Source organism: Cryptomeria japonica, chromosome 3 (genome assembly GCF_030272615.1).
Source record: "Cryptomeria japonica chromosome 3, Sugi_1.0, whole genome shotgun sequence".
Classification (NCBI taxonomy): Eukaryota; Viridiplantae; Streptophyta; class Pinopsida; order Cupressales; family Cupressaceae; genus Cryptomeria; species Cryptomeria japonica.
This window is the reverse complement of record NC_081407.1, coordinates 966,802,579-966,946,757: the sequence shown is the minus strand read 5'-3', so window position 1 is coordinate 966,946,757 and position 144,179 is coordinate 966,802,579. Positions and strand designations below refer to the sequence as shown.

The 144,179-nt window shown below is 37.1% G+C and overlaps 2 protein-coding genes across 3 annotated transcripts; both read left to right on the top strand.

The window, feature by feature from the left end:
• Positions 1-22,991: 22,991 nt before the first annotated feature.
• LOC131035597 (chaperone protein ClpB1) lies at positions 22,992-29,223 on the top strand. Of its 2 annotated transcripts, none has more exons than XM_057967332.2 (10): positions 22,992-24,241; positions 24,906-24,973; positions 25,179-25,324; positions 25,439-25,580; positions 25,849-26,030; positions 26,186-26,467; positions 26,686-27,026; positions 27,143-27,422; positions 27,555-27,752; positions 28,586-29,223. In XM_057967332.2, the coding sequence occupies exons 1-10, from the start codon at positions 23,550-23,552 to the stop codon at positions 28,850-28,852; spliced, it is 2,598 nt and encodes an 865-aa protein (XP_057823315.2). In that variant the 5' UTR covers positions 22,992-23,549; the 3' UTR covers positions 28,853-29,223. The 2 variants fall into 2 exon arrangements, with proteins under 2 accessions (XP_057823315.2, XP_057823314.2); XM_057967331.2 differs by having other exon boundaries at positions 22,994-24,241; positions 24,906-25,075.
• Positions 29,224-38,498: 9,275 nt separating this feature from the next.
• LOC131035540 (ruvB-like protein 1) lies at positions 38,499-130,504 on the top strand. Its single transcript, XM_057967255.2, has 12 exons — positions 38,499-38,908; positions 39,454-39,642; positions 55,711-55,842; positions 56,001-56,150; positions 56,305-56,460; positions 127,551-127,685; positions 127,805-127,870; positions 127,973-128,079; positions 128,198-128,297; positions 128,401-128,492; positions 129,733-129,802; positions 129,929-130,504. The coding sequence occupies exons 1-12, from the start codon at positions 38,828-38,830 to the stop codon at positions 130,019-130,021; spliced, it is 1,371 nt and encodes a 456-aa protein (XP_057823238.1). The 5' UTR covers positions 38,499-38,827; the 3' UTR covers positions 130,022-130,504.
• Positions 130,505-144,179: the final 13,675 nt, after the last annotated feature.

The following is a 144,179-nucleotide window of genomic DNA, read 5'->3' as shown; positions in this document are numbered from 1 at the left end:
ATGCAACCCACATCATTCTAGAATAATCATCAATAAGCAACATAAAGTATCTATCACCTTGAAAACTTTTAGTCCTTGTCGGTCCACACAGATTAGTATGAATAAGATCAAGAATTTCATTAGATCTATCATGTACGCTTCTGAAAGAAGTTCTAACTTGCTTACCCATTTGACATTCTCTACATACCACATTATGAGCTTTAATAATCTTGGGAAAATCTCTGACAGCTTGTGTTGAACTGATCTTCACTATGCAATCAAAATTTACATGACACATCCTCTTATGCCATAACCAGCTTTCATCAATCTAAGCAATCAAGCAGGCCTTCTCACCAGAGTTCAAATGAAAGATATTTCCTTTGGTATGAGTTCTGGATGCAATCTCCAATCCAGATCTATTGATAATCTTGCATTTTCCATCTTTAAATTGCAAATGAAATACTCTATCCACCATCTGACCTACACTCAAAATATTATGCTTCAATCCTTCAACATAATAAACATTATTAGTATTAGTCTTACCATCTAAGGATATTGTTCCTTTGCCTTTGATCCTGCATGCCTTGTTGTCTCCAAATCAGACTAGTCCACCATCAAATTCTTGCAGAGTTAGGAATTTCCTATTGTCACCGGTCATATGATGTGAGCAACCACTGTCTATAACTCATTCATCCTTCTCTTCAATTTTAGCAGGCAAATCCTTCTCCTCAGTATGAGTTGTATCAATGATAGGTTCCAGAGAATCATCCTTGGTAGCAATAAAGACCCAATCTTTACCCGAGCTTCCATTACCAGATCCACTTACAGGTTCGTCATCATCATCATCAGTAATACCAAAATCATCATCACCAACATAGTAACATGATTCATCCTTATTCCTTCTAAATCTAGGTCTGCTTTGATATTCCGGATTAGGCTTATAATTCCTCATAAATCTTTCATGATTCCAAGCAGCTCTTTCAGGACATCTAGAAGCAAAATGACCAATCTTATTGCATGAAAAAAATTTAAAAGGTACTTTTCCTTCATGCTTACTTCCAATCGGTCCTTTAGGGATTCTTCTAGCAATTAGGGCTTCCAACTCTTCAAGTTCTCTATCTTCTCTCTCAATGTCTTCCAAATCTTTGGCATATAACTCTTTCCAATCCATCTTCTGCTTACCAGAGGCAAATGCTTTAAATGCGATTTATGTCTTAGAGCACTCTGATCTCCAAGTTCCTCAAGCTCAAAAGCAGTCAATTTCCCAAGTAATGTATCTCTAGTAATAGGGGTCCTTGATATTATCCAGAGTTCATTAACTGCAGTAGCCTTCATCTTGTAAGCCAGAGGCAGAACTCTTAGAATCTTTGACACAACCTCATCCTCATTAAATGATCCACCGCAACATTTGATTCCCATGACAATCTCATTCACTCTATCCATGAAATAACTTATCTTGTCATCTTCTTCCATCTTCAAAGTTTCATATCTCACCCAGAAACCTTCAATTTTTGCAATCTTTACTACTTGGTCGCCTTCATAAAGAGTTTCAAGCTTAAGCCAGATCCGCTTTGCATTCTCCAACTCTATGAAATTCAATAGCTTCTCATCAGATAGGGCACTTAATAATGCTTCTTTTGTGATAACATCATTTTTAGCTCTCTTATGTTCATCAACAAGTGTCGATGTTCTAGAATTAGGATCATGAGGTATATACCCTTTCTCCACTATCTCCCAAACTTCATCTCGAAGACATCTTAGATGAATTTTCATTCGCTCCTTCCATATTTTGTAATTCGTACCATCAAATTTTGGACTCTCCTTCTAGTAGGGATTAAATGTAGAACTTGATGCTAATGCCATCGGATCACCTCAAGCGATTAAGCTTCTACGGAGAGGACCAGGCTCTGATACCAATTGTTAGACAGTTATGATATCAAGAGAAAACTGAGAGGGGGGTTGAATCAGTTTTCTCACAAGTATAACGGTTAATGCAAATTATAAACTTTATATTATAGCACAAAGAAACTAGCACAATGAAAGATAAAGCATGAAAGCACAGTACACACAAAACCAATATTTTGACGTAGAAAAGCCAGTAAAGGGAAAAACCACGATGGGAAACCCTACCCACAATCAAATAATACTTCTATAGCAGTATGTGAAATAATTACAATGGGGATTGCACTTGCAATCAGGCCAACCGCCTAGAGTGCACTACTCATCACAAAAGGGAAGTCTCACTGACTTACAAATACATTGGACTACAATCCGGAAAGAATGAACTTTGGAAGCAGCATCTCCTAATGCTTGATATAGTTTCGGTTAAGCGTAGATGTCTACCCTCTAACACCAAATCCTTCACAACCTTCTGCTGAATGATATATCATTGTTCGCACATAAACCTTTCTCTGATAATGCAAACATAACCATCGACATTGATATCACATGAATAAGTCACCTATAAATACATATCATCAACCTTAATGATAAGGTTGGCTAAACCCTATATAACCCATAATTACAAAAAAATTACATCACATGATATCACCAGACCAATATTATGAATTACATTACATAGCATGGACCTAATTCAAATTCCCAAACAACTACATCTGTTGGAAATCACGCTAAGACCAATCTCCAACACGTTTTGCCAATCGATAGAAACCCTTAGGGCAATATCACAGAATAAACAACCAGATCCAAATAGGACCACCAAATCAGTATGCCAGCCAATGCGAAGCCACCAAACAATTAGAACATGATCAAGAACACCTTCAACACATTAGAAACCATTTCCATAAGCTAAACCAAAACCACTTAACCAAATCATCAAGTATCGCCAACCGGTTAAGCTAACCGGTACCAAGAAATATCAACCAGGAACATAAGCGATAGCTTCTAGAGCACCAAATCATGAATTAATAGAATATGATAAGCATATAACCATCCAAAACTGAATCCAAGGATCTGATCATATCGGATCAGGATCACAGCCAAAACCAAGACAAACACCAAGTCTAACGGGGATAGGTCCAACCAAGATAGCAGAACCATATCCAGCTGGGATACAATGTTGACATGAGTGACAACACTTGACCAAATCCAACATATTGCCAACAATTTGAACTAGACATACACCAAACTGGAAGCTTTGCGAACAACTTGATAGGGCACTTGAATCAATTAATCAACTGGATGATTTTACTAGAAACCATGTTTATAGGGAGTTCAATTTGGAGGTAGATTTGTTGGCCAACTTGGTTTTCGATGACCAACATATCTATGTTTGATGAGAATTAGAAAAAACATAAAATGCAGGCTAAAGGTATTAGGTGACACCCGTGAAGAAGACTTTAGTGATTTTGAAGTCTTTTTGGTGGATTTTGGAACGATGACAAAGAAGCATCTAATGCCTTCCTGTTCAGAGACAATGAATGTGGCTACCCCTTGGCTCATGGTGTGTAGCTCCCCTATATGGGTATTGTGTTTTCATTGATCGTAGTCTCCTTCGAGAAAAGAAAAAGAAGAAATTGGTGGCTAGAAAAGATGTTGGTCCTTCAACCCTGGTATGAGAGGGTTTTCAGGTCTGTAGCTTTTGGGGTCTTTGTTTTCAGTTTGATGCCTCTGGTTTTTTTTCAAAATAATTATGATATGGTATATTTAGAGTTGGTTTGATAATTTTGTATAGACATATCAAGAATTTGCTAAAACTATGTAAACACAATATATTGAAATATTATGCTCTCAATGACACTTAATAGTGCATCTATAGGTGTTTAGGTTTCTTTTGGTATAGAAGGCTATACTGATCTACATAAGGCAGGATTTGTAACTTTGCTTATACTTATTAATGATATTTCTGCTTCAGCGTGTTATTGAGCAAAAAATATTATTATTATTGATAAGTCACACCTGAAGCGGTATTTTTAAGCTTTTCCCTGGAGTTAAGAACCAGTCAAGTAGACTCGAACCCAAGAGCACAAAAAATCAATTTATTAGAGTGAAGTGAATGCAATAATATTGCCTACAATAAATTCTAATGATAATAATTTAAATTTTTTTTACTTTTGTAAAGAGTTTAATAAAAATTTAGAAATAAGAATATATTAAAACATAATAATATAATCATATTTTAATAATAATTTTATATTAATTATAATACCATACTATAACAAGAGACGCAATGCATCAAGTTCTTGCCAATAGTGTGGTTAGTTTAGAGTAGATAGTAAAAAAGGAGGAAGAAGAAATATGGAGACATAGAGATAGAGAGACAAATAAATATAGATATAGAGGTCTATGAAGGGATATCTAGGGAGAAAGAAGGGACACACATGTTTAGAGACAAAAGGGAGAGAGGAAGATAGAGGGAGATAGTTAAATAGAAAGTAAGAGATAGAGAGACACAAAGAGAAAGGGAGATGGAGAGAGATAAAGAGATATAGATGGTGAGATAGAGTAAGAGAAGATATGTACAGGGGGATAGAGAAATAGGGGGAGGTAGAGAGAGAGGTGGAGGGAGAAAGAGATATATGAGAAGATTCTTTTTGTTATTGTTACTATCCTCTCACTAAATATAGTATACTACACTCGTTGTACTTTGTGGAAAATTTTCTTGTGGTAATTATTAATTGTTGGTTGTTATTTGCAAAGAAATTTATTTATTTATTATGGTGAGTTTTAAATAATTGTCTTGTCAAACAGGTATTAGCTTAATCATTTGCAATAATAAATAACACTCATTCTCCTCTGAAGGGCAAGTGAAATGATAAATTAATTGGAGTCCAAGGCTACTCCATATAATGCATAATAATAAATATAATTTAATTATATATTTTTAATAAATTATATACATATTTAAATAATAAATATAAATAAATAGTAAACATATAATATATTTAATGTTTTAATTAATATTATATATAATAATAATAAATAAAAATAAATCATTTGGATTTGGTAAAAGAAGGAGAGCGAACTGTTCGTCTTTGTTTCTTGTGAATTTCGTGTGGACTGGGCGATTTTCTTGTTCTTGTCAGAAGAGATGATAGATAATTGCAACTGCTCTGAGATACGGTCATTGTTCGGCAATTTTCAATAGCTGCTGATTTGAACCCTCGACCAGCGTCGAAAGAGGAACGAAAGACAAACTGGTAATAATAAGTATGCTACTTTACAAGGGGTTTCGAACCCACGATCTTGGAATTTCAATGGCGGCCCCAAAAAATTTGTAACCAGGGCATTTGAATCACTGCATTGAAGCGCTAACGATACATTCATAATTTTTTAGTCTGCTACCCTAGTAAAAACAGAGATAAAGACTGCAATTTCTTGCTCGGTATGGGTGAAACTAGGGTTATTGGCGAGTGGGCTGATGTGGGCAGGGATGATCTGCCGCATGTCCCACAGCTGGTCTTCACGAAGGGCAAATGGGTAGATATGGCGGTGCAAAATTGGTTGAGGGCAGACTTAAGAAATTTCAGACCGGTCTCCAAGTATTTTTGGGTTTTTTCAGAGGTCCAAGCAGTGGAAATTGGCGGAGTATGGACAGATCTAGTGAAGGGCATCAATGATTTTTGGATCGTAGGCATTTTGGTCAGGGCCCCGCGGCAAAAGTTTATCCCAAATCATTTAAAGGGGCTTTCGGGTAAACGATCTACAGAGTTGGGAGGAAAACCATCCTATGCGAAAGTTGTGAAGTTTTCATCTGTAAATGAGGCAATTAGGGTTTCTCGACTGAACGCGGGTGAAAAGATGATGGACAAACAGTCTAAAAGTAACCCGCTTGAGTTATTTTCATCACATCAAAGGGGGGATAAGGTAAGGGAATCTTCGACATCAGGAAAAGGCAATAAGGTAAGTGAAAATCAAACCGGCTCTGATTTAGGAGGTGGGTCTTCATAGGTATGGGCTCCTGTTCCATGCATTGATTTACTTAATTCTATTATGGATTTGAAAGCTCGTTGTTTGCATACACATGCTATTTCTGAGGAAATATGGGGGGTGCAACTAGTTTATCTAAATTTCATCATAAATTGCAGAAAAAGTGGTCTGATATGCGTTATTTTCAATTACTCTCTACAAATGCATTTATTATTGTTTTCAACTATTCTTCTGTTAGGGATGAAGTTTTAAAATCTTCACATTACTGGTTTGGTAAAAATTTAGTGTTTGTTTCGGCTTGGAAACCATTTTTTGTCCCTACTTGGTCAAGCTTTAAATTAGTTCCTTTCTGGTTTGGCTTGCCCAAATTACCGTTTGAATTTATGGACCCAAAGGTTTTGGAACAAATTGGTAATACTTGTGGTTATTTCTTATCATCAAGATTTGATTTTGTAGAGGGGGGGTTTTGGTAAAAATCTGTGTCCTGACTAACCCTAATAATGTTTGCCCTCAGACCAGTATCATTAAATCTCATGAGGGTATCTAGAAACAACCAATTAATAAGTTGGAGAAAGACTTTGGTAAATCTTCCTTGCAATTGGATGCTCCTTTTCTTATGGATTTTTCAAAATCCTTTGTTCTGGATAAGGCAGAACATTGCTTGGGTAGTAACGATAATCCATTTTTGGATAAACTATTAGTTAATGGTTCCACTAGGAAACATCCCATTACTTTTTGAGCTTAACCAGGCTATGAGGGATGTTGGGAAGTGAGAGGTTTATGTTGTGTCTCATGATCCAGAGTTTGTAGGGTTATTTTCAAGTAAGGATAAGCCAGTAGCTCACCAGAATATTGTGGTTTCAAGGGACAATAATGTGGATGATCTGCTTCCAAATCTCACTACCTTGAATTCCTTGGATAAGTCACTAAATGATGGTGGTGGGAATCTTGTCTGTCCTGTGAAGTCAAAAGAATACTTAGAAAGTTGTCAGGGGATTGGTCAGATTTTTGCGAAGAATGATGGGGTTGTCTCAGAGTCTAATGTTGGGGTTTCTGCTCCAGGGTTTCCTAATGATGCTATCCTTGCTCAACAAGTCAAAGAATTGGTGTCTAATTCTTCGCAGCATGTTGATGTGGATGTGGATAATAATGCTGCCATAGGAAATAATATTCAGTTGGGAGACATTCCTGTTATTGTACCAGATGAAAATCTGGTTCACCAAGTAAATGATCTTTTTAAAGATCACGAGCATCAAATGGATGAGGACATTACAAATAGGGTTATCTGTTCCATTGAGAATGACTTGGGGGGAATTAGATTGACCCTTCCTATTTCTACATCTGCTAACCCTTTTGAGGTTTTGGCCTCATTAGAAGTGGGCATCATAGATAATTTAGTCATGACTTCTCCTAAGTCAAGTAAGAGTTTACCAATTGTTCAAACTACTCTAATTAGGGCTTCATCTGTGGTTTCTCCTAGTAGGGGTAGGCCTCCAAAGAATCGAAAGACTCAATTGGAAATTGATGCTGGGATTCAGCAGACTTTGTCTCTTTCTCTTGGTGTTGGGAAAGGGAAGCATTCGGTTTATCTTGGTGACACTATGAAAGGAAGTGGTACTCCTAAGGGTAAGAGGAGTAAGAGGTTTATTATCAGTCCTCCTGTGACTAGGTTGGGGGTTGTGAAGCGTAATCTTCAAAGTAGTTTTGGAGAAAGGAAGTCTTCTCCGTCTAAAGGAAAGAGGGGAGCCTCGGTCTCCCCTTGAGAGCAATGAGAATTATATCTTGGAATGTTAGGGGCTTAAATTCCCCTAACAAGAGGCGCTTAATTAAGTCCCATATGGACTTAGTTAAGTGTGATATTTTCATGTTGCAAGAGACAAAATTGTCAAAGGAGTCTACTGATTTGGTTTTTTCTTCTTGGAGAAAGTGGGAATTCCTCTCCTCTCCAGCTTGTGGTGCATCAAGGGGTTTGGCATTGCTTTGGAATAACTATAACATTGAGGTTGAGCTAGTTGCTTCTACTGTAAACTGGATGTTGGCCTTAGTTAAAAGCAAGCTTTCGAAGGTTAAGTTTTGGCTTTTTAACATTTATGCTCCTTCTGGTATTCAAAGGAAGACTAAATTATGGGGAGATCTTAAGAGAATTTCCTCCCCTTTAAGGCATGGTCCCTTTATAATCTTTGGGGGGGGATTTTAATGCTATCACTGACTTGGGAGAAAAGAAAGGAGGTATTCTTCCTAATAAAAAAATTATGGAAGACTTTGGGATGTTCATTAAGGACATGGGTCTTTTTGATTGTCAATTTTAGAATGGGATTTTCACATGGACAAATATGTGGAGAGATTTTTCTCAGATTGCGGAAAGGTTAGACCGGTTTTTGTTATCAGATGTTTGGATTGATTCAGAGTTCGAATTTTTTTCCTCTATTCTTCCAGTTTCGGGGTTAGATCATTTTCCAATTTCCCTATCAATTCTGGAAGATAAAGCTCCTTTTAAGTCACCCTTTAAATTTGAACCTATGTGGTTTAGAGATTCTTCCTTTTTGCCTTTGCTCAAAAAATGGTGGAGTTCTACTCCTTATTGCTCTGGATCCCGAATGTTTTAGATTGCTAAGAAGTTAAGATTTTTGAGATTTAATATTAGAGAATGGAATATCTGGCATTTTAAGAACATCTTTCAAGAAAAATAGAGGATTCAAGATATGATTGAATGTCTTAATTCACATGTGATTCAACATGGTATGGTGCCTCTTATTTTTGATGAACTAAAAATGCTAAAAGTAGAGCTTGAAGAAGCTTTGTCCAGAGAAGAAATCTACTGGAGACAAAAATCAAGGGAGATCTGGCTTTCAGATGGTGACAGAAATACAAAAAAATTTCACTCTTCAACAAAAATTAAGAGAAGTGAAAATAGGATATCTTGTATTGAGTGTCCAAATGGCAGACTTTTAACAGAACAGGAGGATATTGCTTCAGAGGCAGTTAGGTTTTTTAAGTCACTATTGTCTTCGGAGCATGGAGATCTTGATGAATACTAAGAGGGGGAGGTGAATTAGTATGCCAAAAATCGTTGCACTTAAACACTTTGCAAGACTAGCAGTAAACCGGTAAAACAGTTTAACAGACAAACCAGTTAACAAACATGCAAACCAAATAGCTAATAATGCATTTACCCACAAAAGCACAAACACCATAACACAAGATATTTTGACGTGGAAACCCAAATGGGAAAAACCACGGTGAGATGGAACTCACAAGTCACTATCTGCAGAATAGGAACCAGACTAGTTAAGGTCAGACTGGTTAAGGTCTTACAGTGTTCTTTACCAGAACAGATCCTGTTAGGAATCTCAATCTCTGTTAGGAGACAAGTCCTATTAAAGACTACCTTTCTAGAGGATTTTAGATCCACATATGTGAACCACCTTGTTAGACAATTTACAAGAGGCTTTTGGGCCTACCCAGTTAAGGGCTACAGACTTGTCAAAGATGTGAGTAATCAACAAGTGTTTGATCTAGCTAATAGAACTGACTGCTCGGTTAGATCCTTGATAGCTCATTCTTAATGCACTATTACATTACTTCAGTCTTCTACACATTCATAATCTCTCCAACTCCTCAACCACCTTAAACCCTAGCCGCAATATCAACTATCACAACAACAATAACAACTACAACAACCTAAAACCCTAGACATGATGTCCTTATAAAGGAAACTGATTTCATGTCGGTCCAATAGGTTTACATCACAATTTCCTAGGTTCAATGAACCTGGACATACTAGGTAATATGTCACAAAAAGCATCACTATAGTATCGGCGCCGTCAAACAATCGGTGGGTGGTAACTCATCACAAAGTATTACCGGTTCATACAAAGTGTCGGTTGTCGGTTCGACAAAAATGAAGACTGGTAGAAATGTGTTATGACACTTTAAACCCTTGTACCGCTTGAGGTCAACATGCCGCTTCAGACCGGGAAACACATTCTGCAAAACATCAATAGTCTAAAGACTATAATACAACATACCGGTTGGAACAAATATCGGTTGTGTTTTAACTCATACATATAATCTCAATGCAAGTGTGTGTGACAATCACAACATAAACATCAAAAATGCCAACAATCTCCCCCTCTGGCATTGATGGCAACACTTAGGAAAATAAAATTTTGACATCTAAGTGTTTTACAACAAAATCATGCCATTAGCAAAATTGCTCCCCCTGAGCATATACACTATCCCTTTGACAATACAATGTATAACAATTTTGCATACAGAGCATATAATCAAAATTTGATTACCAGATACTTCTCCAAATAGAATTCTTCTCCCCCTTTGCCAACAATGACAAAGTACAGCTGAACAAACCTGTTTCCATTTGATATTAAAAATAATAAAAGTTTATGACAACAAGGAATGATACTTGTCAAAAACAGATTTAAAGTCCTGCAAGAATTGTTTCATCGACAAAGACCAGGACTCGAGTAGGGAGGTGGCTACTTCTTGCTCTGTCTGCATCTAGGAAACCTATTCTTCCAAGGCATCGATTGTGCTCATCTCCTGTGTAACTATTAAGGCATCCAGGTTCAGATAGCACTTCTGAAGAATTTGCAATCGTGGGAGTAGAACCAGTTGTAGCTCCTGCAAATCTCTAGACCGAGTGCTGATCTCTTGCTCCATTTTAGCTGACTAGATGTGAAACCGGTGAACGGTTTGCCCATAAGTTGTAAAGGAATCATAAGGCGGCTTGAATGTGCTCAAGTAGGACTGCAAGTCCTTTTCAAGTTTTTGCTTCTGAGCAAGCACATCATCATAGAACAGATGGGGTTGACAGATTTTGCTGAGTAGCAAATTCCCTTCATCTAGAGCATCCCTTATATCCTTTTGTCCTTTCTTCAGTTCAGTCCAGAGCTCATTCAACTTCTTCACCAGAGCTATATTAAGAGTTTTTTGATGCTCCTTCTTGACATTAGCCTCTGCTGCATCTTCAAGGCTCTACACCTGATCATCTACTATTGTGCATAGGAGCTTAAGTCTAGCTAGTGATGAATCGGTGTTTGGAAGATTTGTACTGGGTATCAAACCGGTAAGCGTATCCATAGCTACTTGGATTACATCCTACTCCTTCCGTCGAATGATTTCAAGGCGATCTTGAGCTACCTTGATGCTCTGCATTAGCTTTGTTTCACTTGTAGACTAGAGATCTATAGGACTGGTGAGATCAGCTGGTTTAGCTTGACTCCCGGTTACCTTCAGAGTCTCCATCAGGGTGCTCTTCGCCACTTCTCCTGCCTTGTCCTCTTCCGCTTTCTTCTTCTCCGCTTCTCTCCTCTTCTCTGCTTCTTTGTCTTCTCAACCTTTTTCTTTTCTGTTTCCTTTTTCTTCTCCTGTTCCTTATCTTCTTCTTCCTTCTTTTTCCTCTCTGCTTCCTTCTTCTTTTTCTCCTCTTCATCCTTTTTCTTCTTTTCTTCTTCTTCCTTCTTCTTCTTCTCTTCTTCATCTTTCTTCTTTTTCTCCTCTTCATCCTTTTTCTTCTTTTCTTCTTCTTCCTTCTTCTTCTTCTCCTCTTCATCTTTCTTCTTTTTCTCCTCTTCATCCTTTTTCTGCTTCTCTTCTTCTTCCTTTTTCCGCTTCTCTTCTTCATCCTTCTTTCTCTGCTCGGCCTTTTCCTTCGCCACTTCCTGTTTGTCCTCGACTTTCTTCTCATGTTCAGCCTGATGCTCCTGTCATGTTGCCTCAGATGGTATCTCCTAGGTAACATCCTCAGCATCTAAAGCATCGACATCAATGTTGTCGATTGGTTCAACAACCAGATTTCCTTCATCATCAAATGCTTCATCCGGTTTGGATATAACCAGTTCTTTCTCAGCTTGTCGGTTGGCGAGATGCGCTTTGTGAGTCTGGACAGCTATTTTCATATACTGATGAGTCTCCTTTTTGACATCATCAACTCTTCCTTCTAACAGCTAGAGTCTTCTTCTTCTAGTGAAGAAGAGCCCTTTATTTTGGTCAATAACATCAAATAATTCAGAATTTGACAGGTCGGGAAAGTATTGAGCAAAAACTTTCTCCTTAATTTCCTATTCCTTTTCTATGGCAATGCGCCATTCGTTATCTAATACCTTATACAAAGAATCCGGTGTCTGAGATTTAATCTCTGATGGTGACCGGTTGTTTGTACACAAATAAACAATGATCTTCTGTAGTACTTCTTCTTTCTCCTCATCACTAAAATCATCATAATAGTCTACTAAATCATGTAATAATTTTCTCCTAATATTCTTTATTGTTCTTTGACAATGTGTCAAAGGTTTATATGAGGAGATATCAATATTTACCGGTACAGATGTTGTCGGTTCATCCTTTGTCTTTCTCTTTGCTTGACGTGTTTTCTTTGGCTTTTCCTCAGACAAGGTTTCTTCTGAGTCTGGAGAGGTGCTCCTTGTCTTCCTCTTTCTCTGGAACACTTTAGCTGATGCAGCTTCCAGTTTCTTCTTGGCTGGTGACTGCTTGGTCACTTTTGGAGTTCCAGTAGTAACCGGTGCAGATGTTGCAGGCACTGCCTTTGCCTTCTTCTTTGCCGGTTCCTTTTCTTTCATTGCTTGTGGTTCCTCAACCGGTGCTATCCTTTCTAGGTAGGTGTCGGTTCTCTTTGCCTTAGGGTCAAGCGGAAAGGCAATAAGGGTAGATGCATACCCTTCCAGCATATCGTACATCACCTCATAGCCCATTGGCTCCACTTCTTCCTGTCTCGACTCAACAACCTCCATTATGCATTTATCTACTTGGATGATGAAGCAGATATCGTCTTCATATTTCTTGACAATGTCACCTGATATCCTCACTCTTTGGCTCATCTTCCTTCTGAACTCATCAAAATACTTGTTCAGAATATCAGGGTAACCGGTTCCAAGTGCTTCAATGCTTTCCTTGATTTGCTTGGTTACCGGTTGGTCACCAGACCACTGAACATCTCCTACTCCTGGGAAGTAGGCTTGGAAATAGAAGAACAAACCAACCAGTAGTTGTCCAAACTTAAACCTAAGGGCATTATCCTATTTGATCGCCTTTAGATTCAATAAGAGTTGTCTCTACATACTGGTGCATAGATCAAATGATGCATCCTCCTTTATCATCCGGTAAGCGGCATTTACCGTTGCAGCAGATACAAAGTTAATCCTGTTGGCTGAGAATGTCCAGTATCCAATCACCATACACACATACTTCACTAGATCATCCTTGATAGGATTTACTGTCATGCCTCGTGAGTCGCTCGTTGAACCGGTGAGCTTGGCCATTTCGGTTTTGCTTACCGTTCTTAGGGCTGGCACTTCCCCTATGTTGTAGAATCTAGTGACTACATGAATTGCCTGCGACATGATGTCATGTGTCCTCTCCAGGTACATCTTATCACCATGGACTCTGCTCATAATGATCCTTACGTGATCTTCTGTGAAATCTTCCAGGAAGTAGATAGTATTGTGGAGCTTTTTCTTCTCCAAAATATTAAAATCTGGTTTGATCTTCTTATCTTTACCGCAAAATAAACCTAACTGGGTGTGGATAGCTAGAGACCCTAGGTCTTCTATTTTGCAGTCTATGTAGTCAGAAATTCCCTCTTCTACTATCACACCAGCTGGAACTTGTGATAGGGCATTATACTTGGACTTTCGTTGAATAAAATTTGCAAACTCGACAGATGCACTAGAACTAGTATGTGATGCGGAAGCCATGACAGAAATCTTAAGAACTCGAGAAATACCTTTTGAAATACGTGAAATTAGGGCTTGCCGATTCTTCTTCACTTCACACTCTATTGGTTGCTAAATCACCGCTTTGTGTTCTCCACTTGCCCATTTCCAGTTTGAATTTGAATCTCCTTCTCGGTTTCTCGATTTCTCAAAATCTCTGCTCAAATCGCCTTTTCGTCGCTCTGCTCTTTGAAAAAATTTTCTTCGCTCGAAAATTGATAGTGAGAAATGATTTGAAAAATGCTTTTAAACATATTCCTCACCTATCGTCATTAATGCTCCTTCATTAGGGCGTAAACCCTAATTTGCCCCTTTTTACCGTTTCTGGTCTTCTACCAAACAACAGGTATAACATACCGGTTAAGGTCTTTTACCGGTGTAAACGGGGGGTTCGAAACATTTTGTCGTTTGCTCCCCCTAAGCTTTTCTGAAGCTTAATTTGTCAGTTCCGTGATTTCCACTCTAGGTGCAGAAATCGGTTCCTCTTGTAACACCATTGGTCTCTTCTTCCAGGTTTTGTTCATATCCGCTTGAACAGTATCAACATCAATGTCTCCTTCCAGAGTGACTGGTATATCATCAGATATGTCCTTTCTTGATCTACAGAATCTGGCAATGTGACCCGATTTGTTGCAGTGATAGCAGATCAATCCAGGTGCTCTCCAAGGTCCATTGTTCATGTTTCCATTCTTCCTTCTGCATGTTGCAACAGTGTGACCATGACCATGACAGATCATATAGTTTTCTCTCCATCTGGTTGCCGCTTGATAACCACCACTTCTTGGCTGATGATTAAAGACATTAAACCGGTTGTGATTCTGATTCACAAAAGGTTCAAGACCAACTCCTTGGGTTCTCTAAGGATATCTTTCAGTGTTATTCATAACAGACCTGCATTCAGATGCTCTATGCCCATACTTGTTGCATGCATAACAGTTACCATCAAATCTATAGGGTCTAGGCTTATCATTTAGAAAATAAGGAAAATTGTTGTGAGCCTTACTCCTACACACATTTGCAGTATGTCCTTCTTTAAGACAGTTGAAACAAATAGGTTTAAACTTTTGCTTACCTTTATCCTTTGATGTTGGTTGTTTCTTTGATGTTCCAGCATTTGTACCAAAGGTTTCACCTTCCTCATTACCGAAATAACCAAGTCCATTGGTATTCTTGACCGGTTTGGCAGATTCAAGCTTTTGCTCTAGCTTGACAGTACTCTTGTTGAACTTAGCAAGTATTTCCTTTGACTTAGAGAGTTCTTTGGAAATAGCAGGATTTGTTTCCAACAGGTTTTCATTCTCAAAGATGGCAGTGTTCAGTTCTCCTTGCATGTCTTCCTTTTCCACCTTGCTTGCATGGAGTTGAGCATTTAGGGCACTCATCTCTTGTTTCAGCTTGGAGATCTCATGATCTCTTTCTTTCACTAGGTCTTCAGCTTTTCTCCGGTTCTCAAGCTCTTGACACATCCTGATAGTCAGTCCTTCCAACTCCTTTCTCAGGTTGGAGTTTGATTCATTCAACTTATTTACTTCAGCAATTAGGGCTTCCATGTCTGCTTCATCTGAAGAACTATTTTCAGATAGCTCCATCAGTTTTTCTACATTTTCTCTTCGTTTTGCTTGAGATGCCTTGTATTTGACCATAAGATCATCATAGGCTTGCTCAGACTGAGTGAACTGGTGGGTAAGTTCCCTCAATGTGTATTCCCCCATATCTCTTTCCAAGTGGTTAAACTTATAGAAAGGTAGGCTCTGATACCAACTGATGAATACTAAGAGGGGGGGAAGTGAATTAGTATGCCAAAAATCTTCGCACTTAACCACTTTGCAAGACTAGCAGTAAACCAGTAAAATAGTTTAACAGACAAACCAGTTAACAGACATGCAAACCAAATAGCTAATAATGCATTTACCCACAAAAGCACAAACACCATAACACAAGATATTTTGACGTGGAAACCCAAATGGGAAAACCACGGTGAGATGGAACTCACAAGTCACTATCTGCAAAATAGGAACCAGACTGGTTAAGGTCTTACAGTGTTCTTTACCAGAACAGATCCTGTTAAGAATCTCAATCTCTGTTAGGAGACAAGTCCTATTAAAGACTACCTTGCTAGAGGATTTTAGATTCACAGATGTGAACCACCTTGTTAGAGGATTTACAAGAGGCTTTTGGGCCTACCCGGTTAAGGGCTATAGACTTGTCAAAGATGTGAGTAATCAACAAGTGTTTGATCTAGCTAATAGCACTGACTGCTCGGTTAGATCCTTGATAGCTCATTCTTAATGCACTATTGCATTACTTCAGTCTTCTACACATTCATAATCTCTCTAACTCCTCAACCACCTTAAACCCTAGCCGCAATATCAACTATCACAACAACAATAACAACTACAACAACCTAAAACCCTAGACATGATGTCCTTATAAAGGAAACTGATTTCATGTCGGTCCAATAGGATTACATCACAATTTCCTAGGTTCAATGAACCTGGACATACTAGGTAATACATCACAAAAAGCATCGCTACAGTATCGACACCGTCAAACAATCGGTGGGTGGTAACTCATCACAAAGTATTACCGGTTCATACAAAGTGCCGGTTGTCGATTCGACAAAAATGAAGACTGGTAGAAATGTGTTATGCTGCTTTAAACCCTCGTGCCACTTGAGGTCAACATGCCCCTTCAGATCGGAAAACACATTCTGCAAAACATCAATAGTCTAAAGACTATAATACAACATACCGGTTGGAACAAATACCGGTTGTGTTTTAACTCATACATATAAAGAGGATCTCAATGCAAGTGTGTGTCCATCAATGACAATCACAACATAAACATCAAAAATGCCAACAGATCTTCATAATAACATTTCTTCTAATATTCCTTCTTTGGTATCTTCGGAAGATAATAAAATGTTGATGTCTCCTTTTTCTTTGGATGAAGTTAAAAATGTTGTTTTTGCAATGAACCCTGATAAGGCTCCAGGATTGGATGGCTTTACTCCTTTATTTTTTCAGAAATGTTGGGATTTTGTGGGAAATGATGTTTTATTGGCCCTTGAGGAAGCTAGAAGGAATAGGTCTGTTTTGAAAGAGCTTAATAATACAATGATTGCAATTATTCCTAAAAAAGAGGTTGCCAAGACATTTGTTGATTTTCACCCTATTGCTTTATGTAATACTTTGTACAAGATTTTTACCAAGGCTATTTCTTTAAGGTTGGCTAAAATTTTACCTAAGATCATTTCTTTAGAACAAGGTGGTTTTGTTCTAGGAAGGGAGATGACAGAGGGAGCTATAGTGGCACATGAGGTTCTGCATTCTATTTCTACTCAGAGAATCTCGACCATGATCCTCAAATTAGATATGATGAAAGCATATGATAGAGTAGAATGGGGGGCGTTGTGTGTTGTTCTACTTAAATTGGGTTTTTCCAAGGCATGGGTCAAATGAATTCGTGCTTGTATTTCTTCTGCAAGGTTCTCGGTTCTAATTAATGGCTCCCTTTGTGGTTTTTTCTCCTCTTCTAGGGGTTTGAGGCAGGGGGATCCCCTGTCTCCTTTCTTGTTCATTCTTCTAGCTGAAACGTTCAGTTGGGCTATAAGAGCCACTAAGCTGGGAGGGCTTTGGAAGGGAATTAGGATTCAGAATATTCCACAAAGCATTTCACATTGCTTGTTTGCAGATGATACCTTGTTATTTGGTCAAGCCTCTTTGGGTGAGGCAAGAGTGATAAAGGGGATAATACAGAATTATGCACCCTTTTCTGGTCAGAGAATCAATGTTGATAAGGCAAAGATTTTTTTCCTTCATGCTTCACAATTGGTTCAGGATAGATTGAATATTTTTTGGGGATTTGAATCTGGAAATCTTCCTTGTTCTTATCTTGGTATACCTTTCTTCATTAAGAAGGATAGAGTTGAGTTTTGGGATAAGATCATTTCAGTTATCTCTAGAAGGATCCTATCCTGGAATCATAGATGGTTATCTTTGGCTGGTAAGATTGTTCTTATTAAGTCTGTCCTAAATGTTGTTCCTATTTATCTCATGTCTGTTTTGCAGTCTCCGAAAGCGGCTCTTGTTAGTTTGCAAGATACTCTTAGGTCCTTCCTTTGGAGTAATAATAAAGATGGTAAGAAGAAACTCCCTCTGGTAGCATGGGATAAAGTTTGTTTGCCTAAAAACCTTGGGGGCACAGGCATTAGGAGTCTGGAAAGTCAGAATTTAGCCTTAGGTGCTAAGTTGGTTTGGAAATTGTATGAGAGACCATTCTCCTTCTGGGCACAAATTATGTTTGCTAAATATTTAAATAACGGACCAAGAGAATATGTTTTCAAGTTTCTAATTTACCATTTGGTTCAGCTATTTGGAATTTTCTATGTAAATGTAGATCAGTGATTTTGCCTCATCTCTCATGGATTATTCATAATGGTAGAAAAATAAGGTTTTGGGAGAAAGTTTGGAATGGACATCCCCCTCTGGTGAACTTGAGGGATTGGTCTCCTTTAATTTCCACTCTTTCTTCCCTTTGGGGTGTCTTTGTGGCTGATTATTTTGAAATTGAGTATAGTGGGAATCTTAAGGTGGCAAAATGGAAATCAATTGAGTTTTTAGATATTGATCAAAATGTGAAATTGGAATATGAAAAGATGTTGGTGGAGAGAGTAATAATTCTTTCTGATGCTGACGATGAGCTTATCTGGACAAGGAATATCTCTGGTAAGTACACAGTTAAGGATGGCTATAATTCTCTCTTGGTTGCTAAAGATTTATCTACTTGGCCATACAAGTTGTTTTGGCATATGGCTTGCCTCCCAAAGGCAGGTGCTTTTGCTTGGTTAGCAGTGCAGGACAGGGTCCTTACAAGAATGAGGTTGGACAGGTTGGGTATTACTGCAGTATTTTCTTGTGTCTTTTGTAATAAAAATTTAGAATCCTTTGCACACTTGTTTCTTCATTGTGATTTTGCCTATGCTTGCTGGCAATGGTTGTTTGAAAAGCTTAATCTTTCCTTTGTTATTGGTAAGGATCTCCTTTCCCACTTTAGAGCCTGGCCTCTCCTATTTGCCTCATCTTTCTATGCATGTCTTTGGATTATTTCTCCATCTATTGTGATTTGGAATATTTGGTTAGAGCGTAATAATAGGATTTTTAAACAAACAAGTTCTTCCTTGGCTGAGGTTTTATTGAGGATTGAATCTTCCATCTTTGAAGTTGCTTTGTCTTTTATCTATAAGAATTTGGAAGCCCTTACCTCTTTTTCTCATTGGGATGGTAGGGTAACTCGAGTTTGGAGAATGTTATCAATCTTACCTTCTCATGGATCTATTTTAAATAAGACTAATGCTAAAAGTAAGAGAAATTTTGCTTGCTGGAAACCTCCTCCGCAAGGGCACTTTAAATTGAATTTTGATGGTCCTTCTCGTGGGAACCCTGGCTTGGCAGGGGCAGGTATGGTAATTTATGATCATAAGGTAAGATTTATTGAGGCTCGTTGTCATGCGATTGGTTTCAAGTCTAACAATTGTGCAGAATTCTTTGCTTTGTCCTTTGGTTTGGATATGGCTATATCTTTGGGAATTAAGGACTTGATAATTGAGGGCGATTCTATGGTTATTATTCAAAGTGTCATGAAAAAGAAGTCGAATTGTTGGCAATTACAATATATACTTGATCATATTTTGCAAAAATTAGACTTTTTTGATTCCTTCTTGATTTCCCACTGTTATAGGGAAGTGAATAAGATTGCAGATTTCTTGGCTAATTTAGCCATTGACAGTGATGTTAATATGCAGGAGGTAAGTGTGGATGAGATCCCTTCCTCGGTTTTAGAATTTTTAAAGTAAAGAAGGGCATAGTTGTTGTCTTCATCTACCTCCTTATTTGGTGTAGCTTTTCTTTGGTGTGGGTTTTGTTATGCTAGATCACAATGTTTATTTTGATAGGGTGTTTGAATATGGTTTCATTTCTGCTATGTGGTATCATTCTAACTAGTGGTTGGAGAATTGTGTTTCATAGACAGGGGTGGTTCAGACTGGTGTTTTTTGGCAACAATGGATATGCATCCTTCAGTGATCATACTTTAATCTTCCTTCTATATGCTTCTATTGGTAGCTTCCTTTATATCTAATGTGGCTTATGTAATTGGGATGGGTTTTTTGATGTACTATGCCAATGGGCATTTGGTATTGGGTAGAATAGGCTTGTGTTACTTAAGCAATACTAAAGGGTTTTCTTACTGGTTCTTTCCCTTCAGTGCTTTTTGAACCAGACACTGTAAAAAAAAACTTTAAAATTTAATATAGTTTAGTGGTTCTATCCACTTTTATAAAAAAAATAAAAATAAAATAAAAAATAAATAAATAAATCATTTGAATTGTGAATTAAAAATAAATAAATTCAATCTAATTTTATATAACTTTAAAACATGTTACCTAATAATATTTAGTAATAAATAAATAAAATCCAATACATTTGACCATAAATGTGAATTAATTCAAATTCAAATTTCAATATATTTGATAAAAAATATTAATCAGCTAAAATTTAAAATTCAATATACTTGATTTATGAATATTGATAAATTTAAATTCAAAACCCAACATAAAACATGAATTTAATGACTATATATACACCAAACAATTATAAAATAGTATCTCCAATTCCAAATCTATTTTGCTTGGGTGGAAAGAGGAACCCCCGGACTGGCTTCAACAGTTTGGATACTCATGGGAAGGACCCAATAAAATAGTCAGATACCTTGGTATCCCTTTTTCTGTCTCTCCCTCTCTCAAAGACATGTGGATTTGGGTCAAAGAAAAGATTGACAAAAAACCTAACAAATGGGACAATAGAGTTCTATACTTCGCTGGTAGGATCCAAGTTTGCTAGAAAATCCTCTCCTCCTATAGTTTATACTACTCCTCTGTTTGGATGTTCAGCAACTACCAAATTTATGAGATCCAAAAATCTATCAGGCGCTTCCTATGGTCTGATGGTAAGGGTAAAAGAAAGGCCCACGCGGTCAAATGGATTTGGTGCCACATAGATAAGAAACTTGGTGGGCTGGGACATAAGGATCTCAGAACGCAAGGAATTTCTCTGGCTGCCAAGTGGATATTTCATGCCTTGGAAGGACAAGAACCCTGGAAGATTCTTGTCAGAAATAACATACAAAATGGCGTCCCCAAGTCTGCCAAATCTTGGAAAGCCCTCCCCTTTAGTGATCTGGTAGCAGGCGGATTCTCTGTGTCTGTTCAAGGAACTTGGGTGTTTAAGTCCATCTGGAAAGCTTGGGAGCATGTACGTAAACTTATTGCCAACTCTAATATTGACTGTAATAACACCTTGCATGGGGAAAGGTCAATATGGTGGAACCTCTACCATAACTCTAAACCCCTTGCTTTAACCCAAGGATGCTCTGCTAGGTGTTGGTATAATAAGGGCATTAAATATCTCATGGACATCTTGGAACATGATAATCTCATCAGTTGGGAGGATCTTAGCAATAAGTTTGGCCTCCCTGCCTCGCATAAGAGAACCTACAATATGATTAAAAACACCCGTGCTTGTCTAGATCTTCCTAGGAACATTGATGTAGACGCTCACAGATACCTCTCGTTTCGATGGAAGGATGGCTCCCTCCTCTCCAAGGTCAAAGCCAAAGCTATTTACAAACTGCTCACTCATGATACCACGATGATAGCTCATGTTAACTCCCTCTAGTATGTTGACCTTAATACCTCTGTCTGGCAGAAAACGTTTGAGAAACTATGGAAGTCCCCCATCCCCCCTAAAATCAAATGCTTCAGGTGGCAACTAATGTTGGATAGACTGCCTATTAGGAATAACTTTGTTGCCTTCGACCTATGCTTTGTATGTAGGAAGCCTGAGACTATGCGGCACATCTTTTTTTATTGCATTTTTGCCAGAGAGGTCTGGCTGATGTTTGGAATCTCCATTACTGAACATGTTTGTACTCTTGATATTATTACTGGATTCATTCATGGCCTCAAGAAGGATGCTAACTTGTCCTGGCAAATTCTTTCTTCTTTCATACTTTGGTTTATTTGGAAACTTAGAAACGAGGAAAAATTCCAAGGTACTGATAGGACTCTTACTGGGTTTTTTAAGAAACTCACACGTTATAAAATTGTTGTGCAGGTATGCTTTTTGATGAATGTTGAGAGGGAGAAGTCGTTGCATTTCCTCAGGGATGGCCAGGCAACCATGTTCATATATGAGATGAAGGATGGCTTTGAATGGGCTAGAATTGCGGAGAACCAGACTGCATTCGATGAGGCTCTAAAGAAGTTGATCAAGGAACTCAGGGACAATAGAGGTCCCTACTTTGATAAGTCCAAGATGTTTACCCAGGTCCTAGAGCGGAAGAAGGTGGTGTGGATGGAAGGACCACAAGGATGGACAACATGGTTGGAAAACCAGGATGAGATTCTACAATAGGTGTTTAGTAGCTCTTTAGTTGATGTTTATGGATCATTGTATATACTCTTTCTCGTAACTTTTTTTTGGTAGGAGGATGTCTATGTTCAGTTGGATAATCTCTCTGGTTGATGGCTGAGGCTCTGCCTCCAATGCTCGTTTTTGTATAAACTCTCCTTATTTTGGTCTCTCGATATTTAATATAAAAAAAAAAACAATTATAAAGAATGAAAAAATACAAAAGGCCATTAAAAAACAATTTACTATGAAATATTAAAAAAAATATAAGTGTTTAAATATTAAAAATAAGTGGAAGAAAATTCATTAATATTTTTCAAACAATTAAAACTCATTAATTTGAGTAACATTTGAAGGGAAGAAAGCATAAAATGATTTTGCAATCTTTAAAAACGATTCAAAATAGAAAGTTTATTATTATTATTAATGAGCGGATAAATATATTATTTTATTGAATTTTCTATCCACTATTTTCAATAGAAACCAATAGAAATAAAGAAAAATGATATTTTTATAGATATGTAAATAAATATGGAATATAGATTTTTTGCTCAAAATTAAAAAATTTGATTCAACTAATTGAAAAATTGAAGGATGGGTCACAAAAAAGTTTGAGCAATATGGGACTACCTCATACTCCTCAAGGGAGGCACATTACAAACAAGGCATTAATACCTTACCCCCTTATGAAATTTGAACTTGTACCTTTCTTTCAAGAAACCAACTCAAGTTGTACAAATATTTTAATTACAATATAATAATTTTTCAAATAAAATAATGAACAAATATATTTTAGCCTAATAGCTCAACAGTATATAACGTAATAACTTTGGGGTGATGCAATTACAAACCAGAATAACTGCGTCCCTTTACTTATATTACTCTCTAAATATGTAACAAGTCTGTCGTAGACAGCAAGCCAAGTTAACATAGGAAGGAACGTTTGTTGCCTTTTACTTTATTCTTTTTTTTCTTCCCTCATCCTTCTATGGAATATTTACCCCCGTCTTCGTTTTCGATTTGTTTTAGCAAATTGTATGAATGGTTGAAGAAAACAGAAATTGAAGACGTTTGCGTCTTAAAGAAAATTAAAATTGGAGTTCATCTGAGAAAATTCTGTTGAAGAAAAGGGTTTACATCCTCTCATTTAGCAGAATTCTAAGCAAATTTTGGTTAGCTTTTTAAAAATAAAATGTGTATATCTTCTCGGCATTTCTGTCATTATCATGGTGGAAACTTGAAATCCCTCATATGCAAGCAAAATGCCGAGCAATTTTCGGCATGTATTTTGAAAATAAAAATTCATATCTGCAGGCATTATGTTTTAGTTCTCTAATTTGAAGTATTCTGAGATAATTATGGATTGCAAGAAACAAAGGCGTTCTAAATTATGAGTTTTAAAATTGCTCTTTTACTTTTTCTAGGAGGACAAAGAACAGAGGAGTAGGTAGCATAATCGAAAATGAATCCAGAAAAATTTGCAAATAAAACTAACGAAGCTCTAGCATCAGGTTTAGAGCTTGCTCAAGAATTTGGTCATGCACAAGTCAATCCCATTCATTTGGCCGTTGCTCTTATAGAGGATGCTTCTGGGCTACTGAAACAAGCGATTTTGTCCGCTGCTATTGGAGATCAATCAGTGGAATCCGTTAGAAGAGTCCTGCGCCAAGACCTGAAAAAACTGCCTTCCCAGAAACCTGCTCCACAAGAAAATCCTCCCAGCACTGCTCTGATCAAATGCATCAGGCACGCTCAATCGAGACAAAAGAAGAAAGGAGACAGTCATTTGGCTGTAGATCATCTTATACTAGGATTATTGGAGGATTCACAGATTGTGGACAGCTTTAAAGAAGCGGGCGTGAGTGCTTTGAGTGTTAAATCTGAAGTTGAGAAGCTGAGAGGAGAGGGAAAGAAGTTAGAGACTACCTTTGATGATACCAATTTCCAGACCCTGAAAACCTATGGGCGCGACCTTGTGGAAGTAGCTGGGAAGCTTGATCCAGTTATTGGCAGAGATGAAGAAACTAAGAGAATCATCAGAATTTTGTCTCGGAGGACGAAGAACAATCCAGTGCTAATTGGAGAGGCTGGTGTTGGAAAGACTGCTGTGGTGGAGGGACTGGCTCAAAGGATTGTTAGAGGAGATGTACCAAGGCAAGTTATTTTCTGCTAAACATGTACTGATTTTTAGCAATTTTTAGAAAAAAAGAGAAGGGTTGGTAAGAGGAGCATTTGACATTTAGGCTGGCCTTCTTTAATATTTTTATTTACAACCCTGGGAGTTCCTGTATGATAGGTTGTAGTAAGTTTACAGTAGTACTTACAGAAGGTTTTTGTAAAATTGTCTGTTTTATGTCAGTTATATTATTGTTCACTTTCAGATTTTATTTTCTAAGTAGTCTATGTTACCCTGTTCTACATGGCACACCTCTTCTAAAATAGCCATTGACAACTCAAAACATACAACAATATGCCCACCTGATATATTACTGCAAGCAGAAATTAATAACTCTGAAGCAACTTGCACAAACTATTCTAAGCATAGAAAATATGTCATTTTGAGGCCGGCAAGCTCTAGATATCTGCTCAGCAGGATTTCTTTTGCATTTTGGTTAGAGATTGGCACTATCCTCGTAAACTAGTTTTGCCTTTGTAACCTATCATATAATAAAAAATTGATGGATTTGGACTATTTAACTACGATTAGGGCAGGGGCTGGCATTAAGTTGGCTGGCATTAAGTTGCATTTTTTGCAGTTAATTTGGGACTTCGTGAATTTTTACTTTGAGATTCATAAAATTTCTTTGGAAAGTTGCAGCAATTTGCTGGAAGTTAGATTGATAGCATTGGATATGGGAGCCTTAGTGGCTGAAACAAAGTACAGAGGTGAGTTTGAAGAGAGAATTAAATCTGTTTTGAAGGAGGTGGATAAATCCCAAGGAAGAGTCATTCTGTTTATTGATGAAATACATTTGGTTCTTGGTGCTGGTGAGTGATTTTTTATTTTCGTTTTCTTTCTCTTTTTGATTAAATCTATATAGCTGTCATTATAATCGGTTGTCTTCAATTTGACAAAGGGATTTGTTTTCAGGGCGTACTGAGGGTTCAATGGATGCTGCTAATTTATTGAAACCAATGCTTGCTCGCGGCCAACTGAGGTGTGTGGGAGCAACTACACTGGAAGAGTATCGAAAATACGTAGAGAAAGATGCCGCATTCGAGCGCCGATTTCAGAAGGTTGGCCCTTGATTCAGTTTATTCATATTGATGCTTTTTTATTTTCTGGTCTGTATCACTGTAGGATCACAGGTCACATTGTAAGTAGCTTATCTTATTAACTGTCTTTGGCAGGTGTACGTGGCTGAACCTAGTGTGGCGGACACCATCAACATTTTGCGTGGTTTGAAAGAAAAATACGAAGGTCACCATGGTGTGAGGATCATGGACAGAGCATTAGTGGTTGCTGCCCAATTATCCAGTCGTTATATAACTGGTAAGTTCTTCAAATGGATGTTCATATGATTGAAGTGGTATTAGAAAAGGTAGCATTGTGTGGAAGCTCTTAATATATGAGATTTGATCATAAATGGATGGAGTTTTAAATTTTAATCAGACGATTGTGTATAATTAATGTCTTGATTTTAAATTATTAGAAGTTTGATGAAGCTTGAAACATTAATTTTTCATTGAGCAGAATGCAGGCATTTTGTGAGCTTTGTGAAAGTGATTATTTATTGTTTGCTTGTTTGGATTCTAAACAGATCGGCATCTTCCTGACAAAGCAATCGATCTGATTGATGAGGCATGTGCAAATGTGAGAGTACAATTAGATAGTCAACCTGAAGAAATAGATGCACTTGAAAGGAAAAGAATTCAACTAGAAATTGAAGTCCACGCTCTTGAAAAGGAGAAAGACAGAGCAAGCAGGGCTTGGCTAGTGGAGGTTAGTACTGAGATCTACCTTTCTTTTAGAAAACTAATTTTTCTATCTTGTTTGAGGGTTGTATATACGCCCACAAAGAAAGATTATTCTGGTATGCAAGGGATTTTCTGTAGGATTGAAAGTAACTTATTGCTCTTATTTTTCCAATCTTACAGGTTCAAAATGAGCTTAATGATTTGAGAGATAAGTTGCACCCTCTTAAAATGAAATACCACAAAGAAAAAGAGAGAGTGGATGGAATTCGTCGGTTGAAGCAGAAGCGTGAAGAATTGCTGTATACTCTCCAGGAGGCAGAGCATAGGATGGATCTGGCAAGAGTTGCCGATTTAAGATATGGGATTCTTCCAGAGATAGATGCAGCAATTGCTCGACATGAAACTAATGTTCAAGGAAATTTAATGTTAACAGAAGTTATAGGACCCGATCAAATTGCAGAGGTATGTGTAATGTGAAAGTTCTGAATTATTCTTTACAGTTTTTCTATTGGTACTTTTAATACTTGTAGCTGTAGGCTATGAGTTCAATTCAGGGTGGACTTATAATGGTCGTACTTTATAATTTGCATGTTATGAAGACAACTGAAAGTAAACTTGTAGTGACGGTACCTTTATTGTACAATTACAGGGATATTAGTATAACTTACTGATTCATGCAGGTGGTGAGTTGTTGGACTGGTATTCCTGTAACCAGGCTTGGCCAAAATGATAAGGAGCGGCTGTTAGGCCTTCCTGAAAGGTTGCATAAAAGAGTTGTCGGGCAAGAGAAAGCAGTTAAGGCAGTTGCAGATGCTGTGCTGAGATCGAGGGCAGGACTCGGGAGACCACAGCAACCTACTGGATCTTTTCTATTCTTGGGACCAACTGGAGTTGGTAAAACAGAGCTTGCGAAGGCTCTTGCACAACAACTGTTTGATGATGAAAACCTGCTAATCCGGATTGATATGTCTGAATACATGGAGCAGCATTCAGTTTCTAGGCTCATTGGGGCACCACCTGGGTATGTATAGCGTATTAGGTTTCTTTCAGATTGGACTTATTCCAAGTGTTTTTCCTTATTTATATACTGAATTAGTGTAGCCAATATTTCAGCTGAATTTTTATCGTTTATTTCAGATATGTTGGTTATAAAGAAGGTGGACAACTGACTGAAGCAGTTAGAAGACGACCATATAGTGTTGTTCTATTTGATGAAGTTGAGAAGGCACATGTATCTGTATTCAACACCTTGCTTCAGATGCTTGATGATGGTAGATTGACAGATGGGCATGGTTGTACAGTCAACTTCTCCAACACAGTCATTATCATGACATCCAACCTCGGAGCAGAGTACTTGCTTGCAGGACTCTCTGGACGCACAACCATGCAAGTTGCTCAAAAGAGAGTAATGCAACAAGTAAGTGCAATTAACTTATGGCTTCTTGTGGTTTCTTGTACTCAATCATCCTGAGCTAGTTGTCATGGAAATATCTGTGATGCTCAAAGAAAAGCTGTGGTGTTAAATTTTCTTTATTGACCTTTATTGCAGGTGAGAAAGCACTTCAGGCCAGAGCTATTAAACAGACTTGATGATATAATAATCTTTGATCCTCTTAAAAAAGAGGATCTGAGTAAAGTTGCTAGATTGCAGATGAAAGATGTAGCCGTACGACTTGCAGAAAGGGGAATTGCTCTGGCAGTCACCGATGAAGCTTTAGACCTTGTCCTTGAGAAAGCATACGATCCTGTATGTCTGTTTTCAGAGTTTTTTTTCTTGTTTCTATAAATTTCTATTACATACCTCGTTGCTTGTCCAATCTACTGTTCAATCGGTAAGAAGCATTTCAACATCAGACTGAAATTTGAGCCTTATATTAGAAGGGTCCTGGTCCAAAAGTATAATTATCTCTATACCTTTATCGACGGTAGCTTCCATTGTAATGAAAATTATGCTACTGTTTAATGGGTAAGAATTTTGAGCCCTGTATTAGAAGGTTCCTGCCCTGGTCCAAAAGTAGATGTGGACATCACACTAGAAGGATACTGATTCAAACATATTAAGTTGCTTGCACAAAGATAGGAAGATCAGTAATGGAATGCTAGGACAACCTACAATATAGCTGAAATAAAGAAATTTAAAAATATTTAAAATTACAGCCATTTTTTTCCCTTTGTGTAAGGCCAAGAAACGCTTGAAGTTAAAAAGTTTACAAAATTGCTTCTTAGTTACGAGGAAAAGAAAACTTATTACTTTTGGAAAGCAACAAGCGTTAAAGAGAATTGGTATCAAATATGGATTTTTGTCATTTTCTTGGCCGATTTAACTCTAAATGTGATTCTATTATATTTTGCTCGGGACATGCATCAGCATTTTATTGATGTTATTGGAGCAGTGATCGGTTACACTAACTAGTTGAATTGGTTAACTTTTAGAAGAAAAGAAACATCTAATCAGTTGTAAATTGCAGGTTTTATTATATATACAATTGGGGTACTAAGATATTACATTTGTACAATGATCTCTCTTGGGAATTGGGATTTAGTTTTCTGTTCACTGAATCTTTGTGTTTGTTTTTGTAGGTTTATGGCGCTAGACCCTTAAGACGCTGGCTGGAAAAGAAAGTTGTAACCCAACTGTCTCAAATGCTCATCAGTGGAGAAATTGATGAAAACTGTACTGTATTCATAGATGCAATTCCTGAACAATCAAGATTATCCTTTCATGTAGACAGGAATGGAGGACTAGTTAATCCAATGGATACTGTCAAATCTGGAGCATTTCAGGCTGTCAAGAAAATGAGAATTGAAGAAAAGGACGACGATGAGCCAATGGAAGAAATTATGTGATGTGTTTATTCCTCCCATTGAGCCGTGACATCAAATTTAGTTAGTAATTTTCTGAGGATGAGTTAAACGTAATCAATTGTATGGTTTGGTACATACTTTGGATCAATATATTAAACTAATGTTTTTGTAACAATGCACGATGGCAAGAAGAGTTAAAACTATGTTGGCCTGTAAGTTTGAGGAAAATTACCTCAGCGTCGCTGTGACTCTTCTTATCTAACGTAATTCCCTGGGATTGAAAAGGACCAACGGTCAAAATAGGCATTTTGACACATTTAAATAAAATGCTACCAAACTATTGTCGAACATCATTTTGGCTTTATGACCAAATCAGTAATGTTAATAGTCATTAGTGTTTTATTTTTTCAGAATCTAGAGGATTATTTGAAAACATTTAACTTTTATGGAAATTAGAATAACTTGAAAATGTTAAAATGGTTATAGGTCTATGGTACTAGAATATTTAACATGTTATTATTTGTGTGTCCTAAATTTGCTTTGCATTGTAACTAAAATAGTAGACAGTCGATCATCTTTTTAAGGTGGATTGCCAATAGTTAGTAAAGTGGTGGGCTTAAGATGGGGAGAAGCCAAGGGTAGTTCCAAATTTTATACTCAAAGGATTGACAATAGTAGCACGTGTTCAACAAGTTTAGATAGTACATATGTTGAGTGTGCCTCATTTGACCTATTTGTACATCAATCTTCTTTACTTTGAGAGGTCTCTTTTAGGTTCTAGCCAGAAATAACTTCTTGTAAGAGTTGATTAGCAACCCAGAAGGAGCCAAGGATTGTCTCTAACCAAAGCAACCTTCCACACAAGAGCAAAGCAATGTAAATGCTATGAAGCCAAAGAATTAATTAGATGCATACAAATGGTACAATACATGAGTGATGTTCAATTCGAAAACCCCTAGATATATAAACAAAAGTGAAAACCTTAGTCAAACTAAGTTTGTGACAAGTATCTTAATCATAACGAAACACAAAAAGTAAATGAACAAAGTAAGCTTAAGTATTTGAATATGAATGGGACCTGAAATGAAATTGGTTAGGTGACATACTTGATGTAGAGCCACAGGGAAACTAGGTAGGATTCCCACTCCCAACACACTCACTCAACTTACTCCAATTGATCAATCAACAAAAGGCTTACTTCCACACATCAACCTCACAACAGACTCACAACACCAACAAGAAAGAACAGACCCAAACCACCTTCATACCATGTCATTTCACATCCCTCTTGACATGTTTCATACATTGGAAGTGGTCTACAAACTTCCTAATATCCTTGTTTTTCACAAAGGCTTCACAATCCTTGTAGCCCTAGTTTTTGAGTCTTTGGGGAATAACTCACAAACTTCCCAAAACACTTGAATTTTTTTTTGCATATTTGAGTACCCTTTTGGACCCTCTATAACATATTTCAGATTAATGTGGGAGTCCTTTGGACCATCTATACAAAATATTGCCTGTCCTAATTGGCCAGGAGCCCCAATTAGGCCTGTTTTACAAAGCAACCCCTCTAGAATGGACTCACATTAACTTCACAACCATTTGGGAACTCATAAAATGTGTCAAAACAAAGGATTCCACAATAATTTTGGGTCTTTACTCAACCAATTTCCCACAAACCAATCTACCCCTCTTCAGTTGCTTGCCATTACACAATGCCAAGCATTTCAGTGCACCTTTCTCACTCCTCCACTCATGGCCACCTCTGTCAACCCTACCATGCTATGATACACCTGTTGGGCCAACCTTCCCTTGAGTTTGAGGAATTTTCACTCTTGGGAATGTAAGAAACCAACCATGCCTTATGAAACCCTTGGCAAGGTTTCAATAGAACCTGAAACTGAAGAAAATCAATCCCCTAGCTCCAAAATATATTTCAACCCCTGAAACAACTTGGATATGTTACATATAACACTTTTTCAACCCTCCAAACACATTAGATGCATTCACTAATCGGACACAATAATGAAACAAAGAGAATACACAAACTGAGACACAAATTCCTGCAACAAAGATGGCTTCTCGTTCATCAAATCTTCATAAAATCATACAAGTTTGGCCTCAGATGATTTTATATGCAACATCCAACGTCTTCCAATGTCCACAACTGAAATTTGAACCATAGGACCGTTAGAGACCAACTAACCACAAAAGTTGTTAAGTTGACAACAGAAGCTGTCATGACAATTTGACAACAATGCACAACTTTGCACTCTTGGCCTTATAATCGACCAAACCAACACAAAACCATTATATAGGAGTCGAATATGCCCACACAACACAAATGACATCTTTCAGGACTCATCTTGGTCCTTTTGAACAAGTGTGACCAAGGTTGACCCCCTAGATCCTATTACATGACTAGATAAGCAAGATGGCTATAAAGTCTTACAAACATGATATTGTTCCACTTGGATCTTAAGATCCTTATTACATTAAAAATAATAAATATTAAATTGCTCATGGATTGGACTAATTATGTCCACTTGGTTCCCCTACACCAATACTCCATTCTCATCATCCCCCCCGACATGCCCACTTAAATGCAACTTTAGAAAAATGATAAAACATGCAAAGATGAAAGGATGGACCTTGGATACAAGGTCATGTTGGGTACCTATGTATAAACAAATCTCTCACAAATGGAATAAAGGAGAAAAAATTGTAGAAGAAAACCTCTCCAAAAGAGAGAAAAGATGCAAACAGGTATTGTAGGTAGTAAAAGGAAGGACAAAAGATGAACCCCCAAATACTTCTATCACTAATATGCAATCAATGCCCCCCCCATAGGAGAGAAGAAGAGAGACATGTAGCCTCCCCCATCGTTTATAATCTCCAAATATGGTAGATGATCAATAAAGGATGATGGTGAAGATCCAAGAACACCAAACAACATTCCTTCCTTTGGCAAGAAACTATGCCAAATATATATGTAGGATGTCTTCCCAATCCAAATAGGAATTTGTGGGGAGAAATATCATGATATATGAAATTGTCTTTGAATTTTGCTCATGTGTTGTCATGTTCATATGAAAGGATGTCATATCAAATTAAGTACAAGCCTGATCATTGAAGAAGGTGACAAGCTAGGGCCATGCGCAAATGAATGAAGAATATGATCCAGAGGCAAATATGGTGTAACAATATCTATGATAGAGTTTTCATCAAAAAAGAGATTTTTTCAAGTGTGTCATTCAAGTCTACAAGACGGTACTCATAAAACAAACCTACAATATTTCTCTAGTACTCATACCAATGTACCAAATTGTGAAGACCATGATGTGCTTGCTACAAAGAATCATTTGAAGCAACAATTGATGAAGATGATGTGATTTCCATATATGTCATCCAACTTTATTTTCAATCTCATGATAATGTGTCCACACAAAATATCCAAATGTTAATGCTTATAGATGAATCTACTAATGTTAGAATGCAAAAGTTCTCAACCTCGGGATAGTGATTTGAAGATAAAGAAGAAGAGTTCTTTGAACTTAGATTAAAATTCATTGAAACCAAAGAATCAATGGATGTCTCTTTAGGAGGACCCTCGATGATATCACAACTATCAAGACTTGCCAAATGATTAATCTACTATATTGTATAATAATCATATGATGGGTTGTCACATTCATCAAGGGGCATAAGACCATCCAATACAGAATATGCAATGAGTGGAAAGTGATATGGGTCTCCATAAAGTGTGTGGGCACTCAATATGTCGGATGAAATGCATAGTATCAAAATCAATACTACTACTTTTGAGTAGGGGAATAAGAAACAACTAATTAAGACTCGAACAAAAGATTCAAATCTTAAGTTCCATATTTAATTACTACCTTAGTTGGAGTGTAAGAGACAAAATAAAAGACTTGAACAAAAATCTCCCACCAAAGCTCTTTGTTGTGCCCAAAAATGCATAGTTGTGCTAAAGATGTATTGATGAAAGATGTAGAATGTAGGTGCTCACAAAATCAATATTACTTTGCATTCATGGAGGCCTCTTCTATTGACAACATGACTTTGCATTTTGAGGATTGTGTTGCAAATGACAAATTTGGTTTTATAATTATTTGTTGAGATGGATGGAAGATTAGGATTTGATAGATCATTTGTTAACTCCCTAGAGTGGATGTGGAGAGGTCACAATCATTAGCTAGTTCTCCCATGTTGATTAATGTGTTGAATAAATTTATTGATTACTCAACTAACTTAATTGAAGAGTCAATATAATTGTTTAATCAGTTAACTAAATTGATTGATTAGTCAATTGAATTGATTAATTAGTTATCTAAATTGAATGGAAATATGATTTTTTATTTAGTTATTTATGAATAGTGAATTTTGTGATTTTATTTGATATTTGTGAGAAAAATCTTTTTTAAATATTTGGTGGGAAAATTATCTATTTTTAAAAATCAATCATATAATAAAGAATATTTAATTATTTTGATTTTGGTGGAATAATTAAGGTAGATTGAAATATTTTGATGAGTGGATGAGTGATAAAATTTTAGTGTTTGTATTTTGTCCCTTCTTGAGATGACATTGTGATTTATTAGAGGTGATGTTATTTCAAAGAAAAAAATATAGCACTTTTTGGGATGAAGAGGGTGGTGATGTACCCAAGTCAATTGGAAAATATATACTCTATTTTTTTTTATGATGTATAAATGAGACATTTGCACCATGTTTTATGAGTAATATGATGTGATCGATAGATGTACATACACTTAAGATGTATGGATGTTCATATTTATGCAATATCATTCATGTGATTATGCATGTAAGGATATTTGATGTGTGTTTTTATTTGATGATAAATTGTGATGTATGATGTGATGATATAACATGTTATTATGTGATGACTATGGAATTGACATGAAGATGCAAATAATTTGATTGTGATGTATATAATGGACTTATGATGGATGTATGAAATGAATATTTGATATATAGATATTTTTGGTAATGATGTAACTTCAGAATAAATGATGGTGAATAGATAAAGGAATGAGTTAATTGGATAAAATTAAAAAACTTAACTACTTTTTGGCACAAGTTGAATCATGATTTATATGATGAAATGAATAATGGATAATGATTGTGGAGTTGATGGATTTAGACTGACAAGGGATTAAGAATATTAGGAACAGGTGTTGTACACTTTACATGACATGGATTTTTTTAATTATGTATAATAAATATTTATTTTGATGCGTCCTTTAGGTAATGTGTTTGGCTAGGTTAAATATTTATTTAAGTCCCCTTGTAAAGTTACATGTAATATTTGTTAAAACAACCAAGATCACTTGCAAAACTCGAAACTCTCCACAAGCAAGGAATAAGAAAATTGAGAAATATCATAAGCCATTTTTGGAAAATGTACAAAAGGGCCTTGGTTATAAAGGCAACCAAGAAGAGGTGAGAAGGTAGGAATGAAACTTTGACTACCCCTCGAAGTATGCAACAAGTAGAGGACTCTATGGATAAGTGTTGGGACACTTGGTGAGTCTACATGAGGTGAGACAAAAGTCTAGCTAACCTCTAAGTTAGCTCAAGTGTAGTTTGAATAGAACTCAACTATGTAGGCTAAAAGCAAATTAGTTAGACAAAACCTATTTTCACACTAACACCCTCCCTTAAGAAATACTCAAGGGTTAAGATAATCATAGGAAATATGAGTCTCAACGTCATGAATTGATATGGTACTCATGTATGAATGGATATATCTCGTTAATAGAGAAAGAGAGAAAAAGCTATGGGGATAGAACTCCCATCTAAAAGAGAGAAAGAGAAGGATAAGACTTCCTACAAAAATGTCCATGCAAATACAAACATAATGATGAAGAACTCTTGAAGCATTTCAACAATTATAAACTCTGTCGAAATATGAACTAGTGTATGCTAGAATCAATGAACCTCCAAAGATGTAGATCAAGAGGTAGAACTATGATCAAAGAACACAAATAACAAAGCATGAGTGACTTGTAGTACACTACTTCGAAGTTCTTAGCGTTCAACATAGATACAAGAATCTCACAAAATGATCCATTGAATTAATCCTCTAATTGACAGATACAAAAGAGTAGGTCTGTGTGACCCCCCTAAAAATTTGTGAAGTCCATAATGCTCCACAAGGTTCCTCCACTACTCCACTAAAAACTAGAATCCATTAGCAACACAAATCTTATGATTCTCCCCCTTAACGTTGATGAGGAAGTGATGATGGTAAACCAACTGAAAATTGGGCACAATGATGTGCACATGACTGAGATCCAACATTAGATCAACTATTCCCCCTCGAGGAACACACATTTAGTTTTGTGGCAATTTATATGTGTGCATTTACAAAATTACATCTTGTGACCTAAGTTCTTACATGTTTTATGTCAAGAGGTGGACAATGAAGACATATATCAAGTTGTCTTTGAAACCTCAACAAGATGACAAAAACTAAAAAAGAAACCCCCATATTGCAAAACATGGACCCCCCTAAAGTATATCATAATATATCACTTTATTTTAGTGCATAAATATATAATAAAAAATATGTGCAAGTCCTCAAAAGAGACATATTCAAAGTCTTGATATTTTGGAATAATATCGTGAGAAAATTACACCACCATTGTTTAAAGCTCAAAAAATCATGTAGGTTCAAGAAATTGTACCCAAAAATGTGTCTGTATGAGCCCAGATGAGCCTCTCAAAGTTCTAGAAATTGGGATTTTGCAGGGTGTCCTCTTGGAAACAAAAAAATAGAAAAAATATGTGCATCATTCGACAAAATAAATTATACTAGTATATAAAGCACTAAAAAATATGCACAGTGAAAAAAAACCTCAAAAAGGCCTCCATTTCATTGAGAAACAACCTATCAAAGTTGAGGTAAAAATCAAAACTACTCAACGGAGAGGGGTGCCTAGTTGGGGAAAATTCGAATGTCATCATGATGGCATGCTGATGTTAGAAAGATTACTTAGCTTGTACAAATATTAATGGGGCATGTTGACTAGGCGTACAAATTGTTGACGTGGTATATGACTAGGTTGTACAACCTAATAACATGACAACTAATTGAGTATGTATTGTTGTTGGTGTGGCAATGGGTATGTTTGTATGGTCAAGTGTTATGGTGTTGGTATGCCTCGGTTGTACAATTGACTATGCATGGTGATATGATGTTTGTATGGTTGCTAAATAGGAGGTGACATCAACAAAAGGTGATAAGCTACAATTTTTTTTACTTTCGTCAACGGTTAAAAGTTTGGTCGACCGCATGCACGGGGATGATGTCACCTTACACAAGGCTTATTTTTTGAATGAAAAACTTTTTTGCATATTTTTTTTAAATGCTTACAATTTTTTCTAACCTACATGTGAATCGAGGAGCCAAGGCAGGTCGACACAAGCATGATATGGTGACCTTACAGATCTATATGGTCCTTCTATTAATGCACCCAGAAACCTAAAAAAATGAGCAGTCTCTAAAACATGGAGTATTATATATCAAAATTCATCTCTTGGCCCTTTGGAGTGCGACCTTGACATCAATTTTGCTCCACGATGCACAATTTGATGCCCTATACCCATGACCTTGACAAAATAAGAGTAAAAGGGAGAGTTTTTACAAGGTTTCTTTGACATCATGTTGAAACAACCAAGATCACTTGCAAAACTAAAAACTCTCCACAAATAAGCAATATGTGAGATGAGAAATATCATAAGATTTTTTTTGAAAATGTTTAAAGGAACCTTGGTTATAGAGGCAACCAACAAGAGGTGAGAAGGTATGGACAAGAGTAGGGACACTTGGTGAGTCTACATGAGGTGAGACAAAAGTCTAGCTAACCTCTAAGTGAGCTTAGGTGTAATGTAAATAGAACTTAAATATGTAGGCTAAAAGTAAACAAATTAGACAAAACCTCTTCTCGCACTAACATGTTGTGGAAGTGAAGATCACAGAGTCACATACAAATAATCACTCACAAGGTATAAACTAGAAATGAATCAAATAGAAATCAACACATCAATTAACATAAACTAGATGAAGTACATAATGCAACACTCATATTAGTATACAAATGGGTTTGAGATGAGGTGGTGGGAAATAACTATGAATAATCCTCTAAGTAGTGAACACATCTGAGCACATGTGACAAGTGTTGCTAGGACACAATGCAAGGTATGCGTGCCACACTCAGTCATGTGCGAGACCATGTGGAGGGTGATGGAAAAAATCACTAACCTCCCCATAAAATTGGAGAGAATATCTCTAATCTCTAATGAGGTGAGATGACAAGGTCTTCAACCTCATGTGTAGACATGTGGTGAGACAAAAAAATGTCTAACTAAAAAAATGAACTTAACCTTTAATGTTAAGGTTAAGTTAGAATAAGCCACTAAGTGTGACTTAAGCCTAGGTGGGCATTAGGAAAACCCAGGTTCACTTTAACACTCCCCTTAAGTTATACTTAGGGAGAAATAATTCTCAAAAGTGAATATGAGACTTGAGAAAAAAAACCTTGATAAGGTATGGACATGTACAAATATCTCATAAATCAGAGAAAAGGGAGAAAACCCAATGGGAACAAAACTCCTCTCCAAAAGAGATGATACAAATGCAATGAAATGTACAAGTGAAAGAAGAGAAGTGATTGACCTCAAGGACTACTTCTAGCACAAGTACATCCAATTGAGGCATTTAGTGTTGAAGGAACAATTCTATGAGTTTGGAGTGAGTCTAGTGATGCTTACAAGCTAGTTGTCTATGAATGAGTGTTGCAAATTAGCCACAACAATAACTAATGAGCTTTTTGAGTATTAACACATCAAGAAAGGTGTCTACTCATTGTTCATATATTTTTGAGCATTCCTATGAACCCTTTGGCAGTTTGGAGGCAATTTCGACTTAATAAAAGCCATATGGAGTATTGTTTAAGTCACTAAAGGGCCTTGTTAAACCATTATTATTGACTGTTCTAAATCTGGTCTCAAAATCAGACATGAGAAGACTGAACTTACTTAATTCATGAGGTATTTATTCATTGTAATGATTAAAACTATTAAATAATGGAGTATGGTATTGTTGTTTTCATTTTTGAAGTCTCAAATGATGCTTAACAAGATATGTATTATGTTTTGAATGCATTTAAATCATATAAAAAAATTGCTACATCTTTTTAATATTTGACAAAGTGTTGTTTATCAAATTCTTCAAAAGAAAAGTAAAAAAAAACAAGAGTGAACATTTCATGATAATTTTTACATTTAAAATATTTTTTATTATAAAATTTACATCTTTGTAATTTAAAAAAAAAATAAAATAAAAAATTTTAAACTTTTTAATCGACTAAAAATAAAACATTTAAAACCAATAAAATTTTAAATATCACTAAAAAAAATAAAAATTATAACAATTAATTTCTAACATAACCTAATTAAAAATTTCATTTAAACATACTTTTATTTTATTTTATTTAAAATACATTTACTAATAACTAACCAACCAAAATTGACAAAAAAAAAAAAAATATCTGTAGACATTTTTAAAATTTACTATATTTAAAACATCTAATTACATTTTTTAATTAATTTATCCTAAAAAAAAGCTGTAGAATGCTGATTTATTTTTCACAGAGAAGACCATAAAAATAAAACCACACCCAATTACAATTCCACCTTCGAATAAATCCACTGTAGAGTGTGTTTTTTGATAAAACTCATACATTTACTTTAGTTAAATCAATTTGTTTGAGTGTGTTATCAGTCAAAACTCTCAAAAACAGAATCAGAGGGAAAAGCCCGTGCTATTTAAAACTCCACACGGGAAAATAAAAGCGAAAGAAATCTTTAAAATTTGCAAATGCTCATAAACATTGCCATTGTTGAATTCGGCAGTTAATTTGCAGTGGCTTAAGGGTTTTAGGGTTTTGAGATTTGTTACAGTTGAAAGAAATGAAGATAGAAGAAGTACAGTCCACTTCGAAGAAGCTGCGGATTGCAACGCATACGCACATAAAAGGCCTCGGTCTCAAGGTTCGTAGCCTTCTTCTTTCTCTATATCCATTATAATCTAAAACTATTTATGACTGTATACTCTTCTGAAGTTCTGAATTATTGTTCATGGTTACCTGCACAGTGGGCATTTAAGGGCTTGCATTCTTTGTTCTTTGGGTTTTTATGAAGAAGATGGATTTCGAGCGAGTCGATTTTTTTGAATATTGTTAAAGGCCACCCGGACAGAGGGCTTTAGAGTCTATTATTCAAAATTCATGTACATTTATTTGTGTTTGTGTTTATTTATGCTGGGTACATATATTCTATGAAGCACTTCCAAAGGCTAAGGATTATATCAATATTGTGTAGGGTTGCTTAGACATCTGGGTTTTATGGTTTATATTCTTTCATCATTCCAACCTCGCGCGCAATTTTTGTTATATTGGGTGTAGCAAAGAAAATAACTAAAACGTAGAATTCTTTAAACACTATGGTTTCCTGGATGCCAGGGTTTTAGGGTTTATAATACTTCATTATTCAATATTAGTGGGCTTATTTAGTTTTGTTTCCTTTTGTGGATTCAGGAGGATGGCAGGCCTTTGCCTCTGGCTGCGGGTTTTGTAGGGCAGGAGCAAGCGAGAGAAGCAGCTGGACTGGTGGTGGACATGATTCGTCAGAAGAAGATGGCTGGTCGTGCCCTTCTTTTTGCCGGTGCCCCTGGTACTGGAAAAACTGCTCTTGCATTGGGTATCTCCCAGGAGCTTGGAAGCAAGGTATTTAGTCTGAAGCTATTTTAGTTAATAGGCTTCCTTTGCAGAGTAACCTTTGGCTTGGATTCTGTGACTGACTGTTGTTTTTGTTGTCAAAGTCAATACGAATTAGAATTCAGTCTTATCCTTTGGGCATGTGCCTTCCAGTTCTGGATTCTGTATTTTAGCTAATTTGAACACTTAGGATGTATTTTAGCTAATTTGAAAATTTCAGTGTTCCATGGGATGCATCCCCTCCGCTGCCACCCAACTGGCACCAGCAGGTGGAGATGTCCCCAGGATGCTTCCCTCTAAGAGGGAACGTTTCCAGGATGCCCTCCCTTGATAGGGTGTCCTTGGGACACCTTGGGTGCTTCCACAAGTCTTTCAAATGCTCCCAAAATTGCCAGTTAGCTGTACAGTTTTTCTATGTCATGATAATGTTTTGATTCGTGTCAAAGCTTTGAGCAAGCAGACAACATGATGGCATGTTCAAATAGTTAACTTGGACGAAAGAAGCAATACTTGCACGGTATGGGATGCAATATAGACCATTCAAACAACTGTTACTGTTTTTGTTTACTTGGATGCACACTCTCTTATTGTAACTTTAGGAAGTTGCTATTTCAATATTTGAAAAGATTCAGGAATGATGCTATTCCTGCCATCAATTGTGTAGCTCTCATCATTTAGACTGCTAGATTCTCTAGCTTCAGTGTTAGTTCTCCAAACTCTAAAGAATTAAGATTTGGTTAAAAATAATGGGGACTTGGTGTTGAGAAAAGTTGAAAACATAGTGATAAGATTATGAAACATGGAGCGTGTCACTAGGGTCAATGTGGTCTTGAAGGCCTTAATTTGGGCTTGGTATCAGGGGCTCTGCCCCTCAACCCTGCTATGTACCACTTTGAATCCTGAAAGGAGTGCTGTCCCTGAACTCTATTAGGGGCACTGCCTGTCAACCGTGGTCGGGCTCCAATTCTAGACCCTATATATATAATTGCACCACCAGCTGCTGTACGCCCATTTTGAAACTCTGTGGAACAATGGGAATTTTATACTATTCAATTAGAGCTCAAAAGCCATTTAAAATTTTCCAAAATATGAAGAAATCCAATTGTAGGAGGCCTGCAAATTTTCATTTCGCACCCGTAATTTCAAAAATGTGATGCAGGGGCATCCTGCCTACCCATTCCCGAATGGGAGCACCAAAACAGCGTATGGACATCCATCAAAACATAACAGAGAGGGGTTTTTTGTCAGATATTTAAAATGGGAAATTAAAGTCCGCACTCCTTAATTGTTTGTCAGAATGCCTCAAGAAATAGATTCGTTGAAACGGCTGTTGGAGAATAAGAAGAATAATGGTCACTGAAAATTTAAGAGGCAATAGATGTTGCAGAGCATCAGCTATTTGTGGGATGACCAAATACAGAATAAAATTGGGATGTGTGTTAAGGAATGAGAGGGAAGAAGCTGTGTAGTGGGTAAGGAGTTGAGTAGTGGTTAAGAGAGAGGACAGCGATAGTGGGAAGTTGGAGCAGGGGAAATTTAAAATGGAATTGCGTGGAAATAGAAGGGGGTTGGTGTAGTAGAAGTGTTGACTTTTAGCACTTTCAGATTAATATAAACTCAGAAAACAGATTTGAGTTTCTAACTAAATTGATTAGATGCAAGATTTAGAGTTTTCTAGGTTTAGGCATCACATAGAAATAAACAAACAAGAACAAGACACGGTTACCCTGGGAAAACCTCCTAGGAGGAAAAACCCAGCCAGAAAAGATCCTCAGATCTGATTATGGATTATATTCATATGAAGATTACAACACTTATCTTTAGTACTTGAAGATGATTGCACATAGGGCTGATAAGGTCTTCAACAAGTCTGCACTTTTGCAAGTCTCAAGCCTGCCCCATTTAACACAGTAATCAGCAATCAGATCCACACCCTAGGTCAGCACTTTATTGTATCTTAAGTCTGCCCCTTTGCCTGAAACTGGACTGCAGCCCTAGCTGTTCGAATCTGGAATAGTTCGCCCTCCTTGCACTGGTATTTGCTCTTGATATTAGCGCCTTTTATGACAGATACAAATCGCCAATATTACTTCTTCAAACTTCACATTTTAGGCAGAGGTATAATTTGCATGGAATGATAAAACTGAATGAGTGAGTAATGATGTGAAATTTATGTTTATTTATATGTGGAGCAATAATCTTAATCATGTCGGCTTGCCTTATAAATTAAAGACCTTTAATTTATTTGACCGAAATGCATAAGGATAGGGTTGGCCCTATTCGTGTTGGCGTGTTAGCTTGTATGTAGCGTGGAGTGTAGCGTGGGGTCTTTTATTAGATGCCGTGAGGTATAGGGCCCAGCCCTACACGTTGGGGAAGGGGCTGGCCCCCTTGGGCGGATTCCAATGTTGCCCAAGGCAATTGGAATCTGCCATTCCCTAATTATAATCAACAAGAAGGAGGAAGATAGAGACAGCGATAGCTGTAATTTTGCTGGCACTAAACAGAGAGTGTAAAGAAGAGAGGAACCAGCGCTCAAAGGAGGAGCTGAAACTTACAGCTTGGATGATAAGAAGATATAATGAGTGAAGAAAATAAGTAATGATACACAAAGAAACAATGAATCTGCAAACCAGAGGAGGACAAGATACATGGAAAGTGCGGTAAATGTGTGGGTAAGCAGATGAAATTTGTTGAGAGATGAGAAACTAAACAGAGATGGGAGAGGCCATTGACAGGCCAATAAATGTGACTATTTTGTTACAGATTAAATGAATAATATTATTGTTGCAGAGAGTCTCTGCCTTGTTTTGTTTTGAGATGGTATAGATGGATGTCGTTAGAGCTGATTTATATGCAGGGAAAGATTTGTATGATGAAGCAAAGGATGTGAGAAGTGAGTATGTTGTGGTAGAAGGTAATGAATGAGGTAAATTTTTATGAATTTTGTAACAAAAAATTTGGGATGGATTTGTGTGCTGAAAAGGAGGATTGTGTAGTGACAACGTGGAATATAGGTGTTGCATATCTGTATGTGGAAGTTGTGAAAGATTGTGCAGGTGAAACTTGGTGGATGTGGTCGATTTGTGGTGAATTGAAATCCATGAAGAAGAGTAGAAGAGAGATGCATTGGCGGAGGAGGATAGTACATGGTTGACGCCAATCCATGAGAGGAGCAAAGAGTGGTCAGCAGAGTTGCGGAAGAAAGGTGACAGTTGTTCCGGCGAGATGCTAGAAAAAGAGCAAAAAGAAATAGTTTCATGTGCAATTGTCACAGCGATGGAGTTCATTGAGGATTGCTCACAATCTCAAAGGGTGATTCTATCATTCAACTCCATTTTTGTGAGCCTATGCTCACAAACTTTCTACCTGGTGCGTTTGATGTAGGAGCATCCTGCCTACTTGTACCTGAATGGGATCACAAAAATGGTGTATGGACATCCATCAAAACATAACAGAGAGGGGGTTTTTGTCAAATATTTAAAATGGGAAATTAAAGCCTGCGCTCCATAATTGTTTGTCAGAATGCCTCAAGAAATAGATTTGTTGAAACGGCTGTTGGAGAATAAGAAGAACAACGGACACTGAAAATTTAAGAGACGATAAATGTTGGCAGAGCATCGGCTATTTGTGGGATGACCAAATATAGAATAAAATTGGGATATGCGTTAAGGAATGGGAGGGAACAAGCTGCATAGTGGGTAAGGAGGAGTTAAGGAGCAGTGGTTAAGAGAGAGGACAATGACAGTGGGAAGTTGGAACAGGGGAAATTTAAAATGGATTTGCATGGAAACAGAGGGGGGTTGGTGTAGTTGAAGGAGGAAGATAGAGACAGCGATAGCTGTAATTTTGGTGGCACTAAATAGAGTGTAAGGAAAAGAGGAACCAGTGCTCAAAGGAGGAGCTTGAACTTATAGCTTGGATGATAAGGAGATATAATGAGTGAAGAAAATAAGTAATGATGCACAGAGAAGCAATGAAGCTGCAAATCAGAGATCGGTGAGGGTAAGCAGATGAAATTTGTGGAGAGATGAGAAACTAAATAGAGATCGGTGAGGCCATTGACAGTCCAATAAATGCGACTATTTTGTTACAGATTAGATGAATAATATTATTGTTGCAGAGAGTCTCTGCCTGTACTTGTTGTTTTGTTTTGAGAATTTAAAATCATGATTATGTTGCAATTTGGTATTGTGTAATTTAAGAACAGAGGGAATCTCTCTCTGTGCATTTGGTGAGTGTGTTGGAGTTTGACGGCAGGTGGGAGTAGCCCACGCATCAAAATGGTTCATTTATCTCTTTTAAATGGTGTTTTTTTATGCAGATTTCCTTTATTCGTGTAAAGATAGTTATTTGAATCAGAAAATAATGTGAAATGTTGAAACACTTGAATAATCTTTTAAATTTAAAAGTTTCATGCATATTCACTACTCAGGGCATACATCTTTTGTGTTTCTTTGCATTTGCTGAAATTCTTTTTATTTATTTTTGCCTCTGAGGAGTTATCATTGTTTGGATGCTTCTGTTTCCTATGTTTGAGACTGGTGTACTCTATTCCTATTTACCAAATTTGGCCATTCTAGAAAATAAGTTTGATTTCAAAATCAAAGTTTGCATAATGATTTGGTGTTTTCTTCTTATATTCGTCAAAATTGACACAGAAGGCTTCTCTTCTTATTTGAACAATTGATGACAAGAAAACTATAACATTTAATGGGAAGGATAATAGAGTAGCTCCTGATTAGTACTTCAAATATTGAAATGTTGAATGACTCTTGGACAGGCATCTTCATGAGGCATAAACTGGTTTTTGGCTATGATAAGTAACCTTCACTATTCAAACCCTTGGAATGTACAATTTTAGTTTTAAGCCATTTGGTATGGTTGATAATTCAAATGGATTTCCTTTTACAGGGTGGAATAAAGATTTGATTATTGTTTTACAGAAGATGATAGTGTTAGACATTTTGTCATTGATGTCAAGTGTTTTTGTCAAGCTTGTGCTATTCAAGCTAGAGGACTTCTTAACATGATAGTGTTAGACATTTTGTCATTGATGTCAAGTGTTTTTGTCAATCTTGTGCTATTCAAGCTAGAGGACCACTTAAAGTAATATTGGACTGAGTTTGAAGTGCTTTTCAAGCTACTGTTTATTCATTAAATTTCTTCAATTTTGGTTGAGGTGCTTGAGCTGCTTGAATTGCTTGAGGTGCCTGGTTGTCAGCTTCACCTAGTTGCTTTCTTACTTAAGTTGGGTGTGTGTGTGGTTCAGCTAGTTGAGTGTTTGCATCAGCTGTGTAAATGCCCACTTGTCAATTTATCAGCAGCTGAGTCAGAGTTTATGCCACATCACTGGTTGAATTTTCAAGTTTGACTTTGGCTTCATCGAATAATCTTTTTGACCCCATGTTTTTTTTGTGGCTCTATGTTTTCTTTTCAGAATTACAAGGTTTGGGAATCTTTTTTAATGGAGAAAAGTTTTTTTGGTGCTGACTCAAAAGTGGCGACATAAATGGTAGATATCGTGGGGGTAGTGCTGTAAATTTTTCTTTTATTTATTCAACCAAATTTGGCTGTTTGCATGTGGCGGCTTTCAGTTTTGTCTGACGGAAATCATTGTAAAAGTTTATGGTTTGAAAATGTCTTTATCTATGGTAAGGGAGAAATTAATTCTATGCTATTCTGGGTGCTGTTGTGGAGTTCGTGGAACTACACTTGGAGCGATGAGTTTTTTATATATTTCTGGAATCGTATTCCTTGAAATCGTTGGAAGAGTGGGTCGTGCTTTTGAAATTTTACGAATTTCTGCCATAAGTTAGCGTTGAATGGTGTATCTGTGGTCCGTTTTTCTTTGGCCATGAATTAATTCTTTGGAGTTGTGAAAATAATTTGTGGAGGCGGTTGTGGACTTATTCGCATGTTGTGCTGGCTCACGACTTTTGGGTTTCTCTGTGTGGCGTCAGATTTTTTTTATGAAGGAGCTATAATTGAATACAATTTCAATGTGTGCCTTCAATGTAAGACAATTTAGTGTGGCGGCTAATACATATATTCAACATATATGTATTATGAGCATTTTTTTGATAACCCGATATTTCTTATTTATCGGCTATCTTGTGCAGTGTTATATTAAAGTCTTTCTGAGAGAGGTGTTATAAGTTTTTGAGGAGCCTTATTCCACGATAGTAATAGTTTGAACCAAAAATAAATGTACTTTTTTTTTTGATAAGTAAATAGCTGCAGAGGGGCAGCACCCATTTATATTAATATAAGAAGATTTTTACATAGAGCAAAAATAAATATACTATTTCGTGGAAATAAGTTACATTATTTTCTGATTTACATTATTTTCTTCAACAAACTGTGCACTGTATGACAGATTTTGGAGAGCTCATATATTTAATTTTCTAACCTGGATAATAGCAGATTTGCCGCTGCAGAAATTGGCCCAGCAACAATCTTAATCAAGACAATGTTATCACCAGCACATATGGGAAAATCCTCAACCTCCAAATTGACCACCCAATGTTAATAACAGCAAACTCCCTGAAGCTTGAAATTGGATGATTGTAGGAATGCTTAGGAAGTGTTTATAATTTATTCATTCAAAGATCTCTGGAATTGCTTCCCAGAAAGTGCAGGTAACTGTCAACTTTGCCACGCCTCTGTCCACAAGAGAGTTCAATTTGCTGCAAAGTCTTCCTATCGCCCGGCAGTTGTCTTTCATACCCACGTCCAACTAGCTCAAAGCTTCACACCAAGTCCAAGGATTTTAAAGCTGATCTCAAGTGTTGTTCAATCTGCCAAATTATGGTGCCAAGCCCAGTGAACAAACCTCCGATCCTTTCACACACTCCTTAATACTCCTCGACCACACACAAATTCACACTAAGCTTCATAAGTATTACTGGCCAGGAAAAAGACAACAATCCCTTCCTGTACCAAGTTTTGACTATGTTGACCCCATTTAGAGCCACGTCAGCCTTTGGTAGAGTCCAGATTTGTCTTTTGCTAAATGTTTAAGCTGTGTCCAATGTGTATGCACACGATTTCCTCTCTCAAGTTCTTCGACGGCTTATAAAGTTCTTATTGCTGAATGTGAAAGATTTATCTTTTTGCTAATTGCATAAGTCGTTCCTTATATTGCACACAACTTCTATACTTCATGACCTCTTTGCCCTTATAATACTTGCGTTGTTAAATATATTCAACGACCATAATATTTTGCAATGACAAGGTTATTGCTCAAACATGAGATTGCATCCTCATTCCTCTATCTTATCATGGTGCTCAAAATCATAAACCCAAATATTTGTCTTAATTTAAGACTTCGCAAATTTCTTGACTAACAATCATTGATTCTAGATGTGAAACTTGCGATTGCTCCACAATCACTAGCTAGGGTAGCTAGTTTCAATACCAAAATGGTCTCCTTCTAGAGGGTTTTCGTCCTCAAGAAGGCCGAGATGAACCAAGTTCAATCCCAATAACCTCAAGGGTTTTACCAGAGAGAAATCAAAATAAATCTATATAATGCCAAATGAACTCCAAAACCTCCTTTTATAATCTTTTTGGGAACTTTTCAAAAAATATAATATAAAATCATTCTATAAATTAAATAAGCCTTATATGCCTAGAAAAGTGATTTATTTCATTATTTAATCATTCCCGACACTCCAAACACTTTAACAAGCGTTCATCAATTAAAACTTTTTAACCCAGTTCCAACAAGCTATAACATTAAGGTGCTTTTAAAATATTTTAATAAAATTTAAGCAACCTTAGTAAATAATTAAATTGAAGTCATTAATACACCCAAGTTGTGTAAATGGTCAAAAAGCATCAGAATTGAATTCTGATTGCACAAGAGTGATATTGATGATGAACAATGAGAAACAAAGCCAACCGGGTGACTTACTATAACTAGATTTTCTCTCCAAGATTCTTGGAGAACACACTAACTGAGCAAAGTGGCATAAATTTCCTCATTACTAACTAAGCTCATTGGCAACATCAAATAACCCCTTAGACATGGCTGGCACTCAATGAAAAGGTCGGAGCCAATTGCAATGCGAGAGAACCCACAAATGGGATATTTCGAAGCATTTCATTCAAGAAGGTGACTAGCGATTTGGAGAGTGAAAACCAACATAAAATTTTATTAATATGATGCAAATAAGGGTGCAAACAGGTCGCGAGGGTGTTTAAGGTGATCCAAAGCACCTTTGGAGTATTTGTAGCAAGTTACAAATTTATACTCTAAATTGAAAACAAAGTTTGGCAAATCACCACTTTGTATAGAGAGCAAAAGCTCTGAAAATGCAATCACTGTGGAGAATGCAAGATCCCCAGTTTGTTGGAAGTGGTTAAATCATCATTGTGTGGGCAGAGGGTGGGAATATGGAGGGGTTTTGACACTTGAATCAATTCATTTGACATTCATGTTTCACTTTGGCACTATAGGAGGATAAGAGGAGTAGCATATAATGTGTAAAAACAAAGTTTGGTGAGTGGATTCATTATGATGGAACTTTCATTTTTCATTTTCTTTGGAGATTGCAAGTGTAGAAGACACGGTTTCTGAATTGCAGGGTTGTATAGCAGTTGTTGAGTTTCAAAGCATTGTAATAGCTCTAACTAGCTTCATTGGCATTGTAACACTTGTATGAATGACTGAGAAAGTGGAATGAGGAGTAAAATGCTTACTCTAGTTTGAGTTGTCAACCTTTAGGGTTTCTCCAGATTTATCTGTGTATTAGTTCATTTACAAAATGTTGAACATATGTTACTGCATAATACATCTTCCTAAGATATGGAAACAATGGTGTTATAAGATTGTTGAGTTGACAAGTTGATATCTGTTTTGTAGAGCTCAAGGAGTCTATCACCTGAGTGGTTATGGATCAGTGAAAATACAATTTGTTTAGTTTCTGCTTTATTTCTTTTATCCTGATATCATCATAATAAATACTATGCAAAATATGTATTATTCATGTGTTGTTTGCTAGGCTATATGATTTGTCACATCCAAAGATTCTGAGGATCATTTTTATTCTGTTTATATTCAGTTGTTAATTTAAAATTGTAGCATGTGCTTTGAAGTGTCAAACATGACTAGATTTTAGATGTGCCTGTGTTTGTTTGGTTTAGTATGGTTAAGCATTTATATGGTATATCATACTCTCTCTCTCTCTCTCTACACACACACACACAAACACAGATGCAAACACACATAGACACTCTCCTTAAATATCAATATTGCTTTGCAATTTTTCCTACTTAACTGAATGATAGCTGAAATGTTTGTACGTTTTTAAATTTCTTTTGGTATGCTTAATTAGTTTTTGTTGGAAATGTGTTTTGTCCCTATAATCTATGCCACAGGGTTTTGCCACATTTCAACCAAAAAGTTCAAAATCCAACAAATACCTTTACAATCCCCAAAATTTGTCTAAATTATCTATAATATTCATTTGTACAAACTGTTGAAATTAAATAGCTAGTTCGAATTATTTGATGGCAAATATATATATTGTAATAACTTAAGTGATTACAATACTTTTAACTTGTAATAAAAAGGGCAGGTGCTATTTGGGCAATTGATTTAACTTGTAAATTGTATATGGGTCCTGACCCATATGTAACTTGTAAATTCAAAATTATATCTTGGCGCCAGAATATGCAAGGCCGACCAAGGTTTATTGTTGACATGAATTCATATATAAGTAAGATGATTTGAGGATCACAAATGGTCAATTACAAGCGAATATATATCTCTCTACCTTATGTGATTTGCTTCCAGCTGCAATCATCATCATCAGCAAAAGGATATTCGTCAAGTGTGAGCGAACTTCAGCGAATTGGTTTCTTGTTGAAGCGAATCTGATCTAGGAGTGCAAATCTGTCCTAGGGCATCCAATCCTCATATACTCTGCTGAATTTCTGTTCTTGTGGCTGGGCGAGCTAGTATGGAATTTGAGCTGTGAATCTACCTAATATTTGGGCGAATTATTGATCATTTTGAGCTTCATTCTAGATCCGAATCTGATCACCATTGTGGAGCAGACTTGTGCCAATTATGGGCGACTATGCTGGGCGATATTGAGTTGTCTAACTCAGTAATTTAGAGCAGCGATCATCCTCTTCTGTGGTGCCGAAACCCTACTTGTGGGATTAGCGAATTAGGGCCTGCACATCAGTGATTTAGATTGGGCAAAGCTCTGCCCTAGGTTCATGACTTAATCAGATAAGTGATCTGATCTTCATTGTACTTGTAATTTGCTCATAATTAAAGGATTTTGATTTGGACTTGATGCTGGGTTTTTTTTTCCTCCAAGAGGGAGGTTTTCCTAGGGTATTCTTGGTGTCTTGTCTCTTTTGTGTGATTGCTTTGTGTTATTTCTAAGTAATTCTAAATCTGATCACTAAAATCAACATGGTATCAGAGCTTGGTTCGTAAATAGTTGTGATCAGATTTATCAATTTTCAGTCTCACCTATTGTTCAAAGTTCAGTTTTCATGGCTCTTATCTTAGGACTGAAGATAGGTTGGAAGGTTCTGTCAACTACACTTCTTGGAAGGTCAGAATAATGATGGCCTTGAATGACCTTGCTGAATATGTCAGTAAGGATGCTGTTGAACCTAGTGGCGAAGAAGAAAAGGAAGCTTGGAAGAAGAAGGACTACCAAGCGCGAAGGATAATAATAGACTCCGTCAAAGATCATATTGTGACAAGCATCTCCAAAATGAAGACTGCAAAAGAAATATTTAGCACTTTGGAAAAGATGTATGAGATCAACAACACCGGTTATATACTATCATTAAGGCAACAACTTAATCACATCAAATTAGAGAAGGAAGAACTTGTAGCTGCTTACTTCATGAGGATCTCTGAGCTAAAGGATCAGCTCTCTACTGTTGGGAAGACTGTTGAAGATAGTGACCTAACTATGATGGCTCTAAATGGTCTTCCTCCATCATGGGAACCTTTTGTTCAAGGAATCAGTGCAAGAGCTGAGCTTCCTCAATTTGATCGATTGAGGGGAGATTGCATTCAAGAAGAATCACGCTTGGCTGCTAAAGGAAAAATCAGAAGCCCTCATGACAATGTTCATCATGTCCTCTCAGCTAAGGAGGAAGGTGGCCATTGGAAGAAGAATAACTTCAAAAGAAACAGAGATTTCAGACCCTCTGCTCCTGATTCAAGGAAGAAGCCAAGGGACTTGTCTCACATCCGATGTTTCCGATGTAACAAGTATGGTCACTTTGCAAAGGACTGTCAATCTCAGTTCGAGCAAGGAAAAGCAAACCTAAATGAAGTCTCAGAACAACAGAATAATGAAGATTTCCTCTGTCTTAGCCTTGTCAAGCAATGTCCAGTCAGATAGTAATACGTGGCTGATTGACAATGGTGCATCTAGACACATCACAGGCTATCGGGAACATCTCTTAGATTTGGTGGAGAAGGAGTCCAAACTTCATGTGACTATTGGTGACAATGCTCGTTATGTAGTAAAAGGTTTTGGCTCTACTTCGTTAAAATTAGATTCTGGTATTTCCCTTCATCTCAGTAATGTTTTGTTTGTACCTGAAATAAAAAGGAACCTAATCTCTATAGCCGCTCTAGAAGATAAAAGCTATCAGGTTGTATTTTCTGAAGGAAGAGTTCTTGCATGGCCTAAGGAGTCCAACCTCAAATCAGCGCGTGCCATCGGGATTAGATATGAAAGCCTATACAAGCTTTCAACTCTCACTTTCAATTAAGGATATAGTTGATAGATTTTTTAAACTATGCTATGGGTCCATTTCGTAAGTAAGAGTAAATCAACAAGTTTTATGAATTTATCACTTAGATAGGGATTAAGAGGGAGTTACATATTCCCCATAATCCTTAGTGAATGCATTATATTTAGTAAAGTTTAAACATATTGTTGTTTTCTAACCATTGATGTTGAAATCTGATTTACATCTAGTGTTGGATTTGAGAGAGTATGGCTAAACATTTGAATTCAAAACAGTTTTGAATTTATAATTGTTATATGATTATTACAAGGATGTTCTTGATCATAATTCTATGTTTTATGATAAAACTAACATGTGTTCCTTGTTTCTTTGGAATATACTTTGGCTAAGAGGGAGTTTTCATCTCCTATGATACATTGTGTATATCTTCCACCCTCTGCGAAGTGCAAGGTGGGACCACCCTTTGTGGAGTGCAAGGTGGTAGTTTCTTTGAGGTATAATACCTCTCCCACCCTCTGCGGAGTGCAAGGTGGATCCATCCTCTGCGGGTGTGCATGATGGATATCATGGAAGGAATCCATGACCGTATTCTTTGAATCCATCCTCTGCGGATGTGTATGATGGATAACTATGGTTGTATCTTAGATCCATCCTCAGCGGATGTGCATGATGGATATCATGAAAGAAGTCCATGATGTGTTATTACAATATATGGTTACTCGCTATAATCCTCCCTAGCTAAGAGGGAGTGTTGAAATTAAATAGCTAGTTCGAATTATTTGATGGCAAATATATATATTGTAATAACTTAAGTGATTACAATACTTGTAACTTGTAATAAAAAGGGCAGGCCCTATTTGGGCAATTGATTTAACTTGTAAATTGTATATGGGTCCTGACCCATATGTAACTTGTAAATTCAAAATTATATCTTGGCGCCAGAATATGCAAGGCCGACCAAAGTTTATTGTTGACATGAATTCAGATATAAGTAAGATGATTTGAGGATCACAAATGATCAATTACAAGTGAATATATATCTCTCTACCTTATGTGATTTGCTTCCAGCTGCAATCATCATCATCAGCAAAAGGATATTCATCAAGTGAGCGAACTTCAGTGAATTGGTTTCTTGTTGAAGCGAATCTGATCTAGGAGTGCAAATCTGTCCTAGGGCATCCAAACCTCATATACTCTGCTGTATTTCTGTTCTTGTGGTTGGGCGAATTAGTATGGAATCTGAGATGTGAATCTACCTTATATCTGGGCGAATTATTGATCATTCTGAGCTCCCTTCCAGACCCGAATCTGATCACCATTGTGGAGTAGACTTGTGCCAATTATGGGCGACTATGCTTGGCGATATTGAGTTGTCTAACTCACTAATTTAGAGCAGTGATCATCCTCTTCTGTGGTGCCGAAACCCTACTCGTGGGATCAGCGAATTAGGGCCTGCACATCAGTGATTTAGATTGGGCAAAGCTCTGCCCTAGGTTGATGACTTAATCAGATAAGTGATCTGATCTTCATTGTACTTGTAATTTGCTCATAATTAAAGGATTTTGATCTGGACTTGATGTTGGTTTTTTTTTTCGTCCAAGAGGGAGGTTTTGCCAAGGGATTCTTGGTGTCTTGTCTCTTTTGTGTGATTGCTTTGTGTTATTTCTAAGTTATTCTAAATCTGATCACTAAAATCAACATGTTGAAATGGATAGCTAACTTCGGATTATATTTTAATGATGCCTAGTGGCAATTAAAATATTAATCATATTGTAATAAGTTTAAGCGATTACATGTCTAATAGGGCTGGGCCCAAAATGAAACGTGGTATAACTTGTAATTTATGTAGGCCCCAAATTGGGCGCCAAAAGGGCAAACTTAAAATATGTAAAATGATGGCAATCTTGTTAAAGCCGACTTGGGGGAAAAACATGAACATGAATCTTGTATATAAACAAGATTCATTTCATACTTCAAACATAATTTATCTTCATCAAGCAAATATACCATAAGCCTTAGCCTTATGCAAATTTAATCAGCGAACTTGGAAGAATAGAAAGCGATCTAAGTCTTCATACTGCTGCGAGTCTATCTGATCATTGAGTGAATCCATTGGGCAGCTTGCTGGGCAAATTGGTGTCCTTATACTTCAGTGATCTTCTTCTCCAAGTGATGTCGATATTCTGCCCCCTCTAAAGATATGCTACAGCTGCATATACTTGGTTTGAATCTGCCTTAGATTGGCACTACAATCAGATAAGTAATCTGATATATACTGTTCATGTAATCTGCTTATAAATAATGGATCTGATCTGAATCTTTGATGCTGGGTTTTTCCTCCAAGAGGGAGGTTTTCCCAGGGTACTTGTGTCTTGTGTCTTGTGCTTTATTGTTATTATTGCTTATTCTCAGTCTGATTATAATTTAATTAGTTAAATTAACATCTGATTGCTTAAATTTAACATGGTAGCATGTGCTTTGAAGAGTCAAACATGACTGGATTTTAGATGTGCCTGTGTTTGTTTAGTTTAGTATGGTTAAGTATTTAGATGGTATATCATACTCTCTCTCTCTCTCTACACACACACACACACACACAAACACAGATGCAAACACACATAGACACTCTCCTTAAATATCAATATTGCTTTGCAATTTTTCCTACTTAACTGAATGATAGCTGAAATGTTTGTATGTTTCTAAATTTCTTTTGGTATGCTTAATTAGTTTTTGTTGGAAATGTGTTTTGTCCCTATAATCTATGCCACAGGGTTTTGCCACATTTCAACCAAAATGTTCAAAATCCAGCAAATACCTTTACAATCCCCAAAATTTGTCTAAATTATCTATAATAATCATCTGTACAAACAAGTAAGGTTTTATAAAAAATGCTAATTTTTTTGTCAAGAAATTGAGATGTTTCTTAAGAGATCCAGAAATTCCTATTGTTTTCATAAAATGTTGCCGATTTGCTACATTGGGGCAGGGTATGTTGAGGGGCCAATGATGGCCGTGATAGCACTCAGCTGCCACGACTTCTTTATAAATGGAACTGAAACCACCACTGCCAAGTTTGATGCTGAAGTTATCAATGGCTTCCTGCAATGCCTGAAACAAAAAGCTCAAAGGAGAGCTGACAAAGTTTAAAAACAATGGAGATTGCTGCATGCCAACAGCTTTTCTTCTCCGATTATAAAGAAGATGACAATATACCAAAAGCAATGTAAACAAGAGCAAGCTGAAAGAAGCTGATGCAGAGGCAAGGTCTTGCAGAATTGTGATCAGAAGACAAACAATAATTTCTGATGAAGGACATGGAATGGGGGGATTACAAAATAAAAGTTATAAAAGTAATTGTATTCTTGTGATTACCGTTCCTATAATAGTTTCCTATTTTCATGATCCTTGTATTAATTAGTTAAGTATTCTTTTGATTAATGGTATAAAAGTTATAATTTGTAATTTCTTGTTTCATTATAATGTACATTGTAGGCTTTAATTTTGTTAACTTTTTCATAAAATTCTATTTAATTTTCAATATAATATTAAATGTTTTTAAGAACATTTAAATATTTAATATTATAAAATAATAATGCAACATATTAATAATTTTAATAAAAATAATGGAAAAATCTAGATTCATCTTTCAAACTTAATGATGGTTTTCTTTTGAATTTGATTTGAATTTTTTTCTTGCCAAACTTGAACACAAATTTGAAACTCGTTACCTAGCTTCTAATGTAAAATTCACACTAAATATTGCGTTTGACTCCAATCCCTATTAAAACTACATTGTAGCACACAAAATCATGCTAGTAGCTGCTTTTGACATCCTTACTATGAATTAGATCAGATTTGCTAATGAAATACTTGACTTGACCCAGCATGTCTTGATTTAATCTCAACTTAAAAATCTGAGGAAAGGTAGCAAGAGCTCAAGATGTATTGCTAAATTAACTGAAAATGGCAGTTTGTGGCAGTATTGTGGTGTCTGTATTGATGAAAGAATTGCATTTTTATGTCTCAAAAGGAGCCTTATATGTAAATGACATGATATGATAAACCTTTTGGGCAGCTATTCTATTTAAAAAGGATAACAGCAGTTTAGGAACTGCTAGTGATCATGCTTTTTGTCTTGTGATCCCAAACATAAACTATTGAAATTTGATCAATTAAGATCATAAAATTAATTTCTTTTAAATAGCAGTTCAAATTCAGCAGCTTCAGAGAGAATTGGTTTATGATGAATAATATCTTACTTTTGTTACTTCCATCTTAATGGCATGTTTACAATTCAATTTCAATCAATCCTCTCAAGTGTTTCTTACCATGCAGGTTCCCTTCTGTCCTATGGTGGGTTCTGAGGTTTATTCAACTGAAGTTAAGAAAACAGAGGTTCTCATGGAGAACTTCCGGAGGGCTATTGGGCTTCGTATTAAAGAAAATAAGGAGGTTTATGAAGGAGAGGTAAGTTAATACACAAAATACTGTAGGCTGGGTTGATTAGTTAGTGATGGTAGCTATATACACGTGGCCTTTTGGTTATGTATTATTTCAATTTTTCTTTTGGTGCTTCTGAACTTATTTCCAAGTTTTCTAGATCTAAAATTCAACTCCTTGTTCAGGTGACAGAGCTATCACCAGAGGAAACAGAGAGCACAACAGGTGGTTATGGAAAGAGTATTAGTCATGTCATTATTGGACTAAAAACTGTGAAAGGCACCAAACAATTAAAGCTAGATCCAACAATATATGATGCTTTGATAAAGGAAAAGGTATGGATATGTGCAATATGGACTTAATGGTTATGATTCCAAGGCCACTAATTTTGTTCTTGTCTGAGAAGTCTCATGTATTTGGTATGCAATTTGTTGGGTTGCTCTATCTGTGTGATATTTGAATAATGGAGTATCATCTGCTTAATAACAGGTAACAGTGGGTGATGTAATATACATAGAGGCAAATAGTGGTGCAGTTAAAAGGGTTGGAAGAAGTGATGCATTTGCAACAGAGTTTGATCTTGAAGCAGAAGAGTATGTTCCACTACCAAAAGGTGAAGTCCATAAAAAGAAAGAAATAGTGCAGGTATGTTTTTATCTTTGCTATCATTATTTCACATTGTTAAAGCAAGATTAACTTTTTGTTGCATCAAAGTGTATTGAAGAAAGATTTTGAAATGCTTTTCACAAATTTCATAGATTGATTTCAAATCTTAGCAAAAAGATTCAAATTTAACATAGTGTAGCTGGATGTTGACTAGCAAAAAAAAAAAGAACCGTAAGAAATGAAATAATTAATACTAATGCTGAGCCACTGAAGAAGGGCGCTAGTATGAGAGAGTATCTCCAGCAAAGTAAGCAGGAGGTTGTGTCTAAAGTGATGTCTGAAACAGAAAAATGCATATGAAATGATCTGAAACTGTACCTACCACAAAAATGTAAGAACATGTCTAAAATATTAATAAACACATAGAAATAGCTATTGAAAAACTCTCCCAGATGTACAATAAGTACTAAGCAAGGTCAGGAGGGTGTTCAGAGTTTCATCAACCACATTATAGTTCCCAGTGTAAAGTCCGAAAGTCATGACAAGACGGTTCAGGGTTGATAGAAGTTGTTGGAGTAAATTCTTTGATGTGACACTAGGATGCTATCATCCTGGATTAAAGATCTCCTAGAAGATGATATTAAACTAAAAATATGAGCCATGCTATTGAATCTAGATAGATTGTGAGTTTGATGGGCAGTTATTTCTATGTTGACTGCAACATCTAATAGTATGTGCACATTCCAATAGAGTGTAGGAGGGTTCACCCTGCAGTGTGATGGTTAAGTCACGAGCCCCCGTTTGGGGTGGTCAAATGTTCGAATTGTAGTGGAACGATAAGGATCGATATGCTGCATGAGACCCTATTGGTTCATCATGCCTGAAATTGTAATACATGTTACACATCAAAAAAAAAAAAAAAAAAAATAGAGTGTAGGAGGTATGCATTAACTTACCTCTTTTCTTTTGATATTGTTGATGTTGGCTGAGATTTTAAAATTTTGGTCACTGTGTTTGTTCAGATCAAACAAAAGAATGCATGACCAGGAGACCAATACAGTGCCTCTGACCTGAAGGTTACAACCTCTTGACAGTACAGGATAAAACAACTCTAGTTGGAGTGTCAAAGGCAGGAAGGACGTGCCCCATGATATCTTGATTAATCTATTGTATCTCCCTTGAATCATATACGATTCAAGTTTCTAGAAATGCACTTTTTAATTTCCATTTATTGTACAATGCAACAAGGCATGCCAATCTAGTTGGTTTTTAATACGTTGTATTTTTTCTACATAAAATGCTGGTATGAATTTGCCTTCATCTTGTCAAAACAAAATCTTAGATTTCTTGATTTGTGTTGTTCTAGGTAGTTTGGACAAATAATCATTCCCTCAGAACTATGTGATAAATGTTTAAGTACAAGGGATTCATAGAGGAGGAGGAAGATCTTACGGGATTTTTTAAGGATGGATCAAAGCAAATTCTTTCTTCTTTGTCAAAGATGGTAGTGATATTGATAGGGTATGCTTATAAAGGATTAATGATTTTATGGTTTACTATGAGTCATTTCTGGGTATGCGTCTAGTGTTGCCTTTCATAAGATGTGAAACAAATAATCATCTTTCTTGTGACACTGAGTAAAATTTTGGAGCAATCCAAGAGATTTATTTCGTGGCATATAAGCATAGGCAATGCATGGTGGCATGGTGGGTGCGTAGAGTTGTTGAGAAAGGGGATAGAGGGGGTGGAGGTTTTTGTTAGGTGAAGGCGAGATAAATGATTAACAATGGGAAGTGGTCTAGAGATGTAGGATTCTGAAATATGAGGAATTTAGGTCATGTTAGTAAAGACACAATGAACCTCATTGACCTCACCACTACAAGGAAAATGATTGTACTTTGCACAATTAGGGAAACGAGAAAAACCTGTTGAGAAAAAAAAAATAGTTTCTCTTATAAGCTATGAATAGACTTGACCCATATGTTGAACATTTACCAAGTACAGACTAAATAGCTGAAAAGTACATTAAATATGAATGAAGAAGCTAACCTTCCCTTCTAGATTTTCAGGTTCTGATTTAGTGTTTTGACATGAACTTCATTTTTATACATGAAACTATGGATTGTATAATTCCTATAACTTTTTCAGTGTTAAATGTATGATTGGAAGTTAAGTGTTCTGTAAATTACCAAATGTCTAAACAAAGTTAGCATGCTTTTTTACCTTCAACTCCTAGAATTTTTTGATGTCCCCTACTTGGAAGCTGTCATGTTTTCAACAATTACCATATATTACCGAATGGATTATCAAGTTATTATGCTTTTTTCAATTAATTCCATATTTTATAATTCACAGACCTCTATATTATGATCTAACCTTGTTAATACCTAACCCTAAAGGAGGAAGGGGTAATTATGTTACCAAGGGCGCAGAGAAACCAAACTACAACAGGCTTCCTCAAGGTTTACTGGTGCAGGCCCTTACCTCATCTCGGGAGTACTCCCTCAAGGTTTATGGGACACTGATCCTTACCCCATCTCGGGACCACCTAATTGGTTGGAATTAGACCACCTCTCCCTTAGCACAAATCTATGCCATACATATTGCAGTATATATTAATATTACTACTAAATTGTGCATAAGAACATTATCAGGCTTCATAGATTAAGCATACATATTAAGCACATCCCCGTGCATACCACCGGGAACAAGGATGTTACTGCCTGTAACTTAATAACAGTTCTGATCTGATCTGGTCGATGGTGATGATGTTTGATGATTTTGGTTCCTTTCCTTTATATCTCTCCATGTGAGGGAGAGGTCACACCTCTTCATCATGTATGCCCTTTGGCAAGAGACACACCCCTTCACCATTAGGACCTTTTGAAAGAGTGCAACTCTTCATTATTTTTGCCCTCGGAAAGGGACACAACCTTTCACAATCAGATCTACACTTCTTGTTTAAATCAGATCTGCACATCTGATTCCTAAATTATCTTCTCTCAAATGAGGTTCTCTTCTCCCTTTTTTATCTCATGTTTGAGAGAGTCAACTTTTCATTTTATCTCTTTTGACCATTCATTAACAATTAAAATTTAATTATATTCTTTTATATTTTAATTTGATTTTTAATATTTTAATATTTTTATTATTATTCATTATTAAATTCTATTTCAAAGTGGGAACATGACAAATTTCTCGTATGCTTTCCAGAAATATGTGAGCTCTTTTGAGCTAAAGATGATATGTCCTGTGTACTTAGTCAATGTTTGCATTGAACTTGAGAGAAATATTCAAATATGTTGATCTATCATGAAAATTGAGCTATGTCCAGCTTATTTATTTGGACTCCTTTCCTTGAATATGATTTTTCTAATGTTAAAATGCTATGTAATGTGTACTATTATCTATGATCATAATATTATTTTCACTAAGGAAAAAATGTGTGAATAATGCGTCTTGGCCTGAAAATTTTAAAGGCTTGTGCAAAATTCCAGACTTGAGTTCCTACATTAAAGATCAGTTTTTTTGATTGTTTCTCTCCGTGTACTGTCATGATTGAGCAGATGACATCAACCATGAATAATAATCTCTTTATTTGTGTTTGTGAATAAGGATATTAGGCTTCCATGGTGCATAAAATTGCCAGGGTTTTATTTTTGAGCATTTTATACTATTTCTAATACAGTTATGGCGTTCCACTTGGTGAGGATCTTAGAGATCCTCTCTTGTCATTTGTATGCTGATTAATGACAGGTTATGATACCTCTTTCAATGTGGGGGTTACCTATGATAACATTCATAACAGGTAAGAGAAATATGATGTGTCATAGCCAAGGAGTCACAAGCTAGAGTCATAGTTTTAGCTGGGTGTAAGAGAAATTAACTAAGCATCTTTTGTATGTTGAGGAGGGTGCTCCACCTGTCTATTTTTACTTTTAGCCGATGAATGAGATTTATTTAGGTGGTATTACACTTCGATCATATACGCATTCTTGATTTTGGTGTCCAAATTTGACTAGGAAAACTACAAATAATTCTTGGAAATTGAAGGGAGTTGGCTTCCAGTGTTGTCTTGTCAGGTAGGAGGAAGTAACTTTGAGTTATTTGTAGGCTGCTTGGAAGCTCAAGTGTGGAAATTGAAGGTTGACAACATGTGGGGTTTTGTTACAAGTGATGGATTAGTTTAATAAGGGAAATTTTGTCAAAATTTGATGTGGATATTGAATGTTGAAAACATGTGGGTTTTGTTGCAGGTGTCGGAATAGTTTCGGTGGCTATTAGATTAGGTTCATGGTGGATCTTTTCTCAAAATTTTCCTAGAATTAAATTGTGGTGTTGTATATCATTGTGTAGGTTTTAGTATGTTTATTAATCCATAGTTGAATGAAAATACGAAGTTCAAGTGTATGAAGGTTGCCTGAATAGTCTTATGGTGCAGATTATTGTTGAAAGTCTCTAGTTTTTTGGGGCAGATAGTTAATTTCTTTCAAGAATTAAGTGCATTCATAATAGTTATTAATTTGAAAAAGTTATGAACTATTGTTATGTCAATCCATTGGTAATCTTGAATATGTGAAGTTGAATGTGTTTAATTTGAGTTGATGCTATCTTTGTTTAGGTTGTGAATTAAATATGAGAAGCTGAAATCCAGTTGGTGTGTCTGTTTGGGTGTTGACTGCAAGAACAAGGCTGCTATTTATTTGGTCCTCTATCCTTGATTGCATCAATTGGTATCAAAGTAGGTTTAATTCCTATGAGAATAAGTTGTTATCTAACAACATTGTCAAAATAAAAGTGTCAGGTAGAGGGTGTGGTCTAAAAATTGGTTCATGGATTTGTGGACGTGAGTGTTTTGTGTGGGAGTAGGATGTTATGTGAAAACATTGTTAAAATGAAAGTCTTGGGTACAGGGTGTGGTCTGAAAATTGGTTTATGAGTTTGTGGGGATATGAGAATGTGTGCGATAGTTGATATGAATCTTGCAAGCATAGTGAAGGCTATTCCAAATCTTGCAAGTGTGTGAGCAATGGAGTATATGAATAATGGGAAGGAAGATTTTAGTTCCCATTGTGGTGAGTTATGAGTTGTCATAGCTGGTACGTTGAGCGGAGTGAAAGTTGTTTGTCGTGTAGATAGAGAGTGGAAAGCATATTCCTATGTTGATTGCATCAAATGATATTAAAGTGTGTCTAGTTCTCGTTGGAGTAGGATGTTATGTCATTGCGAAAATAAAAGTGCTGGGTAGATGATGTGTTCTGAAAATTGATTCATAGATTTGTGTGGATGATTATGTGTGTGAGCTGATATGAATCTTTCTAGTGTCAACAGAATCTATGGAAGAAGAGGAAGGAAGATTTTAGGTCTTGTAGGTGTGAGTTGTCAGAGCCGGTGTAACAAGGGGACTGAAAGTTGTTTGTCTTGTAGATAGAGAATGGAAAGAATCTTCTTGTAGAAGGTTTGATTGAAGCTGTGTTTGGCTGGTTGGAAGTTGCCCATCCTGTACACAGATAGTGGAAAACATCTTCCCATTAAAGGTGCTGATTAAAGTTTTATTGAACTTGTTGGAGGAAATGTAATGCCCAACTTTTATTGACATTAGCAGGTAAAAACAATGCTAGCAAATTTTTCATGTTAACAATTTCAACAACCATATCAAATGCATGCACATATACCATGAACGTTGTCATGCATGACAACAACGCACAAATGCCCAAGTGAAATACTTTAATCCATTGTGACATTGCTCATCATGAGGTTCAATAGGGGGTTAGGGTTTCACCTTACCAGTAGTTGAGTGCTTGCACCCACCATCTAGACACACAAACCAAGAACAAGTAAAAATGAAAGTTCATCATCTGATTTCTTAATTTGATCGTAAATCAATAAACATATAAATTAAACAACATCACATTACAGAATTAAACTTTTTATCAGTTCAATGATTTCCTCCATTACAACACATAGGCACAAACATCTGTGGGCCTTATGGAAAATTACAACCAAAGGTGTCTGGGATTGTGTTTGGTTGGCCAGTGTGTCAAAATATCTCCCCTTGAAAAGAATGAGAGCAAGTGGTACTGCAAAAACATGTGAAGTAGATCATCCTGCCCATGTTTGGATCATGAGGTCTTCTATAAGAATAGCTGGACAGATCCTGTAAAGACCAGGTAACCTATCTTTTACAGATAGAACAATTGTTAGATTGAATAGAAAATGGGTTGGAAACATGAGTGTGTTGAGAGCAAAGATGGACATTCTTTGTAGATTAAGAGAAAGTAGATAATGAGGATTGAAGATCCTAAGTTGGTACCGGAACAATGATATGAAGTGGATTTGAAGAAATCATGGAGGTGGTAGATGTTGTTTCCAAATAAGAAGCAAACAAAGTATGTCTTTTGGAGGACATGAAGGTGATGGTGGATGCGGTGTAGATGAGGGTACAAGAAGAGGATGATGAGTTGCTGAAATTTGAGCAAGAGTCATTTGGAGAAAGATTGACTCCATGTGTAGTTCCAACAATGTTAGTACCTAATTAGGGTGAACAAACTAGTGAAGTAGAACTGATGGATTAATTGTCTGTCCATCTTGTAGATATAGTAAAGCTTGGAAGAAGATTTTGCACTTGCAGAGGAGGAATTACTAAGTGGAATCTTGGATGCATTTGAAGATGACACAATGTTTCAAAGGGTGGATATAGAGTATGGACATAGGATGACCTGTTATACATTGACAACATAGATGTGGGGAGCCATTGATAAAAGGAATCAAATGCATGTTAGAGGGACTCTACAACAAGAGGGAGTAGAGTAGTTATTGGAGTAGGAGGCCTGATTTTAGTGGACAAAGAAGAATAGGGTGAACCAATGGATTAGTTGTTTGAGTCCATCTTGTAAATAGAGTTAAGCTTGAATGTAGAATTTGCACTTGAAAAAGAGGAATTGCTATGTAGAGTCTTGAATTGAGTTGAATATAAAATGATTTTTCAAGAGGTGGATATAGAGTTAGCATGGTTTGTGGACATAAAAGGACATGTTAAATAGAAGCAAGGTTGATGTTGGGAGCCATTGATAATGGCTTTTGAATGCATGTTAGAGGGATTCTATGACAGGATGGAGTAGAGGAGAAGCAATTTGAATAGGTGGTCTGATTTTGATGGACAAAGGAGGGTGAACAAGAAAGTGAAGTAGAAATGATGGATTAATTGTTGAGTTCATCTTGTAGATAGATTTAAGCTTGGAGGGAGATTTTGCAACTAAAGAAGAGGCTTTGCTATGTGGATTCTTGAATGGAGTTGAAGATAAGATGATGTTTAGAAGGTTACAAAGATAAATTACAAAGCTAGCATGGGTTGTGGACATAGGAGGACATGGTATATAGAAGCAACATAGATGTAGAAAGCCATTGATAAAGGGAATTGAATGCATGTTAAGAGGAATCCTATAACAAGAGGTATTAGAGGAGAGAAGCAAGTGGAGCGTGTTGTGACCATTTCACACATCATCTCATCAAAGATGGGGACCCCCTTTTTTCTTTCGCTTCCAGCAGCTTAAGCCGATTGATTGAGTAGCTAGTAGTCTTAGTCAGACTCCAATTTGAAGGTTTTCCTTGCCGTAGGATATCTCGAATCTTGATGATGATTCAAGGGTCTCTTAGGATTGGAAGGATACGAAGATGAGTTGATGTGGTTTAAGGTCCGAATGAGAAAAAAAGTCATTAGGATCACTCTCAGGGGAAGGTGGACGATGCAATCTCATAGCATAGGTCGAATTGGGTTTTGAGATGAAAAAATAGGCTAAGGCATGAATTTGCTAAAATTGATCTTGTTGAATATTTACTTAACAATTCCAAGTTTTTACAAATGAGAGCTTTTAAATCCTGATTTGATTGAGGTATGAATGAAACATGGAATGAATCTAGTCCAAACGAAGGTGAAAAATCCGCCCTTGAAGTTGGAGATTTCACAAAATGGAAGTGGTACGAATGAAATGAGGTACAAATTCAGTCCAAATGAAGGGTAAATTTCCACCCTTGAAGTTGGAGATTTCACAAAATGGAAGTAGTACAAACGAAATGAGGTACAAATTTAGTCCAAACGAATGGTAAATTTCTGCCCTTGAAATTTGAGAGTTCAAGACTTGGAAGAGGTACGAACGGAATGAGAAATGAAAATGGTGCAAACGAAGTGCAAAACACTGAAGTACAAATGAAGATCCAATCATTGTTTTGAAAAAGATGTTTTGATAAAGTCCAAACGAAAGATGTTTTGATAAAATCCAAAAGAAATATGTTTTGATCAAGCCCAAACAAAAGAGCTTCAAGTCCAAACAAAAGATGTTTTGATCAAGTCGAAACGAATGAGCTTCAAGTCCGAACGAATGAGCTTCAATTCCAAACGAAAGATGTTTTGATCAAGTCCAAACGAAAGATGTTTTGATCAAAGTCCAAATGAAGATGCAAAAGTCGCCAAGGATATTAAAGTTCAAATGGACTCAAGTATGTCGCCTAAGTTTATCAATGAAAGTGTAATGGAAAATGATGATCAAGATCCAAATCAAAGAGAGATAGGTGATTCATAAATGATAAATTGAAGATGATAAAAAAAATTGATCATTTCATTTAAAATGCACAAGTGAGTTGATGCAGGAGCATTGTATTAATCTATTTGTTAATTGCCTGGTTGGCTTTGTGTAGCCAAGATTCAGTTTGGGGAGTCATAGATCTTGTTGCCACGTGGGCAAGAAGTTGGAAAGAATGAGTTAGTGTCTTTAGTAGAAGGAGATAAACAAATAAGGATTAATGGGCAGCTTAAAGATTCAGTTATGAGTAGTTTGGAAAAGGTCAGATTGTGAAACAGAGAAGTGGATATATGGACCAATAGAGAGTAGTGTGGGTTCGGTTGGTTCTGGTTTTGGGGAAACAGAAAAAGAAAGCCCCGTTTGGGAATTCGAAAGGGAGGCCGACGGTGGGAAGAGCAGAAAAGACTGAATAATTGAAGGTTGTGCACTCCCAAGGAGAGGGATCGACAAGGATTAAAGAAGCCACGTAGAAGAACAAATGAAAGGGGAGTAGAATAGTTGGAGGCAGATCGGGAAATACAGAGGAGATGGCCGAAAGAAGGCATGGACACAAAAAAAGAATGGTAGAGGAATGATGACTAGGAAGATTAAGAGTTGGAATGGGCTTGAAGCTTAAGATGTGCAACAAACAGAATGTGGAAGTTTGTTGAATATTGAAGAAGGCATGACAAAAGCAATAGGAGAAAGTTTGGATGACCAAAATCAGGCCTGTATTCTTGAATGAAGTAATTTTGTACCATCTTGGTGAAAGATTGAATAAATAAATTTTTTGTTGTCCATTATGAGGCTCTGCTAATTAATTGTGTTTCTTGAGATCTCATCACCTACTGGCAAGTGGTTAAATTAGGAAGACTAATCTGTTCATAGTTCTTGTTGATAATACGGTATGTTGTAGAATTCAATTATTTACTATTCTGGTTTATGTCACTTTCGTGACAGGAAGCCTGTAGACATTGGTTATTTTCTTGAACTTCCTATCATTATGTCTTGTGTGTTGAATTAGTGTTTGTAGACCAGCTCGGTGACCCCATCATGAGTACAAGAAAGCAAAATGCAAATGAGAATAAAAAGATTGATCAAGGAAAGATAGACAGTCTAATACACAAGTATTTGGTAAAAATTAGATGATATTACTAATGATCAAACCGATCATTAAATAGAATTACAAAGAATGATGTTTCTAATAAGAAACGATCGTCGGAATTAGAAAGAATCTAATTATACAAGATTTATAATATATTGACCATTAAATAGAATAGAAACAAATATAACAAAGATATTATTCTAATACCCTCCCTTAATGGTCAATTTGTCTACGACACCAAGCAACCCCTTGAACTGAGCAAACTTATCCAGAAGTAGGGACTTGGTGAGGATATCTGTAGTTTGGTCCTCTGTAGGAACATATTACAAATCCGCGGATCCATCTTCAATGAACTTGCGGATGAAGTGACAATGAAGCTCAACATGCTTGGTCCGCTCATGGAAGACTGGATTCTTAGCGAGTTTCAGCACCCCTTGATTGTCACAGAAGAGGGGTTTAGGACCGGCTTGAGACAGTTGGATGTCTGAAAGCATCCAACGAAGCCAAACTGCCTCACAAGCTGCTTTGACTGTTCCTCGATATTGAGCTTCAGTCGAGGAAAGAGCTACAACTTGCTGCTTCTTACTGGTCCAAGTGATAGCATCTGTGCCCAAACTGAAGACATATCCGGATGTAGAATTTCTCTCATCAATAGAGCCTGTCCAATCTGAACTTGTGAAACTGATGTGTCTGGGGTCTTTGATCCGTCCATAAAGGATACCAAAGTTTGAAGTACCCTTGACATAGCGTAGGATCCGCCTCGTCGGAGCCCAATGTTCTGATGTAGGAGCTGTCATGAAGTGGGATATGTAATTCACTGCATAGCTCAGATCAGGTCTAGTGGAGGTGAGATATATTAAACTGCCCACTAGTTGCCTGAAATCGAATCCATTCTCAACTGGAGAACCGGATTTGGCTGACAACTTCAGGCCTCTCTCCATAGGTGTAGATGCAGGTTTGCAGTCCTGCATTCGGAACTTGTCTAGCAGAGCCCTGGCATATTTGGATTGAGAAATGAAGATGCCATGAGACTGCTGCCAAACCTCAACACCTAGGTAGTTATGTCAAAAGACTGGCATTCCCTGAACCAAAGATGCCAAGCTGCCATTGATGATCAAATCATCAACATAAATAACCAGAATGATGATTTCATTGCCAACAGTCTTGACGTACAAATTTGAGTCAGAAGGACTCCTCTGGAAAGCCTGATCTGTGAGGTACTTATCAATCTTCATGTACCATGCCCGAGGAGCCTGTTTCAGGCCTGTTGTGACGTTTTCACACATCGCCCCATTGCAAATGGGGACCCATGTTTTTTGCTCGTTTTGTTCGTTTTCGCTTTGCTTTTTCTAGGGTTTTGTTAGTTTGTTAGTTGTCTGGATTTAGGGTCAAGCTTTAGGGTTTTAATTACCGTCTTTTCGGACCAGAATCCAGTCGGTTTTGGGAGCTTTTTGATTTTCCTTTTCTAGGATGCAAATTTTGAATGCAATGAATTCGCCAGAATGGTCTAATTTTCAATTGGAATGTTGATGCAGAGCTTAAATTTGTCTAAGTGTTGATAATGAAACATGAATTTTGTCCAATTGAGTAATTTTGACCAAATTTTGACTTTTTTGAATTTTGATCCTAGGCATTTCAAATGATTTGTTTTCGCCTTGTGAAGTGATAAAATGTGTAAAATCATGATATTTTGGCCTGTAGGAGCAAAATCGCTCCTGTCCCTCAGTGAAGGACGGGAGCTCGTTTTCAAATATTTTACTATTCCTGCAGGGTCAAGATGAATTACGAATTGGAAGTGACGGAGAAAGGCGAGATCTTTCCATTGAATATAAATTGAAGATTTTCATGAGCACAGAAATGCCTCCAGGGGAAAAATCGCTCCTGTCCCTCAGTGGAGGACCGGAGCTACAAATCCAATTTTGCTTTGTCCTTGCAAGATTTTAACGTCTTGACGATGTGAAAAGGTCCAAAGAGGTGCATTTTATTAAATGAATATAACTTGAAGCGTCGCCCAGGGGATTACATAGGATAGCAAGTCCGGCTTGAGTGAGGTCCTGATCCTGAAATTTGGCTAAGTCTGGAATGTCCTGATCCTGAAATTTGACTAAGTCTGGAAACTGAAAAAACCTCCAAAAACTAGATTTTGCAATATAACTCCTGGAGGTCTGAAACCACTCTCAAACATCCTGAAAGTATATATGGAATATAACTTGAGAGTGCGAAAAGTCAAATTTCGCTCGTGTCCTTCTCCAAGGGACCAAGGCGAATCGCTCGTGTCCCTCACCAAGGGACCAGAGCGAAAATGCTTAGTTGAGCCATTCCTGACCTTGTTTGGACGAATCGAGACATCATAGGCATGGTGAAGGACGAAATGAGCATGATAGAGCATCCAGACTTGATCAAAAACAATGAAATGATGAAGTTTTTGCCTAGAGGGTCAAATTCGCTCCTGTCCCTCACTGAAGGACCAGAGCGAAATTCTTCATAAGGTACGATCTGGGCAAAGATCAAGCAAATTTTACGTTCAAAGGCAAGAAAAGAGGTAAAATGAACTCATTGAAGATAAATTGAAGATTATGAAACGCCAACAAGGGACCAAAATGCTTAAGTTCGCTCCTGTCCCTCAGGGAGGGACCAGAGCGATTTTTGTCTAAGATGAATTTCTTGCCAAGTTACAATGAATTCCAAGGCATGGACGAATGAAAGGGGACATTACAAAACCGTTGAAGATAAATTTGGAAGCTGGCGAAGTGTGATGGAGACTACAAGTACAAATTCGTTCCTGTCCCTCTCCAAGGGACCAGGGCGATATGATGATTATATTGCCGTCCCTCCAAGATCAGGACACTCCAAGGCGAAGAACAAGGTACCAAGGACGTTTCGAAGCATCTCCATCAAGCACAAAGTTACAAGGATCGCCACATTGAGGGATTTGCTCTAAAATATCCTAATTCGCTCCTGTCCCTCAGGAAGGGACCAGAGCGAAATTTCCATAAAGACCAAGATTTTGAAAGTTTAACAAGTATCAAGCCACCAAGAGGAATCAAGGGACGTCATTTCACGCATTGAAGGTAATGGCAAGTTGAAGAACGCAAGGACAAGCTTAAAAACTTGAAGTTCGCTCCTGTCCCTCAGGAAGGGACCAGAGCGATATTGATTATATTGGCCAAGTCTCTCAAAATTTACGTCAAGCCAAGGTTTTGCAAGATGGTAAAAGGTCTAAGGCGTCTTTTGAAGGTGATATACCAAAGTGTTGAACGTTAAAATGCTACCAATTTGCACAAAGAGCCTATATCGCTCCTGTCCTTTGGACAAGGACCAAAGCGATTTTTACTAAAACACTCATGTTCCGTCAAAACCAAGACAAGGCAAAGATAGGCATGGTCAAGGACGTCCTTTGGAAGACAATGAATGAAGAACAAAGATCAAAAGTTTGCAAATTTGAGCCAGGACACTAGGATCGCTCCTGTCCCTCAGGAAGGGATCAGGGCGATATTACATCCAAAGGCACTCATTCACACATGCAAGTCAATCTAACTCAAAGGACCCAGCTAAAATGGCGATTTGGACGTACGGATGAAGACCTTGGACGTAAAAATTGCAAGAATCATGACCAAATTGATGGATCGCTCCTGTCCCTCAGTTAGGGACCAGGGCGATAAGGTACGTATCTTCTCACTTTTTCATTTTGGCGCTTAAAACACATTTTTTAAATTTATTTAAATGCTAGAAAAAAATCGATATTTAATTAAAAGCATTTAAATAGCGCATGGTATGTATTTATTAATTATTTTTTGCCTTTGTAAAAAATCGAAATTTATTAATTAAAAATAAAGGCATTTAATAATTAATTATTAATTTAATAAAAATCAAAAGGGAGCGCTTGGGTTTATTTTGTCAAGGTCGGCCTTTATTATTTATTTAAAAATCGTTTTAATTGCTATATTTTGCAAAAAGTCGGCCTAAGGTCAATATGAAGGTGAGCGCCTATAAAGGAAGGTGTTTATTTCATTTTCACATCATCATTTATCATCTCTCATATGCAACTTGGAGAAGGCAAAAGAGGAGCGAATTTCATACAAAGGAAGGGCGAAATTATCATTCAAGAAGAGGAGCGAATTCAATCAAAGGTGGTGCGAAACTACTATCCAAAGGAGAGGCGAACTTGAAGTTTCCATTTGAGCGAAGTTGCCTAGGACGTCAAAGACATATCAAAGATGGCGAAATTGCTAATTTGAAGAGGAAATCACGTCCAAGACTTGAAGGGTGGCGAAGTTGATAAGAGGAACGTTCTTTTGAAGATCACATCAAGACTATCGAATTTCAAATTTTGCCTAGGCGAATTCCTTTATTTTGCATTTTAGAGTTAAGCTCTCAAAGAGGTATGACGATATGGATTTATTGTTTTGATTTTGAACGTTGATCGTCATTTCCTTAATTTTGGATTTTGGAATTTTGTTTTGCCTTAGCTCAATCGTTTTTAGGAAATGATTAATAAAGGACTTATCATTAAGTTTCCTAAAATTTGCTCTCTAATTTATGTTATGTATTGCAAAATCATGTTACTAATTTTGAAATGTTGTGTAGGCATCAAATGGAGATCTCTTCAAGGAAAATCAAGCCGGATCAAGGACGGTCTTCGCCAGGACGATCAAGCCAGGACAAGGGCGACCTCTTTCAATCTAGCGTTCCAAGGCGAGGTACATCATCTTCCTGCACATCAAGGACGCAAGGAGTTAGAACAAGGGCCCGTTGAAGAAGCAAAATAGTTCCAGATGAATTAATTAAAGCAAGCTTCTCAACAACATCAAGTTGAATATCTACCAAGTTCCAAGTGTCAAATGAGGTGGCATCCTAGTCATCATTTCTCCAATCAGTGAAGTCCATCTCAGCATGTCCAGATTCAATGTACTTAACTGATGGAAGGTGGCACAAACTCCGATGTACCTACCCTGGCTATCCATTGGTCGATTTTTCTAGAAGGGACATGTGTCCAAGCAATACAATTTTGTCATTGGTCAAGCATTAAATGTTATGTAATGGTTGTAACAAACCCTAATTAGGGTTTTCATTGTAAAATCTTGGCCATCGATCTTGAATTGATCTAAGCCATCAAATTGTATTGTGGGCACTATATAAGCCCAGATTTTTCATTTTGTAATGGTTAATTTGAGAGGATTAGAGAGAGTTGTAAATAGTTGGAAGAGTTAGAATATAGTTGATAGAATAGCAATTAGAGTAGAATAGGAGGACAAGGCAAGAAATTGTTGCCATTGATTGTAAACAAACTCCATTTTCATTGAAGTAATGGTGAAACATGTCGTTTTCTTGCAATTTGCATGGTTTCTTGTTGAGTCTTCAATCTTAGATGGTAGATAATTAGATGAATGGAGGAAATGTGCTTGATTGATGGTGAAATTCGTATATCCATACTACTAGCAGTTTGTTGATTGCAGACTTGCCTTGCGTAGTCAACTGGATCATTTAGCCTAAGCTCAATTTCAATTTGTTGCCTCTTCATTGATATGCATCAACTTGGATGGTATCTATGCCTGCGGTGATGATTTGAACATCATAAAGCTTCCCATAGAAGATCGCACTAGTCTTGTGTAGATGTTCCATTGATGTCAAAACAAGACCTAGTTAGAGTTTCATCAAAAATCAATCATTGCTCCTACATTCTTAGTATTAGGATTAGATCCTCTCTTCTCCCTTATCCTTTTTTCATTTTTCAAATCTAAGTTAGTAAGAGCCTGTGTCCAGCAAAGCAGATCGGAAGTTCAATCATCACATGTAAGTCCCCTTGTGATTCCAGCAAATCACATCGTACCACGAAGAGCTTATCCACACGTAGAGACCCTACATTAAAGAACCTTGGAGTCTACCTAACTGATCCTTTACGCGAATCTTCAGCAGTTAGAGACTATTTTCTCAAGAGAGGATAAGATGCCTTTAGGTATTTTATTCTGTGTATGATTGTGTATAAAATACACGTCAACAAGGCCATAGAGTGCTTTCACCAGTTTGAGCACCTGGTGTTCTTTTATGGCAACCTTGAATCCAGGAGGCTGCGTCATGTAGACCTCTTCCTGTAACTCACCATTCAGGAAGGCACTCTTGATGTCCAACCACATTGAGCTGCCATGGCTAGGACTAATCTGATTGTGCTCATCTTTGCAGTCGGAGCAAAGGTTTCCTCGTAATCAATGCCTTCACGCTGAGAGAAGCTTTTGGCAACAAGATGAGCCTTGTACTTATCTAAAGTACCATCAGCCTTGTATTTTACCTTATAGACCCATTTGCACCCAATGGGTTTCTTCGTTAGAGGAAGATCTGACAGAACCCAAGTGTTATTTTTCAGCAAGCTTTGGTGCTCAGTCGCCATAGCTTGTTCCCAGTCAGGTATCCCATTCGCCTCTGTGTATGTTTGAGGTTCATACGCACTGTGAATGTTGGCCATAAGAGCAAAATTGACATAATTAGGCCGCTTGCTCTTTTTCCAAGCAGTTCTACCCTCGATGAGTTCATCATCATGAAGATCAACAAGCGTCTTAGCCCACCATTTAGGCCGGAGAGTAGAAGTTCCAACACCAGATGCAGGAGATGCAATAGGATCAGGTTCATCTAACAGAAGATCAGATGAATCTTGTGGAAAATTAGGTGGTGCAGCTGCATGTCTAGGTGATCTTGCAGGAGAAGGAACTGGTGAAGGTGCAGGAGTTGGAACAGCTGGAACCCTCCCATCAGGTGGACCTAATGGAATACGAACACCCTAGTCTGAAGCCTTCAACGACTGATCTGCGGAATCCACAACTGGAGGAGAGAGCTGAAATGACCCTCGATCCTCATCAAAAACCACATCACGATTGTAAATGAGACAATATGTCTTGATGTCAACCAATCGATAGGCTTTATGATTATCACTGTAGTCGGTGTGCATGAGTTTCTGACTCTTGGCATCCAACTTGGTGCGTTTCGCATCAGAGATTCAAACAAAGGTAGTGGAGCGGAAATCCTTCAGGTGACTGATTTTGGGCTTTTCGCTTGACCAGGCCTCTTCCAGAGTCTTCTTCACAGCCACAGTAGGAGACCGATTCAAAAGATAGACTGCAGTATTAACTGCTTCAGCCCAAAATTTCTTCGGAACACTTGTGTGTTCTAGCATAGATCGGGCCATTTCGGTAATCGTATGGTTTCTCCGCTCAACGACATCGTTTTGCTGAGGGGTGTATGGTGTAGTGAGTTGGTGCTTGATGCCATGTTGTTCACAGAAATGGGAGAAAGCAAAAGACAAGAATTCTCCCCCATTATCAAATCGAAGAGTTACAAAATGATTATCAGACTCTTTTTCTTTTAATGCTTTGAATTTTTGAAAAACAACAAACACCTCTGATTTCTGATGAAGAAAATACACCCACATTTTTCTACTAAAATCATCAATAAAAAGTAGAAAATACCTAGACCCAGTAACAAAAGTAGCTGCCATAGGTCCACAAATATCAACATGAACTAGTTGCAGTACCTTAGAAGCTCTCCAGGAGTTGCCATCTAAAAACGGAGTCCGATGGCTGGCTGACATGCTTCGCAAACTCCAAGGTTCTGGGTTTGAATTTTTGGCAGTCCAATGACAAGATCTTCCCAAACAAGCTGAGAGTGATGCCAGAGTGTACCATCAGAGGAGCGCTTGGCTGCCATGGCAAGCTCATGAGAATCACCTGAGTCAACTAGTCTGAAAAGACCATGATCCTCAAGACCCATAGCAACAGTTGTCTAAGTCTCCCGATCATTGATACTGCACTGATGTGAACTAAAGGTCACGTCTAAACAAGGAGAATGTCTCAAAATTTGATTGACCGAGAGAAGGTTGAGTTCCATTCCTGGAACATAGTACACATTGAGGAAAATTATTTTCCTCCCTCCTGACTGAATCTGCACATTGCCCTTTCCGACAATGGTGTACTCTTCCTCTCCAAAAATAATTGAATCTAAGTAAGGCTGAAAATCAGTGAACTAATCCTGACGATGAGTGAAGTGGTGAGAGGCACCTGAATACCATCATGGGGGTTCCAACCCCACTGATTAATGATTCGGCCGGGCCTATTTGAAGAGAGGGAGCCACCGGATCGCGAGCATAAGCCTAGAGATTCGAGACCAATTCCAAATATGAGTGACCCCTATCAATACCCCGGTTACCCCGAGAAGTAGTCCAAGGGTGGGAGAGATACTGGGTCCAAACAAAGTTATTGGAGTAGGGCTGAAAATCAGTGAACTAATCCTGATGATGAGTGAAGTGGCGAGAGGCACCTGAATCAATACCAGGCAGAGGATTTGACATGGTCTGCAGGTCTTTTAGTCATGAAGGCGTAAAAGGCAGACTCGTTCTGCTCAGTGTTCTCTGCTACATTTGCTTTCAGCTGCGAACCACTTTGCTTAGCCTGTGTAGCCAAGCGTTTACGACACTCAAGCTTCATATGACCAAACTTATGGCAGTAATTGCATTGAACATATTTCTTCTTCGAGCCTTCTGATGACGGTGCAGGGGGTTTTTGCTGAGAAGATTGTGATTTGCCTTTTATCCTTATAAAAGGATTTAGCTGCGAATGCTTGTTTTGAAGAGGATGAGCTATTACTGCTGTCGAATTATTGCTTCCACCGATCCTGCTATAGAAGTTTAGTGCAGAGATCAGCGAACTTCAGATCAACACCAGTTGAGGTGATGTTGAGTGTTTCGACAAAATGCTCATAGGACTTTGGTAAGTTCTTTAGAGTTATCACGACCATGTCCTCCATTTTTCGGCCGATGGCTTCTAACTGGTCACATATTTCCTGGATCCGATTGAGATGATCCTGAAGGGATTTGCGCTCATCCATGACAATAGAGAAGATTTTTTGGAAAGAAGGCTCTGCTCTTATCAGACGTCTCATGCAGCGTCTTGAGATGCTCCCATATCTGGGCAACTGTTTTGCCGAAGGTATCTGAGGAAGTTGATCATCTGTCACTGAGAGCTTGATGAGCATGACAACTTCACGATTTTGTTCATCAAACCTTGTCTGATCAAGACAGGCTGCAGTGGGATGTGGGACTTTTCCAAGAACCAACTGATCAATAACGCGATACTCGAAAATTGTGAGCATCCGTTGTTTCGAGGTGTTATAATTTCTACCATCGAATTTTTGGCTTCCCTCGAGCAGAATATTCGTCAAAGATCCCATCACTGAAAACTGAGGTCAAAGTTGATTGACCGAATAATGGCATGAATATCGAGGTAGAAGATGCGTGTAATCGCGACGCGTGCAAGAAAACAGAGGCAAAAAACAGGCATTGATTTTGAGGCAGATTTGAAAATATTTTTGGCACAGATCCAAATGTACGGATTGCTGACGACCCAAAATTGGCGCCGAAAATAGACTGAGGGTTGTTGAAAACCCTAGATAGATGGCATGATCTGAGGAAATCACAAAAAAACAGAGAGAAAATTCGAAAATTTGCTGCTACAGACTCCACCCAGATTGCTGAGAAAGTATGTGTCGTTTAACAGAGAATGTCGACAGGGGAAACAAAACCCCAAAAAGTTGAGCTGACACCAAAAATTGGCGCCGAAAATAGACTGAGGGTTGTTGAAAACCCTAGATAGATGGCATGATCTGAGGAAATCACAAAAAAACAGAGAGAAAATTCGAAAATTTGCTGCTACAGACTCCACCCAGATCGCTGAGAAAGTATGTGTCGTTTAACAAAGAATGTCGACAAGGGAAACAAAAACCCAAAAAGTCAAGCCGACACCAAAAACGGGTTTAGGTAAAAAATGTGACCCAGTGCTAAATACAAATACGATATTAAAGAAGATTGCGTCGCCAAAAATCGTGCCATGGACACACGGAATCCTCTCGAAACGCAAATACAAGAGCAAAAAATTGCGAAATGCTGTCGTCGGGAGCCACAGATTCAATAGACGCTGCCGTCGCGCAGTATTCACAAAAAGATGGCACGAAAAAAAATCGCGATTTTCACCTTGCGAGAATAAAAATCACCAACAACAAATGACAGAAGATCGCGAAAAGAAGCCGCCAAACCTTGTAGAAAACCAACGCGGTGTGGGGAATAAATCCTCAAAACAGACCCACGATCTACAAGTTGGGAGAAATGAACGGGATTTACAGCACGAACCAAGAGCAATTTTGAATAAGCAAATAAATTTTTCAGAAAACTGTTAAAAAATTCGTCTCGAATTTTTTAATTGAAAATTTATTTCGAAATAACCAGTGTTCTGATACCATAATACACATGTATTTGGTAAAAATTAGATGATATTACTAATGATCAAACTGACCATTAAATATAATTACAAAGAACGATGTTTCTAATAAGAAACGATCGTCCGAATTAGAAAGAATTTAATTATACAAGATTTACAATATATTGACCATTAAATAGAATAGAAACAAATATAATGGATATATTATTCTAATACAGTCAACCAGATCAACGAATTTCACCAAGATTTAAAAAAACAAAACACAATGCACAAATCAAATATAACAAAAAGTGATTGACGAAAAGACCTTGTGCAATTAAAAAGACAAATTGCTGGTTTGATTAAGAGAAGAAGTCAGCTGTCATGAAGGATAAGTGCTCAGCAAAGAGGTGAAATTAAATGTTTCATTTAGAATGCAATGTCGGCCTAATAAGAAATTGCAATGAAAAGTGGCAACTTTTAGTCCTTGGTACCTATAAAGGATGACATTTGCAATTCATTTGTCACACATCAAAAACATCATTCAAGCTAAATTCGATCTACACTCCAAGACATCAGCAATTTTATCTTCAGAACAATTAAGGTGACAATTTTTAAGGATAATTTTCATCTTCAGGCCAGTGATTGGACTAAGGAGATCAACGATTTAGATAGAATCTTGCTCATTTCATTGATCAAAATAAACCTTCTGAGAGAGGCGATTTGCATTATAAATGATCTATATTCAATCCGGAAAATTTCCAGATTAAATTGAAGGCAACATAGGCAAAATTTGGTGCATCATCAGACCTGCAGCAGTATAAAGGAGTAAAATAAAACTAAGTCAGATCTTGACATTTGGCAAACCTTCATTTGTAAGACCACATTTCAATCCAAAACTACTTTTAGAAACCCCAAGGTCCCACAATTTGCTATAAAGGCTTGAAAATCTGTGTTTATTTTCTCATTTCCAGGTCTGATTTTTGTCATCTCAAAGAGCTGTAGCTTGTAATTTTCTCAAGGAAAGGTTTTTTGCTTGTCCTAGCTGAGGTATGAGAAGTCATTGATTGAGCTGAATATTGCTAGCACTTTTATCTACAAATCCACATCTACTTTGTGACAAAATTATTTTGTTTGTAGGCTAATGTCTAACACGAAGACCTGAGGAAATAGAAAGCAAGTACTAATGAAGAATGAATTCAAAGACATGCTCTTTGACACTAAGCTCACATCCAAATGGTGTCTATGCTTGATAGTAAAATGAAAATTTACTTAATTTCCTTAAAAGATTGCGTTGGTCTTTGTAGAGTTGTTCTTGTATGTCGAAGCAAAGATTAATAGAGTTTCATCATAATTGTCCTTCATCCTTACATTCTTAGGCGTAGTTTAGTATCTCTCACCCTTCAACTTTTGCATTTTCTTTATCCAAACATTTAGAATTAGTAATAAGTAAGAGAGCCACATTGCATATCATTCAGAAAGCGTCCCTTGAAATTTAGACATTCATCCGTTAAGAAGTACGAAGGCCCCTTGGATTAACAACAATCACATCTACCATTGAGCTTATCCACGAGTCAAGACCTGACAGTAGAAACCTTGTAGTTGTCTCATTTGATCGTGAAGCATAACATTTGAGAGACTTTATTCAAGAGAGGATAAGATACCTTGGTATTTTATCATGTGTTCGATTGTGCCTAAAAAACACATCAACAGAGTGGTAGGTCTAATTTTGGTGGACAAAGATGTACAAGCAATTTGGGAGTGGGAATGTATACCAATAGTTGCTATAGGAGGATAAGATGTTGTAATGCCCAAAATCCTAAGTATGAGGATGGCTAAGTCACTTTACAGCCTTGGGTGAGGTTTTAAACTTATATTGTCATACCTTTTCTTATTCCTCGAGGCCTAAATGCTTGATATGCACTCTCTCTTGATCCAATATAGCCAAACCTTGATCCTTGCGCTTTTGCATTAGTTAACTTCAAAGCCTGATCTTCACTATTGCACCACTTTGCCTAGGTAGGCTCATGAGCCTTTGCATCACCTTGCATCTTCGTATCCATGCACCCCATTCCCTAAACCCTCGACTTTGAATTGTTAGAGAACATGAGACTTCAAAGTGGCACCCCAACTCTCGATTCTCCAATCCTTTTTACCATTGCGTCTTTTTGGTACATGTTTCCTCAGATCTTTGCCCTTTGGCATGTCTCTTCGTAGACCCTTGCTGTTTGAATAAAGGATTTCACAGCTTGCCATAGACAACTAGGGATGCCATTAATGGGCCCAAATTTTAATGGAAAATGGTGGAAAAATTCAAATAACTCAACATTTGTGGGTCCATTCTAGGACTGCAACCTCTGATAAGATGAGTAGTTTCATGAATTTGCATCTTTTGGATATTATACTAACAAACCCTAAATTCCAAAGTTCAGCACTTATGTTTACTTGTTTAACTTGAGAATGAAAACACTTAGATTTGGAAACTAGACAACAAAATTCCTTTGTACATTTGAGGCGATTTCATTCAAAGATTGCATTTGTGATAATTATATTTGAGTGTATTTGCTATTGCAGTCTAGTGTTTTGCTGTATATGTGTTGAATGTAAATTTGATGAAGTAGATTGTTGGTTATTTCCAATTTATGTGTGCAAACCTATTTATTTGTTATGAAAATTTCAGATCTAATGCATTTCACATGAATTTTGTAGGTATTTTGGATCGAAATGTTTTACATCAATGATTAGCTAAGGATCATTACAATGCTTTTAGAGCTTTGATCTTGACATCCTTAAGGGTAGATCAAATTTTGTGTGTGTGTTAGTAAAAGAGAGATTAGATACCAAAGAAGAAACAAGATCCAAAAGAAGATATTGTTGGTGTTGGAAATAAGCCACACCTGAACCGACGATGGACTGGTCCAAGAGGGGCCAGTAGCTCAGTGGTAGAGCACTCCAGCAGCGTATGGAAGGTCCTTAGGTTCGAGTCCTAGCTGGTCCATGTCTCAACATGGTATCAGAGCCAGGTCCAGGCTAGGAGCCCCAAGCACACGAGAGGTGTGGCTTAAGGGGGGGTGTTGGTGTTGGAAATAAGCCACACCTGGACCGACGATGGACTGGTCCAAGAGGGGCCAGTAGCTCAGTGGTAGAGCACTCCAGCAGCGTATGGAAGGTCCTAGGTTCGAGTCCTAGCTGGTCCATGTCTCAACAGATATGCCATAAGGGGGAAGTGAAAAGTACAAGATAATGGTTGAAGAAAAAGAAGATTTCTTCCATGAAAACATGATTATATTGCACCAAAAACAAGATAAATTGATATATGCAATGATATAGATGTTGCATGCTACAAAAGATTAGAAAAGTTTAGAGCTTACTAAGTCATCTCAAGGAGAATTACATTTGTAAATAACAAATCTGAGGTTAGTCCCATGTGGAGGGCATCAAAAAACTTATGTTTTTACAGAAAGAGGTAGAAGTGCTTGAAGACTTTCTTGTAGAGGGGATTGCCAAGGTTTTTGAGTACCATGGTAACTTTGAAGCCTTAAATAATACAGTATATTTTGTTAGGTACACATCGTTGATAGAACTTCTAAGATAAGAACCTTAGATGACAATTAAAACAATGGAAAGATATTGCTGCAACAAAGAGCAGGCAAGTTGAATTACTCCCACCTTTGATGGCAACAACAAGATTTTTATTAGGGCTTGGTTGCAAGAATGGCAAGTTTATTTTATTTTCAATTCTATGGAGGAGAAAGATGCCATCCAATTTGCTACGTTGCATTTAGAAGGCATTGCAGTCACACAAGGATATAGCCTTGTGTAAACATTTGATGATTTCAATCAAACGACTTTTGATCATTTAGAGCAAAGGGACGAGGATGGATATCTTAGAGAACATGTGGGTGTCAAACAATACCACTTCGTGGAATCCTATGTTGTGAATTTCAGTGCATAACATTAATGGTTCCAGACATCTTTGAAAAGACGATCACTTTTCTGTTTGTTGAAGGTTTGTTTAAACCCCTCAAAGTTATTGTTAATGATTTTGCATTCACTTTTCTGCAAGAAGCGTTCAAAAGAGTCCTAATTTGTGAGCCATTTGTGCTTAAGGGCAAAATTCCTATTCCAATCCAAGGCATCCACCCTTATGCAACATGAAGAGACTATTTAGAAAAGGGATTGTATTCACAACTAAGGAAGATCATGCCTCAACCACCTACAATGAAGAGACAGATGACCACAACAAAAATGAACTCATATAGAGGAAGCTATTGTTTTCTGCAAGGAGCCATGGTAAATTGGCCATAGATGCCTTGGCAATGGCTGAGTACATTATATTGAATAAATATTCGATAATGATTTAGATCTTGAAGAATTTGAGTCACAACCAGCCATAGAGGAACATGAACTTGAAAACGTGGAGGGTGAAATCACAAATAGAGGCACAATTGCAGCTTTTTTAGGAGCATCTAGATATTATCCATGTAGAGTATGAGTAGTGTTGTTTGGACAGCGGATGATGGTGCTTATTGATAGTGGTAATCCCCGCACTTTCATTGATGAAGGTTTGGTGGTTAAAAGGGGACTAAAAGTTGAGGAATTTGATGGATTCATGATGCCAGGCACCAAAATAATTTGACAACTCAAGATAGTCATGAGAGATCATAAGGTATGCGATGATTTCTATGTTGTGGGTTTAGGAGAGCCTAACATTATTTTGAGCATACAATGGTTGCACTCCCTTGGTGAGTTGTACGGAATTATCAATCCATGGAGCTTAAGTTTAGATTTGGATGGAGAAATGTGGTGCTTAGAGGAATTGTTGATAGATCATCTCAAATAGTTACAACTAAAAGAATGGAGAGGTCTTTCCACAAGGGACAGGTTGCTTGGGTAGAAAGTTGTTTGGTTATGCCTACAAATTTATGCATGGGTAAGCAATGTACATATACTAATAAGCAATGTACATATACTAATGATTTGCCTTTGGAACTACCATCTGATAGAGGATTCCAGCATATCATAGAGTGGGAACAAGGCTCTAAGCCTGTCATGACTACTCCTTACTGCCACCCAAGAATGCACAGAGGAGAGAGAAAAGTCCATCAAAGAGTTCTTGGAGATGGGTCACATCAGACCTAGTTCTATACTATTTGTCTCATCTGTGGTTCTTGTGAAGAAAAAGATGGCATCTTGCAAATGTGTGTAGATTTCAAAGCTTTGAACAAGAAGACTATAAAAACAGGCATCCTATTCTTAGGATGCATGAGCTAATTAATGAATTGTATGAGTCTGCATTTTTCAAAGATTGACTTGAGATCAATCTACTGTCAGATCTATGTAAAAATTGGCAATTGCATAAAACAACATTTAGGTGTCATTGTGGAAATCTGATATCATTACTTTGAATTCTTCTTCATGCCTTTTGGTTGGAGAAATGCACTAGCTACATTGCATGAATCTTGTTTTCAACAATCATTTGAAAAAAAATGATTTTGTTCTTTTTGATGACATTCCAATCTACAACAAGACTTGAGAAGATCATTTGAAGCATATAGATATAGTTTTTAGATGATTAGAGCAATAATTTTTCTTTGCAAAAGAATCAAAAAGTGTGTTTGTAATGACGAGATTCTCTATACTTGGGCCATGTTAGCAGTGCTTAAGTTATTCAGGTGGATCAATAGAATATTCTAGCCATCTTGGATCGGTCTCCTCTTACCACATTGACATAGTTGAGGGGATTCTTTGATCTCTGCAGCTATTGTAGGAGATTTGGTAAGGGGTTCTCACATTTTACAGCACCCTTAACTAATATGGTGAAGAAAGGACTTTTTCATGGACAAAATAGCTCATGAAGCTTTTGATAAGCATAAGAAGATAATGAGTACATGCCTTCTTTTTGTCATCCCAAATTTCTCATATCCATTTATTGTAAAATGTGATGCTGCCGGAGAGGGAATTGGAGCTGCCTTAGTTCAAAAGGGACATTACATAGCGATTGAATCTAGAAAATTGAAAATTTCAGAAAAATGAGTCTCTATCTATGACAAAGATGTTGTCTATGAATTATGCTTTGGCGAAGTTTCACCAGTATTTGGTTTTTGGAAGATTTGTGGTCAAGACAAAACATAGTAGCTTTAAGTTTTTCATGGCTAATGTAACTTGAATGATAGGCAACAACAATGGGTAAGCTCCAAGCTTATGAATTTGAAGTAGAGTACATAAAAGGGAAAAGGAATGAAGTTGTTGACGCTCTTTCTAGGAGGCCTACTTTATTAATTATGCTGATTGTAAGGTCTCTATTATAGCAAAATATGTAAAAAATGCATTTGCTACTGATCTATTTGATGGGAATGTGAGAGCAGATGGATTTGTAGTAGTAGATGGTTTCGTTTTTTATTAAAATAGAATATTACTAGTTCTTTAATTTTAAATGGAGAAGATTTTGAGGGCCTTTTGTGATTCAGCGCTAGCAGGACACCAAGGGTTTTACAAGATCTATAGGCAAATTACAGCAAGGTTTTGATGGGAGGGCCTGAAGAACACAATAGAGAATGCATGACCTGTAACAAAATGAAGCAAAACATGTTTTTCCAGCAAGCTTGCTTCAACCACTACCTATCCTAATCAGAAGTGGTAAAACATATCTGTGGATTTCATCATAGGCCTCTCCAATGAATATAATAAAGATTGCATTTATGTTGTCGTGGATAAGTGAATGAAGTATGCACAATTATTTGTTATTGTCATGCCCCCACTTGAAATGAAGGGAATACAATGACCACCAAAAAGAGAGGCAATACACTTAGGAGTAAAATCACACCAAGAGAAGTGCTTAAGGCATAAAGTGTAGGCTTTTTCTGAATAAAAAATATCATAACAATTCTTTATGAAGAGGCATGCTAATAATAATTAATAACTCCATTTATCAATCAAAGGACATATAAAAGGTTCTGAATATTAAAGGATAAGCATATACAAAGAAGATCAAATGAGGAGGAGGAAAACATTGGAAGAAAATATAAAGTGACTTTGCAAGTATGCTACAGCTAAAGAGGATGAAAACACTTGAAGGAAAAACTAAGAGATTTAAGGACGGAAACCCATATCTTGTCTAGATACCAAGGACAAACATTTAAGGAAAATTAGCTGCAAATTGGAAGGAGAAACATAGTAGAAAATCAAGATAATATTATATTCAAAATGTAACAACCATAAATTCTTTAAATGTAAAATACAACTTGAAAATATTTCTACTGAAAAGAATTGCTTTAACAACCAAGTTCAACTAAAAATGAAACAATTACTAACTAACTACCAACTAACCATTTTAGCAGAAAGAGAAATTAATATTATTTATTTCTTTTGAAAAGAGAGAGAAGGGTTAAGAGATTAATTATAGAAAAACAAACTTTCTGTTGAATCCAAATGCATAACTCGGTACAACATGGGAGAGGGAGAGCATCTTCTAGGGCTTTTCCGCCCAACCACAAAGATAATTTCCCATGCCTCTTCCTACTGGAAGGTCTCGACCCTTCACGAGGATAGAATAATAAAGATAGAACAAATGCCATTAAGCGTCTGAGCTTGGTGTTTAGAATCTACTTTGACTAACTGGTCATACACTTTAGGTATTGTTGACGAGCGTTTTCTGACTACACACACAGACACAAAATAGAGATTTCCAACGGTCACTTTACCATCTCTTGATCAAAGTTCAATTGTATGCTAAGATTGTGACAAGATTAAACAATTGACTCCAAGGTTTTGATTATGCAATGGACGTGACTTAGTTGGTTTGATGTGATATGCCAGTAATCCAAGGGGACTTGCACACACTTAAAGAAGATTTTAGCAAATTTATAACTTCAAGGATATTCTTGAATGATTTGGCAATGAATGGTTCAATTTTTAGGACTTTTTGGATTGAAATATGTGGAAAATTAAAATGAGGAGGGGTTTAGGAAAACTACTCTAAATCTAAGAACTTAGTAGATGGCAATGTCTAGGATAGGATCAACTAAACTTCACTTTGCCATGTTGAGACAACTACAAGAAGTAGGTGCAATCTTCAAGTTGTATTTAAAAGATTGTAAATCATTAATGAATACTATCAGAGAACAATACTCATTCAATAAATCAGATTTAAGCACACACATCAAAAGCTCAGTCCAACCTTGCACTGTTGATAACAATCAGTTAGCAACAAAAGGTATGAGCAAACAATCTTCTCCTTAACACATTGCAATCAACCTCATTCATCTAAATAGTTTAAATAAATCTATTCTAAGTGAGGAGAGCGAAACCATGCAAGCTAAGAAATAACACAAGCGTACACCATCAGAGAACAATGTATCACACATTATCACTTCATTAGCTTATCACAACAATTTCAAACAATCTCTCCTTTGCTTTACAAATGAAGGGTCAACCTCTTATATAGGCCTCCAACCTTGATTATATGCAAACCCTAATTAGGGTTTGACTCAAAAGATTGCACACACATGATGCAACAAGGTGGGAATAAACATTAATGACCCATTATGCCCATTATCAGTTAACTACATTCCTGCCAAAAATGGCGTCTATTGTGCATTAAATGCACCACTTTCAAATTCGCTCAATGTGTAATAAATACCCCATGAAGCCATAATTCGCACATTATGCTTTGAATGCTCCATCTCCAAAATCAGCTACTAGCAATAAATGCTCCATTATGCAAAGTTCGCCCAACATGCAAAAGATGCTTCATTATTTCATTAAGTATGACAGCTGCCATGCATTGAATCAACTGCCACTTGGTCCAACGCCCACCAACAATAAATGTGCCATCATGTTGCCATGCATTCAATAGATTCTCGATATGCAAGTGGACCCTGCCGTCATAGGAACTTCTCTAATTTTCTGGTTTGTGCTTCATTAATATGAAATATTCTCTTTGCATGTCGCCAACTCATCTTTTGGAAGAATCTTTCTATTCCGGGCTCACAAAAGACATTCTGGAAGATTTTCTTGCCTTGGGAGAATTTTGACAATCTTTTCCACTTCTGAAGGATTCCTGCACATTTGGAATTCGAGGAGAGAGAAAATCTTTCTAGAGAGATGATTTTGTCCTCAAGGAAAATTTCTATGCACACTTCGTCTTGTAGGGAGGTTTTTCCATCAATTGATCACTTCTTCCATGCTTGAGGAATTTTATTAACTTGAGTCTTGGAGTTCTTGGAGAGAGAAAATCCTCTCTTAGCCAATTTTCCTCGTGCCTTGAAATTCTTCCTTGAGAAAGGAATTTTAAATTTCCTCCTTGCTTTGAATTCTTTTCTCGATTTTGTCCTTGGGCTTCGTTTCTACCTTGTGGAGGAATTCATGTCATGGAGGAAAATTCCTCCCCAACCCTTGTCTAGCACTCCATCTTCAACTTGGGCCCCAATTTCACACGTAGCACAAGAATTTCTTCTTGGAAGGAAAAATCCTTCACTACACCATTCTGGCACCCATCTCCTTGCTTGGGTGGGATTTCTATCTCCTAAAGGAATTTCACATTTGGGAGGAATTCCTCCATGACCTCATTCTAGCGCTCCTCCCTCAACATGGGTGTTGATTCCATGTGGAGCAGGACAAACGTGTTTGGGAGGAAATTCCTGCATCACCCTATTCTAGCACCCCTCCTGTTGTGACCTTTTCACACATCGCCCCATTGCTAACGGGGACCCCCTCTTTGCCAGCTTCGTGCGTTGTTAGGTTAGGGTTTTGGCTGCTTAGTGGGCAATTTTGCGTTTCACGTGCCCGAGTCTCGGAATTTTGATCATGCCTAGTGCCGTCTAGGGTTTTTGAAGTGTTAGGATCAAGTTGCAAAAGTTGATATTTTAATGATCCTAAGTTTTGCTAATTGTAGACCTATTTGAACGTTAATGTGTTTTTAAACACGCGCATCAGTGGTTCTAAAGTGCCAAGATATTCACAGACCTTTTGGAGTTGTTTTCTCGCTCCTAAGGTATTATTTAAGTTGGTTTCGCACTTTATTCCAATATTTTTCTAGCGTTCGCTCATATTTTTGGAAAATTAGTATAAGTCCAGTCAAATTTAAAGTCGCTGAGTGATTTTGAGTGGTTAAAATGATAAAATCCTAAGGGAAATCCTTATTCCAAGGGTTAAAGGGTCAACATCCATGCTAGAGGTGCTTTTCCCCTCACATTCCAGACTACCCAACCCATTCCCCCACTCAAAATCCATACTACACATGGATTTCCCCTGGAATCCATACTGGCCACTAATTTCCCCCACTGTTTATCCAAGCATGGGTCGAATTTCCTCTGGAAGTGCTAAAATTTGGCTAAGTGTCAGGATTTATCTAGACTGCCATCGAATTTCCCCTGGGAGTGCAGACTGGAGTGCAAGGATAATTCCATGCCTGGGTCGATTTTCCACCAGGATTTTTGTGACAACTAAGTGAGGATTTTTGTCCGGATTTTTATCCAAACAAAGGTCGATTTTCTCCTGAGCATTTTTGTAAGGATTTTTGTCTAGATTTTTATCCAGGCAGGGATTGATTTTCCACTGGGAATATTATGAAGAGTTTTGAGTCCAGATTTTCATCCAGACTAAGGTCGAATTTCCACCAGGGAGGTATTTTTTCAAGCTAAGTGAGTTTTGAGTGTGGATTTTTGTCTAGACACATATCGAATTTCCCCTGGGGGTGATTTTTTGCAAATTGAGTGCATTTTTGTCTGGATTTTTTGTTCAAACTCGCATTGAATTTCCCCTGGGAGGGTTTTTATGTGCATTTTGATGAAGTTATGCATGCATTTTTATCCAAGCATGGGTCAAATTTCCCTTATGGGGTAAATTTTGACACTTAAAGTGATTTTTAAAGGGATTTCTCAATCCCAACTGATAGCAATTTTCCCCTGGAGGCTTTATTTTGGATTTAAATTGCAATATTTTAATAAATAAGCCCCATTTAATTGCTTTTAAATAATTATTAATGATTATTTAAAATTTAAAAGCAAAATTTAATAACTTGCAATAATTATTAAATGTTTGAACCTTCTAGAAGCAAGTTAGGGTTTTACCAAGCAAGTATTTATACAAGTGTTTTATCCCACATTGCTTGTGTGGTGAAAGTGAAAGATGAAAGCAAGTATATGAGAGGAACTTCAGCATTATTTTATTATTATTTCTGCCAGGTGTCTCCATGAAAGCGATTTTTCTCCAAGTTGGGCGAATTTTTTAGCAAGGCGTTTTTGTGAAGTGTGGGATTGAGGATTTATTTTCCTCCATTTTTTCCAGCTTGCTGATTTATTCCTCTTGGCTACCATTAAAGACCAGTTTCAGAATTTCGATTTTGCTAAGTTTGGCGATTTTTCCCAGATTTAGCATTTTTTGGTGAAAGTTGGCAATTTCATGATTGGAGACTTGGGCAATTTTTTCCTCCACCATTTGTGCTTGCTGTTCAGACCTTCATTGCTGCAGATTGCTGCCATTAACAACATTTTTTCAGAATTATGAAAATCTCGATTTTTTGCTTGAGAAGGCAAATTTTTGTGTTTGGGGTATCCAACGCCAACTTGGGCGATTTTTTCCAGATTGCTGCCATCCTTCATTGCTGCAGATCAAGGCTGCCATTGACATCAATTTTCAGATTTTAAGTTTGGCGCCACGCTTGGGAAAATTTCGATTTTGCTTGGGAGGTGTTTTGGTGCCATATTTTGATGATTTTCATGCATGTTTGGTGGCTCCCATCATTTCCAGCCTGTTGATTCGCTTCAAATCTAAGGTTTGCTTCAGATTTTGACCTCCATTAATGGCTGCCATTAATTTTCAGAGTTAAGTTTTTATTGCCCAACCAATTCCAACTTAAGCATTTAGCATTTGGAGGTGTTTTATGGAGTTTTCTGTGCAGTTTTTAGACCATTTTATCGCTGTTGCAGGTCTGAAACTCTATTGTTAGGCGGTTGTCCTCAGAAATTTTCATTTCCAGCCACCTAACCAATTTTGGCGAATTTGCTTGGGGCTGTTTCCTTAGCAATTTTTCATCATTTTCAGGGATTTAAACCACTTTGCAAGGTGCTGGTAAGTCTGAAGTATCCGATTTTCAGACTTGTCCTCAGAAAACTAATTTTTACCAGCCATACTTACATTCTAGAAAATGATTGTTTTCATCAATAAAACTGATTTTTATTGATTTTATGCACATTTTGAAGATTACCACATGTTTTAAAAGTCTGAATTTTCAGGTTGTCTTGAGAATTTTGACCTCCATTGTTGACTGCGGAAGGTGTCTTCAGACATTCATTGTGTGAAAATACAATCTTTCACACCTTTTCCTTAGTCATCATCAATCCGGTATACTCCTTTGCATTTTTTGCTTGCATATTTTCTAAGCGTAAGGAGGTATAAATGAAATTTATGGAAGGCTTCCATGCCTTAGTGTTGTCACACTTTGAACTTAATTGCTAAAATTTACCAAGTGTATGGATTATTTTCCTAACTCCATGCTCTAATTAGCTAAATCTTTAGAAAGTCAAGAATTTTATTACGAATATTTTCCTAAGTCTAACTTCAAGCTTCGTACAGGTGCGATGTCAAAGTCAGGATACAAGGAAAGGAAAGAGCTGCTGAAGACGCTGGAGATCGGATTTTATCCAGAGTTTAAGATTTAATGAATTTTATGGAAGGCTTCCATGCCTTAGTGTTGTCACACTTTGAACTTAATTGCTAAAATTTACCAAATGTATGGATTATTTTCCTGACTCCATGCTTTGAATTAGCTAAATCTTTAGAAAGTGGGGAATTTTATTAAGAACATTATTTATTTTCCTGTCTAACTTCGAGCTTCATACAGGTGCGATGTCAAAGTCAGGATATAAGGAAAGGAAAGAACTACTGAAGACTGGATTTTATCCAGAGCTTAAGATTTCATCCAGATGGAAGGAGATCGCTGATACAAACATGCATTTCCTGGACTTCGACCAGATGCAGCGTTGGACGTTCGGAGTCAGAGATCAGGTTCCTTCCCCAGCATATGCGAATATTATGAAGAGTGGCATTTTCCATGCCGCTGGGTTTCCACAATCCATACAGTGCAGTGAGTTGATCCTGGAGCGTGCACGATGCTACGATCCGCTCACAAGAATGATTAAGAGTCGCAAGGGCGTAGTCATCGCCTACCTTGCTGAGGATGCCATTGCTGAGGTGTTCGGAATTCCACTCGGAACAAACATGAAGGATGTGACCAAGGAGGATTATGCAGACAGATACACGAAGAAGATGGGTGTATGCAAGAGTTTGATTAACAAAGAGTGGATGATCGAGCCTAAGTCTCATCATTCCAAGGCTCCCAAGACACTTATGTGCATAGATTTTAAGGAGGAATATAGTGATTTGATATTCCTACTCAACAGAGTGATGGGGATATCGCAGGGAGCGATATTTCATAGATGGATGTTCTACCTCATCCGGGATTGTCTTAGAGGAACACTAGTGAATTGGTCCAAGATCATAAGTGACAATCTGGATTTCCAGTTGAGGAATGTAGAGCGGTCCAAGTCATTCGCCATGACTTCCTACCTGGTGTACCTGCTTGCACGATTTGTTTCATACAGAGGATTAATATGCAAAGGTGAAGTCGGGAATGGGCAAGGGCAATTTAGGAGTTATGAATGCTACCCCCAGCTGAGCATGCATATAATTGAAGACTACAAGAGAGTGAATGATGCATTCACTATGTACATCACACGGATGCTGCAAGGCAGAATCCACAGAAGATTGTCCAAGGAGGCAATCGAGTTAATAGAAAAGTATGGATCATGGTATATACAGTTTCCCACTTTCACATACCTCAGGATTCATGGGTTTCAATCTGAACCCTACAAACTTCCTAGGTATCCAACCGACAGAATGATATTGTTGGAAGTAGTGAGACAACTTCTAGAGTTCGATGTTATCCAGAGAGAGAAGCACAAGACAAGAATGACATTCTCTATTTCAGTTGGGAAGACGTCAGAGGTTTGCCAATCCGCCATAGCTGCCAGCACTGCAGGTGAGGAGATTGCATTCTACAGATTCACAACATACAAGAAAAGAGAAAGATTTGATCCAGACAAGAAGGTCGGAAGGATAAGGGGAGAGAAGTTCACTCATAAGGTTGACATAGAGGATTATTGGGCTAACTTAATGGACGAACAAGCAGTGAAGAGAAGAATGTGGTCCAGAATGTTAGTAGATTTCATGAGGAAGTGTGGAATTTTCCTCATCCCTGATCAGGTATTAGATGATAGAGATCATACACACCCGCATTATGAGAATGAAATGAAGAAGGCAATCTTATTGCCAAATTGGTAAGAGTCAAAAGAAATTGACCTGAATGTATTGATGAGAGAGGTCTTGAATTTCTCCCGCACATGGGTAGATATGCAAATGAATAAGTTGGTTGACATGGGTGTTCCCTTCACTTATGAAAGGATGAAGCCGGAAGAGTCTACTTCCGAGGATGATCAGAGGACTGTCAGTAATGTCAGGATTCATGCAGATGAAGAGAGTCAAGCTCCCAAGAGAAGGAAGAACATGCCTGGAGAAGTCAAGGCCAGAGGGAAGAAGATTGAGGAGGTGAAGAAGAAACAAAAGACTATCACTCCACTTATCATTCCTTCACCCCCTCTTGGTGTCTCATCAATCGAAGTGATTGAAGTAACATAACAGAATAAGGAGACTCAGCAGTGTTCCAACACAGTGATACTATCAGAGAATATTGAGGAATTCCATGCCATAGCAACATCTGCACCTCCTGATGAGAATAATGATCAGCCGGAATCCCCTACTGTCCTTTTGGAAGTTAGCTTGGGAAATGAAGTATATGATTGGACCAGGAGTAATCCTTATGATAATGATGATGTTATTTCGGCATTGAAAGGACTTGATCGAGAAGTATGTCTTGATGATGGTATGGAAATGGTCGCTATTCGTGAATGGCTGAGGAGAAGCATGGAGAAAAGTAAACAAATGATAGAGGTACAACCTATTGATGATATTGATGACTACCTAGCTAGGAGTGCTAAGAAGGAGCCCAAGAGAGCGGAGATTTTGTCGCACATAGCTAGAGATGAGACAGGAATGCGGATTGCGCAGATTGTTGTTCCTATTGCAGGCGTGACAGCGAACATTGCTACTCCTATGGATTTCCAGATCACTTCAGTCGCCCTTGGTCGTCCATCCACAGGGCAGGAATTCTAGGAGATTGGTGACAACCTCTAGGCAATCAATGCAAGGTTAGACAGAGTGATTGCGGAGAATGAAAGGTACAGAGAAGAAAATATTAGACTCAGAGAGTATATTACAGGGACAAGGCGTGGAGATCCCACCCTTATTTCCCCTATTGCAGTTGACCATGGAATACATTCACACTGCGAGGTAGCGAGAGGTACACACTCAGAGGTGGAAAAGTGGATTGAAAGCACAAGAAAGCAGGCAGATGATTTCCTTACTCAGTTTGTCCATGCATATGATAAGACAACAACGCTCGTATTCAGAATCCAGTATTTGGAGGGAGTTTGGGAAGAATTCCGGCCTCTTCAAGACAAGACTATTCCACGCCTGCTGGCATTGAAGAAGGTTCCTAATTCCACCTTGGTCAGCGAGAACATTGTGCACAGTGGAGACATATATGATTTCCATGGCTGGTATTGTGCATTAGCCTTGAAGAAATCAGCTTATGAGAATGCCCAATTGAGTTGTATGGAGATGGAAGGATTAATTCAGGACATTCAGATGAAGATCCTTGCCTCGATTGAGGAATTATTGGGTGTTGATGTTAGTGATGCTAGTGGTTTACACTTAGCTGAATTAAGAGACAAGATAAAATTTATGTATTTTTGCCAGTTGGACTCTTTGAAGAAGAGTCAGATAGATGACTTGGTCTCTTTGTTGATTCATGTTCATAATTCGCAAAAGCTCATGCCAGAATGGGACAACACTTTGAATGCTTGTTCAGATTCATTGGATGTGATTGATTTACAGCAGGATACCTTGCCTAGCATTTCCATGGAGGAGTTAGATTCAGTATTGGCTAGATTCTTGGAGTATGCTAGGAGAGAGAGAGATGCAGGGAGGAATCTTCTAGAAGATTCCCTATATGATGACTAGGTATCTTTTCATTGGGCCATATGTTGGTGGTGCCATTTTTGATGTAACCCTAATTAGGGCAATTCTAAGGTTTTGTTGGCATGATCTCGGCCGTTGATCTTAAATCAATCTGGGCCATCCATTTTTGTAAGAGACTCTATATATGCCCCTTTGTCTCTTTTTTGTAAGAGAGAGTTTTTGTAGAATTGTTGGTATATGCTGCAGCTATTTGAATCCTAATCATTGTTCAATTGTTGGTGATTTTGCTCTTCAAATGTTGTATTTGCATTCATGGTTCTCAATTCCTCCAAGTTAGATTAGAATTTATGTTCATGTATGTTAGATTGAGTGGAAGATTTGTTGAATTCATTTGCGTGGAATCCTTATCCATACCACTAGCCTCTTTCCGTTGGTAAGTGCGCCTTGGGTGGTCAACTGGAGTTTGAGTAAGCATAACTTCAACTATTATGCGTCCGTTGACAAGCATCAACTTGGATGGTGTCTTCATTTGATGGTAATAGTCTGAAAATCATTAAGTATACCTTAGATGATTGCACTAAGCTTGTGTCAATACCTGATTGTGAGACCTGGTTTGATTCCACTAGATTCATTCATCATTTCCTACATTCCTAGTTTTAGAATAGATTTCCTGAATCCTATTCTTTTTCCCCCTTTTTTAGTAGGAAGTAAATCCAGAGCCATATTGATAAATCTTAAGTTGTCAGCACACCTATTCCGCATCATTCATGATAATCCAAACATTTGCGTAAGTCCCCAAGTGAAACACAGCAATTCACATAGACCACTGAACTTACCCACTCGTCAAGACCTGACATGTAGAAACCTTGGAATCATTTTAGTTGATCTCATTCTTAGCATCTGAGGTGATTTTGTTCAAGAGAGGGTAAATTACTTTGGTAATTTATTCTGTATTGTTATGTGCATAAAAAACACATCAACACCTCCTCAGTCTTGAGTGCAGTTTACACATGTTGCAGGAGTTCTGCCTAAGGAGGAAAATTCCTCGACAACCTAGTTTTGGCGCACATGTTGCCTTTTGGGTGGGATTTACACATGGAGGAAATTTTGTTTTGGAGGAAAGTTCCTCCGCACCCTTGATTTGGCGCTCACCATCCTTACTTGGGCACTGAAATCATGCTCTGCAGGAATTCATAGTTGGAGGAAAATTCCTCCACAACCCAAATTTGGCGCCATGTCTCTGACTTGGGCGCCATTTTCATGATGCGAAGGATTCTTTGTCTTGGAGGAAAAGACCCTCATTTGGCGCTCATTCTTCTTTTGGAACCCATTTTGGCCATGGAGAAGGAATTCATTGGAATTTGGTCATTTTTTTCCTAACTTGGGATAGATTTTTCATCTTTGTGGATTTGGACATCATTTTTAGTCTTGAAGTAGATTTCTCTGCCTTATAATGATGTTCAATGCTTTTTCCACTTCAGGAAATAACTTCATACTTAACTATTTCTCTAATCAACTGCCTGCTTTTCCAACTTTCCGGATTTAGCCAAAGATTTTCAGGAATGCTTTGCGTTCAGTGTTGTGACCATTGCCTGAGGTGGTCCTGCCAAAAATAGACTCACTAAAAATATTAAGTACTTCAAAACATCAATTTAGGGCAAACCAGGACATGGTGACACTTACTAAAAATAGTAAGTTTTTTTGGCAAAATTAGGCCGATTCGAGGCATAGTGAAACTTACTAAAAATAGTAAGTGCTTAGAATCCGCTCAAATTTCATTGGTAGCTTCTTTGAAGGGCTTTGACTTCATTGCAATGTTCAGATTTTCCAAGACCTCAAACCTAAGTCTAAAGGGCAAAACCCTAAAATAGACACAATAGGCTCCAGACTCGACCAAATTTGCTCAAATTACTTGTAGACTCGATCAAAATTTATCAAAACACTTGCAAACCGAGGAGACCAAAGGGATTGCTGCGAAAAGACCCAAATAGCCAAAACAAAAAGACCAAGAGGACCTAAAAATTAGGGGGTTCCTATTGATGTGTTTTTTACGCACAATGTGGTGATGCTCTTTGTCCTAAACTAACTTGAATTGAAAAAAGAGCAAAAGGAAAGGGTTGAGAGAATCTATTCTAAGGCCTAGAATGTAAGAACATGGATGAATGACTATATGGAATCCTATCGAGCGAGGTCTCACCATCAACTTGAACAATTTGACACAAGCTCAGTGAAATCTTCTAGGGACGTTTCAAAAGATGTTTGAATCAATACCATCAAACATTGATCACCATTCAAGTTAATGCATAAGCAATGAATGTAGGACGACTCGAGGTTAAGCTCATATCATTCCAGTTGACCACACAAGGCACGCTCACAATCAGTAAGAGGCTAATGGTATGGACTAAGCGGATTGCACATGAATACATTCAACAACTTCTTCCATTCAATCTAATCAACATGAAAATAAATTGAGAAGTAGAACCATGAGGCTTGTTGAAATAACAAATTTCACCATAACTTCAATGAAAGAGTATCTCATTTACAAGTCATACCAACAATTCTTCCTTCTCTTAATCTACTCTAATTGCAATTCTACTTACTGTTAGCTATTCTATTCACTACTAGCTATTAACCAACTATTCACCATTAACCTTTACAAATGAAGAGTCTGAGCTTTTATAGAGAGCTCATTTACAACGAATGGCTAGGATTGATTCTCGATCAATGGCCAGGATTCTACAATGAAAACCCTAATTAGGGTTTGTTAACAAACTTTTCCTTAGCCAATGAGAAAATTACATTAAGAAAGTGTGGACCAATAGATATCAAGGGTAGGTGCCTCAGAGTTTGTGCCATCACTAGTGAGCTTGATTCATTGAACTTGGATGCATTGACGTGGACTTCATTGACTGGAGGAATGGTGATTGGAACGCCATCCGGGATGCCACTTCACTCTTGCACTTTGTAGACTTGAGTTGATTCATCATGATGAAGGGATGTTGAGAGGTATCTCTTGATACTCAACATTATCTAGCTTGCTCAAAGTAGCTGTGATGGGAGTTATTGATGTAGCTGAATCTTTGCTTGCTTGCTTTTGAGTGATTGTATAACTTCTTTTTCGCACTCCTTTGATCTCTTCATGTCTTCATGGTGTGGTGAAGGTTGAAATTTCTCTTGGTCGTGAAGTTTCTCCTCTTGCATGGTGGTGTAGGTCTTACAATTTTCCTCCTTTTTGCTTTGCAATCACTATCCTCTCCCATCTGCAAAACAAAACAAACATGATATCAAATACATAATATATAACTTTGATAGTTCTTCTTAGCTTGATATATCCCTTGATTTTATGTGTTTTGTAGGTTTGATTAAGAAGATCTAGAGGAATTCGTCTTCACAAAGGAGCTTCTTGAAGTTGATTTTCGCTCTTAGAGAGGAGCTCTTTAATTCTATTCCATCCTTGGTGTTCATTAAGCTTTCCTTGCCTTAATCTTCTTCATTTTCTTGAACTTCGCTCATACCCTTCAAATTGTGAAGTTTGCTCGTCTTAATTCTTGAAGTTCATTTGTATCCCTTGGTTTGTAAAGTTGGAATTTTCCATTGAAGCCCCCTTATATGACGCTGGCTTGTCTCCAACATGAAGTTGAAATTCGCTCATGAAGCTTGATTCATGAAGTTGACATTCGCTCTTATTTCTCAATGTATGAAGTATAACTTTGCTTCACTTCTTCAATTCATGAAGTAACATTTCGCTCAAAAACCTTCTAGGATGAAGTTCGCTCCTTCACTTTAATTCATGAAGTTGTAAGATCGCTCCAAATCAGTAGTTCATGAAGTAACAACTTCGCTCCAAATCGGTAGTTCACGAAGAAACAATTTCGCTCCAAATCGGTGATCCATGAAGTGAAAAAATTCGCTCTAAATTAGTGAAACATGAAGTTGCTTCTCTTAATTATTTCTCTTATTTATATCCAACTTCATTCTTAAAAATCGCTCCACTTAGCAAGATCATGAACTTCGCTCCTTATCCCAAACACATGAAGTAGTAAACTTCGCTCCAAAACCTCAACTCATAAAGTTCGCTTCAAAACCTAAACTTATGAAGTAACAATTTCGCTCCTCCTTAGCAATTCGTGAAGTGGAGGATTTCGCTTGAAGCTTGCAGCTGCTAAAGTTATCAACTTCGCTCATCTCTTTTGATACATGAAGTATGAATTTCGCTCCTAGTTGCTTGAACCTGAAGTTCGCTCCTATCTCCTTGAAGTTGAAGTTGTAAAATCACTCTACTTTGCTCCTCTTGGTGAGATCATGAAGTTCATTTGGCATTGAGTCCTTTTTTAGGTGATTATCCTTCTCTTATTCAATTTCACTCATGCTTATGAAATTCGCTCTCCTTGGTGAAAACATGAAATTCGCTCTCTTTCCGCAATGCATGAAGTTATCTACTTCACTTACCTCCTTCAGCTCATGAAGTAGCATTTCGCTCACCTCCTTCAATTCATGAAGTTGGGAATTTCACTCACTTTCTTCAATGCACGAAGTAAAAAAAAAAAAAAACTTCGCTCATCTCCTTTAACTACCAAAGTTGATTTTATTTCACCTATTTATATCCAACTTCACTCTCAAGATCACTTCATTTTGCTAGATCATGAATTCCGCTCCAAAGTTCTCAAGCGTGAAGTTGTCAATTTTACTTCAAAATGCAAACTCGTGAAGAAGAAACTTAGCTCTAAAGTGGCGAAACATGAAGTTCGCTCATCTCCGCTTCAACATGAAGTTCGCTCATCTCATCTCCAACATGAAGTTCGCCCATCTCCCCTTCAACATGAAGTTCGCTCATCTCATCTCCAACATGAAGTTCGCTCATCTCATCTCCAACATGAAGTTCGCTCATCTCTCCTTCAACATGAAGTTCACTCATCTCATCTCCAACATGAAGTTTGCTCATCTCTCCATCAACATGAAGTTCGCTCACCTCTCCTTCAACATGAAGGAAGCTCATAAGTGCTCAAAGGTGAAGTTATTTGACAAGTTAGTCTCTCTGTCAGGATTCATATATGGAATATAACATATAAGTATAAGAATTCCTTATATCTTTTCTCTTTCTTATACTTTAAGTTATATTCCATATATATTGTCAGGATGTTTGAGAGTGGTTTCGAACCTCCAGGAGTTGTAATGCAAAATCTAGTTTTTGGAGGATCCTTCAAATTTCCAGACTTTTAAAGCGAGTTCGCTCTGACCTTGATGTAAGGGACAAGACCTAGGAGGACACTATGCATTCAACCAAGGTTTGATTTAGCAACTTGAAGTGTGACCGAATAGTACACAAAAACCCTAGGAATGATCTAAATAACCCCTAATCACTCAACTAACCTGACCTCCTTCACTCCACCTTGAGGAGATCCACCTGGCTTGATGACCTTTGAGAAACTCAATCCCTTCAATGCAAAGGCTAAGACACTAAACGACCAACAACAAAACTAAAAGAGCTAACCCTAGAAAACAAAAAGTGGGGGTCCTTGTTTGCAATGGAGCGATGTGTGAATGCCTCACAATAGTTCCCATTTGCAATGGGGTGATGTGTGAATTGGTCACAACAGGTACCCCCTAACTTGCATGACACTTTGGCTAGTGGTGTATTTGACACTTGTGAATTGATGGATGCATGCTGACTGCAGTGCCACCTTGGCCACGGTTTCATAATAAGCCCTATTTTGTGCAGTCAATGTCCGCCACCCTTACTCGACATAATGAAAGGAAGGGTTGCTTGCTTGCAACATCCCTCTGGGTCTAACTGACTAATGGCAAGTCATAGAAAATTATACATCAAGGCAGACAATGGTATAAACCAACCTTAAAGATCTAGAAATAAACTTTCAACTTAGCATGGGGTGCTGGGTTTAACCATACTATTTGACTCGGTTTAGACAGATTCACAAACGAACCTCACTTTTATAATGTAACAACAAAATTGCAAAACATAGCTGTGCAACAATATATATTAGACTTTCTTTCTTCCATTGGCTAAAAAGTAATAGACATGATTTAATGGTTGCACATGGTTCTCATAATTCCAAGAGAATAACTTCCGAAAGAAAAAAAATCAGACATTTGAAAACAAGACTATTTGCAATCTCAACATAATTAGAATTTCACATACTTTGTAATACATAGAAAATGAACAATCGAGTCATCCCTCAGCTATACCATGTGCTGGGTATGTTGCGTAGGATTCCCGGTGAATGTATCCACACAATACTATTCTCAACTTAACAAAAAATACCATGCAACGAAAGAAGCAAAACAATATGCTCATCGAACTCTTTCATACATAATCGCTTAATCAAACGGATCAATTAAACTTCAACATACTAATAAATTGACTCTTGATTCTTATAAACAACGAATAATCACGACTCAGATATACAATCTCAACAAAGATGGAAAAAGGAGTAATGACATGCCTGTGAATTGGTGGAACAGATTGATAATGACAATTATGCTCAACAAGAATTGGCTTGAAACTGGACAAGGATTCAAACAATGTTGCAGGCTTGATAGGAACAATCTCAATATCGACTTAGATTAGTCGCCTTTCACACTTAATCACAAAACAAAGACCGGCTAGCAAAAATTTAATGATTACGGAACACTTTTGAACATCATGATGATTTTTTTAAATGAAACAACACTGTGTATGACCAAAGTCTACCATAAATACTAACGCCAAGGAAGCACGAGCCCGCGTACGACCAAAGTCCACCATAAATACCACCCGCAGGGTGGCTAACGCTAAGGAATCATGAGCCAAGAAACACTGACATCGATCAGGCTAGGGAGGTAACGTCCCTAGCGTTACGACAAGAAGACTTACACCACAAAGTTGGTGCCCTTCCCGACATGCTTGTCAGTGGTCACCAAAATTGAAATCGTCACCAATGCGATACTTGCATAACATAAGCATACCAAATGAAAATGGACATGAATTTAATCCTGAAATAATAAAATAATAATAATAATAATCAAACACTGATGAGGGGAGATAATGGACACACACACACACACAGATATATATATATATTTGTATGAATACATATATATTTGTATGTATGTATATATATGTGTGTGTGTATGTATGTATGTGTGTATATATATATGTGTGTGTGTGTGTGTATTCACGAACACAACAAGGAAGTTGGTTCAACCCAGGATACTAGACCACTCAAATGGCGCTAGGGTGACAAAGTGACTCGAGGTCAACACCAACAAGAAGGGTTGGAACAAACTTTACCAAGGCCGTGATGCTCTAGGAATATGTTTGAATTCTCGGACTCGAGACTCAATGGCAATGTTCTTTTCCAAAATCTGCGACCCTTTCCTTGATGATACTTTCCCTCCCTCCCAAGGGTGTTATGATTCCTACAAACACTTGGTCACATGAAAATTCAGTTAGCCACATCTTAACCGTATTGTTGAATTTCATAAAATACCGATAACAAATAATTTCATCAATCATTTTCCATTTGATAAGAATTTCATTCATTTAAGAATAAAAGCAATGTCATTGATTAGCTAAAACAAACCATAATAAGGATTTTCCAAAGCCAAGAAAAACGGACGTAACACAAGATGATGTTAAAGTGATAAATCTGAGTATTTTAATAAAATTCATAATTTTTGATTAAGTTATATTTGTAACTATAAATACAATTATGATTTTTGAGTTAGAAATATTGTTCAAAAGCAAAAAATGGGAAATGTTCTAGAAAGGGGCATTACAATTATTTTTTCAAAATTTAAAGCACATCAAGTGACTGATTATTTTTGAGAGAAGTGTCAAGGTTACTGTTGACGTGTCTTTTGTACACGACCAAACACAGAATAAAATACCTAAAGGTACCTTATCCTCTCTTGAACAAAGCTTCCGACTGCTGAAGATCTCACCGAAGGATCAGTCGGAGTAAGTCCAAGGTTCTGTATGTAGGTTCTCTACTCGTTGATAAGCTCTTTGTGGTATGATGTGATTTTGCTGGAATCACAAGGGGACTTACACTTGATGACTAAACGTCTGATTTGCTGGAATCACGAGTCCTATTTACTAACTGGAAGACAAACAAATGGCAAAAGATGCAGGGTTCAGGAAGTCTACTCTACTACCTAGAATGCGAGAAGATGGATGAAAGACTAGGTGGAGTCCTACTGGGCTGGGTCTCACCATCAGGCTAAACAATTCAACACCAACTCAGTGCGATCTTCTAAGGGATGCTTCCAATATGTTCAAATCGTACACCATCTGACAATGATCACCATTCAAGATAATGCATGAACAATGGACGTGTAACGACTTAAGATTAAACTCATTTTATGCCAGTTGACCACGCAAGGCGCACTTACCATCAGCAAGAGGCTAGTGGTTTGGATTAGACGGATTCCACACAGGTGCATTCAACAATTTTCTTCATTCAATCTAATCATCTACCATCTAGAATTGAAGATTCAACAAGAAACCATGCATATTGCAAGAAATGACACACTTCACCATTATTTCAATGAAAATGGAGTTTATTTACAATCAATGGCAACAATTTCTTGCCTTGCCCTCCTATTCTACTCTAACTGCTATTCTATTTGCTATTAATCATTAGCTATTCTAACCTCTATGAACTAACTATTCACCTTCTAACTATTAATGACTAACTATCGACTCCCTATTCACTAACTATTAGCTTTCTATTATCCTTTACAAATGAAGAGCCGGGGCTTATATAGTGCCCCCAATACCATTCAATGGCTTGGATCAATTTGAGATCAATGGCCAAGATTTTACAATGAAACCCTAATTAGGGTTTGTTACAACAAACTTGATTCTGACCAATGAAATAATTGCATTATTTGAACACGTCTTCTTTGGAATATTCGACCAATGGATAGCCGGGGTAGGTACATCGAAGTTTGTACCATCTCCCATGTGTTAGGTACATTGAATCTGGACATGCTGAAGTGGACCAACCCGATTGGAGGAGTGATGACTAGGATGCCACCTTGTCTAACACTTGGTTGATGCTCAATTTGGTGATGCTTTCCTTCAAATGCTGGACTGGAAGATAGATGGAGAAGGTCGTCCTTAATGAAACTGGATTGGAGGAGGTCGTCCTTGTCCTGACTTGATCTTCTTTGATGAGGGTCCGCCAAGTAGTTGATCCTTCGACTCCGGGGGTCGCCATTTGATGCCTACACAAAAGATTAAAGTTAGTCTTTGAGCATCATACCTGTTGACGTGTATTTTGTACACAATCATACACAGAATAAAATACCCAAAGGCATCTTATCCTCTCTTGAATAAAGTCGCTAACTGCTGAAGATATCGCAAGAAGGATCAGTTAGGATGACTCCAATGTTCTTTTTAGTAGGGTCTCTACGTGTGGATAAGCACCAGTGGTCGTTGTGATTGCTGTGTCATCAAGGGGCCTTACGTCGCCGAAGATTTTTCTAAACTAAACAAGCTTTTCAAAAAATATCAAAAGGATAGGGTTTGCAAGAGGTCTAATCTAGTCTAACCCTAAGATTGACTAAATGCGGACAAGACTTGGCGAGATTCTACCAACTTCAATATTGCCATAAATTAACAACTCAATTGAAATTGATGCGATCTTCTAAGGTAACGAATGATTTTCCAATACATCAAAGATCAACGACACTACCACGAAGGTACATATCCAAGATACAACAATGATTGAAAGTTTAAGCGATTCAAATATCTCCAGTAGACCACACAAGGCGTTCCTACAATCAGCAAGAAGCTAGTGGTTTGGAAAGCGAATCCTACCAAAGGTCAAGTCCAACACTTTGTCCTTCGAATTAGCACACTACTTTGATTGAGAATGATTCAAGAAAATTGAACAACCATGAAGATAACCAAGAGAGTTGCAACAAAATACCATAACTTCAATACTTTATTGATCTCAAAGCCATCATGCACAACAATTGTTTGAATTCCTTTCTCAAAGCTCAATCTAGCTACAAAAGTAAATTGCTTCTAAACTTTAATCTCTCTCTAATACATCAATAATCTGATCTTCTAATTTTCTAGTTACAAAAAATGAAAGAAATGAGGGTATAAATAGCATCCTCAATTACAATGAACGGTCCAGATCGAAAGAAGATCAATGGCCAAGATTATGACACCTAAACCCTAATTAGGGTTTTATTACAAAAGTTCCCCTTTTATTGCACAACATTAAATGCATAGCCAATTATTAAATTTGGCACGAAAATCTAGGAGACATAAACCAATGACAATTAAGGTGCCATGACATCTATAACAATCTCTCATCTAGAATCTTATTCCCTTTCCAATGCTCCTTTTTAGCATATGCAATGAATCTAGACACGATTCCTTCGATCTCAGCAATTGGAATCTCGGGAAGATTCTTCATTCTCTCTTCCAAGTGGATGACCTGATCAAATGCCTGGAGAAGAGCAGCGTCCCAACCAGGTTCAAGTTCCTTAGTCTTTTCAATTAGCAACATGGTAGCAAACATCTGGTCCCGTTGCTCATCTGTGATAACATTTGCATCCTTGCAAAAGATAACCTTGATTCTATCCTCCAATTCCTGCAAATCCACATCTGTCTCAATCTCGATCCTCATGCCAAGAATGGTACGTAGTACCTCAAATACTCTGTCCTGGATCGGGTGGATAACCTCCTCAACATGGCTACATCTAGTACTGATGTCCTCGAAGAGAACTTCCTTCATCTGGAGTAAGGTTGACCACTGAAGTAAACTGTGAGGTCCTCCATCCATGATCTTTTCCTGCGCTAAGACCTTCCTCGATGTTTGTCTGATTACTTGCAAGACAGGAATGATAACCTCTTTGGTATGAGCAAAAGCAGCTACTGTTATCATCAAGTTGTGGATGATCTCAAGAACCTGGATAGCCCTATGAATAGTCTTCATCATCCTTGTTGCAAATTCTACGGCAACTGTATGGGATTTGTCCATCCAAGTGCTCATATGCTGGACCAAACTCCTGAATCTCTCTGCCTCACTAATTGATTGAAGGGGAAGTGCCTGTACGGGTGATCTTGCTGGATCCTGACGTCCCAAAGGCTGATTGAGATGGCTGAAATATGTTCTCCATGCACCAACTTCTCTCTCAAGCTTTCTATTTTTCTCCATTTCTTCCCTAAGCTTATCTTTCAATGCCTCAAACGAATCGGTGGCATCATCTAGTGTCTGCTCGGCTGTGAGTGGACCAAGCTCAAATGTCTCTACATCATATTCTTCTGCAAGGATCTCACCTTCATACTTGTCCACGGCCGGTGTAGCTATCTGCAATATTCTGGATCCAGTCTCATCTCTAATCATCTTGGACATCTTGGTAGCTTTTCTCTTCTCTGTCACTTCCTGGGAATGTCCAACAAGGCTCTCCAAATCAATTACATTGTCTTCGTCCTCGATCACAATTACCTTCGTTAATCTTTCCTTCAACCAATTTGGGATGGCGGATCTTGTCTCTTTAACCTGTATTTCCTTGAGCAATTCTTCTTCTCTGGGAGGAGATGTTACTTCATTATCTTCCCTATCTTCATGCAACTCATTATCTTGAAGAGATCCACCTGGTGACCTTCGAGGTGCCTGTCCTTCTTTATCATTTTGTACCATTGATTCCATGGATTCCTCTATCTCAGATGTCCTCTTCTCTTGTCGAGAAGATGTGCCGGATGAACGATCTCGGTTGGCCTCTTGCTTCTTCTTGGAAGATTCTCTCTTCTCAGGGCTTTCTTTCCTCTTTGAGCCTCTTGGATGGAGATTGCCTTCACTTGCACTTCGAAGGTTGCCCTCACTTGTATTTCTGGGATTAGGATTGCCCTCGCTTACACTAGCTCCACCTTCAGCTGGTTTCTCTTCCAAAGTGAAAGTCATAGCTATGCCCTGCTCTCTCAACTTCTGATGCTGCACATCAACCCATCTGCGAGTACAAGACAAGACCGAAGCCATCAAAGCATCTAGATCCACAACCTTGGGCTCATTCCAGTCTAACCTTACTGATTTGCTTTCTCGATCATAGGATGACTGAAGATGTCTGCCACTGTCCTGAGCTTGGTCGGCCACTCTGTAAATCTTGCATTTCCTGATGAAATCCAAAGGCAATCTAGAATGCATCTTTCTTTTTACTTCAAGATCGTCTAAGAGATTCATCATAAAATCTTCTATCTGAAACTCATGCTTAAACTTTCTACCGACTGTCTCCTCTATATATCCATGTGGATCAAAGCTCTCTCTCAAAGCAAAGAATGAAAAAGAATACAAAGCTAACTCCTTCTCTACGTCATCCATGGCTAAAGCATTAGGACATACCTCAACTGAATTGCCTAAGATGATAGGTACAGGAACTCCATTTCCATGTCTGTGTCTGAATGCCTTCGCATAAGCTGCCAACTGTCTTGTTACCTCAAGTAACACTATTCTGTCTGTCGGATATCTTGGCAACATGTATGGAGGTGAAGGACATCCATGAACTCTAATATAAGTAAACTTCGGAAATTGGATAAACCAAGCACCGTACCTCTTTACTAGTTCCTGTGCATCCTGAGATAATCTATTGTGAATCCCACCTTGCAACGTCCTGGTGATGTTCATCGTGAAGGTATCATTAACTAACTTGTAGTTACTTCCTGGTGGATGATGCAAGTGAACATAGGAATCACAAACTTTGACCTCGCCGGGTCCTCTTCCAATCACTCCTCTATGAGGTAGTCCTGCGTACTCGAAGCTCCTAATCAAGGCATATATGACATATGAACTCATGTGGAAGGATTTGGTAGCTTTCAGTCTCCTTAACTGTACGTCCAAGCAATGGCTAATCATCCTAGCCCAATGAATTGTTCCTTTTCCCTGAACTATCACCTGGATGAAGTAGAACATCCACTTCTCAAAATAGAAGGCTTGAGGGGCCCCTGTGACTCGGTTGAGCATTGTTATCAAATCTCTGTACTCCTCCTGGAAGTCGATCCTGTGTGGTGTATTTGGGATCTTGCTCAGGCGAGGACGACTCTTGAGTAGCCAATTCTTGTTGATGATGCTTAGGCAAGCAGCTGGATCATCTTCGTACATGGACCTGGCTCCCTCTATGCTCTTGTAGACCATATCTCTGTGCTCTGGAAGATGGAAAGCCTCACTTATAGCTTCCTCTGAAAGATAAGCTAAAGTGTTTCCCTCATTGGATACGATCGTTCTGGACTGTGGATCATAATGGCGAGCACATTCGATCATCAACTCATGGCACTGAATTGCTGGAGGGAAGCCAGCCGCCTTAATGATGCCACTCTCAATTATCCTCCTGGCGACAGGTGATGGCTTGCCAATGTAAGGGGCCTCTCGAAACTTCTTCGTGCTGAAGTTGCCCAAGTTGGTATCTCCAATGTTGCTCCACTTAGACACGATCTTGGTCTCCAGTTCTTCGGTCTTTTGATCTTCCTTCATAAGAGCTGGACGACTGGTGGATGCTCCCGCCTTCGGGGTCGCCATTGTAACACCTACACAACATTTCACAATAAGTAACTAGATTTTGCAAGGTATAACTATAGATTAGAGATGAAATTTAGGAAACCTCATGATAAGTCTTTGAGTTATCATTTCCTAAATATGATTGAGCTACTGAAATTCAAAATTTCAAAATTTCAAAATTTAAGGCCATGACGATCAAAATTAAAACAAGGAATCACATCGCCATACCTCTCTTGAGAGCTTAACTCTAAAATGCAAAATAAAGAGATTCGCCTAGGCAAAAATCGATGTTTGGAAGATTTCAACGTGATTCCCTTCAAACGAATATCCCCTTAGCAACTTCGCCACCTTTGGGGTCTTTGACGTGATCTTAGCAGGTTCGCTCTACTCCAATCAAACTCGCACTCCCCTTTGATGAAGCTCGCGCCTTCCTTTGAATGGAAATTCGCACCTTGTAATTGATGAAATTCGCTCCACTTGAACACAATTCGCACTTCTCCTTTACTCTCCAAAATCGCATATGAATGAAGGTTTAAATGATGATTTGAAAATGAAATTTTCACCTTCCTTTATAGGCGCTTACCCCCTCCATTACCTCAAGGCCGACTTTTTATTTAAAAAAAACAAATTTTAATTAAAAAAAACAAGGGCCGACTTTGTAAAAATAAAAGAATTTAAATCCAAGCGCTCCAATTTGATTTTATTTAAAATAATAATTAATTAATTAAATGCCTTCGTTTTTTAATTAATTCGATTTTTTAAATAGGCAAAATTAATTAATAAATGCTCATGCGCAAATTTTAAATGCTATTAATTAAATATTCAAATTTTATCGATTTTTTTAGCATTTAATAAAATTTAAGAATTGTGTTAGCGCCAAAATTTGGGAGTTGAAAAAATACGAACCATATCGCTCTGGTCCCTGGGAGAGGGACAGGAGCGAATTATCATCTTAGTCTTGATTCTTTTGCCTTTTATGTTCAAAATCTCCATCTTCACGTTGAAATTGACATCTTCGACAAGGATCTTGAGCTTGATTGACTTGATTTCGTAGACGAATGCCCCTTGTGACCATTATTGCCCTAGTCCTTGACTGAGGGACAGGAGCGAACTTCCATTTTTAGGTCAAATTTGTGATCTTTGACGTTCACTTCTTGTTTGTCGCCTTCCAAATGATGTTTTCAACCTTATGCATCTTTGTTTTGATGTGATCTTTGGAAGAAAATGAGTGATGTAGTTAATATCGCCCTGGTCCCTGGCTGAGGGACAGGAGCGAATTTTGTCTCCTTGCTCTAGTTGATCACCTTTTAACGTTTAACTCCCTCACATATCATCTTCTCAAGACACCTTAGACTTTGTGCAACCTTGTACGTCCTTGACTTAGCGTGATTTTTGAAAGAACTGGCTAGTATAATGAATGTTGCCCTGGTCCTTGGGAGAGGGACAGGAGCGATTCTTGGTATCCTGGGCTCATCCTTGTTCCTATCAACTTGCAATCGCCTTCACAATGTAAAACGGTGTCCTTTGATCCCTCTTGAACACTTGAAACGTGATTATCATTCAAAACTTAAACCTTTATAGAGATTTCGCTCTGGTCCCTGACTGAGGGACAGGAGCGAATTTGGGTATATAGTATAAATCTTTCATCATATTAACTTGCAATTGTCTTCAAGGTTCAAAATGATGCTCTTTACTCCCTTTCAAACATTTAAACTGTGAGTGGCAACTTAAATTTGGACACATTTGAATATTTCGCTCTGGTCCCTGATTGAGGGACAGGAGCGAACTTGAGCATATAGTGCAATTCCTTCATCTTTGGCGGTCCTTGCAACTTCATTCTTCGTCGAGACACCTCAAAACGTCATCGCCACCTTACACCTTGACTTGGAGTGACTTGAATTTGGGTGGAAGGCAAGATAACTAACATTTCGCCCTGGTCCCTGGCTGAGGGACAGGAGCGAATTTTCATTTTCAAGCTCAATCACACTTTGCCAGCTTCCAAAATTATCTTCAATGGACTCGTTGTGCCCCCTTTCATTCATCTTTGGCCTGGAGTTCGTTTTAACTTGGCAAGAAATTGATCTAAGGAAGAAATTGCTCTGGTCCCTGACTGAGGGACAGGAGCGCCTAGGCCAATATGGAGTTCATCAGGCGTCTTTCAATCTTCAATTTGGCTTCAACAGGTTCGTTATACCTCCTTTACTTGCTTCAAACTCAAAACTTACTTGATCTTCACTCGAATTTTGCCCTATGAGGAAAATCGCTCTGGTCCCTGGGAGAGGGACGGGAGCTATCATCAAATTTCGCCCTGGTCCCTGACTGAGGGACAGGAGCGGATTAGTTTCTAGGCCAAGTTTTCCTCATGTTAGTGCTTTCAAATTATATTCAACTGATAAAATGCACTTCCTTGGTTCTCCTCAAATCGCGAAATTGTTGAAATATTGCAAGGACAAGGCAATGCTGGATTTTAAGCTCCGGTCCCTCACTGAGGGACAGGAGCGATTTTTGCTCCTGGCTCATTTCCATGCTTGTGAAATTCTTCAAATTATATTCAACGGAAAGAACATGCCTCCCTTTATCACTTCCAATCCGAAATTCGTCTTGATCCTGCAGAGACAGTAAAATTTTGAGAAACAAGCTCCGGTCCTTCACTGAGGGACAGGAGCGATTTTGCTTACACAGGCCAAAATATCATGATTTCAAGGGTTTAGTCACTTCACAAGGCAACAACAAGACCTTTCCAATGCCCAGAATCAATCATCAAAATTCCAAAATTTAGTCAAAATCATTCAATCAGACAAAATCAAAAATCTCATCATTAACACTTAGACAAATTTAGACTTGCACTCAAAATTCCGACTGAACTTAGGCAAATTTATTGGACCTCTGGCGAATTCACTTCATTTCAAAACTGCATCCTACGGGAGGAAGCTCAAAAACACTCAAGACGGACTAGACTCTGGCCTGAAAACGTCAAAACGGGAACCCTAAGGCTTGACCCTAATCCAGACAACTGACACACTAAACCAAAACCCTAAAAAACGAAGAGAAAGGCGAGCAAAACGAGCAAAAAGAGGGGGTCCCCATTTTAATGGGGCAATGTGTGAAATGGTCACAACAATACCTTAAAGCATAGAATTTAGGACATTCCAAGAGAATGATTTAAGATATTAATTTGAAAATGACATGATAAATCCAGAATTCTAAATTTTCAAATTAATTATGAATGGAGATTAGATTTTTCAAGACTTTAGACTTTAAAAGATTGCTATAAAATCAAAACAAGTCTTGAATAAGAACTTCAAAAAGGATTCTTCATACCTCCTCCTTTGAAAGCCTAACTATGAACCTTGAAAAATGAAGGAAGAAGATCAGATTTTGCTGGATAAGGATTGAATTGTGGTCTTCCTTTGGATGAACTACGCCTCAATTAGCCTTCAAAAAGCTTTGGCTTCCACTAGCTTCTCAAAATCTGGAAATTCACCTTCAAACACCTTCCAAAATCTGGAAATTATCCTCCAACTTGTTCAATTTCGCACCTCCAAATATGCTCTTCAAGTTCGCGTGAGAGATAATGAAAGAATGATTTGAATATGCTACAATACACCTCCCTTATATAGGGCGCTCACCTTGATTTCCCTCAAGGCCGACTTGGCAAATAGGGAATAAAATAAAATAAAACTCCTCTCAAAAGATGGCCGACTTGTTTGTAAAGGCACAATAATGATTTTTGAGCGCTTAAGCATAATTTTTTAATTTTTTTGAATTAATTTCAAAGCTTTAAGGGTGGGTTTTTATATTTATTTTAAGGCTTGAAAATTAATCAATTCAATTACAAAGGCCTCAAATTATGCGAACTTAATTTAACCTCCCCAAATGTCTTAATTTTAGCAAGTTTGGTGAAAATTTGGGAATATGGAGGTTTGATTGAGGCTTAATGGAGCTTCCTTTCTTCTTAGGCTTTGAAATATTCAATAGTGATGAAGGTCTAGGTTCACTTCAAGACTTGTTTGAACCCATCCAGGCTTGTTCACTTGATCAAATTGAAATTTTCTCAACCTACATTTTTGCAAATTTCCACGACTTTGTCTTCACAATTTTGCAATTTGCCTTGGACTTAATCAATCAAGGTTGAATGATAGATTTTTTGATGATTTTGTCCTGGACCCTCTGGAAGGGTCAGGAGCAATTTTTTCATTTTAAGCTTACTCCTTCATCATTTTGTCTTGAATCCCTCACTCAAAGTTAGGCAATGGTTTTCCTCATTTACTCCATCCAAACTTGGTCTGTTTTTGCAAGGCAAAATAGGGGATTTGGAAATTTCGCCCTGGACCCTCTGGAAGGGTCAGGAGCGAAATTCTTTCTTGGCTTCAAAATTTTCATTTTTAACAATCCAATTTCACTTCAAGGCATTTCAAAAGTCTCCTCAAACCCATGCTTAAGTTTAGGTTTGCCCAAACTTTGGAAGAAAAGATGGGTTTTAGAATTTTCGCCCTGGACCCTCTGGAAGGGTCAGGAGCGAATTTCACCATTTGGCTCAATTCCTTCACTTTTCAATGATTTCTAAACATGCCTAAGGGTTTGAATATGCTCATTCTTCCTTTCATGATGCCTTAGACTTCTCAATTTGACCAAACAAGGCAAGAAATACCCCTCATAGAGATTTTCGCTCTGGACCCTCTGGAAGGGTCAGGAGCGAAAATTAGGTTTTAAGCAAAATCCTTCATTCTTCAAAGTTGAAACTTCTTCAGGAGGCAAAAACAAGCTATTCTTCTTCCATTCATGCCTATGCTTTGACCTTTTTCATTGCAACATGAGAGCTATTGGGAATTTCGCTCTGGACCCCTTGGAAGGGTCAGGAGCGAAATTCACCATTTTATCCAAAAATCTTCATTTCGCATGCTTCCAAATCTTTAAATGATGTCCAATCTTCACTCCAAGAGACCCTGCACATCACAATTTAGCCAAAATTAGTGAAAAATAAGCTCAAATAAGATTTTCGCTCTGGACCCTTTGGAAGGGTCAGGAGCGAAATCTTCATTCTAGGCCAAATTGCTCAGTGTTCAAGTTTCAAACCACTTCACAAGGCAAAATTAGATCATTTTCCAAGTTAGGAACAAGGTTTCAAGCTCAAACAAGGTGGCAAATGAAGTTTATGATGAATTTCGCTCTGGACCCTTTGGAAGGGTTAGGAGTGAAATTCCTCTTCCAGGCTAGAATCCATCATTTTTCAAGGTTTTCATACATTTCCAAAGTCCAAACATGTCCACTTTTCCCTTCAAAATGCCTTGCAAATCAAAATTTGGTCAAATAAGGCAAGAAATGAATCCTACGTTGATTTTCGCTCTGGACCCTTTGGAAGGGTCAGGAGCGAAAATCACAATCTTGGCCAAAATCCTGACTTCATTTTCACATTTTTCCATCCAAACAAGTGTTTTGCCCTCAAAGATGCCTGGGAACGAGTTGGTTCTAAGTTTGGGTAAAACTAGAATGTCTCATGGAGATTTTCGCTCTGGACCCTTTGGAAGGGTTAGGAGCGAAATTCGCTTTGGACCCTCTGGAAGGGTCAGGAGCGAAATTTGACATTTTTAGACTCTCCGTCAGGATAATTTTATGGAATATAACATTTAAGTATAAGTGACATTTCCTTCTTATACTTTAAGTTATATTCCATATATACTTTCAGGATGTTTGAGAGTGGTTTCAGACCTCTAGGAGTTATATTGCAAAATCTAGTTTTTGGAGGATTCTTCAGTTTTCCAGACAGTCAAATTTCAGGATCAGGACATTCCAGACTTCATCACTCACCAACTTGACCTAACTCAAGCAGAACCTGCTATCCAGGTGATCCCCTTGGCGACACTCGAAAGTTAAAGGCTAACAGACAAAACCCTAAAAGACCTAGAAAACAAACCCTAGAAAGCAAAAAGCAGGGGTCCCCATTTGCAATGGGGCGATGTGTGAAATGGTCACAAGAGTTACATGGGTTGCCTAAAAATGGTTAGTGATAGAGATAGTAGGTTCTCTTGTTCTTTTTGGATATAGAACTCACTTTCATCACAAGCTATGATCGCCAAATAGATGGACAAACAAAGATATTGAACAAGTGTGTTGAAGGCTATTTGAAGAATTGTGTTTCAGATCAATAATCAGCTTGGGTTAAGTGGCTACATTTAGGAGAGTATTGCTACAATACTAACCAACATATGTCTCTTGGTCTCCATTTGTGGCATGATATGGTTAGGATGCATAACCTTTGTTAAATTAGTGTTCATAGATAGCAGCTAAGTAGAGTACCAACATGTAGTGACTTGGTGAAGCATAGCCAAGACATAGTGAGATCATTTAATGATCATCTCTAACAAGTCCATCATCGACTAAATATTTTTTCAATATAGAATCACACAAAGAGGTCATTAGAACTTGGAGACATGGTCTTTTTGAGATTGCAGCCTTAAGGAAAAACTCCATCAAAATTAATGGGGTTGAAAAGCTTAAACGACACTTCTAGGCCTTATAGGAATTATAGTTGCTAGTAAATAATAGGATTCACAATGTTTTTCACGTGTCTTGCCTCATTATGCCACTAGATGGCCTTTGGACAACACATCACACAATGGATTTGCCACCATTGGATGATTAGGGAAAGCTTGTATTGGAACTTGATGTTGCTATTGGTACCAGGGTGAAGAAGTTGAGGAATATAAGCTTTATAGAGTATGTGATTCATTGGAAGAATTTGCCTATTTTAGATGCTACTTGGGAAGGACTAGAGATCTTAGAGCATCCAAATTTGCATTACTTGAGGGTAAACAATTTATCCAAGTATGAGGGTGTTTGAGTCACTTTTCAACCTTGGATGGGATTTGAGACTTTCTCATTTTCTCATACTTTCTTTTCGTTTCTCACAGCCCCACAACCTTGCTCCTTCTTACATCATGTTTCTCTGAAGCTGAATCCCTGTTGTGTTGTCACTTTTCCTATTTAGACTAGCAAATGTTTTTGCATGCCCTCACATCTTGGCATTCTCGCATCACATTCCCAAACCCTCAACTTCAAACTTCAAAGAACAGGAGACTTTAGACTGGCATCTTGAGTATTGATTCCTTGGTCGCTCTTACCATTGCATCCTTTTGATATGCATTTCCTTGGATTTCTGCCTTCTAGCATGCCTTTCTTAGATCCTTGCCATTTGAATAGAGGATTTCATTGAATACCATGGTTGACTAGGGATGCCATTAATGTGTCTAATTTGAATATTAAATGGTGAAATTTTTCCAAATGACTCTAAACGTGTGGGCCCATGCTAAGCCTTCAGCCTCTATACAAGGGAGTTAGTTTCATGAATTTGCATCTTTCAGACCTCATATCAACAAAGAATTTGATGAGGAAAACCCTTAGATTTGGAGGCTAGAGTATAAAACCCGTTTATCTTTTGGGGTGATTTCATTCAGATATTGCATTTGTGTAGTGGATCATATTTTGATTATTTCTTGTTGTGCTCTAACATGTTGTTGCATATGTGATGAATATAAGTCTGATGAAGTATATTGGTAGTTTTTTCAGTTTATTTGTGCTTTGTTCATTTGTTGCAGATGTTTCAGATCTAATGCATTTCACATTAACATTATTTATGGGTATTTAAGATCCGAGTGTAACATGAATAATTAGCTAAGGGTCATTATAGTTGGGCCTAGCCAAAAGTTGGAAGAGGCGAAGGAAGATATTGCTTCTGAGGCACCTACATGCAGTGAGGCATCTATATTTTTGTGTTTTGTGAGTAGATTGAAAGAGTGGTTCTAACACTCGGGCCTTATTTTTGTTCGTGAATAAGTACCATAGGCTCCCATGGTGGAGGAATTGGGTTTTCAATTTTTATCATTGTTTTCTCATGTATATCACACATGGATTGTTTTCTGATGTTTATTTAATTTGGTGGAATCTCATAGATCCCCTCTTGCCACTTAGGTGGGTTAATAATAGGCTATGACCTTCTTTTGATGTGGGGGTTGCCTATGACAACATTCATAACATGTGAGAGCATTTGTGGCATGTCATAGGTGAGGAGATACAAGCTAGAGACATCTTTGACTTGTCAAAATTAGCCTTGGTAAGTGGAGTGCGAGTGGCTATTTTGGCTAGGTGTAAGTGAAATTAAGAAGATATCTTTGGCATGTTGAGGAGGGTGCCCCACCTAGCTGCTTGTAGCAGTGGATGAGATTCCATTAGGTGGTTATGGTTTGACAATGCATGCTTATTTGATTTTGGCATCCCAATTTCGAAAAGAAAACAACAAATAATGCCTAGAAATCTGATAGAGGTGGTTGTTTGGTAAGTAGTAGGAAGGAGTTTGGGGTTCTGTTTGCAAGTTGTTTGGAAGCTCAAGTGTGTGTTGACGGGTGTTTTGACACACTCACCAACATGCTGGTAGAACATTTAAGTATATACCACCTCTCTTGAAAGACAACCAATCTCGAAAGATTGATAACCCCAAGGTCTCTGTAGTCGGGTCACGATGGAGTTGGATAACTTGGTGGTTAACGTAGGTATACTTGTATAAGGGGCCTATTGGTTTGATCTTCTGACTTAAATGCAAAACTTGAAAAACTCAACTAAAACTCAACTAAAACTAAACTATCCAGAGGGAAAAGAAAGAGCAAAAGCGAAAGGGAATGCAAGAAGATAATGAACGCTTAATATCCATTTGATCCAACAATATCAACTAAATCTAAAGAGCATTAGCACATTCATACATTAACATGCAAATTAGCAATTTAACAAATTAATGAAGCTAAACTCAAAGGTAGAGATTATAAAACACATCTGACATCAATGTTAATCACCATTTACGTGTGTAGATCAACGAGAAGCAAATATGATTTCCTCTAGATTTAGGAAGTTAAATTGAATGAACAAACATTAAACATTACATAGTATGCTGAGAAAACAATTGGAAGAAATAGAATAGTCGCATTAAAACTCATGAATTCGCCTACGAATGAGGCACATGTTTGGCAGATTTGTCACACCAAACATCTGATTTCTGGCTTCTGTCAAATTGATCTCAACTACCTTAACATGAAAATTCAAAGAAAACTAATCTGGAATGACTATTGGTTCGATTCAAGAAATCTTCCAAAATCTTAACCTGCAGCTTCTAACTGTTTAGAGTCCAACCTTCTAGGATCTAACCCCTTACAATGAGTGTCACCCTTCAATTTATAGCTTCTTGAGACCATAATTCCTTCCAAAAATGAAAATCCCCTTTTAGAAACGTTCTATCTTCAAAGTGCATGCAAACACTCGAGAAGAGAAACATCCTATTCTGAACTCAAAACTCAGCCCCAATTAAGGCAACTTTCCTTTTTCATGTCAAGCTCTCCCCTCATGAATGGCAACTTTCTTATTTTGACTCCAATTTTTTAGCTTTCTGCTCATGTTTATTGTCTACGTTCCCATTTTGGCAATAATCGCATTTACATTTAGTTCCCAAAACTTTAATTTGACCCCCTGCACATTATAATAAAATAAAAATTAACTATTTTAATTTACTTGAATGTGCAAGTAATATTTCCTTTTGAATTCACAATTTTCAAATAAAACGTCATTTTAGAAACAAAAATAACTTAATTCATTAAATTTTAAAATAAATTAAAATTTAATAATTTTAGGACTTTATTTTCACAAAGAAAATAACTTTAAACGAATTAACATTTAATAAAGAAAAGCCATTTTAAATTCTATTTGTCCCCTGTCAATGCCATTTCCTTGCAAAAAGTCACCAATGGCAATTCCTTGCAAAAAGTCACCAATGGCAATAATTAATCTACAAATAAAATTAAAAATTTAGTTATTTTACAAAGTAAATGAATTTAAATTATTAGCATTTTAACTATTGCGAAGACAATCTAAATTCTTCAACTTTTGAATGCTCATAAAATGATAACTTTCATAATTTAAAATAATTTTAACTTACGATTGTTATTAGGAATGAATGAGTAAAAAGTTCCAAAGTTTCATTTCACAATTAAAACATTTGTTTCCAAAAGATGATAAAGAAAGCTAAAATCCTAAATGTTTTAAAGATTTTAACAAAATTTCTTTTATAGCTTTAGTGTCGGGAAACTGAGAAGCTTTATAAACCCAAAACTTTATTTTCATGTTCGGAGCACTTTGTGGGACCTTCAATCCGCCAAGTTCCTCTCTTCTAACTTTTGAAATACTGCGGAGAATCAGGTTTCAAAGGAATTATGGGCTCTCATTTTTAGGTTATAGGGTGTTTGCGGGACCTGAAATCTTGAAGCCTTCCTCTATTCACTTGCACTGTAGGGGTGAGAGTTCAAGCAAGTCCAGGACTTCGACTGGGTCCCAGATGTTCTCCGAGTTTTTAAGTACTGAAGGCACCCCTTTTCATCACTTTCATCCACTTCTGTCCATTTTGCCCTAATTTCTTGCAATCTTCAGGCACGGCTTAAGATTGGAATCTTGGCATACTGCACATTTTAATTCCTTGATATCATCTGCCTATCAACCACAACCCTTCATATTTGGGCGCCAATCAGACTCCTTGCTATTGTTGATCCACTGTTTCCATTATTGCGCAATGCACAGATTTCAAAGGTTTTGATAATAATTTTCTTCTTTAGAGAACAGAGACACTATCGTGGGAAAACCATCATTTTTGCTTGTCTCTCTGTGCATAGGATGAAGAAGAAAACAAAGGAGTGCTTGCTGCAATCTTGTAATCTCAAGACGAATGTCATTTGAGTGCCAAATTTGTGCTCATTCATAGATCTGCTTGAGGATTTACTCATGCTTTGGCATGGTCTAACCTCTGAATGCACAAGTATCATTGAAGGATTGGATGAAGTCCTCGAAAGCCAAAAATTGCAGACTTGCAAATCATATGGAGACTGCATTCACTACACATTTTTAACCCATCGGTCTTGGTTCAGTTCAACACATTGCTGCGCATCCTCATTCGTAGCCCATCGGCTTATCTCATGCTTGTGTATGACATCGCCTTTTTGCTTTTACTGCACTATTTCGAAGTAAGTATTTCATTATTGCCAAATGATAATAGCAGTCCTCTGTGCTCTCTTTACTGCATGTAATCCACGTTTCACCATACCTCGTTTCACCATACCTCATCTTCTTGGTTTGATGCTTCAAGCCATATTAATACCTTTTGACTGCAACCATTTGTTCACGGGCAATGCTTATGCTAAAGTTGCACTCTCTTCATTCGCTCAATCACTTCCCAATTCATCTATCGACAGTTTATGCTTCTGTTTTTCCATCTAGTAGATGTGTTCCATAGGCAAACATTCTCTCATTGTCGTGTGTTCATGGTAACATTCCTATTCAGCTTATTTATCGCTACTTGGATGGTTATTTCACTAGGTTTTGTGTGGAACAAAGTGAGTGTGTAAAAAATCAGAATATGAAAGGCTCTCAATCACGCTCGCTTTTGTAGTCTTATCTTTGTGCCATTACTTCTGACTTTCCTGCTCTTTCACTAACATTGCTTGGTTGAGATATTGCTTAAATCAAGGTCATAAAGCTACCTTTCTAGAATCACTTGGATCTACGTGTTTTGCCAGCAATATTCGAGCTGGATATCTCCAGGAATCCCTTCAGTTTGTCAGAGACAAACATTTTGAATTTGCCATTTTAAGTTCGTGCCCTAATTTGCATCATACTTTTGCGCAGTTTCTTCTTGCATTAGGGCAAATCATTGCTCCTTATTTCATGTCTTTCACTGCTATCTGTATCTATTAAATCGGTCTTTTCTTTGGATTCATCCATAGGATACATCATGTCCTTGCATTGTTTACTCATTGCATTGATGTGCATCTAACTCATGAGCCTGCGCAAGCTTTTAAACAGGCTGTGTCATACTTAAAAAATTGCTGCATTATTCATTTTGAAATTTCTTTCCTCATAGCTTTGTCAATCCAATCAACATTCGTTGTGCCACTTGTTCCCTAAGCCTGTGAGTTCGGTGCAATATGCTAATGACTTTCTTGTGTCTCAGCATTTTAGAATCATGCTCACTGCCCCTAACAACACCCTTTCATCTCTTGCCATCATTCTTTTGTTTCCATCGAGTTTGCATTGAGTCCTCTTGCTAAATCTGAATGAAAACGTATGGATTTGGGACACTTGGAGATTAAGACATCTCCAGGAAATCAAAAGACATCTCCAGGAAATCAAAATTCTTTTTTCTGTTTCCTAGCTGCGGCCAACATACTTCACATTGGACTGCGGTAAGATAAACTTTATTTTCTTCCATTTCTGCTGTCTACCAAATAAAATTCACATTACTGGCTTGTGGATTAACTATGTGCATCATAATCACAACCACTTTCATACTTTCCAATTGGCATTTTTCATTTCTGAACAGGTTTGTATTTAATTCCTTTATGGCTCTCTTGCGCACTAAAGATACCATTCATTTTTAGAACAGCGAGGTCGAATCTCTTACCAAACCACGTGCTCCAATCTACATAATCCCCTCTTTTTCGAAGCGCTCTCATGGTGACTGCTCACATTCACTTGAAAACACCATATTATATATGTGGTCGCCCTCAAATTCAGCTTCGTGAAAAGCTTCCTCGAGACTACAAGCCCTCTGGATTTCGGGTTTTTGGAGTTTCACTGTTTTCAGGCTTTGGAACTTGTGCGCACTCCGAGTTCCGGGCTTTGGACGACTTTGAACTTCTGCAAGATTATATTCCAATGTTTCTTCGGGATCTGCAAAACCGAAGATAAACCTTTCTCGCTTTGAATATTGATTCCCTTCGGACTTTGGGTTTCCGTGCCTTGTGGGGATTTTAGAGTTTTGGGACTTAATCTCAATATGCCTCCAGCACTCAAAGGCCCTGGAGAGCTTGTTTTATTTCCTTGCAAACTTAGAACTTAAAACTTAAAAAGATTAAAGGTTTAATTTATTAACTTTTAAAGTTTAAACTGTAGATTAAATCTAAAGTCTAATTTATTTATTTTTTAACTTGTAAAAAGTTTTTTTTTTTAAAATTTATTACAAATGTATTTAAAATTAATTTTAAATGTAAAAAGTTTTTTTAAAATTTTTTTATTACAAATGTATTTAAAATTAATTTTAAATATTAAAATTAAAAAAAAAGCCTTATATTAATATTTAAATTTATTTAAAAATTTAAACTAAATTAAATTTTAATAAAATTAAAATTAAAATTTGAATAGAATTAGAATTAAAATTTGAATAGAATTAAAATTAAAATTAAAATTTGAATAAAATTTAAAATAAATAAAATACTAATATAAAAATTATTTTAAATTTTAAAATTTAATATTAATTTAAATAAATTTTAAATTTTATTTTTCCAAAGGCTTTTTAAGTGTAGTTTTTTTGTATTCTCAAAGCGTTTTTCAATTTTTTGTTCATTTTTGCAATTTTTCTTTATTTTTTCAAGGTTTTTGGTGAACTCTCCACTTTTTAGGGTTTTTGGTGTTTTCCGATTTTTTTGATTTTTTTGAAGGTCGTTTTTTGCTTTTTTAGGGGGTTTCTTGAAACCTTTTCAAACCTAGACTACCAAAGATGCTTTACAAACGACAAAAAACGATGATGATGAACCTACGAAACCCGGGGACGCGTCCCCTACCTGAAAACCCTCGTCCTAGTCTCGGGGACTTGGGGACGGCCAGGGTACGTCCCCCCCCCGTCCCCAAATTGTCAGAATTTTGAGGGGACGTCCCCGAAACGGGGGGATGGCTTCCCTAGCTGTGGGGGACGTCCGTACGTCCCAGGGACGGATTGGGGACGTCCCAACCGTCCTAGGGACGGCTAGACGTCCCCCACATCTAGGGCTAGGGAGCGCGCAAGGGGCGCTGCCCCTTGACCCCAACTTGGGGGCGCTGCCCCCAAACCCCCGTCGAAAAATATAGGGGGAAACTGCGCTGATGGAAGTAGTGGAAATTTAACCTCCGAGTCTGATTAGGCTCCATTATGTATGTGATTTTTTTAATATCTATTATGATATGCATATTGACAATGTGAATGAATTGAAATTCTGAATTATGAGTGCATATTGAGTATTGAGTCTATTGATAATGTTGTATGTTCGATGTTTGCATTCTAAAATGTTTTCATAGTATCATACACATGCTATATCCATGTTTTCATATGAATATAATGTATAGATGCATGCTTTATCCATGTTTTCATATGAACATTTAGAATTTTCCTATATATTTTGAATTTTCCCTATATGTTAAATAGCCGTCCCATTTGCCGTCCCCCACCCCCCCGTCCCCAAATTTGGCAAAAAAATTTGCCGTCTTGGAAACTCGTCCCCTTGTCCCCCCGTCCTGGAAACTTGGGGTAACGTAGTGATGAAAGAATGACCAAATGAAAAGAAAAAGGCGACACTAATAAAGTGAGTGACACATGGCAGGGTTGTGGATGCTGGACCACAAAGATCATTCAGACCTTTTTGTTCGAAATGCCCCTGCGGGAACTGTAGTCCTGACCAGACACAAAACACCGAAGTGGGAGGTTGGGCCCAACGTAGACGAGAGGGGGAAAGTGTTTCTGTCTGTGTGGGACTTGAAGTCCTGGTGGAAACACGACAACAAAGTGGGAATCCCGCAGGGAGAAAACAACGACAATCATCCCACCTGAAGTTCCGTAGGGACAAAATAAAACACAAAACAAACAAGAGAGGATCAGGGAAACACGACAAAAACATAGAAAACAAGAGGGAAACAACAAAACGAAAACAAAGAAGAGGGGGCCCCCAGCTCGGGAAGCAAAAAGTTGTGGTGCGTTATGCAGGGCATAATAGTGTGGAGACTGAAGGTTGCCAGGATGTGGGTTTACTTGCAGGTGTTGCATTAGTTTGAGTGGTCCTTGTGTATGATGTTCTGCAGGTTGAAATGCTGATTTTACAGGGAGGTTTTGTCAAAATTTCCTCAGAATCAGATTGTGGTGTTGCATGTCTTTTAGTACATGCAAATTAATCTATAGTTGAAGGAAAATCTGAAGTTTTAAGTGTAGAGAGGTTGCCTGTAGAGTCTTGTGATGTAGATTATTGTAGTAAGTATTTAGTTCGTTGGGGAGACTGTCAAATTTTTCTAAAGGGTCAAATCCATGTATATTGGTTATGTAATTTTAATTAAATCTGAACTATTCTCATGTCAATCAATGTTTACACTTGAAGCCGTGAAGTTACATGTGTTCAATTTGAGTTGATGCAATCTCTGGGTGGGTTGGTAACTACATCTGAGAAGTTGAAATCTTGTGGGTGTGTCTGTTTGGGTGTTGGGTTGCAAGGACAAAGCTGCCGTTCATTTTGCCCCCTATCCTTGCTGCATCAATATTTAAATATAGTATGACTTTTTTATATATGTTGCTTGGAAGAGATTCTATATCTTGATTCTTTCATTGATAAAATGATGAATATATTGTGTGCAGCTATGTAAAACTGAATGATTTTTGTATCATTGTTGTGAGAAAACAATGAAAAGAATGTGGCATGATATTTAATTGTTGGTATTGTTAAATTTAATGATCAGATTAAATAGATAGAAAATTTCACACAAATACAGAGAGTATACCCTGGGAAAACCTTCCTCTTGAAGGTGAAAAACTTAGCAAAGAAGTTCCTTATTATTTTATTTATGCACAAGATGTCTTTACAATGAATTTGATTCACCCCTTGAAGCTAGTATCAACTCAGTTCAACAGACAATCTGAAGGAAATAAATTCGATCTGCAATAAGAATAATCTACTTGCTGTCTATGATGTCACTGCTGTGTGTCTCGGGGATCTGCGGAAGATAGAGATATCGTAACTCAGAGAAGACCACGATTTGTATGCTGAAGATGATAGATTATTTCCTGAGCAAAGAATACGATCTGCCTTATACTATCTGCTTTAATAAATAAACCCAACGCTGAAGGTGATGTAGTGAATGAATCATATATATCAAACACGTTTTTCAATCAACATGACTTGTATGATAAGTCGCCTCTTTATTAATCAACACGTCCTTTTGTTAAGACTTTATCATATTTAATTTGTCATCAACACGACTTTATCATCATTTGTTAACAAGATCGGTTTAATATGAAGTCGGCATATTAGCGGATATAAGCAAATCGACATAACTAAATTGTCTAAGGCCGATTAAGGCCAATTAGACAATTTAGTCGGTCCTGAAGGATACCGACCAACACTATTACATTAACACTCCCTCTTAGCTAGGGAGGAATCCTTCTCAATATCTGAGTCACATAGTGACATCCACCATGGCTACTCCCAAAGGGTGAATAAGCACAAGTGCACAGTTATGAAGCCTTTCACATGACATCCACTATACCTACTCGCAGAGGGTGGAACAAGGGCTGATACCTCAAACTTCTCTTCACAGAGAAGAATGCACAACAAGGGCTAGTACCTCAAACTTCTCTCATAGAAGAATGCATAACAAGGGCTAATACCTCAAACTTCTCTCACAGAGAATAATGCTCAACAAGGGCTGATACCTCAAACTTCTCTCATAGAGAAGAATGCATGACAAGGGCTGCACCTCAAACTTCTCTCATAGAGAAGACTGCATTATAATACATATCAAGTAATCACTGATGTTGAGACTCCCTCTCAGCAAGAGCTTCATTTTCCACAATTCCAAGCTTGTCTCGAAAATGCACAAATTTCACTTTCGCAAGAGGCTTGGTGAAAATGTTGGCCGTCTGTTCCTCAGCACAAATGTATCTCAACTGAACAACATTCCTTTGTACCATATCTTTGATATAGTGGTACTAAATCTCTACATGCTTCGTTCTGTCATGAAATATTGGATTGACTGAAAGCTTTACACAACTTTGATTATCACAATTTATGATGGTAGGCTCCAATGATTGACCAAACAATCCTACAAGGAGCTTACGAAGCCACACTGCTTCGCGAGTTGCTACACATGCTGCAATGTATTGTGCCTCTGCAGTGCTCAGAGCTACTGAAGACTGCTTCCTGCTACACTAGGAAATCATAGCAGATCCCAAGCTGAAGCAACAACCAGAAGTGCTCTTCCGATCAGTAACACTCCTTGCCCAATCAGAATCAGAATATCCTTCAAGAATCAAGTCCATATTGAAGAGTATTTCAAGCCATATCCAACTGTGCCACGCAAGTATCTCAAGATATGCTTGACTGCAACTAGATGTATCTGTCTAGGTTCACTCATGAATTGACTAAGTGCACTCATTGCATAACAAATATCTGGTCTAGTGTTAACTAGATACATCCGGCACCCAATCAATTGCCTGTACATAGTAGGGTCCACAAGATCTGACTAGCTGTAGTTTCCCTTAATTTCTTCAAGTTAGTTTCCATGGGTGTGGACATGGATTTACAATCAGTCATTCCAAATCTCTTCAATATGTCGATGGTGTATTTACCTCGACTTAGGATAATCCCATTGGGCCTCTGCCACACCTCCAACCCTAGAAAGAAGTGCATAAGTCCTAAGTCCATCACAAATTCTGAAGTCAACTCCTTACATCTATTAATGAGATGATCTTCTCCGGTAATAAATAGATCATCAACATAAAGTACCAAGATCAACATATCACCATTGAATACTTTGAAGTAAAGTTTTGGATCAGCATCATTTTTGCAGAATCCCAAACCCACTAAGTATCTATCAATTCTTTCATACCAAGCCCGAGGAGCCTGTTTAAGACCATATAGGGCTTTCTTCAATTTACATACAAGACTCTTTCCCATGAATCATGAACCCCTCAGGTTGCTCGATGTAGACTTCTTCAATCACGCCATTGAGAAAAACAGTCTTTACATCCATCTGATGCAACTTCCATCCTTTAGCTGCTACAATAGCAATGATGGTTCTAATGGAAGTATAGCGAGCAACAGGGGCAAATGTTTCTTCGTAGTCTATTCCTTCTTGTTGAGAGAAACCACGAGCCACAAATCTAGCTTTGTACTTTTCAATGTTGCCATCAGCTGCAGGTTTTATCTTGAACAACCACTTGGAAGATACAATAGACTTCCCTTCTGGTCTAGGCACAATATCCCACACATTGTTCTTGAGAATGGATTGATACTCTTCGTCCATCGCATCTTTCCAAACTTGTTGATTTGAGGCTTCTTCTACACTAGACGGTTCAGATTCAATAAGATTACACATTAATGCAACATAACCAGAGAATCTTTGTGGTCTTTTGCTTTCCCTGAATGTGCCTCTAGGAGCAGCAAACTGTTATGCTTCCTACATATTGTTTCGTGCCCAAAGAGGTCTCTTTCGAGACACAACAATATCCCTAGGCCCATCAGTGGGATCCAAGGGTTCAATTGGATCATTGCTTATATTAGGTTCTTTAGACTCCCTCTGAACCTCAGGAGTGTGGTCAACATCCATGTCTTGAGGAGTCTCATCATCTATCTCCATGCATGAGCCTTTTGATTTTTTGAATGCAACATCTTCCTCAAATGTGACATCCCTGCTAACCTCTATTTACTTTTGACCAAGAATGTAAACACGATAGGCTTTGGAGGTTTCACTGTAGCCTACCAATATTCCTCTCTTGCCAGAAGGCTCCAACTTGGTTCTCTTGTCCTTGGGAACATGAACATACACAGGACAACCAAATATTCTCAAGTGACTGATATCAGGCTTGATACCTGAGAAGGCTTCTTCAGGAGTCATATTTTGTAATATCCAATGAGGACATCTATTTTGAACATACACTGCTGTTCTAGAGGCTTCTGCCCATAGAAAAATCTGAAGGTCTTGATCATGAATCATAGCTTTTGCAGCTTCAACTATAGATCTGTTCTTCCTTTCAGCAACCCCATTTTGTTGAGGGTTGTAAGGAACACATAACTCCCTCTTGATCCTTGCCTCAATACAGAAATCACGAAAGCTACCCGAGGTGTATTCACCTCCATTATTAGACCTTAGAATTTTAATTTTCTTTCCAGTGATATTTTCTACAAGAGTTTTAAACTCTTTAAAGCTACCTAGGACTTCATCAGACTCTTTAAACCTTAAGAAATAAATCCAAGTCTTCCTAGAGTAGTCATCTATAAAAGTTACATAATAGAAACATCCACTTAGGGATGGAATTGACATTGGACCACATAAATCTGAATGTACAAGATCTAGTATTTCTTTAGACCTACTTTCACTGCTATGGAAAGGACTTTTAATATTTTTACCCATAGCACAACCTTTACAAGTACCATCATTTACATGAATGAGTTTAGGAATACCTTTTACCATCTTCTCCAAAGATGGAAGAGCTCTGAAGTGAAGATGTCCAGGTCTTCTGTGCCAGAGTTCGCTGGAACTTGCAGAATCATGAATAAGTTCTTGAATTGGGAGAGTGGAGAGTTTGTTGATTTCCGATCACACGAGCAGTCTTGATGCTGAAGTTCTTAGGCCAAGCAAGAACTCTTCCTTCAGAAAATGCAATTTGATATCCCTTATCCTCCAAGGCTGAAATGGATACTAGGTTCCTCTTGATCCCTGGTACGAACAATACATCACTTTGGTGTAGAGAAACTCATGATTCATGTTTTAGAGATGTAGCACCAATTCCTCTTACAACATAGCTTGCATCATCCCCAATGATGACTTGGAGATGTGACTCTTTCTCCACTAAATCAGAAAGGTACTCTCGATGATCGGTGATATGTTGAGAGGCTCCACTATCAATTAACCATGTATCACTGTCCGTAGGAACATTGCTTGATAATGCTGATATGAAAAGAAAACCATTGGAGTTATCTTCAACCTCCTTCTGAGATGAGACTTCATTGATGTTTGCTCCTTGATGATTAGGTCTTGTTAAACAATCCTTTGCAAAGTGACCAAACTTGTCACATCTAAAACACTGGATGCAAGAGAGATCTTTCTTCCTCTTCCTAGAATAAGGTGCAGAATCTGATTTGAAATCTCTATTCCTTTTGAAGTTGCCCTTCTTCCAATACTTTCGTTTCTTGGTGGATTGAGTGGCGAGAACATGTGTATCTTTATTTTGAGAACTCTTGACAATTCCTTTGACAGTCAATCTTGATTTTTCTTGAATACAATCTGCATGAAGTCGATCAAACTTAGGTAATTTTGACCTTCCACTTATGCTTTGAATAAATGGCTCCCATGAATGAGGCAGACCATTCAAGGCTAGCATAACAAGGTCTTTATCTATCACTTGAGCCCCAATTGCGCATAGTTGATCTCTCAATTCTGAAATTTTCATGAAGTAGGTGATGACTGAATCTCCTTTTGCCATCTTCATCTGGTGGAGTTGCTGTCTCAAGGCAAGAGCCCTACTTACGTTGTTAATCTCATATAAACCCTCCAAGGTCTTGAACATATCTCTTGCAGTTGTCATCTTGGAGATGAGAGGCACCAAGTGATCCCTTACAGAGTCGATTAATATCTTCTTTGCCTTGATTGCATTCTTCTTGAATTGCAGTTTCTCCTCATGATCTTCTGATTCGGATAAATCTTTTTCCTCTATGAATTGAAGAAGATCATTCTCTTCAAGTGCAATGAGCATTCTAAACTTCAACGAGGTGAAGTTAGATGCGCCTTCAAGTCTATTTTCGACTTTAAGACCGTTCACCATTTTCAAGACTTAGAGATACTGCACGGGAGAGAGAGGAGAGAATACTTGGAAGTTGTTTAGAATCTGATCACGATCTTTTGTCACCGTGACTTTGATACCATGTTAAATTTAATGATCAGATTAAATAGATAGAAAATTTCACACAAATACAAGAGTATACCCTGGGAAAGCCTTCCTCTTGAAGGTGAAAAACCCAGCAAAGAAATTCCTTATTATTTTATTTATGCACAAGATGTCTTTACAATGAATTTGATTCACCCCTTGAAGCTAGTATCAACTCAGTTCAACATACAATCTGAAGGAAGTAAATTCGATCTGCAATAAGAATAATCTACTTGCTGTCTATGATGTCACTGCTGGGTGTCTCGGGGATCTGCGGAAGATAGAGATATCGTAACTCAGAGAAGACCACGATTTGTATGCTGAAGATGATAGATTATTTCCTGAGCAAAGAATACGATCTGCCTTATACGATCTGCTTTAATAAATCAACCCAACGCTGAAGGTGATGGAGTGAATGAATCATATATATCAAACACGTTTTGCCAATCAACACGACTTGTATCATAAGTCGCCTCTTTATTAATCAACACGTCCTTTTGTTAAGACTTTATCATATTTAATTTAACACGACTTTATCATCATTTGTTAACAAGATCGGTTTAATATGAAGTCGGCATATTAGCGGATATAAGCAAATCGACATAACTAAATTGTCTAAGGCCGATTAAGGCCAATTAGACAATTTAGTCGGTCCTGAAGGATACTGACCAACGCTATTACGTTAACAGGTATGATATCTGTTGATTTTCTGAGGAGTGCATTCAATATCTTGTTTTCTTTCCACTAATGAACAGAAGTTGTATTCAGTCACACATTGCTTGAGTTTATGATATCAATGCTATCTTGCAACTATCTAATATGCTATTCATGCCTTGTTGTGGAAAAATATTTAAATATTTTGCAATGGCTGTTTTTTTCCAGGATGTGACTCTGCAGGACTTGGATGCTGCAAATGCTCGACCTCAAGGAGGGCAAGATGTACTGTCTTTAATGGGCCAGATGATGAAGCCTAGGAGGACTGAAATCACAGATAAGCTACGCGAAGAGATAAATAAGGTTTAGTGCACTTGCTTCTCGAGGACATAATTTTCTAAGATGCATTCTTCTAGAGGACATGTTTTTGCTAAGATGAATTCTTGAAAGTTTACTCAGTCAAATTAAGTGCATTATGGCAGGTAGTTAATAATTACATAAATGAAGGAGTTGCAGAGCTTGTCCCAGGTGTGCTTTTTATAGATGAGGTATAATGTTCATGCAATGCTTCTATTTTAAAATTTTTTTCCTCTTGTATTTATTCTCTCTAACATGATTTTTGAGCTTTTTAATGACTATTAAATATTTAGGTACATATGCTTGATATGGAATGCTTTGCGTACCTCAATCGTGCTTTGGAGAGTTCTATATCACCTATTGTTATTTTTGCAACAAATAGAGGCATATGTCACATTCGGTAAGCAATTACTCTGTTAGCCTCTAATATATATTAGTCAATTTTTTTTCTTTCTGCCGGGAAACAGTAATGTTGAGTACTTATGACATTGGATCCATGTTGCATGTGTGCCTTGCAGAGGGACAGATATTAGTAGTCCACATGGTATACCTGTTGATTTGTTAGACCGTCTTGTTATTATTCGCACCCTTCCTTACATTCCTTCAGAGATTGTTCAGGTATTTCTTACCACTGAAGTATTCTGTATTGTTAGAAGGCATGTATTGTACTAATCAAAAACTTGTGATCCCTTTTCATGTGATTCTGTGCTTTTGGTTGCAGATCCTGGCAATTCGTGCTCAGGTTGAAGGATTGTCTATTGATGAAGAAAGTCTTGCATTCCTTGGAGAGATAGGAGAACGAGCATCACTGAGGTAATATTCTGCTTTATATTTTATCTGCTTCTGTTCTAGGCTTTATGTTTGTAGTGCAATAAATTATTATCTAAAGAACCCTGCTGTTTATGGGGGCCATATAGGTCTAACTCAAAGAGAAATTTCTTAGCTTCAACAATATTACAACTGCCAATAACCAAATATAAGTTTATGGGGGCCATATAGGTCTAACTCAAAGAGAAATTTCTTAGCTTCAACAATATTACAACTGCCAATAACCAAATATAAGTTTATAATGTACTCATTATTGAAAGCTCATTTAAGTTGTTGACATGACAGATAAGAGACCGACATTCATGAAGAGCTCTGATTGAAGGTTTGATCATGTATTGACATCACATTTTGATTTGACCATAACATTATATGAGCAAATGATTTATAAATTCGCTGAAAAATTGCTCACTTAATGCTTTACTAAAGAAGATACTCAAATTGTCTGTAAAATAGTTTTTGAAACCTGATTTAGTGAAGCAAGTCAAGTAATACTTTTTGTGAAATAAGTGTGAGTGTCCTTTTCCCTAAGTTCGGTAAAAGAACCCTCAAAAATCCCAAAAGGTGTCCACATGACTGGTTTGACCAAGGTTCCTGCTTGTGGGATTGAAACTGGAGGGGCAGTCATGAGGTTATATGTGGTGTATGAATTAGTTGTCGTGCAAGGTATAAGATGTTCAGCACTAAGGCAGCTGTCCTCAATTGAGAATGATGAGTTTCTTTCACAATGTTATGTTCTAGTTTTTGTTTTGTTTTCTATTTAAAATTTCTAATTTTCTTTTCTTTGATTTCTGCATTAGAAGATCTTTAATCATCATCTAATCTATGACTTGTGCTTTATTTGAGATAATATCTTATGAATACACTTTTTCTCTCTCTGTTGCAATGGCTTTGTCTTATGAATTTGCTTTTTGTCATTTTGTTGCAATGATCTTTATAGGCATGCAGAGACAAAATTGCACCTATAGTTTTAAATCATATTTGTTACTAAGTGCATCCACATTTTGCATTCTGATGGTGGTCCTTTTTTGAGATTCTGAATCATGTTCTGAAATAAAGTGTCCCTACACTTATTGATTGTGCTTTATTTGATATTAAAGCAATTTTAATTCTTGTTCTCATGGTTTGAAGAGGCTTTTGCATACTCTTCTAAAATTTCCGAGAGTTGCATTCATATTTCTATGTTCTAAGTGCAGTTGAATTTATAATTGTTTTTTGTACCTTGCAGGCATGCTGTCCAGTTGTTGTCACCTGCAAGCATTGTGGCACGGACTAATGGTCGAGATCAGATTTGCAAGGTCATTATCTGGAGTACTTAGCTCGAATAAGTACTTAATAGGTCAACATTTTGTTAGTTTATTGGTCTTGATGATCCTGTTAGAAACATATAACCTATTATTTTGTCTTTTGTTTTCACTTTTCAGGAAGATCTGGAAGAGGTTCGTGCATTGTTTTTAGATGCAAAGGCCTCAGCAAAACTTCTTCAAGCACAGCCTGATAGATATGTCTCTCAATAGCCAGTCTGGATACTCTAGTTGTGTACAAATTTATACCCTTCCAAATTGACGGGAGTGCAACTATTTAGCCTTGTGATAATTCTAGAATTTTCTGAAATTTCCTTTTAATATTTGCCCAAAACCAGACCACGGTTACCTTGTTTGATTTTTTGATTTTTCTCTAGAGGCAAATGTTTTTCTTCTTCATGCTTACTTGCAGTGACAGTTTGCTCAGTCAACTTCCCATGAAATTGACAGGCAACTTTGTATTCCTTGTTTAGTTGCACATATTGTATTCAGCGTAGGATGTTGCTAAATTTTGTCTTTTCAACTGTTCATAGCAACTTGCATTAAGTTATGCAGCAGAATCTGTTGCTGTGATAGTTCAGTCTTCCCTGAATTATGAAACTTTCTGTGCATATCTTTGTGAGCATGTGCAGATAAAGTACACGGTTAATTATTTTGCTGGGGTTTGTTTATTTGAAGGTCATTGAAGTTGCCTCAGCCTCGTGATCAAATGAAAAATTTTGACCAATGATTTTATTATGGGATGCAATGTTTGATAATTTTATAATAATAAATCCAGAATGATAACAAGAAAGAGTTACTAAATTCATATCAGGAGCACTAGGTTGAAATCCATTAGTCTTCACATTTTGTTTAGGGCCTAAGAAACCATTTTGTCAGCAATTTATAATTTTCATGGTCAAATGTGTTAAGCATTTTCTTGAAATTATAGTTCAGGCACTTTGGTAGAGATCCAGAAAGTCAATTTCATGTGGATCACAATACATCCATTTAAATGCAAGTCTACTTATAACTTAAACGGGCATTGCTATATCAAGTTATCTTCTCATCATGATATCAGCTAACATGAATGAGGAATCCTATCATACACATTTGGCCACTGTTTACCATTTCTACAAAGAGGCAGGTTATGCTCTTACTCTTCAACTGGCAGAAAAATTCGTTGATGGGTTTAATCTTTTCTTGATTTTGGAATTTTGGCATGAGAAACAAGAAAACAAAACTAAGATAACATTAAATATTTTTGTCCAGAATAACTGGCTATTAGTAACATCAATTTAATCAAAACATCAATACATCAACAGTACTTAAAACATCAATAAAGCATAACAGTACTTAAAACATCAATACATTGACAGTACTTAAAACATCAGTAAAGCATCAATATATTCATACACAGACCGACATTTTTTTCACCCTCTATCCCTAATAACTGTTTTCTAGAAGGATGTAAATCTGCATCCTCTTTTTTCATTTTGAATGCACATGGCATCACCTTGGTTGGTTTGTCCACATAGCGGCTTCTCTCTATGGCCTCACCAATTCTGTGTTCCTTGATCAAGAACTTAGTGATGATTTTTTGGAAGAAGGTACTCAGTTGTAGGTTTATTGGTTGTTGGTCTCCATAAAATAGTAAACAAGCAGGAAACTGCTCATGATGCAAAAGTAAACCTTGATGATAGTTCACAATGAAGTCAATAGAGGAATATTATATTTAAGGCGTAGAGGATGTCCTCCTATTAGTATACACAAAAAGGTTCTCAAGGCAAGATCTTTTGAGTAGGCTTGCTTGTCCTCTATCCTTGCACTCAAAGCATTTGGTTATAACAATTGAGGTAGCGAGTTAGGTGAAAAACAGCTCTAATTTAGTGTACACAGATTAGGAAATCAAATAGATCAATATAACTACACGACACAACATAAAATAATTGGTATAAAGCACGCTATTAGAAGGGGAACAAACTGGGCAAGCTGCCTGAAAACAATAGCAATTCCAACACCTCAAGGCAGATTGAAGCCAAATCTTTTTTTGGAATGCAAAGTTTAATCAACAATCGGGTTGAGGGAAGGAACCACACTCAGGCTCTCTCGACTAGACACCTTTTTCATACCAACCTTCTCCAAACCTTTCTCAATGTAATGAGACCCACTCTAGAAAACAAACAGCACATCATCTGTATTCATCTTGTTTGCAAGAGGACCAACCGCCTCCTCATGACTTCTTAGGGATGAAGCTCAAGGGAGAGACGCCTCTTGCTGATCTCGAAGCGGCTTGTGACATTCAATAGAAATTGTAATTGTTATTCGTGTGATGATTACAAAGTACGACCTTGGAGCTATATGAGACAAATAAAACACAGTCAAATACAAGTTTGAGTGACTCAAGTGTATTGAATTGCACAAACACACGGGAGGAACAAAAGACGAATTATATGCCCTTCTTATAGTTGTTAGTATAGGTCTCTTAGGGGATTTGCACAAACACACGGGAGGAACAAAAGATGAATTATATGCCCTTCTTATAGTTGTTAGTATAGGTCTCTCTTAGGGGATTAGCAGAGGCGGCAACAATATAATTGATTGTTAAAAGTGCATATTGATGGCTTATCAATATTAAATGAATCTAGTTGAAGTGGCTGTCACTGATTTATTCACTTTGGCATTGGACGTGCTTGTGTGGAGTGAATCGAATGATAGCGGGTTGACCGTTTTAAGGATTTGCCAAATTTAAAGAGGTTCTTTGCTGACAAGGAGAAGACCATGTTACACTTTTGTTGGAGAAAATAATTGTAATTTATTTTGTTAAAATGACCCACCCCTCAGCCATGGGTCACAGCAAATTGGGTATTCACAAACATCAGACAGCACCAACTAAAATTAAAACATTTTTGCAAACACAACAATCCTAACAAATGGATAAACATCAACAATAAATTCTCCATGAGAACTCCATTTGGGGAAGCGGGATCTCACTAATGGGGAGGAGAGTTCATGTCCATCAACAATTATATCATTCCCTAAATTCACCATAACTCGTGCATCAACAATTATATCATCCTTTGGATTCACCATAACCAAAATCACCCAAAGGCAATATATACAAGTTCATAACCAAATTCACTCAAAACCCCCTGTTACATGCTCTTAAAACAAAGAGAGGTTATGTGTGTAGGATTGGGCATTGAAACTTTACTATCTATAGGTGTCTATCTTTGGTTGGTCAATGTTGTCCTCTTGTCATGTGGAAGGGTGCATGGTAGTTCCTCATGCCCTTGGTGTGTAGTAGGGGGGTGGGTGTTCCTACTTCTATTTTGGAAGGGGGTGGAATGACTTTCACTAGCTTTGACATTTTGTGAATCTATCACTTAATGTATGTGGATCTAGTCATTGGTGAAAGTTACAAAGTATATTACTAATCGGTAACACTATTGTTTAGTGCAACAAACTTCCATTTACGAAGAAAGGTGTCTTAACCTAGCATCCTAATTTTAAGAACAAAAAGAGCAAATTTTGGGCTATACAATACCAAAATATAAATTTTATGGATCTAAATGTTGATTTGGACCCCCAAAAAATGAGATTATAACATGGATCTCTTTAATACCTTGATTAGAGCAAGTTGGTTATAACATGGATCTCTTTAATATCTTCAATTTTTTCAAAATTGAGGTTCAATTAGCTTCTCAAATCAAAATTTATGATCTCCCATTTTAGAAATGTAAGAATAGATATGATGAATAAAAGTTATGACACATGTTAGGACATCTTATAAGACATCTTGAATGAAGATAATGGAGCCAAAATAGAGCAACTAAGTTGATGAGTGGATTATGATAGATGTAAGGATAATGCTAGTTTTAGTTTTTAGATATTTTTGATTAATAAAGCAACAAACTAGGGTGCCAACTATTTACAATTATAGGCCAAAAATAGGCCACTTACAACTTTACGCATGTCATTAACATGCCATGAACAAACATCTTACAGGTTACAAACATCTCACATCAAGAGTGGGTAGGACTCTAGCCCACAACTCAAGGAAGAGTTTATGAAGGGGAGGAAGGGCATTTCTTCCAACGACTAAACACCAATGGAAACAATGCTGTCGTATGGAGCACCAATACAAAGGGGAAGCATGGGGGGAGACCCCCACATACAACTTATAAACACATGGAGTAGAAGGTGGATGAGGAAGGGCATCCTCTACCAAAGGCTAGGGCTGAACATGTGCAATAGGTAGAGTAGGAAGCACACATTGGGTAGGAGGATCCCCAATATGGACCAAACGGCACGAAGAGCTCACACCAACAACAGGAGGTTCAATAGCAGAGGTGAAGCATTGGACCTTTCAGAGAGATCAACCATCCCAATACTTTTCCAAATAATGTGCGCTTAGCCTTGGAGTTTCCCCCAAGGTTAAGCCTACTTAGCTTGCTACCCCATTTGCAAGGTTTGACTCACTTTTGCAAGGAAAACAACCTTTTCAGTACAAAATTGTGTCACACTTTTATAAAGGAAATTGCCAATGTTGATTCAACTTTTTAAATTGAATTAATAGAAAGATAAATATATGTTTTGAATTTTGAAATGATGTAAACTAATAAAATGTAGTTTTTTTTTTGTATTTTATGTTTGTAATTAAAAAAACTAAAAAGTTATTTGAATATAGTTTTTTATAAAGTAAACACTATAATTTAGTTGTCAATAAAATGCTGAAATTGAAGTTACACAAGGCACCACATTTTATTTAGTAAATTTTATCCTTTTTTCATCAATTTTTTGTGCATATTGATAATTTGAAATTTTACTACATGAATATATTTTGTGCTATTTTTACAAATATATATTTTTTTCAATGAATTTGAAAAGTTGTGTTATTTATCCAAATTAGATAAGAATTATATTATTTTCACATAAATTCTTTTCTCGAGTGCATCATATTTTTTTTCAAATTTTTAAAATAAATTTTAGTTTTTTTTCGTTGACAAGATAATCAATCTTATATTTTAGTGTTGATGACCTACTTTCAATTAAAAATCTAAAATATAAAAAAAAATTAAAATATTAAAAGACATATTTTAGAATATTCACATGTAGATTTATTAAAGGGTATTTTTAGATTTCAATTTTTTTTAAAAATTTATAAGAGTAGAAGTTGTTGAAACATCAAATTTTTCAAATAAAATATTTTTTTGGTAATTAGACCCAAAGTAATATTAAATATACATTTAGTAGACCAATTGGAAAAGTTGTGGCCCATATATAAATTAGCTATAATGAATATATATAGATAATATGTTTGACTATAAATAATTTTTAGTTAGAAATACTTAAATACATTTGTGCTGATAAGTTAGTCTGAAACATGACATAGTTGAAAATCTATGAATTGAAAGGCATTTGCAAATGTCGATAATCGGTTTTTCAAATTTATGAAGCATTACGCCCTTTAAAATGTAATCAAATTCTTATAAATGAGTGATCAATCCCCTTATAATGCACATCTTATTCCAATACTCTCATTTTAATACAAGTTTGGAGGTTGCTAGTGGAGAATAAAAATCTGACTTCACATCTACTAGTCATATTTAACTGAAAGTTTCTAAAGTTAATTAATAAATCCATTTTATGTAGGGCTACAAACAATATATTTCATGAGATCATGTTTCTTTGATGCCTGGTTACACATCTGGTCTACCCTTTAACAATTTGTAGAGGTGTCCACTGAATAAAATCCTCTTTTCATTGTGTTGCAATGACATCATAACTTATTCTAAATCCCTTATTCTGGTAAAGAATGAGAGAATGTAGGTAGAGGTCATGGGATTTGGCTTTCTACCTATTGTTGAGTTTTAAAATCGTTCCACAAATCCATTTTGTGCGCTCTGCAATCACAATATTCCATTAGATAGTAGTCTGGTCTGGCATTCTATCAGACACTTCATGTGCCTTCTCCATGGTTGCACTAGAATGTGAATCTCCCTAATATTACTTGTGCTATATAGTTTAGGGTTGTTCCTTATGATTCCATATGTTGTAGTCATGGTGATTGTCATATTGGGGAAACCACTTAAATTGGTGATTAGCATATTGTAAGTTATTTTAAATCAAGTTGCAATGGATGCCTTAGTGTTTGTATGACGTTTTATATGGATGAGAGGTTTTGAAATGCATATCAAACTTTTAGGTGGATCTCACAACCACTTCAAGCAAGGATTTTAAAATATCTAATGCATACACTATTTCGCCTTTTTCTTTACCTTTAAAATATATTTTTGGTATTTAATGGCCCTAAAAATTACGTTGGGTTGTTATAACATCGTTGAGTTTTGATAGAGATTTTCTAATTTCATTGAATTTTGAAATCCATTTGATTTTTGAAGCCAAATGCATTTTTTCAAAGTTTTGTAACCTTTGAAGCTCCAACTATTGAAATAAAATCTTCAAACTTTTTACTTCAACTTTATACTAACTCAAACCAACCAATCGTGAGAATTTGGAAAATTTACAACTTTTTATGTGGAGAATATTTTTACATGAAAATTGACTAGATCATTCATAATAACTTCAAAAAGAGCCATGTTTTATTTGTCAGCATTAAGGAAACTCGTGTTTTGATATTTTCTATAAACTTCTTGATTGAAACTTGAAAATTAGAATATTCTAAACAAAAATATATTTTGCCTTAAAAAAGTTGCCTCAAAGTACTTGATGAAGTTAGACACGCCGTTGTAAATGATTATATTGCAGCTTGAATAGATCTTGAGATTAATTTTTTCATCTTGATAAGGTTAAATTGCACAAAGTATTGCGTGACATTGATACAATATAAGTAAATAAACAAATCCAATTTTGAGAAACAATTTGACTTTTGATGTGTTTAAATACACTTGCTCCCAACTAGGTTATCATAATGCGCTCAACACAACTAGTTACCATTATGAATTTTAATTCAAAAGTTTAAAATTGGGAACCAAATATAGGGCTAACAATTGAGTGAATAGGATTTTGATGGAGATGGTTAGGAGTATTCTTAATAGAGTTATCTTGGAAAAGATTTTTTGGGTAGAATCAATTGTGGAAACTTCTTGTGTAGTTAATTTGTCTTTTATATCAACATTTTTTGATAAGACTCATATAGAGGCATGAATGGACAAAAATAACTCATTGCAACATTTTAAATTTTTGTTGCAAGGCCTATGCATGTGCCTAGGAAGAAGTGGTCAAAATTGGAGAACAAGAAAGTGAAATGTAAGAGCATGTATGATACATAAGGGAGTTGCAAGAGAGTTACACTTGTCGACCAACTTATGATGCATGTTATGACACATCATAAGTTTATTTGAATGGAGATAATGGAGCCAAATGAAGCACCCAAGTTGGTGATGTAGAACACAGGTTTACTACTGAGAGGGGCGAGGGGATGGGGGGTGAATCAGTAGTAAATAAAACTTCAATCCTTATCTAATTAATTCTCAAACAACTAAAATTTTAAAAGAGCTTCAATCTGAAAAACAAAAGAGATGCACAATAAAGATGATGCACAAGATGGGAAAACCACGATGAGAATGCTGCTAGGATCTACTGTCCTAATCCATCCTCACATTTGAAACTTCAATTACAAAGTTAAGGGCACCAACCTTAAGGAGTCACCAAACTCCTATCTATATGAGCATCAACTCAATCAAAGGTACAATTCAATGATCTGAGCACCAACTCTAAGACTTAGTACAATTGGTTACAAATTCTTTGATCAAATATTTACATTTTGTTTTGTTAAATTCAATGTCTCTGCAAGCTGAATGTAATCTGAAAATAATCTACAAGTATCTTCTTTGTTCTTTATTTAAAAAACAACGTTGACTAGGGTGCCAACCCTTTGACATAGTTAGAGACTATCAACATCCCAAAAACAACAGACCCTGTTAGGCAGGGGGCCTACAAAACCAAAAACAAAATTGACCTGAATCAAGGAGGAATAGAAACATCCAAGCCTTGATTGGGGAAGGTTTGGGGAAGGGGGAAAAACTTCGCCTTCCACCTATGGTGAACAACCGTCCATGCAATACTATCCTTAGGATCATTAAGGAACAAATCGTTCAGAAGGGGATCCGTGTGAAAAGGACCAATAGAATCATCAATAGACTGCAAGGAACCCGCAGAAGATTGAACAGGTACCACATCAGGTACATGTATCTTCTTTGTTATGTAAATTATTTGACAGAAATATCAGACATCAAACTTTTCTTGTTAACATAGATATCCAAAATTAGATCACTTGACGGAAATATCAGAATATGCAAGGACCAGTATCTTATTTGTTATGTAAATTACTTGACGGAAATATCAGAATATGATCACTCGATAAAATAACATCAAACCAATCACCCATTAAAATCACCTTCTTTCCTCTTAGAAGTATGTCAATCTTCAATCTTGATAGAATTGTTCTGAATGCTTTATTTTGTGTACACAGTACTGATTTCTTTTCCATGGTCATGAAAGAACATTCGATCATCACATATATGCCATACATTCACTCTAAAATATTTTCTTTGGAATCCTTTTCTATCACCGTTTTCATCTACATTACCTTCTCACATCATACAATGAAAGTTCTTATATAGAGGATGCAACAAACTGCATATAGTTGGGAAGTTTTAAGTGGTTAGAACTAACAACTGTAACTACCAACTACTTCCAACTTCCTTTTTATCATATCTTTTCATTCTCCCATTGTGGTGCCTTTTTATAATTGTCTTACGTTGGTAGAAGTAATGAATGATATTCATTATCAATCATTGATCACAAATATAATATCTGAGATTGTCTAAGTTTCGATTAAAATCTGATTACAAGATGATAAAGACAATGATATTCTTCTGTATAATGTTGACAAGAAAAAAATCAAGTAAGGAATCATGCCATCTTCGTTGTCATCTGTTGTACGTGGTAATGTTTTACACAAACATATCAACCATTTGCTGTGATTTTGTGAAACATTAATTATGTTATGATCTAACACTTCCTGTTTATCCAATCTGAACCTTTTCACAGATTTTAATCAAAGACAAAGATCTGATCACATACCATAAACAAAGTTGTGATCTTCTGTACAACCCGATACAAGTTATTTCAAAGATTTGAATATGCAGATCGTATCTCATCAAAATTCACAAACTCAACACTATGGCTTGAAAATCGACTATGCTATTGGCATATATCCAATCAACAAGATCAGCTATTTCTGGCATATGTTTTCTATGACTATTCGTTAACTGATTAGTACATCCAAACTGAATGTTCATTTGACATCAATGGCAAACTAGGGTAATAGGTGAGTGGATTATGACAAGCCTATGACGTGTAAGGAATATTCCAATTTATTTTGTGGATTCGTCTTGAGTTTTAGGCATTGAATTTTGACTAGAGATTTGAGCACCACATTTTGAGTGGTTTTAGGTTATGATTTCTTAATTACTGTTTTATGGTTTTACGCATTGATTTTCCTATTTATTTCGAATTTGAGATGAAAATTTTATAGTGAATTTTGTAGTTATTGTTATGCTATTAGAATTGCTCCAAATCTCTTATCGGCGATAATATTACACATGTTTAGAGTTTTCAAGTGTACTATATTAATTTGATTATTGAATAATACATTGAGTTTCTTTAGAGTAGGATTTTTCTCTTGAAACGGTTTTTCACATGTAAATGATTGTATTTTGGTTTATTAATTTTGTGTTTATTTCCTTGTAATTTTACTATCAATTCATTTTTTGGTGGATACCTCCTCTCATAAATTAGTATAGGAAACATATTTCATAGGTCTCCACATTCTTTCACTATAACAACATGTTAGAGATGGAAGGAATTGATAATGAGAAAAATATATAAAGAACAAGCAATAAGAAAAACATTGGCATTGAAACAAGTATTATTAGCAACGCTATAAATAACAATGAGTAGTTATAAGCAATATGAAAAGGAATAACTAATAAGCTGGTTATGATATAATAACAAATAAATAAAATGCTAATAATTATTCCTTATTACATCACATTCCTAAGATAACAAATCAAGAATGTTAAAAAAGCTTCAAACTTCATAGTTGCAAGAGATTTTGTGGATATATTAGCACATTGCTCTTGAGTCGAACAAAACTAGAGATTTAGATGCTATGTTATTGAACATGCTCACAAATATAGTGATACTAAACCTCAATATGCTTGGTACGCTCATTAAAAATAGGATTGTGAATAAGATTTAGCACACTTTTATTATCACAAAATAAAGTTATAGGACCTATCTCAAGAACACCCATATTTGTCAAAACATGATATAACCATATTGCCTCACAATAGCTCCACTTAGAATGTGTTATTTTGTCTCTATGGAAGAGTGAGAACAATGGTATGTTTTTTTCTCTCCCAAGATACTAGACTAGATCCCAAGAATAAAATGAAGCCTAAACTAGATTTTCTATTGTGCATTAAACTTGCATAGATCATATCCATGTATCCACGCAAAGAAAAATCTACAATTTTTGTATTTTGGGCCATTTATAATACCATAGATGTACTGCAAAATACACTTTTCTACTTTCCAATGAACAACCTTAGGTACCTGCATAAACTTAGAAAGATAGATAATATTATAGTTGACATTTGGCCTGGTATAAGTCAGGTAGATGAGAAGTTAGTGATCAAATAATGATAAAGATTAGCATTCACCTATGATGATGGATCATTATAGACAAGTTGCAAACTTGTCTCCATGAGAGTTGACATAGGTTTACAATCTTCCATTCTGAATTTCTCGAACAATGTATTGAAATATTCAATTGAGAGACATAAATATAATTTTTTTGTTGTCACACTTCAATTCAGAGATCATAATGCAGGATCTTAAGATCTATCTTGTTGAACGATCATTTGAGATCATTCTTTGTAGCATCAACCATCTGTTGAGAACTCCCCATGATGACAAGATCATCGACATATGCAATCAAAATTACATCTTGAGGTAAAGATTAGGATCATAAGGATTCATGAGTATCCATGATTAAGGAGATGCTCATCCATCTTCATATACCCTTTTCGAGGATACTGTTTAAGATCATATAGGGATTTTACAAGTTTGCAAACTTTGTGCTGTTGGCTAGGTGCAACATATCCCTCTTGTTAAGTCCTATAACATTCTTTCTTGAGATCTCCATTAGGAGAGAAATTCTTGACATCTATTTGATGAACTTTCCAACCAAATCATGTTGCCATCATCAAGACCATGTGAATAGTCTTGATTTTTATGATGAGGCTAAAAGTTTTATTATAGTCAACACCTTCCTTTTGTATGTAGGCCTTAGCCACATGTCAGGCCTTATACTTATAAATGCTATCACTTTCCTTATACTTGATTCTAAAGACCCATTTGCATCCAATAGTCTTCTTTCTTAGTGGATGATCAACACGTTTCTATGTATTATTGTTCAATAAGGCCCAATATTCTACATCTATGGGGTCCTTCCAAGGTGGTGACTCAAGAGCCTACTGAACTATTTTTGGTTATAAAATCTAAACAATTGTACACACGAGACCTTGATTCACCTCTCCCCAAGACACTTTGAGTTTTGGGCCCAATGAGAGATGGATATGTAACTACATCATCTTTAGCATCCTTTATTGTGATCGAGTACTAGTTAAAAATCTTTTTCTTTATAAGTGATGATGATGAAGGCAATAGAAGAGGGGGAAATTAATCTAGTAGGAACAAAGCCTCTTCTTGTGCTTCTTCATCAAGATCCTGGCCTAGTACCAACTAGGAAGTTTTAGTTCATATGAGATGATGATGGATGCAGTGAAAGAGGGGGAAATTGACCTAGCATGAACGCAACTTCTTCTTGTGCTTCATCATGAAGATCCTTATCTTCAAGTTTAATAATCTTCAATGTTTGAGAAATAGTAGTATATGGTGAGAAAAAGGTGTTGCATCTTGTTTCTTCATAAAAAATAACATCCCTACTAATGTACACTTTCTTTGTTAACTCATTTGTAAGTGATGCCTTTTCAAATTTGAATTTTACCAAGGAAAATGTATTTCAAAGACTTACCATCCAATTTCATCCTCTGCACCTTGGCAACATGCATGTAAGTTGTACATCCATACACATTGAAATATGATATGAGAGCAACTTCCTTGTACAAGCTTCTTCATGTGTAATATTTTTAAGCACTTTGGCATTGGATGCTTGATTCAACAAATATAGTGTTGTGTGAACTACTTCAGCCCAAAATATAAGAGTAAGATCTACATCTTTCAACATACATTGTACCATTCCAAAAATAGTACGATTACACCTCTTTGCAAGATCATTATGTTGAGGTGTGTAAATATGGTCAATTGTATTTAGATCACATGTTGTTGAAGGTAGTTTACAAACTCTTTCCTTTTGAATTCTCCCCCTCGATCTGAGTGAACGGCTCTAAGAGAATGGCCATATGATCTTTTTTGCAAAGGCTCAAAATTCTTTGAATTTCTCAAGTACTTGATTTTTGTGATATAAACAATAAACCCACCCTTATCTTGAAAAATCATCCACAAAGAATAAAAAATACCTAGCATTGTCATAACTTGGTGGAATTAATTTGTCTAGATTAGTGTTAATCAATTCCAAGGGACTTGAGACTATATTCTCTATAGCAAGAAAATGAGCCCAATGTTGCTTTCTAACAAGATAATGTGAGCAAAGTATTTCTATTTTTTGCATGAAGAAAATTCATCATACCATACCTCTCTTACTTAATGGAAGAAGATAACCAAAAATGAGATGGCCAAATCTTCATTGCTAAAGAGTTGTGGATGCACTAGTTTTCACTGCAAGGGCCTTATCTTCATGTATGACATCAACAAGTTGAAATATCTTGTCAACCCATGAAGTATGAGAAACTAATTCACTACTTTGGAATGCATCTCTAATGAGAATTTTTTTTACCATTGTGACAAACAAATTCAACTTTCAAGTTGTGCTCAAGTAACTGACTAATTGAAAGAAGGTTCTTTGTGAGCTCTAAAATATGTAGAACCATTGTAATTATGCATTTGTGAGTTTGAGGGGCAAAGGGATATTTATAATTCCTTTAACTTCATATAATGTGTCATTGCCAAGGGATACTTGCCCATAGGAGGTGAATGGAGTGAGATGAAAAAACCACTCTTGTTCACCTATCATATGTTTGGATGCACCAAAATCAACATACTAGATTGAGCTGTTTGAATCATTAGCCTCTACTTTAGAGACATACAAGAGATCCTCTTGATCTAAATATCCTATAGAGGTAACGTTTCCATGTTTCTTATTTGACTTTTTTTGTCAATGGAGATTCTTTTTCTTGTCCCCCTAAGAAGGATTTTGTGGCTTTCTATGTTTGGATTCACTATTAGAATAGAAATTGTACTGATAGTCTTTGAGATTATGTCTCTTTCTTCCACAAATGAAGTATTGTTTATTTGTAGAAGAGTTTCCTAATTTTGTTTTGATGATCTTGGTGGACCACTCCAATGTTCAGGTTATTTTTCCTTTTGCTTTTCTATGGGAGCTTGATTGTCTTGGGAGTTTGATATCTCACCATGAATTGATTTTTGTTAGAAAGGTTTACAACTCTTACAAAAGATAGTGTATTACTTTTTGCATTAAGAGAACTGAAAACCATGCAAAAAAAAGAGGGGAGTGCTCTCAAGGCTATGGGTACAAGGGATAAATTTTCTACTTCTTCCCCTAACACTTATAATGATATCCTAATCTTTGCTACTCTTTTAAGAAATGTATCTATTTCCTTGTCATGTTGCATGTGAAGGAAGGTGCAATTGCTGTTGCAAGTGGACAATTCAATTATGATTTTTTGGCATCAAATACAGTTTTAAGATGATACCAGACATCTTTTGTAGTTGTGGTTGTTCAAATATGGGGTTGAACCTCATCTAAAACTCTAAGCAAGACGATCAATCTGGCCTTGTCAAACCTAGTTTGGTTTGCACTAGAATTTGTAGGTCTAATAGTGCCCCCAAAGATAATATCTCATAGGTCTTCAAACTCCAATTAAGTTTGGACTTTTATCTTCAAAAAAGGATTGTTGTCTCCTCTAAAAAATTGAGAGTCAACGGAAATGATTTTGGATGCTTTATTAACCATTTTCTAAAGTTTTGCCTTATAACTCCCTAATGTTTGGTTGATTTGATATATACTAATGACTTTCATAAATAAATATTAACTTTTTTTTTCTCCCAAATTAAAAAAAAATACAATTTCAATATTACTTTTTCTTACAAAACATAAAACAAAGCCTTTTTCTACTTCATAACTTGCAAGTTTTGC

What these genes read in the sequence shown, in the direction of transcription:
- LOC131035597 (XM_057967331.2), top strand. Translation starts at nt 23,550, where the DNA reads ATGAATCCAGAAAAATTTGCAAATAAAACTAACGAAGCTCTAGCATCA. An exon ending in ATCCAGTCGTTATATAACTG is followed by an intron (nt 25,581 to 25,848) that starts GTAAGTTCTTCA and finishes GATTCTAAACAG; the next exon opens with ATCGGCATCTTCCTGACAAA. An exon ending in CTCATTGGGGCACCACCTGG is followed by an intron (nt 27,027 to 27,142) that starts GTATGTATAGCG and finishes CGTTTATTTCAG; the next exon opens with ATATGTTGGTTATAAAGAAG.
- LOC131035540 (XM_057967255.2), top strand. Translation starts at nt 38,828, where the DNA reads ATGAAGATAGAAGAAGTACAGTCCACTTCGAAGAAGCTGCGGATTGCA. An exon ending in TTCCTTCAGAGATTGTTCAG is followed by an intron (nt 128,298 to 128,400) that starts GTATTTCTTACC and finishes TTTTGGTTGCAG; the next exon opens with ATCCTGGCAATTCGTGCTCA. An exon ending in GTCGAGATCAGATTTGCAAG is followed by an intron (nt 129,803 to 129,928) that starts GTCATTATCTGG and finishes TTCACTTTTCAG; the next exon opens with GAAGATCTGGAAGAGGTTCG.